The sequence below is a fragment of the Polypterus senegalus genome, chromosome 18 (genome assembly GCF_016835505.1).
Source record: "Polypterus senegalus isolate Bchr_013 chromosome 18, ASM1683550v1, whole genome shotgun sequence".
In the NCBI taxonomy this organism is placed as follows: domain Eukaryota; kingdom Metazoa; phylum Chordata; class Cladistia; order Polypteriformes; family Polypteridae; genus Polypterus; species Polypterus senegalus.
The window spans coordinates 12,814,899-12,941,428 of NC_053171.1; the positions used below are offsets into that span (position 1 = coordinate 12,814,899).

General features: G+C 43.5%; 4 protein-coding genes across 7 annotated transcripts; 1 reads left to right on the forward strand and 3 right to left on the reverse strand.

Moving 5' to 3' along the window:
- Nucleotides 1-1,920: 1,920 nt before the first annotated feature.
- Nucleotides 1,921-29,945, reverse strand: isoc2 (isochorismatase domain containing 2). Of its 4 annotated transcripts, XM_039741430.1 has the most exons (7): nucleotides 29,029-29,069; nucleotides 28,678-28,854; nucleotides 8,925-9,126; nucleotides 8,611-8,823; nucleotides 4,908-4,978; nucleotides 4,478-4,595; nucleotides 1,921-2,085 (listed from the first exon to the last, which is right to left on the reverse strand). In XM_039741430.1, the coding sequence occupies exons 3-7, from the start codon at nucleotides 9,057-9,059 to the stop codon at nucleotides 2,011-2,013; spliced, it is 612 nt and encodes a 203-aa protein (XP_039597364.1). In that variant the 5' UTR covers nucleotides 9,060-9,126; nucleotides 28,678-28,854; nucleotides 29,029-29,069; the 3' UTR covers nucleotides 1,921-2,010. The 4 variants fall into 4 exon arrangements, with proteins under 4 accessions (XP_039597364.1, XP_039597363.1, XP_039597362.1 ...); XM_039741429.1 differs by lacking the exons at nucleotides 28,678-28,854; nucleotides 29,029-29,069 and adding an exon at nucleotides 29,840-29,945; XM_039741428.1 differs by lacking the exon at nucleotides 28,678-28,854 and having other exon boundaries at nucleotides 1,922-2,085; nucleotides 29,029-29,127.
- atg12 (ATG12 autophagy related 12 homolog (S. cerevisiae)) lies at nucleotides 29,810-40,507 on the forward strand. The gene is made up of 4 exons (XM_039741433.1): nucleotides 29,810-29,938; nucleotides 30,332-30,468; nucleotides 37,235-37,297; nucleotides 39,847-40,507. Exons 1-4 carry the CDS (start codon nucleotides 29,845-29,847, stop codon nucleotides 39,904-39,906), a joined length of 354 nt encoding a protein of 117 aa, XP_039597367.1. The 5' UTR covers nucleotides 29,810-29,844; the 3' UTR covers nucleotides 39,907-40,507.
- Nucleotides 40,508-54,570: 14,063 nt separating this feature from the next.
- On the reverse strand, nucleotides 54,571-85,155 carry si:ch211-149k23.9 (germ cell-specific gene 1-like protein). The gene is made up of 7 exons (XM_039741878.1): nucleotides 84,921-85,155; nucleotides 80,788-81,430; nucleotides 80,461-80,649; nucleotides 70,228-70,275; nucleotides 60,606-60,758; nucleotides 60,262-60,373; nucleotides 54,571-55,730 (listed from the first exon to the last, which is right to left on the reverse strand). The coding sequence occupies exons 2-7, from the start codon at nucleotides 80,993-80,995 to the stop codon at nucleotides 55,295-55,297; spliced, it is 1,146 nt and encodes a 381-aa protein (XP_039597812.1). The 5' UTR covers nucleotides 80,996-81,430; nucleotides 84,921-85,155; the 3' UTR covers nucleotides 54,571-55,294.
- An 824-nt stretch (nucleotides 85,156-85,979) lies between these two features.
- Nucleotides 85,980-90,047, reverse strand: LOC120518875 (visinin-like). Its single transcript, XM_039741879.1, has 3 exons — nucleotides 89,667-90,047; nucleotides 86,609-86,720; nucleotides 85,980-86,068 (listed from the first exon to the last, which is right to left on the reverse strand). The coding sequence occupies exons 1-3, from the start codon at nucleotides 90,045-90,047 to the stop codon at nucleotides 85,980-85,982; spliced, it is 582 nt and encodes a 193-aa protein (XP_039597813.1).
- Between the last annotated feature and the right edge of the window lie 36,483 nt (nucleotides 90,048-126,530).

A 126,530-nucleotide genomic window follows, 5' to 3' on the forward strand; every position in this document is an offset into this window, starting at 1 on the left:
TTGCTGCAAAGGGGGGGTCACACCAGAAACTGAAAGCAAAGGTTCACATACTTTGCCACTCACAAGTTGGATGGAAATGACCAGGGGAGAGGGCATCTGCAAGGCACTACCTCCCCCGGGATGTTAGAGGGCTGCCCTCCTGAGCTGCTGTGGTACCACGGATTCCCACAGGGCATGCTGGGAGTTGGAGTTTGACACAGTCCTGTTTGATTCCGTGGGGGCCACCAGGGGGAGCTGCAGAGCTCTACTTTGAACCTGGAATCACTCCCAGGGCCAACATAAAAGGAGCTGCCTCACTCCATTCAGGGAGCCGGAGTCGGGAGGAAGAAGGACGAAGTCTTGCGAAGGTGGAGTGGAGTGGAGGCGGAAGGACTGTGTATTAAGCTGCGGTGCTCTATTCACCGTGCTGTACTTTGGGGAGTGAGGTAGACGCCCTTCCTCAGCCGTATATAAACGCGTGTTGTGCTGAACTCGTGTCTCTGCCTGTCTGTGTTGGGTTAGGGTGGCTGTACACGCCCCAGTGGTCCACACAATATTTAGGGGTAACGCCCACAAAAGAAAAACTAAATTCCCTGTCTGTCCCCTTGGAGGAAAACTAGTGGTCCCCCGCCATTCTGTGAGTAGATTAAGACTGTGTCATTTGACGGAGTGCGGAGATATCGAGGAGATAAGTAAACTGACTGAGCCGTATGTTCTTATTGTTCCAGTCGAGCCGTCAGAACATCACAGCGTCAGATACCAGCTGTCGCTCCCATCACAGAACATACTCGGTGTATTGTGGGAGACTTGGGATCCTGCACCGTTATAAGCGGAGAGAAGAAAGTGACAGTGAGAGAGCTGCTCAAACACGGCACGAGAAGAGCAACACGTATCGTAAACCGCTTGACTTGGCAATCCACGCAATTGGTTACTTTAGACGGCATCATACATTTCAAAATTGGCAAATGCAGAGAGCTCATACATTTGCTAATTGGGTTTTCCACAGTCTGAGTAATGTAAAATAAGTTTGACATTTTTGTTTTATTGAAACACGTGTCTAAAAAAAAAAAAAAAAAGTCTCTCTCAATAGATTTCATTCAATTTAGGGGTATGGAGACCCACAGTCAGTTCTAGCAGCCATCAAGAGCTGACCACTGATGAGGTGTGGATACTCTCACCATCACCCCTGGAATAATATAGGGTGATTAAGCAAATATAAGTGTGTTTGGGGTTGTGGCATATGGCCGGTCATTGGGGCCAGATGGAGCCCTCCCTGTGACGTGGAGAGGCCCCGAATTCCAGCAGGGCATCTTGGACCTTGGAGTTTTCCTTCACAGCCCTGCTGGATACCATGGGGGCCACCAGAGGACGCTGCAGGGAGGATCAAGGACTCGTATGTTCGATACAGCCCGGAAGTACTCCGTAGTCACGAGGACGGAAGAAACAAAGTACTTCTGGGCTGAAGAAAAGAAGAGTTTAAATCTGACCCGGAAGTGATAAGAATCACATGGACTGGGGGGTATCGGAAGCACTTCCGGGTCAGGGAATATAAAAGGACTGTGGGAGATCCCAGCAGTTGAGCTGAGTCGGGTGGCAGGGTGACAACGCGTCTGGGTGTGGAGGATTGCAATTATTGATTTATTATTATTGTTTATGAGTAATGGGGAGTGGAGGGTGCTTTGTGCACGTATTTATTATAATAAAGTCAACTTTTGGACTTTTATCTGGTGTCTGGTCCGAGGGTTCAAGGGGATGACAGCGCCCCCTATCTGTCACAGGGTATAAATGTAAAAGATTACCCAAGAGGAGGAGAAAAAACAACACGTAGATATGAGAAGAACACACAGGCTGCATGGAGACATGGTGACCAGGCCACCATGAACAATTGGGTCCCTTTTAGTTTTTCCACAGCAGTGCGACAGATGCACCAAATAAACACCACAACGCCACAGAGCAATGTCATCCACTTTGCCCACATGACATTTATTTTGGCTAATATTTAAACAGAAGGCAGTTTAACAGACGAGCAGCTCATCCAGACAGGGGGCTCTGAAAAAATGAGAGAAGGCCAGTGTCCGCTGATGGCTTAGTGATCAGCCGCTGAATCTGAAAGGGGAAAGGAGAGAGCCAAATTTACATTCACTTTTTTGGCCGACACCTTTATCCAAGGTGGCTTACAACATTTATGATACAACTGGTTACATTTCTTTTGTAATTTTGGAGCCCTGGCAGGTGACGTGACTTGCTGAGGGTCACATAATGTCAGTAGTGGGATTTGAACCCACAACCTCAGGGGTTGAAGTCTCAAAGCCTCTAAGTCTATCATTTGTTACTAACCCTCACCTATTCTGTTTCACTTCTCTGTACTCAAATGTGGCACTCGGTGCCACGGCCCACCTGCCAAGTTGTTTGTGCCTGCCTAAGGTAAAGTCATCTCTGATGGAGGATCGCAGGAATCGTGGGGTAGAGGGGTCCTGTCATCGGATTGGCTGGCCCAGCTGTGGAATGGCCAAATGGGGGAGGCAGCTTGATGGCTGTGGTCAAATCCAAATCATATTATGGGATATCATCTACTGTTAAATTCTGCTCTGTACTTGTAAAATTTTTTATTTTTATACTGTATTGAGGATTTGTTCTGTTCTGTGTATTGCATTGTATTATATTCAACCCTTGACACCCACTGCACGCCCAACCTACCTGGAAAGCGGTCTCTCTTTAAACTGCCTTTCCCAAGGTTTCTTCCATTTTTTTTCCCCTACTAGGGTTTTTCCTTGTCTTCTCAGAGAGTCAAGGCTGGGGGGCGGTCAAGAGGCAGGGCCTGTTAAAGCCCACTGTGGAACTTCTAGTGTGATTTTGGGGTCTACAAAAATAAATTGTATTGTATTGTATTGTAAAGCCTTACCAAATTACCAAAGAGGTCTCCTAGCCCGCTGCCAGCGCGGACTCCCCACACACATGCAGCCCAGAATTCAGACTCTACTTGTATCAGTCGACGGAGACACCGGACTGGACACACGCTGTGTGATGCTCTGTGAGCCACTTGACCTGAATGTGCATGAATCCTAAAATAACGGGTAACATTTGTACTATGGTCCTGTATTTGTAAAGCCTCTTTGGCTGTGATGTTCACTACCATATTTTTGTTTCCAATGTAATCCAATGCAGCCTTTGGTGGCGGGGGGGGGCAAAGCATATCCCAGCAGTCCATCCATCCATTTTCCAACCCGCTGAATCCAAACACAGGGTCACAGGGGTCTGCTGGAGCCAATCCCAGCCAACACAGGGCACAAGGCAGGAATCCAATCCCGGGCAGGGTGCCAACCCACCGCAGGACACACACAAACACACACTAGGGCCAATTTAGAATCGCCAATCCACCTAACCTGCATGTCTTTGGACTGTGGGAGGAAACCGGAGCGCCCGGAGGAAACCCACGCAGACACGGGAGAACATGCAAACTCCACGCAGGGAGGACCCGGGAAGCGAACCCGGGTCTCCTAACTGCGAGGCAGCAGTGCTACCACTGCGCCACCGTGCCGCCCTATCCCAGGAGTACAGCACTGAATAGGCCACCTGTCAATTGTAGGGCACACTCATACATTTAAAGGGGGAAATTTTAGAGGTTCTAAGCAACCTAATACTGTGTGTGTCTTTAGGATTTAGGAGGAAAGCCAATGCAGTCACATTCAGACCTTGTGATGTACAGTGGTATCTCGGTATACGTCCTTAATCCGTTCCTGATCCTTTGACTTGTACCAAACAGGACGTATACCAAACAAATTTTTCCCATAAGAGATAAAGGGAAAATGATTAATCCGTTCCCATGAAAAAAAACCCTATTGTTATTGGCATATTATACATTGATGGGGTTGTGTAAAATAATTTAAACACTGCTTAATACTAAAATGCATACAAAAACAATTAGGTGAAATAAATGAAAATTTAACCTCACTTTAGTTTTTAATAACGTCTTTGTTTTTCACAATCGTAGATACCATCGTTCTTGGCATACGGTATGCAGCAGCCATGTCCCGGATACGCATGCCAACTTAATACTTTTCAACAATCAATTCAAATTTACGCGAAAAGCACAAAATCACGTGAAAATTCACATAAAGTTATAGTGCGGGTTGTTCATGGAATGCTAGCAACTGGCGTAGTGACGTTCGTGGGCAGTCGTGGCTTTGTCTCGAGAGAGGTAAACAAGGGTAGCGCGCGGTGTTCTAGCACACGAGTCGTATACCATGCAAAATTTTTCGCTTCCAAATGGGACAAATACCAAGTTGGACTTATTCCAAAGTGGACGTATACCAAGGTACCACTGTAATCCCCTGATGTTGAAGCTATGCGGCAACAGGACTAACAACTGTGACACCTACTATAGAAACGTGCGATATAAATCATAACTAACTTGTGTTCTAAGCTTTTCTCTGCCCACTTTTACTAACACTTGGGATCTCCTACCGTACACTTCTGTTCAGTGCTCCTGCACACATACCTCTTTAAAGTTGGGGTGAGCCGCGTCCCGCACCAGCTGCAGCATGGCACCCTCGACTGTGGTGAGAAGGGCTCCGTTCTGTTTCAGCATGGTCATGGCGATCATCCGGTCCACCTGACTATGACATAAATTGGAGGTAAGAAAAGCAAGGACCCCAAACCAAGACAGAAGGAAGTTATTACAAGATGGTGAGGGTTGAGTCGGATCTTCAATTGTAGACATAAAAGGTCAGCAAAGTACCAGAGTGATCAAATAGACAATCATTAAAACATGAGACCATCTACTTGAACTCATTGTGTTCTTAAAGAAAACCAGATATCTATAATAACAAGATGGCGAGATGTCACCCACAATGGTCTTGTATAAACATGTGGGCATAAGTTGAAATGCAGAATCCCAACAAAGCCAACATTAAAAATGGAGGTCTTACGTTCGTGAGGAACAGGCGTCAGCCACCAGATGGACTTGCAAGCCTCTCTCCATCAGGTCAAGCGCTGTACACTAAAGAAACACAAAGTTAACATTTATGGCAGTGTGACAGGACTGCAAGGTGGCAGTCATCTTCTTCTTCTTTTGGCTGCTCCCGTTAGGAGTGACTTGTGACAGACGGGGGACCAGCAAGAGTGAAAGGGAAGGTCTACAGGATGGTAGTGAGACCAGCTATGTTATATGGGCTGGAGACGGTGGCACAGGAGACAGAGCTGGAGGTGGCAGATTTAAAGATGCTAAGATTTGCATTGGGTGTGACGAGGATGGACAGGATTAGAAATGAGGACATTAGAGGGTCAGCTCAGGTTGGACGGTTGGGAGACAAAGTCAGAGAGGCGAGATTGTGTTGGTTTGGACATGTGCAGAGGAGAGATGCTGGGTATATTGGGAGAAGGTGGAGCTCCCAGGTAAGAGGAAAAGAGAAAGGCCCAAGAGGAGGATTATGGATGCAGTGAGAGAGGACATGCAGGTGGTGGGTGTAACAGAGCAAGATGACAAGGACAGGAAGATATGGAAGAAGATGATCCGCTGTGGCATCTATTCTCCTTAATGACAGGCAGAATGTGAGCCAGAAAGGCTGCGATGCAGAGCTGAGCAGCTTTAGATCAAGGAGCCTGGTAATTGATGTTTGGCGAGATGGCAGATGGGTAAACTGTTGGGTGCCTTTAAGGTCAAAGAAGGGGTTGGGAGGAGAGAAAAGCTGAGATGTGTGGCACCAAACTTAAACAGAGTTACAGATACCACTTGTAAAATGTGAAGGTACCAAAACAAGACGTTAGCACCCATCTAATTCTTGTTTTGTACACCTGGCAGATGCTGCTTGCCCACCTTATTGTACCCAACACATTACCCTCTCGTGCAAGGCTGGTTACCCTCTCAGTTCTCTACCTGGCAAAGAGCAGCAGCTCACTTTTCATCCTGGCAGGTTTCTCCCACAGTTCTCTACCTGACTAGATCTTCTTTTCCCACCCACAGTCCCCTCTCTTTTTGCTGTACCTAGCAGGTCCTCTCTCTCTGTATTTCACCTGACACCTCACCCTGTCCTCTACCCAGAAGGGACCTGTTTCTCCAAGTTCTGTACCCTGAGGGTTACACTCTCGCATTTCCAACAGGCATAATCTCTCTCTCTCTCTCGGTTTTACACCTGGCAGGAAGTTCAGACTCCATTCTGGTTGGTGTGCCCAATCATTTACACTTGGCAGGTGGCACTCTGTTGTTTACCTTGCAGTTATCTTTCTTAAACCTGGCAGATGACACTTTTACACTTGGAAAGAATCTCTCTGTTGGTTTTCAACCTGCCAAGCATCTCTCAGTTCTGTATCTGGCATGTTGCTCTCTTATTGTTTTCTCCCTGGGAGTCGTCAGCCCTCTTTCAGTTCGGTATCTAAAAGATGGCTCTCTTCCTCTTTATACCAGACAGCCATTTTTGTATCCCAGTCTTGCATCTATCAGACAGTGCTGGCTAATGTCACCCTCTCAGTTTTCTACCTTTCAGGCCTCAACTTCTCTGTGTTTTATACCTGGCAGCAGGGGCGCATCTACCATCAGGGCATTTTGGGGTGTGCCTAGGAGCTCATGATGGCAAGGGGCCTTTTTAAAAATCACTGACCTTATTAACCAAACCCCATACCCATGACGGGCCATAGAGAAACCCCACCCTTGCCCAATGAAACGATTGTGAGATTGTGTTGGTTTGGACATGTGCAGAGGAGAGATGCGGAGTATATCGGAAAAAGGATGCTAGGGATAGAGCTGCCAGGGAAGAGGAAAAGAGGAAGGCCTAAGAGGAGGTTTATGGATGTGGTGAGAGAGGACATGCAGGTGATGTGTGTGACCGAACAAGATGACGAGGACAGAAAGATATGGAAAAAGATGATCTGCTGTGGCGACCCCTAACAGAAGCAACCAAAAGATGAAAATGATAGATAGATAGATAGATAGTTTGGAAGAGAGCTGAAGAAGAGAGTGCACAAAGGGTGGAGTGGGTGGAGAAGAATGTCAGGAGTGATTTGTGACAGACGGGTATCAGCAAGAGTGAAAGGGAAGGTCCACAGGATGGTAGTGAGACCAGCTATGTTATATGGGCTGGAGACGGTGGCAAGATTAGCAATGCTAAGATTTGCATTGGGTGTGACGAGGATGGACAGGATTAGAAATGAGGACATTAGAGGGTCAGCTCAGGTTGGACGGTTGGGAGACAAAGTCAGAGAGGCGAGATTGTGTTGGTTTGGACATGTGCAGAGGAGAGATGCCGAGTATATTGGGAGAAGGATGTTAAGGATAGAGCTGCCAGGGAAGAGGAGAAGAGGAAGGCCTAAGAGAAGGTTTATGGATGTGGTGGGAGTGGGCATAAAGGTGATGAGTGTGACAGAACAAGATGACGGGGACAGAAAGATATGGAAGAAGATGATCTGCTGTGGCAACCCTTAACAGGAGCAGCCGTCAGAAGAAGATGATTGTATAGCATCTTCCCCTTCCCTAGTCCTTATCTTAACCCCTTTGTATTTTAGGCCCTAATCTTAAGTAGTTTAATAATAATAATAATAATTCTTTGCATTTATATAGCGCTTTTTTCACTACTTAAAGCGCTCAGTAATTGCAGGTTAAGGGCCTTGCTCAAGGGCCCAACAGAGCAGAGTCCCTATTGGCATTTGCAGGATTCGAACTAACAACCTTCCGATTGCCAGTGCAGATCCCTAGCCTCAGAACCACCAAGGCTTAGAGCTTTTCCTTAACCCTGGCCTTTGGGTGACACTGGTGTTTAGTAAATGTTATGTTATTGTTTAGTGTCTTCTCTTCCTCAGTCTTTTTTACTTTTTAGGGCCCTTATGTTAATAATTTGTTGATAGGCTACTTTTTAGTTTTGGCTTTACTTTAACCCCGGTGTCCTCAACCTTATGCACTTTTCATTCCTGAATCCTTATTTTTGTGTTTTTTTATGTATAGTTTGATTTGGAAGTGGCTATAGGGCTAATGTACGTATTGTTTTTCTTTGTTAACCCTAATGGCAAACACTGTATATAGCACCTTGCATTCCTGTTTTATAATTGGCCCTTATGTTAAACACTCATCTTTAGCTATTCTAAATTCTAAATTCTAGCCTTTAGTTAATTTTTTGGTCAAAAAAAAAAAAAAAAAAAAAGGCATGGGTTAGTGAATAAAAATGTAATTTATGGGGTACGTGTACCTGTGCATTTGTCTCTTGTGGACGTTTATGCTCCACTAGCCCCAAGCCTAACCCTTGCGGTCAGATTTCTATTCTTCACTCTTTAACTTCTGTTACACTTGGCACACGGCTCTCGTTTCAATTTTATACCAAGGGCACATATCTCCGTCTCTCTTAGGTTTGCACCTGGCTGGCAGTTCTCTCTCCCCATTTTGTATTTTCTGACTTGTATAATTCATTACTTCACCTAATAATTCCCGGCCATATTAGACAATTTTGCATTCTTCTTTTTATACTTCACCTATTTCATCCCCTTTTGTTTGATTGATGCCCGTTTCTATGAGTCAGGCCAGTCTTACCCCTTATTATCGTCCCTGATCACACGCTCTCCCCCTGATCAGTGTGTTTTTATCATTTAAATAGTGTCTGCAAAGCAGGCAGATCGAGATTCTTCATGTGCACAAGAGAGCGCCCTCACCGCAATGCATGCCTGGGCCTCGATTCCACACAGGATTGCGCTTTTGAGATCTGGAACGCGGCTCAACTCTGCTTCAACCTCAGGAGTCAACATCGAGAAAGTGGTCTTGGAGAAAGTTGGCACGCCTTGTGCCCCAAGCTCAGGCACGGTTGGACCAAGACCTCGAGGGTACTGTTCAGTTGCTAGATGAGGAAGCCCCAGGATCTGAAAAGCCTGGAATAGACCCCCCCCCCAAAAAAAAATTAAGAATTATATCAGTGGTGCATAGGCAGTAAAAAAAAAAAAAAAAAAAAGAGATGGGCAGATTCTCCTACCTGCAGAAGCCTCGCTGCGTTGGACACAATCTCTCCAAAATGGACGATGTTTGGGCGGAACTTCTCCTGCATATCACAGAGAAGGAGGATGGTCCCCCGCATCGACAGTCTCCCAATCTTTGATGGAGCAGACATGTTTGGCTGAAGTAGTCTTCACTTTGGGTGTACCGGCCAATAATGTGACAAGTGAACAATGGGTCACCTGATAAAAAAAAAATGACATGACATGATAAGAGAAGGCGGTTTGCCCATTTCATTTTGTTCTAACTTGCTTAACCCAGAACAGAGTCTGGGGTGGGAGTCTATCATGGGGTTCAAGGCAGGAACAAACCCTGAAGAGGGCGCCAGTCCATCGCAGTGCCTGGTCTTTCACACATTTGGACATACGGCCACCACTCTTTAAAATATGTAAGTAAATGGCAAAAATTAAACGCTCATATAGGCCTCCATCCTTAACTGTTCTTGAAAGCCACTTTATGGTGCCCATCCTTTGTCAAATGACTGACAACGAGGACCAAGAAGCACAACCTAAGCTGCGACCCTTCCTTTCTTCTGTCTGTCTGTCTTATTGATTTCAAAGCCACCAGGCAATTACTGTGTTTTGATTGGCACTGTCACCCCACTTGCTCTGCCATGTGAAAGAAATAATGAAATAAATGCATCCAAGAGCAAACAGTTCCAGACATGAGGCTTGAAAAAGGTTTAACTTAACACAATAAAATATAAAAGGGTTACTTCAATGAAATAAAACCTGGAAACTTGAAAGAAGTTCCTAAGAACTTGTGTTTTTGTGTAGTACAAGATCTTTGATCCAGGCTTTTTTTTAGTTACCGTATATACCAGCTGATAAGTTCTACCGTGGATAAGTCGGGGCCTGATTTTACAGTATAATTTCCGGTTTAAAGTGTCCCATGCGGTGGCCCTGCTTGGCTACGTAGTGTCAAAGATGAGACAAGAAGCCATAAAAAGATTTAGGGAAGCCACCCGTATAATTTTTCCAGGAGGCAAAATGGAAATTTTTTTTTAGCGCAGATGTGTACTGGTTTGAGTCCAAAATAGAACTGACTGGCGAGGTTGAGATGGTGGGTTTTTGAAGTGTGACAGAGGGAGTGAGGTAGTTACCGTATATACTCACGGATAAGTCTTCCCACGGAAAAGTCAAGACTTGATTTTACTGTAAAATTTCTGGTATTTTCTAATGTCGGTCGTATAAGTCGAATGTGGAAAACTCCCGCTATTGGTCCAAGAGATATATATATATATATCCAAGAGATATATTGTTATATGATAACAATAATAATAATAATAATAATAATAATAATACATTTTATTTGAAAGCGCCTTTCAGAACACTCAAGGACACTGTACACAGTAAAAATAATAATAAAAGTAAGAAAATAAAAAGCAGGCAAAAGAGCAAGTAATTTACAAGATCATAAAACATAAAACAGTTCCAAGATAGGAAAATGGAGAAAGTTATGTGGGATAAGCTATTTTGAATAGGTGAGTTTTTAGTCTAGACTTAAAAAGAGAGAAAGAGGTGATGTTTCTTATTTCAGGAGGTAGGGAATTCCAAAGTCGAGGAGCAGAGCAACTGAAAGCCCTGCTGCCCATAGTGGCAAGACGGGGGACAAGGATAGAGAGAGAAAGAGAAGAAGAGGATCTGAGACACCGAGATGGGATGATGATCTGTACCAAATCAGAGAGATATGGAGGAGAGAGATGATGAATAGCCTTAAATGTATACAAAAGTATTTTAAAATTAATGCGATATTTGACCGGAAGTCAATGGAGCTGCTGGAGAACAGGGGTGATGTGGTGAATAGAAGGGGTCCTGGTGATAATACGGGCAGCAGAGTTCTGAATACGTTGAAGCTTATGAATTGATTTTTGAGAAAGACCAAAAAGAAGTGAATTACAATAGTCAAGCCGAGAAGTAACGAGGCTGTGAACAAGAATGGCAGTGGCCTGTGGAGTAAGAAAGGAACGGAGACGATTGATGTTACGCAACTGGAAATAAGCAGACCGAGTGACATTATTGATGTGTGAATTAAAAGACAGAGTACTGTCAAGGATGACACCCAAACTTTTCACACATGGGGAAACAGAGACCGGCAAGTTATTGATAGCAATAGAAAAACTATTAGTTCTGGATAATGTTGATTTAGAGCCTACCAGGAGAAGCTCTGATTTATTACTGTTGAGTTTCAGAAAGTTAAAAGAGAACCATGTATTTAGTTCAACTAAACAGAGAGTGAGGGAGGATGGGGGGAGAGCAGAATCAGGTTTGGTGTCATCAGCATAACAGTGAAACTGAATATTATATTTACGAAAAATATATCCAAGCGGGAGAAGGTAGATAATGAAAAGAAGGGGCCCCAGGACAGATCCCTGGGGGACGCCAGTGACCAGAGGAAAGGACTGAGAAGTGAATGATTTCAATCGAATAAACTGAGTACGATCAGACAAGTATGACTTGAACCAGGCTAGAGGAGTATGAGAGAAACCGATTGAGACTAACCTACTAAGTAGAATGGGGTGAGAAATAGTGTCAAAAGCTGCACTCAGATCCAAAAGAATAAGAATGGAAAGTAAACCGGAGTCAGCTGCCATAAGGAGATCATTGGTTATTTTTAGAAGTGCTGTTTCAGTGCTATGAAAGGGGCGAAAGCCAGACTGGAACCGTTCATACAGATTATTATTAGTTAAATATGAGTGGATCTGTGCAGCAACTATCTTTTCGAGAATTTTTGAAATGAATGGTAAATTGGCAGATAGGACGAAAATTATCAAAATTATTGGGATCTAAACCCGTTTTTTTCAATAACACCCACCTGAGGGAGTAACCACAGAGCATGTATGTATTGTGCCTACGTGACCACACGGTAATACCTGAACCATTCTGAAGCAACGTTTGCACTGATTTGTGTTTTTTGTATCTCACACCCTCCTTTATCTTAAAAGAGGATCCCTTATCTACGATGGAGCATTCAATCAGAAGAAAATATAAAATTGGTTTTATATTAAAAGTTGTTGAAGTGGCAAAAGAAATTGGTAACTGCGCTGCAGTGTCTGAGAAACTGGTGTGAGATTGGAGGAGGCAAGAAGATGTAAAATATGTAAAAAAAAAAAAAAAATTGTCGCATTTTTGAACAGGCGTTTAAGTCGGGTCTGATTTTATGGTCGATTTTTTGGGTTTCAAGACCCGACTTATACACGAGTATATACGGTATTTATTTACTACGGCTTGTGTGTTCTTTCCACTTTTAGGAGTAGAAGATGGCCTGGACTGGATGGTCTGGATGGAGAAACATGGAAGAAATTTAAAAAGGTTAGAGTCTGACAGACTGTGTTTGGATGTTTGGCTATCTTGACATTTCTCAGTTCTTTCTCCTTGCTTTTGTTATGACGTGCTGAGGTATCACTTAATCTGGGTAGCTCGTCATCCTCCTCCTGTTATGACATAACTTTTAATAGTAGTAGGGTGTTGTGCCAGGTTAGCCATTACGGATACAATGAGAAGTCAAGAACAATGACATCTTTTATTGGCTAACTGAACCAATTACAATATGCAAGCTTTTGAGACAAATGACGCCTCTTCCTCAGGGGGCCTTAGTTGCCTCAAAAGCTTGCATATTGTAATTGGTTCATTTAGCGAATAAAAGATGTCATTTTGCTTGGCTTCTCATAACATAACTGTTAAGAAATCCAGTCAAATGTAACTGTCAACCGGAGGCATTACACCAGTGATGGCAAGCCTACGACACGCGTGTCCAAGGTGACACATCAGCGTTCACCAACACCCTGTAGATGCCACGTGGGCTGGGCGGGCATTTCGGCCAGAAGAAAACCTGGAAGGTTAATGGACAGCCCATTAAAAAGAGAAGATATTGCTGGGTTTTTTTTTTTCCCCCAGCACGCTAGATGGCAGCATCTCTGGTTATCGGTGCCCCGTGGGAAGTCAGAGAGCATGCCGGGAAATGTAGTCTGGCAGGGCAGTTCAACTGGGGTCACGGGTTGTCGCAAGCACCCTACTGTGAAGAGGGACTTCCATGTGACCTGGAAGTTCTTCGATCGGGTAATCGTTCTGGCACTGGAAGTACTCCCAAGTCTACAATAAAAGGGACCGCATTCCCTTATCCAGGCGATTCGGAGCTGGGAGGTAGAGTGGCAACACTTGACTGGAGGAGGGCAGTGAGGTGGTGAGAAAGAGAGAGAGTTATTGGGAAGAGAGAAAACCTGTGGTTTGTGCTTTTGTACCGTGTTGGAGGTATTTGTTGTTAATAAACAACCTTTATTTGAACCCGGGACTGGGATTCTGTGTTTGTGTCGGCGTTACGGCTTGCTGACGCCCGGATATCCATCACCATCCAAATTACCAAAGAAACAGAAAGAACAAAAATATAAGAAATATAAGACCCTGCACCACCCAGAGCTCAAAATGGATTCTCACCATCCGTGTCAGCACTTCACTCGTCATCGTGGCAGCCGCACCATTCAGGTGACTTCTAACCGCTGTACTGGAAGCTCATATTCAAGGCACAAGTGCGATATCTGTAACTGCAGTCTCTAAAATGAGCGTACTATCAGCGTTTGTGTGAAACCAGATTTTGCATTTGTTCTTCGTGTGGAGTGTATTGATATTTTTTTGTGCCTGGAGCAGAGGTAAGGACGTTAATTAACCCTGAAGACTATTTCGGTATACTGTCTCGATGGAGTCTGGAAAAAAAGGGCAGTGCTGACTTTATTTTCTCTTCATGGTTACGCTTCTGCATTTCTCTCAACTGTCCCTCTTAATCTCTCTTAAAACTGATTTAGTTCCCGTGATACATGCCAATGTGACGATAAGCGGCACAAAAACTTAATGGTATGTGGACAACAGTGATAGGGAAAGTTTAACAAGGCATATCTTTGTCAGCCTTCCGTCTTCAAAATCGGGAACGTTCCCTTCTATACCTATCAACCTCTTAGCATAAGAAATAGAAATGCTAATTCCTAATGAATTATCCGGAGTTTTCAAAAATCACGCCATGGTACGAAATTTCTTTCCTGGGACAGGTGTCTTCCAGGATGGCATAGAGCTTGGAAACGGTTTGACAAATATGGCAATTATGACTTTCTCAGTCACCTGATCCCAAACTGAGCACTTATGGAGAAACAGTTTCCCATCTAGAACCATCCATTAATGAGATGACGGACTTTCTCATCGAAGAACAGCGCCATATTCTTCAGGCAAGGCGTCCTGGTGGCACATTATTATTATTATTTCACCAGTAATGGTGCACTGCAGAATACACTTGACTTATAGTTTTCATCCTCTTTCTCTGTACGTTTATCATTCGTTTGCTCAGAGGTTGATGTGCTGTTGCTTCCTGAGCAGCTCTTCTTTGCTCCACCCTAGCGGCCCGTTGTTTCTCTTCTTTCGTCTGCATCTTTTCGCGTTAAGTCAGTGCTTGTGTTGCAATTACTTAGTACGTTTTCCTTAATTTTTCACTTAAGTTGGCACTTGAGGCAGACTGAAGACTTAAGAATGATTTAAGATATGAAGAGGTAGAGGAAGTGATGGCAAAGGTGGTAGGGATGAGAATGGCGCCCATACACATGGACCGCACAGCTGCCCGCTGCCAAGAGTTGATTCTACAATAAAGTACAATAGAAATAAAAAGAGGAATAACCTTGGAGGTCAATCATCCCCCCGAAAGCGGTTAGTAGACGTCGCGTAGTATTTGTGTACCAAATTTCAGGTGAATAGTTCAAACGGTTTGCGAGCTACAGGTGATTTAAAATCCTGGACAGACAAACTGACAGCCACGGGTAGCGTATTATATGTATAAGAAGATAGTTAGCTGGTAACTTATCCAAAGTGACTTACAAAGATCAATAGTTGTTAAACTGGTCGAGAGAGAGAGAGAAATGAGTGTAACAGCCGTATCTTGTTTTACCACCATCAGAGTAGAGGTGGTTGAAGTGACCTGTTCTGGGCGATAGGAAAGTGTAACAAGGCATATCTTTGTCAGCCTTCCGTCTTCAGAATCTGGAACGTTTTCTTCTATACCTATCAACCTCTTAGCATCAGAAATCTGGACAAGGCCTAAAATAACGGGGGATAAAGGCCCAAAATGGGGATGTAAATATAAATCTGCTCTTATAAACTTAGAAAGCTGCCAGGACTTTTCCTTTTACTTTTATAATACACGGCAGCACCACACATGACTGGGCTGTATTTTTTTGTAAATAAATGAATATGTAAAGAATTGTTTCTCTTTTGCTTGCATGGCCCGGGGTGAGGTTGACATGCCAACAGAGTCAAGTTAGGCATTTTTCAGAATTTTTGACACACCGAGTCCAAAAGGTTCGCCATCACTGGGTTAAACCATTAGGAGTTAGAATGCTTGGTCAATATTAGGGATATTTGATTATACATTCAGAGTTCACTGTGCGATAAAACAGAAATGTCAAGGCTACCTTGGCGGAGGAGGAGACAGAAGACAAACTGGCAGGGACGGCTGTAACTCACAGTCCATCGCTACAGCCGATTTAACTGATCTGGCTAGACGGGTGTCCCCTTACTACCTCAGTATGCCACAAGCATCCCCCCAAAAGCCCTGTGCTTGGACTAAGAGGATGCACACTGTTGTGGTGTGAAATTTTGCATAAAAGTTGATAAATATTTTGTATGTCTTTATTCGTAACTTAGACAAAGCAAATGTAATATTAGTGTTACATTATTGATAATAACAGCAATGGTTTGATGGGTTAAGAACCCCTTCCCGCCTTTTAGGAATAAGTCTCTTTGTAATTTTTATGAAAGGGTTGGGGTGAAGTGCCTCAAACCAGTTTGGCCAGTGGACTCTCTCAGTCAACCCCCACAAGACAGCCAGACAGCCTAACTGGCAAGCATCACGGGGGCAGGTGTGAAGGTGTTCTCTGCCCCACTGGTTTGAAGTATGTCTTGTATCAAGAGCCTTTAAGTACCACAACGCCCTATTGGCTGTAGGGGTTGGACAGAAAATCTATAAATTTGCTTACTTTACTTCCCCCCCCCCACTCTCTCTCTTACCAAACTGATGAATGACCATCTCACACCATGAACTGAAAAGGACAACACAATGAAGAGCACAGCTCGGCAGCCATATTGAGACAGGCATGCGGCCTGTTCTGAAGAAAGCTGAGCACCAATGATGCCTTAACTAGAGACATTTTAAATAACTAACTAACAAATCGGTGTGCCGCCTGAACCTACACATCAGAATTTATCAGGTTGTATGGTTGCCAATATTCAAATGTACTTTGCATATTGTTATGATTTATGAATATTATCAATAATCCATTATTTAAAGTGTAACGTAACTCCTGCTTGTCTTTTACTACACCTAATTGCCTGAGGTTATAGATGAAGAAGGGAAGGTGGGGTGAAGTTATATACGACAATACCTTATAAACAGTGGTAAGTCTGGGAGATTTGAGGCATTCTGACAAAGGCTACATATTAATAATACAAAAGGGGAAAGCAGAGTAAAATATTAGTCTACCAAGACAAAGCACATATGTTGAGTAGGAGCAAGAGAACATCTAAAGAAGCAAAACCGTAAGGAGTGAAGCTCATTCTTCCACAGTCTATTTGTTGCAAACCTTTCCAGTCTGCCATTTGGGAGGTGGGAATTTCCCCTACAGCATTAAGTTGTATTTATTTATTTATTATCCGTTTTTTAACATATACATATTCCATTCGTGATTTTTTCTGGGGGGGTCCAGTGTTTATCCAATGTCTGGATGGAGAGCCAGTCCACTATAGGACACACTCACTTAAACAAGGCCATTAAAGTTAAAAAGTGAGCAGGAGGTGGGAGCTGAAAAAGCAAGCTTGGGGGATTTAAATTCCAGCAGCTCAGGGCCTGCCGTCACATTGATTACGACTGCCCTAAATGAATTTATAATGAGGTTTATGCTTTTTTTCCCACACTAATCTGTAAATGACATGCAGAACACTCTTTCAGTTTGAATGAGTCAGAGAGTGTGTGCCCTGCAAGGACCCCATTACAATGCTGTTGGAATAGACTCTAGTCCTACAACACTTAAGCGGACCAAGAGGGTTCAATGCTCAATACGTAAAAGCATATGAGGAAAAAAGTACAAACCATGAAAGTCACCAGATAGCATAAGATGGAGTAGTTGTTTAAAACAAACAATTTGAAGGCTTACCCGAGTCAGAAATTCCATGTGCATCTGTTAAACATGACAAATGGTAAGTTCTAGTTTCCCGCCCCCACAGTATCTGCACATTTAATTAATGCAGCAAAATCTGTGAAAAGCTCAAGCAACACATTTTAAGAGATGTCTGGAGACGGCTTCCTAGATGTACTGTAAACTGAACTGCTTATATCTACTGCAATGGACTCCTGAGCACCCAGTCCAACATATATTTTTTAGGGTTATATAATAAACATACTCAGTCTGAAGTAGGTATGCCTGTTATGTCGGTCTGCTTAGGATTCCAAGGATTAATAAAATAACAGTGGGAGGTTGAGCTTTTAGTTACAGGACCCCTAAGCTGCGGACTGGTCTGTCTGCTACTATAAGAGATGCACCTTCAGTCTCAGCTTTCAAATCCCGGCTGAAGACTCACTACTTCAGTTTAGCACACCCTGACTAGAGCTGCTCATTACTGGTGCAGACTGTATCTCTGTTGTTGGTCATTAGCACTAATATCACAGTTCTAATTTGTTGCTAACCCTCACCTATTCCGCTTCTCTTCTCGGTACTCAAAATGTGGCACTTGGTGCCACTGCCCCCCTGCCAAGTTGTTTTGCCTGCCTAAGGTAAAGTCATCCCTGATGGAGGATCGCAGGAATCGTGGCTTATAGGGGTCCTTTCATCGGATTGGCTGGCCCAGCGCTGACTCAGCTGTGGAATGGCCAATTGGGGGAGGCAACTTGATGACTGAGGTCTCCAGGACTCTGAACAAATTCAAATCATATTATGTGATATCATCTACTGTTAAATTCTGCTCCGTAATTGTAAAATCTTTATTTTTATACTGTATTGAGGATTTGTTCTGTTCAGTTAAGTGTATCGTATTGTAGTGACCCCCTTTTTGACACCCACTGCATGTCCAACCTGCCCGGAAAGGGGTCTCCTTTTGAACTGCCTTTCCCAAGGTTTCTTTCCACTTTTTTCCCTACAAGGGTTTTTTTGGAGTTTTTCCTTGTCTTCTTAAAAAGTCAAGGCTTTTGTACAGCGGCCTTGTGTCAAGAAGGGCAGCAAAGAAGCCCCATCATGGACAGACTGAAATTCAAAGTTCTTTTTCCAGATGAATCCTCCTTTTGACTCTTTGGACCATCCAGAGAAGGAAAAGGTGAAAGCTACCGTGAGTCCTGTGTCACTGTGCCAATATTGAAGCATCCTGAGACAATCCACATGTGTAGAGTTGCTTCTTACCCAAGGTAATGGGCCTACTCATAATTCTGCCCAAGAACACTGCCATAAATAAAAAAATGGCATCAAAATGTCCTCCGGGCGCAACTTTTCCCTACAATCCAGGCGTAATTTGGTGATGATGATCTGTGTATTTTCCAGCTTGATGGGGCGCCATGTCATAAGACAAAAGTGACATTGAAGTGGCTCGGAGATCAGAACACTGAAAGCTTGGACCTGTGGTCAGGAATCTCCCCAGATCTTAATCCCATTGAGAACCTGTGGTCAGGAAGTGGGTGGACAAGCAGAAGCCCACCACTTGTGATCAACTCCAAGCGCTAAAAAGGCAGGAATGGATCAGCATCAGTCAGGATTTGGTCCAAAAGCCGATATCCAGCATGGCAGAGCAAAGTGTAGAAGTTATGAAGAAGAAGGGCCAATACTGTCATATTGACTCTTTACATAAATTCAATATATTTGCCAATAAAAGCCTTTGAAATGTATGAATTTTTTTATAATTGTTCTTCAGTACACTATAGTAACATGTAAAAAATAATCTGAAAATGCTGAAGCAGCAAAATTTGAAAAACACATTTGTGTCACTGCCCAAACTTTTGGCCACTACAGTATATAGGCAACCATAATTATTTTAAGACTATGGTAACCAAGAGATGAGAGACTGAAATCATAGGTAGGAATGTGCGTTGATCAAAACCAGAAAAGTCGAAAATGGAACAAGAGCAAACTTGAGAGACAGGAATCAAAGCCAGGATCCAAACCAATGAAGGACCCTCATGTTTGGCCTGTTTGAATTTAAAGCAAACCACCACCAGGAAAGAATGCTGCAAAGTATCTTCACTGAGGAATACCAAACCTGCTGCATGTTGGCGTATTTATAGTAGAAGCGTTGGTAATGTCACTCAGTGTCAATTTCGTGGCAACACAAATGGGAACAGGACGATGGCCAATGTGGTCTCAAGTAAATACACAAATACGAAGATGAATAAAAAGAAAACAAAACTAAAAAAATTCAAGAATGCTCTCCCCTCGACTTTCTCGTATACTCAGATATGGGGATGGATATTTGAGGAGGAAACTGCAAGACAATGATTATATTTTTAAATTATGTGCATTAAAGAACCATCAACAACAAATCAAGTCAAATTAATAATATATGGAACAATTATTATAAAAGTAAAGTTGAATAAATCAGACTCTGCAGCTGCATGAATAGAAAAGTACCACTTCTGGTTAACGGAAATAGCCCAAAAGTTGATAGAAATCTACGTTTTGTACCTCATACTTGTATGCAAAATTTGGTTGACCGAAGTGAATGCGTACTCAAGTTATCGTGTTTACACACACACACACACACACACACACATATATAATTCCAAAAATAGTATTTTCGGACTCAGGGAGGTCTAAAACGTTAAAATTCATCAAAATCTTGACATGGAATTTTTGGACAATTACAATACTTTATGTATAATTTATATATTAAATCCTTATATATGAAAAGCCCCAAATAAGACAAAAAATATGCATATAAAAGTGGTTTAATACCACAGCTTGATCCTTTTCTTTATTTAATGTCTAAACGCTGCCACTGGGATACTGGGTTTACCGACATGACCTAACATTCTATGGTGATGTGCAGTTCTATGTGAAAAAGCACACCTGGCTGTGTGTTAAATTGGGACAAAATCAATACCTGCCTCTTGGCTTCATGAATGTCTGCTAGCGTGTTACAGCTAAACTGTGTTCAATAAAAGCCCAAAGCCCAAAAGCTGTGTTTTTGTAATCGTGTTGGGGTTTGGGCAGGCTGATGCCCGGGTGCCCATCACACTGTATAAAAACACAGCACTTCCTAGACTGTAAAGAATATTTTATTTGAAAATGAGGCATTAGATATAACTTTTTTTAATAGAAATACAGGTATGAACACAGAATGAAAACGAAATATTAGATGAAGATAAAGGCGCCATTCCCGAATGCTTTCGCCACATCATTTTTCTTCAATCCGGAATCAACGTTTTCCAGGACTGTTCATTTTTCTTTCAGTATAAACGGATGCCATTTCTCACTTTTTTTGTTCATCTCAAACAAAACTTTGAAAAGCGTTATGAAACTCAAACAGTACAGTATCCACACATGACACAACTACCCATGCGGATGCTCGGTGGAGCGCTGACTCAAACTTCGGCTATATCTGTATGAGGTCTCACCTACATTCGCCCCAAGCCTCGATCAGACCGCCTGAGACCGGAAATTTCACAAGAGACTGTCTTTCTTTGAGACGGCCTGCTGCAGGGTTCCTGAGACTCTGCATAGAAAGTGTAGGCAGGGCATTAAGTATTTTTTCATAATATTATTATCTTTGGTGGTCATTTTTAAATGTTTGTTATACTGAACTTTGCACTTTGTTAAGACAAAACTTGTTTAGCATGATGTTGTATAAACGTTTGTCCAGACCCACAAAAAGTATCTGTTATTCTTAAAATTTCATGACTTCGGTATTTGCTATTAACGGTATTTGACCCTCTATTTGTAGTTGGAGGTGTACAGAGTGAAAAGAAATGGTCTAGTGCTGCTCACGAAGTCTTTGAGTCTTACAAACTGAGGTCTGCCTGACAGATAGTCCATCATCAAGACACCACAGGCTCATCCACCTGCTTATCCGTGTTTACCCCTTAACAGGGATGACTGGATGGTACTAAAGCCACTGGAGAAATCAAATGGTCTCAAACCACCATCTGCACTCCAACCAATCTTCTGTTTAGTTGTTATTGAGGCCTGTTAGTTAAGTCTCTGGCTTCTTAGTCTTCTCGTTCTGCTACACCAGTCACTTGTAAAACTGAGTGTCTTTTTGTAGAAATCACCATTCAAATGTTCTGTTGGTCACAGCATATCAATATTTCTCAGACCTTCACTTTTTTCTTTTCAGGTATTTCATTGAGACATATTGTATAAAAGAAGTACAGCAGTAAATAGGATATACCATCTGCACTTCAGAAACGGTCATCCACCTGAGGCTAAGCATGTTCAGGACCAATCAAGCTCAATCCTGTAGGGTACAGCGGCCACTGCCCTACCTGGATGGTTCCAGAGCCATGGACTGCAGCACTTATGCCTCACCAGGAAGAGCTGCTGGAACAGGAACCAGGTACACCTGGAGTGCTTCTTGGTGCCCATGCTGGAACAGGCCAGGAAGTGCTGCAGGAAGGCCATCAGGGAGCACCTGGAGCACATCCGAGTGCAGTATAAAAGGAGCCGGAGTCGGGAGGTGGTGGACAGAGCTTGTGTGTGGAGGAGTGAAGGCGGCAGAAGAATAAGAAGAGTTGAGGAGAAAGAAAGACGGGACTGAACCTAATTGGGGGTGATTTGTCACTGTGCTGTGCGTAGGAGAAAAGAAAACTAAAGAGTGTGTGTTCTGGACATTGTGGGTCTGTGTCTCTGTGTGTAGCTGGGCTGATCTTTCCACACCCAATAGGAATACTAGCTTTATTAACTCAATTATTGTAAATAATATAATAAATACCGTATATACTTGTGTATAAGTTGGGTCTTGCAACCCGAAAAATCAATCATAAAATCAGACCCTGACTTATACGCCTGCTCAAAAATATGATACTTACATTTTTTTTTTTCCATCTTCTTGCCTCCTCCAATCAGTTTCTCAGACGCATTGAATTTTGTTGCAGCAGCGCAGTTACCAATTTGTTTTGCTACTTCAAAGATGTTTAATTTAAAACCAGCTTCATATTTTCTTCTGATCGAACGCTCCATCGTAGATAAGGGATGCTCTTACGATAAAGGAGTATGAGGGTGTGAGAAAACACAAACACTGCTGCCCTTTCCCCGTAGGTCCATGCGAGAACCTCAGAGATGTTAATACCAAGAAATTTAAAATAAAGTACCCTTAATATTTAATCCAGTCGCAAAGTACTTGAGATGCATGCTTTTTTAAAGATGGAAGTGTATCGTTGTAGATTTTATAGAGCAAAGTTTCCTTTCATTGACCCTGTTGGCTCAGTGTGTGGCCCTCCGCAAATCTCTGAACCTATGTGTCAAACTGGGGGTCACGATTGCAGCCCTTGCGAGGTTACCCCTTTTTAATAAGATTTCCAATTGACTCACTTAGTCTTTAAAAGAGATATACCGTATATACTCACGTATAAGTCGGGTCTTGAAACCTAAAAAATCAACCATAAAATCAGATCCCGACTTATACACCTGTTCAAATACGCAACACTTCATTTTTTTTTGACATCTTCTTGCCTCCTCCAATCTCAGTTTCTCAGACGCATCGAATTTTGTTGTAGCAGCGCAGTTACCAATTTCTTTCTCCACTTCAAAGACTTAATTTAAAACAGCTTCATATTTCCTTCTGATCGAACGCTCCATCGTAGATAAGGGATGCTATTACGATAAAGGTGTATGCGGGTGTGAGATACAAAAATACAGAAATCAGTGCAAACGTCGCTTCAGAATAGTTTGGGTATTACCGTGTGGTCACGTAGGCACAATACATAGAAGAAAAAGGCTGTGTGCTCCGTGGTTATTCTCTCAGTGGGCATTAGCATATCATAATCTCTTGGACCAATAGCGTGAGTTTTCCGCATTGGACTTATACGACCGACATTATAAAACACGGGAAATTATATGATAAAATCAAGTCTCGACTTATCTGCGGGAGAACTTAAACGCAACTATATACGGTACATACATACATACAAGAATAAACTGTGTTTTGTATACTCACAACTGTAAAGCTACTTTTGCCCACCCCTGTGTATGGTTGACACGGCAACAAAAGGCCTTGACTTGACCCTGGCCTTGCTGACATCCCAAGAACCCTGATATTCATGTCTTGTGGATTATCCATTAACTTTAGTGGCGCCCATTCTGCGGAACTCACTTTCCATCCATCTACAGTATGTGTGAAAATGGTTAAGCTGGACACAGTGGAATGGCTGGAGAAGAGTGTCAGGAGTGATTTGTGACAGACGGGTATCAGCAAGAGTGAAAGGGAAGGTCTACAGGATGGTAGTGAGACCAGCTATGTTATATGGGCTGGAGACGGTGGCACAGGAGACAAAGCTGGAGGTGGCAGAGTTAAAGATGCTAAGATTTCCATTGGGTGTGATGAGGATGACCAGGAGTAGAAATGAGGACATTAGAGGGTCAGCTCAGGTGGGGCGGTTGGGAGATAAAGTCAGAGAGGTGAGATTGTGTTGGACATGGTTTGGACATGTGTAGAGGAGAGATGCTGGGAATATTGGGAGAAGGGTGTTAAGGATAGAGCTGCCAGGGAAGAGGAGAAGAGGAAGGCCTAAGAGAAGGTTTATGGATGTGGTGAGAGAGGACATGCAAGTGATGGGTGTGATAGAACAAGATGACGAGGACAGAATGATTTGGAAGAAGATGATCCGCTGTGGCGACCCCTAACAGGAGCAGCCAAAAGAAGAAGAAGAATAAAAAAATGACAGCCTGCACTTTTTAATAATCTTCAAACCATTTTCTGCAAGTAATCCTTACTACCCAATGCATATTCCATCCATCCATTATCCAACCCGCTATATCCTAACTATAGGGTCACGGGAGTCTGCTGGTGCCAATCACAGCCAAGGCAGGGCGCCAGCCCACCGCAGCCAATGCATATTTGTTTTGGTTATTTGCCCGTTTATGTGATTGATGAATTTATTTTATAACACTGTTTAAGGGCAAGAACCTTACAAGCTGCTACTCGGGGTCCTTGCACCTTGCGTCCTGTTGCTCTCCGTGAAATGTTACAGACACTGCCTCATTGACACGTGGTGGTAACTTTGAATGATTTGTACACTACAGTTTTATACAGGCTTTGTTATTTTACAGGTATAGCAAGCAAGCAGTAGTTGGGTCAAAAGAAGTTAGTTATTCTATATAAGGAGGTAAAGTAGTAAAAACCACAGATCATGGCAGCGCAGTGTGGCGACGTGTTGTGTGGTCATCAGCATATGCAAATTAAGAATTTCATTGTACTCTGCATATGGGAAAATATCCGATTCCATGACCTTCTCTCTCTCCCCCTGGGTCTATCTATAAGACTCCATGAAGTTCTGTCCCCTTTCTATCCCACTCTCCAGGTCCGCTGTGCCCCCATTTCATTCTTTTACAGCCGACTCTTCTGCGCCTACTGTACTAATGCGGACTCTGCTGTGCTCTCCATCAATTCTTACTGCCAGTCAACGCCCACGTATGTTCAGCGCATTATGTTTCTTTCTGATTTCATGTCAGAACATCAGCAGGCTGCACTCCTTATATATGAAATTACTGATGTGGGTTGAATACTTTTTCATGATGTCAGCTTTCTGATGTTCTGAAAGCTCTTGCTATGCAAGTCTCGGCAAATGAATATTCCCCCTGATGGCGAAGTCACCCCAAGTCTGTCTATGAACCCCACACACGTCCCTCTTTTGCATTTTTGGCATCTTATTCCATAATAAAAACGTAATTTCAAACCTGTCTTAAACTTGTAACGGGGGACACAAGGCTGGAAAAATTGTGGGACCGAGTGCCAGTCTAATTGGTGATGGCTTATTCCTACCTTTAATTCTGCCTGTACAATCTCAGCGTCGACGGGCAGCTCTGGCCATTCAGTCCTTTGTTTTATAATCTGCACTGACATCACATTTGCAGGCACCATCTTGTGTCTCTATATTACCCTCTCATACAAGTTATATTTTATCGTACTCCATAGCTTCATAAATTCATGTGGTGAGAGTTCAGTGAAATTCTTACTTGCAAGTGCTGATCAACTTGTAACACGTCGCCACTGCCCGCTGCCAAAATCGCCGAGTATGCCAACCTTACCTTGAAACTTCTGTCATTCTTACTGTAAGACTTTGGTCTTCCTAACCTCAAATACTTTAAAATGTTATTCCTGTTTGCTTTATATAACCCCTTGGCACCATGCTGTGATGAAATGCAGTCAATCTCACACCCACCTAATCCAATTCCTACCTCGTCACTACTAAGAGCAAGGCAGAATGCAATCCAGGAAAGAGCGCCATTTCACTGTAAGGCCCACCTATGGACACGTTCACTTTCACACACACACACACACACACACATAAAGGACAGGACAGGGCAACATGCAAACTCCACACAGATAACAGCTGGGTGTTGGACTCAGACACTAACTGCTATGCCACCATCTCACTCTGGTTGTGAAAGGCATTAAATACATATACAATGAAGACTGACTGAGGAAGGAAGATTCTTACAGTGTCGTCACCTTAGATGTGGCACTCTTGTTTGTTACACATATGGTCCTCCAATTTGGCCATCTGACACGTCTTCTCTCCTTTCTTCCTCTTAAGAAAAAAGTTCAGCCCTTGGCCTGATTTATATAAGTAACTGGCAGAATCAGATGACATCATCTTCTAACCCACTTAGAGTTATGTCCATAAATATTTGGATAGAGACAACTTTTTTCTCATTTTGGTTCTGTACATTACCACAATGAATTTTAAATGAAGCAACTCAGATGCAGTTGAAGTGCAGACTTTCAGCTTTAATTCAGTGAGTTGAACAAAACGATTGCATAAAAATGTGAGGCAACTAAAGCATTTTTTGAACACAATCCCTTCATTTCAGGGGCTCAAATGTAATTGGACAAATTCAATAACTGGAAACAAAATATTCATTTCTAATACTTGGTTGAAAACCCTTTGCTGGCAATGCCAGCCTGAAGTCTTGAACTCATGGACATCACCAGATGCTGGGTTTCCTCCTTTTTAATGCTCTGTCAGGCCTTTACTTTCAGTTGTTGTTTGTTTGTGGGCCTTTCTGTCTGAAGTTTAGTCTTCAACAAGTGAAATGCCTGCTCAGTGGGGTTAAGATCAGGTGACTGACTTGGCCATTCGAGAATTTTCCACTTCTTTGCTTTAATAAACTCCTGGGTTGCTTTGGCTGTATGTTTTGGGTCATTGTCCATCTGTATCATGAAACGCCCACCGCCCAATCAATTTGACTGCATTTAGCTGGATTTGAGCAGACAGTATGTCTCTGAACACCTCAGAATTCATTCGGCTGCTTCTGTCCTGTGTCATATCATCAATAAACACTAGTGTCCCAGTGCCACTGGCAGCCATCACACTGCCTGACTCCACCATGTTTACAGATGATGTGCTATGCTTTGGATGATGAGCTGTTCCACGCCTTCTCCATACTTTTTTCTTGCCGTCATTCTGGTAGAGGTTGATCTTGGTTTCATCTGTCCAAAGAATGTTTTTCCAGAACTGTGCTGGCTTTTTTAGCTTTTCTTCAGCAAAGTCCAATCTAGCCTTTCTATTCTTGAGGCTTATGAGTGGCTTGCACCTTGCAGTGCACCCTCTGTATTTACTTTCATGCACTCTTCTCTTTATGATAGACTTGGATATCGATACGCTGACCCCCTGGAGAGTGTTGTTCACTTGGTTGGCTGTCGTGAAGGGGTTTCTCTTCATCATGGAAATGATTCTGTGATAATCCACCACTGTTGTCTTTCCCGTGGACGTCAAGGTCTTTTTGCGTTGCGGAGTTCACCAGTGCTTGCTTTTGTTAATTTTACTGGATACTAACCAGCTTCACACGTAGACCTGATCCGGAACAATAAACCATTTCTGAGGTACAATCATGTAGCACATTGGTGCAGTTTATAAGACTGCTGGTTCACAAATCCAGGCTCCTGGGGGACAAATCCTGCACCAGGCAGTTGTCCATGTGTAGTCTGCACATTCTCTTTGGTGTTCCTTCCACATCCACAAAGATAAGTCCTGGTTAAGTTAGGACCCAGTGTGACACGTGTGCGAGTGGGCCCTGCACTGGACTGATGTTCTGTCCAGGGACGTTTCCAGCCTTATACCCAGTGCTACCAGGGGTAGGTCCACGTGACCCCTAAATACATTAAATGGGTTCATGACTGGGGATCACATGCCGGGTTCTCTCTGCATGAAGTTTGCATGTTGTCTCTGTGTCTGTGTGGGTCTCCTTCCACAGCCAAAAGCATGTAGACTAGGTGAATTAGCAATGCTAAACTGGTGTGTGTGTTCAACCTGTGATGGACTGCTGGCCAGTCATAGTTTGTCCTGCCTTGTGGCCTATGATTGCTGGGATACACTCCAGCTGCTCTGTAGTTCTGTCCTGGATGAGTGGGTTAGGAAAATGGACGTCTGTTCTAGATTTGAAATTATTTTTTACTTATATGTCACCTGCTCTGCATGCCATATTCGTTGTAATTGGACTAGTAGACGTACACTTAATAAAGGAAATGCACATCAAACACCAACATGATTGCTGGCACCAGATAGGCTGGTTTGAGTATTTCTATAACTGCTAATCTCCTGGAATTTGCACACACAACAGTCTTTAGAGTTTACTCAGAAGGGTGCGAAAAACTAAAAACACTACGTGAGAGGCAAGTTGTGTGGATGGAAACCCCTTGATGATGAGAGAGGTCAGGCAAGGATGGCCAGGGTGGTTGAAGCTGACACAAAGGCCACGGTAACTCAGATAAACACTCTGTACCACTGTGGTGAGCAGAAAAGCATCTCACAATGCACAGCATGTGGGGACTTAAGGTGTTAAGGGTTACAACAGCACAGGGTTACAACATGTCTGGGTCCACTCCTGTCTGCGAAAAACAGAAAGATGAGGGTGAGGTGGGCACAGGCTTACCAACACTGGACAGTTGATGACTAGCAAAAATGTAGTCTGGTCTGAAGTATCTCGATTTCTGCTGAGGTACACAGGTGGTGGGGTCTGAATTTGGCCCCAACAGCATGAACCTTTGCATCCAACCTGCCTTGTGTCAACAGTCCCAGGATGGTGGTGGTGGAGGTGATGGTGTGGGGAATGTGTTTTTGGCATACTTCGGGCCTGTTAATACCAATCAACCATGCAATAGCCTATTTGAGTATTGTTGCTGACCAAGCGCAGCCCTTCATGGCCACAATTGACCTATCTTCTAATGGCTACTTCCAGCATGACAATACACCATGTCACGAAGCAGACTGGCTTCACGAACATGACAATGAGCTCAGGATTCCTGCGCGGCCATCCCAGTCACCGGATCTCGATCCAAAAGAATACCTTTGGGATGTGGTAGAAGAGGAGATGCACAGCATGAACGTGCAGATGACAAAATCTCACGCACAATCCTGTCAATGTGGACCAGAACGTCAAAAGAATATCTAGCGGAACCCACATCAGCTAGAAGAGAGGCCATTTTGAGAGCAAAATGAGGCCCTACCCAGTATAAGTAAAGTGTTTGCACAGTGTGTGTATACATTTAATATATATACATTCACCTTACCAGCCATTTAATTTTATAAATCTGTCATCCAGATCAGGGTCACGGACAATCAGTACTCATCCAAGTTGGAATTTGCCCAGGATAGGACGGCACCTGGCATGGAGCACGCACACCCATAAACCTAAACTCAGCCACACTAAAGCCAGTTTGTAGTCGCCATTATTTGCCAAACATTGCCTGCAATAAGAACGGGATAATATTACACAGACAGTGTCCAGTCTGGGATTCAATCCCAGCACCCAAGATAAAATACATACTTAACAAATAATCCTAAAAGGAATATATATATATTCCTATATATATATAGGTTTCATAATCCATTATAATGATAATAATAAAAACATGAAATACCCGTGCGCAGGTCTGCCTTCTTTTCTCTTTAAAATATCCGCAAAGTTTAAGGTCAGCGCGAAGGTGGGCAATGCCAATAAATTCTTGGAACCCTGGCGGTTATTGGTTGTTGCCATAACGACTGGGTTACGCCCCCTCTCGTCGCAAACGCCCATTTCTGTTTATGTCAGCTTGTTGGGGAATATAAAAAAAAAAAGTCTGTTGACAGGTTCTGGAGAAAACGTCAAACAATAATTAAGCGCGATGATTTGTTTTACTTCTGGAGCGTAAAACTTCTGCATGGAGAAAGCTTAATTCGTATAACCTACGCGATTGTAATTCTTAAAAGGTGAAAACACAAATGCTCATTTCCATGTGACAGTTCGTTTTTTCAGAAATGAAAAAAGGAAAGGGTTTACGTCAACGCTGATTATGAAATAATCTGAGGTAAAACTAGTTCTAATGCTAACACAATTGAAACGACAGCGCTCCTTTCCATTTTTTAGCCTGGGAATTTTCTTATTTTGCTTTTTGCAGGTGCTAAATAAATAAAACGCTTTGTATGTTAAATGAACCAGTTAACGATTTTTACCAAGAAGTCGCATCATCAACAAACACGAGCACCACTTTGAACCCTTGAACGCCAAATCCAATACGAGCAGTACAACTCAACTTGAAGTGAAATGTGTAGTTTTAGAGAATACAGGAAGAAATCAATCCACCCCTTATAGTCTGTAGCCAATAGAAATTATAGCGTTGCTAATAGACAAGTACCGACACCCAATGAAATATCAGAATGTTGTTACGTCCCAGAAGTCGGCTGTACACTTACCCAAGATGTCAGAAAGCGAAGACTGCACTGCAGAGGCCGGTCCAGAGGCAGCGCCAGCAGCTACAGAGGACTTGGCCGTTGCTGAAGAGAAGAAGAAAAGTAAGCCGCCTTGATTGTCTCCCAGAATGCGTATCCTCGGAAAACTTTCCAGTAAAATAAACAGAAGTGGGTTCATCAGAATGCCGCCATAGCTGATAATAGTCAGCATGTAATGAGTGACAGTGAAGTTGTCCAATGGGTGAGAGGCGCGTTGGGAACTAGCCAATTGAATTTATCTTATGGTGTAAGGGCGTGTAAAAATTCCGGAAGTGGGTTTTTCAGATTTTTTTTTCCCCGAAGACAAAAATATTTTGTGTTTCTTTCTGCTGTAGTTCGTTAAAAGATAAAGCATAAAGTAATTTCTGAATGTGTCAAGGCAGATCATGCTGTTTTATATTTATTAAACTTCTTGTTCTTTCTCTTCCCTCCATGTGCTGTTCTGGCGCATCCTAGTTGATATCCTCCTCAAGGCTGTAGGAGACACACCGATTATGAAAACTAAAAAATGGTCCGTGGAGCGCAGCCGGACTATCCAGGCTCTTGTGCAGTTTATCAAGAAGTTCCTTAAACTTGATGCAACAGATCAGTTGGTTAGTTTCTTTATCTGAAATGTATCGGTTTTATTTAGTGATCGTCTTCAGTGTTTTATAGCACAGTACAGTACAGTATGAAAATAAAGGTAGGAGCTGAACAAGATTAAACCATGTGTAATTTTCCCAGGAGATCAAAAATGTATGTTTACTATCACTTTGAAAGTAATTTTAACAAACACTAAGGGGTCTGATGTCAAGACGAGTGAAATAATATTATAATGAAAGGGACCCGCAAACAGACTTAAGGAGAGAGGACCGGTAAAGAAACTGTGTACAAGTCTATGTAATGAGGTATTGGCAGGGCAAGAAAAGAGATACTGGAAGATCTTAGTGTTCCCAGGGGTTTATCATGGGTTTGCAGTGTAGACGATAATTAAGGGAATCCGCGGTGACAACTTACTAAGGTTATAGCAGAGCTTTATTGAGGAGTGAGTGTGTGTGACCCAGCTGATTTGATTTCTGTCACTGGTCTGAGTCAGGACTCTAATAGAGGCATTTTGAACTTCTAGGCAGCTGAAGGCTATGTGATATTCGATGACCTTGCCTGAGATTTTCAGTCCTAAGCTTTGTTCACATAATCTTATCGCATTGGAGGCAATCGGTGGCATGCTGCTCTGCATCTCAGTCGCATAATGTGACACACCCAGAAATCTCACTCACAAGAATTTTCTGACTCACTCCAAATAAATCAAACGGGTTAGATTTTGTATTTAATCATAGAGCCGAGCTCTGTGTGCGTGAGAGCTGACAACCATTGAATGCTCAGCCTGCAGTACAATGCGTAGAATGTGGTGAAGAGGCATAAGGGTCGCAGGTGTTTTAAACTTCACAGACAGAATAGATGTCTCGCATTTTATGTATCGTGACAGAATGGAAAAAAGAAACCTCTGGCCTAAGTGTCGGCTGAACTCGCCGTTATCTGTCAACCGTTTGTACAGCGCCGGCTCTGTCAGGCAGCATGTGCTATTGGCTGTCTCAGCAGTGCTGGAAATCCATCATGCAGTTGCTAAATGTGACGTTGTCAGTGATTTTTTCCGTTGTTTTAAATTGACATGGTCCAGCAACAAGATCAGGAACTGCAGTTGGCAAGTCTGACATCAGCTTAAGACTTTTATAATGCAAGTCATCTGAAGAAAGAATTTCTGGATTGCAAACAACAGGGGCCTCATGTATAACGCCGTGCGTAGAACTCGCACTATAACGTGGCGTATGCACAAAAGCCGAAATGTGCTTACGCACAGAAAAATCCAGATGCAGGAATCTGTGCGTACTCCAACTTCCACGTTCTTCCGCTACATAAATCCCTGTCAGCATGAAAAGTAACGCTCGTGCACGCACTTTATGTAACGCCACAAATCCTCCCAGAATTACGCCTCTTTGAATATGCAAATGAATATAAATCGCCCTTGAGCTCAGCCTTCTGTGAAAAGACAATGGGAAAAGCACGGGGGAAAATATAAGAATTTCAGCGAATACCAAGTGGAGGCAAAGGAAAAACATACTATTTGTTTAATTAAAACGTGGGATAGTCAAAAAAAGGAAGTTGATCGAGTGACATAGCGTGTTGGAGAAACTTGAAAGCTCACGTTCACAAAGTCGCACAGTGCCGGAAATAAAAAAAAGTCACATATCAAAGTCGCCATGAAAAGAAGAGTTGTAAGCCCACTGTCTGAGTGTCATATGAAAGTTTATTAGGGTACAGAGAAAAAAGGCACACGGTGGGGAAAAAGCAGGAAATGTCAACTTCAATCTCGACGTTTCCACTTTAATCACGTAGTTTATTTTGTCATTAAAGTAGAACATCATAAACGTCATCTTAAAATCGCTTAATTAACCAGTTTCTCAAATCCCATCGTAATTAAAGTAGCACATTAAATGCTTTGTTTTGTATTTGATCTTCTATGTGTGTGAATCACTACTCCAACTGGACACAGAATCCATTACATTCGTGATATTACAGCTCTCTGAATAACTAAAATACTGAGATGTATACGTGATGTCATTTTCATGATGATAGGAGTTAAAGCACGTTATGAAACATGAGTTTCACGGTGCAGTGATTGTGTGCGACCTTCGATGAAATAATTTATTGCAGCAGTACTCGGGGGTGGCTCTAGGCTTGTGGTGGCACTGGGCAGAGGAAGAATCGGTGGCTCCTTCCCGCCCGTCAGTAAGGTAGCTTATGCACAGTGGATGGCTTCGTCCGTTGCAGACACTGAATAGCCGCCTCGTGCTCATGACACAAGCATTTAACTTTTGCCGAAATTTGTCGCTGTGTTGTTATTTTCTCTTTCTGTTTTATATTCAGTATATATTGGCGTAGCCGTCACTGCAGTCAGTGCTGTTCTTTCTTCAAGTAACCGATCGCCACACAATCAGCTCTGTAATAGACGTTAATGTAAGCTTAGCACCAATTCTTCAAAACGTTTAAGGAACATTGAAATATCTTCGTAGTACATGTTTAATTATTCTATCCTTCACGACACTCCCAGTGAAAAATATAGATTATTTAAATGAAGTTAAAGTTTTATCTGTATAATATAATAAACATATTTTGCTGCATTTCACCTTAAAAATGATATCGTCATCATATGTAAATACGCGCTTTATAAAGTGGCTCAGGTTGTGCGATATTATAACTGTAGTGCAAGTTTACAGTGAGGCGATTGTACTTATAAGTCCAAACAGTTCTACAAGGAGCAATGATTGAGTGCGTTTAGAGTTCTTGGGATGAAACTGTTTCTGAACCGCGAGGTCCGTACAGGAAAGGCTTTGAAACGTTTTGCCGTGGCTGAGGTAGCGTGGGCTTGATGCTGTATACCGATAATTCTCTTTCCAATCAGCTGCTGCTGTGATTCACACTCAGATACAGTGATATAAATACTCCGAGTGGTGCAGTGAGAGTAATATGGAAAAAGATGATCCGCTGTGGCAACTCCTAACGGGAGGAGCTGAAAGAAGAAGAAGAAGAAGAAGGAGAAGTGAGAGTAACAACGCTAAAGCAGTTATGGTATTTGGAATACTATGGCTATTCCCCACGCCATTATATTGTTACAAGTTAATTACATTCAGATTCATTACACTAATAAACAATATGTGGTTAGTTTCTGTGTATTTATAAAGCTGCGTCAGGAAAATAAGGAGTATCCACACAGGAACAGTAGCACTGCTTTGACGCTGGGTGCCGCCAGTCTGCAAACCCGAGCAGAGAATTAGAATTAGAATTAGAACAATCTAGACGAGAACAGGCCATTCAGCCCAACAAAGCTCGCCAGTCCTATCCACTTGCTTCCTCCAAGAAAACATCAAGTCGAGTTTTGAAAGTCCCTAACGTCTTACTGTCTACCACACTACTTGGTAGCTTATTCCAAGTGTCTATCGTTCTTTGTGTAAAGAAAAACTTCCTAATGTTTGTGCGAAATTTACCCTTAACAAGTTTCCAACTGTGTCCCCGTGTTCTTGATGAGCTCATTTTAAAATACAAGTCTCGATCCACTGTACTAATTCCCTTCATAATTTTAAACACTTCAATCATGTCACCTCTTAATCTTCTTTTGCTTAAACTGTAAAGGCTCAGCTCTTTTAATCTTTCCTCATAATTCAACCCCTGTAGACCTGGAATCAGCCTAGTCGCTCTTCTCTGGACCTTTTCTAGTGCTGCTATGTCCTTTTTGTAGCCTGGAGACCAAAACTGCACACAGTACTCAAGATGAGGCCTCACCAGTGCATTATAAAGGTTGAGCATAACCTCCTTGGACTTGTACTCCACAGATCGTGCTATATAACCTAACATTCTGTTAGCCTTCTTAATGGCTTCTGAACACTGTTTGGAAGTTGATAGCTTGGAGTCCACTATGACTCCTAAATCCTTCTCATAAGGTGTACTCTCGATTTTCGACCGCCCATTGTGTATTCAAACCTAATATTTTTACTTCCTATGTGTAATACTTTACATTTACTGACATTAAATTTCATCTGCCACAAATCTGCCCAAGCCTGTATGCTATCCAAGTCCTTCTGTAATGATATAACGGATTCCAAATTATCTGCTAATCCACCTATCTTGGTATCATCTGCAAACTTAACCAGCTTGTTACTTATATTCCTATCTAAATCATTTATATATATTAAAAATAGCAGCGCCCTAGCACTGACCCCTGTGGAACACCACTCTTAACATCGCCAGTTCTGATGAGGTTCCTCGCACCATCACCCTCTGCTTCCTGTGTCTGAGCCAATTCTGCACCCATCTAAAAACATCACCCTGAACTCCCACTTCTTTTAACTTGATGCCCAACCTCTCATGTGGCACCTTATCAAATGCTTTCTGAAAGTCCAGATAAATAATATCATAAGCTCCACTTTGATCGTATCCTTTTGTTGCCTCCTCATAGAATTCCAACATGTTAGTAAAACACGACCTCCCCCTTCTGAACCCATGCTGACTGTTCAGAATAACTCCTGTCCTTGTCATGTGTTGCTCAATCTTATCCTTAATAATTCCTTCCATTAATTTTCCTGTGATGCTTGTTAAGCTTACTGGCCTATAGTTGCTTGGATCTGCCCTGTCACCCTTTTTATATAATGGGATGATATTTGCCATTTTCCAGTCCTTTGGAATCTCTCCAGTGCACAGTGACTTCCTAAAAATATGTGTCAAGGGTTTATATATGTACTCACTAGCCTCCTTAAGAACACGAGGATAAATATTATCTGGGCCTGGTGATTTGTTTGATTTCATCTTATTTAATCTGAGCAGCACTTCTCCCTCTACAATTTCCAAATCCCTCAGTACCTCCTTAGTAGTTGCGTTTACCTCTGGCAGGTTATCCACTTGCTCACTTGTAAACACCTCAGAAAAATGTAAGTTTAGGGCATCTGCTATTTCATTGTCTGTATCTTTTAATTCCCTTTACTATTCCTGATGAACTTGACCTCCTCCTTAACTGTTCTTTTACTACTAAAATACTGAAAGAATCTCTTGGGGTCTTCTTTCGCCTTATCTGCTATATTCCTCTCCAACTGTCTTTTAGCCTCTCTGATATCCTTCTTAATGGTTGCCCTCATTTTCTCATACGCTACGGTTCTCTTTGCAGTCATTAGTCTTATATGCCTTATACAGCAGTTTTTTCCTTTGCAACTTCTTTTTTAATTCTTTATTAATCCATCGTGGAGTTTTTTAGTTTCCTATTACTTCCAAATTTAGGTATGTATCTGTCCTGCATTACATGTAAAACATTTTAAACCTGTTCCACTGCTCCTCGACTGTCTCCACATTTAAAAGCTTATCCCAGTCTATCCTACTTAGACTTTGTCGCATCTGCTCAAAATTAGCCCTACTAAAGTTCAACTTAACAATTTTAGTCTTTGCATCTGTACTCTTACAAAATACTGAGAATTGTATTACATTATGGTCACTTGACCCTAGTGGTTCAATCACCTCTACACCCTCAATTCTATCCTGATTATTACAGAATACTAAATCCAGACAGGCTTCACCCCTTGTTGGTGCTTTAACATGCTGTGTTAAAAAACAGTCGCTGATTACTTCTAAAAACTCCTGCTCTTGTGCTCCTCCATCTGTAAGGTTATCCCAGTTAATATTTGGATAATTAAAGTCCCCCATGACTATAATATCCCCCTGTAAACTTGCCTTTTTGAACTTGCATACGACAAGGTATGAGGTACTGTGGAAAAGCGCGTGGCTTATACGCCAAGTGTAGGTTTTATACATCGCGATTTGAACGTGGAAAAGTTCTTACGCAACATTTCTGTGCGTACGCACCGCTTATACATGAGGCCCTAGGTGATGTGGCCAAGTATTGGACATGAAGATGTAGGGATGGTCTGTGGCTACTGTGAGGAGTTGCCAGCCAGGGAAGAGAAGTCTGATGCTAGAGGCGGCTTTTAAGCTTGATGTATAACTCAAAAGACAACAAAAACCGTTCCGCTAATAGCAGGAAACGTCTGGAAAATAGAAAAATAGGGCATGGACAGCGCCTGAACCTGCTGTAAATGGCAAATGCTAGTGTAAAAGACTAGTTCTCTTTTGGGGTGGCAAACCTAACATACATTCTGCGTGCCCAGGTGAAGCTTTAGGAAGTGCGGTGGTAGAATAGAGCAAGAGGTGTACCCTGGGTAGAAGCATGTAATGCACTTCCACAAACTCTAGAACACAATTGACCCAGTGCTGGCATGGATGCCATACCCGATTCTGAAGAAAGTGCGGCTAAAGGGGGAATTTCCAGAGGTAGCAGCACCTCTAAGCCCTTTAAAATCCAATCAGTAGTTCAGAATCACAAAAGGTTCCTGATGCAAATGTAGCGCTGCCAGGGACCCCAGAATGAGTTTTTAGAGCCTTCACTCTGCAAGATGTTTGTAACGTGTAGAGCTGGGAAAGTGAGGTGCAAACGCTTTATTTCTTTGTTCCTAACAGCAGAGTAGTCAGTCATGCCATATTTTTAATATCCGTGTCCCAGTGAGTAATACGGAGTTTTTATGAAGGAGATGGTCTCATTCTTGAATTACGAGGATCACCACTTTGAGCAAATGGTCATGAACTGCTTTGTAATTGAGTAGCTGATTATTGGTTCCATTTGACAATCGTAACACAGTCCATTCTTTATGGTCAATCAGTTCAGTGGTGAACCTGTTGACTAAAGACGTTTACAAGTCTCCTATCTTGTCTTGCATGTTGTTATTAATTAAATATACTGAATTGTGCACAAATAATTGGGTGACTCTTTCTTTTTTTTTTTTCCAGTTTATTTATGTAAACCAGTCCTTTGCGCCCTCACCCGACCAGGAAGTTGGAACCTTATTTGAGGTGAGCTGCAGTTCAGACTGATTTTTCTGTAATGTTATTTATTATTGGACTTCGGTCGTATGCGCTGTTGGCACTTCAGTTGTAAAGAGACACAGTTTAAGTAAGTTGATTCGTCTGTAGGGTGACACTGCCTCGCAAATTCAGTAAACAGGAATATTTTCATAAAAACACAAATGATACCTCGACATGTGGACTATGCAGCAGGAGTAAAGTGAGATTTGTTTCATAGACGCACTACTTACTGTTGTCCGGCGTTGGTCACCATAGACACTGATTTTTATCAGAAACCCTTTCTCTCCATTCTGTATGATAACATGAGATTAAATATTTTTCTCCACCATCACTACAAACAATATGGGGTAAAGTAACAAATAAAAAAATAAAATAATTTTGGGTGCAGTTTTCCTTTAACATTCTTAAATCCTGCTTAATTCAATTCAAGTTTATGGGGTGAGCAGCCGATCTCTGCAGCACTGGGAACAAGGCCGGAACCAAGTTGTGACGCAGTGCCAGTCTGTCATGTGGGAGGACATGAGGAGAACTCCATACAGACTGTGATGGGCCCCGAGATTTGAACCCAGGATGTTGGGCTTGGGGTGAAGCACTTACACTCTTTGTATTATTTTTATAACAATGAAGTAGGATGGCCACACAGACAAGGTCCAAGCCAGAAGTGGCTCTTAGAGCAGTGAGACAAAGTCACAAATAACTGCACCTCAGTGCTGTCTAGTCAGTGTTAACAATGATACCAAAGGCCTGTGCCCACATCTTAACTATGGAGGAATATTTCGGACAAAATTAAATAAATGCGTAAATAAATAAAAGTACTGTAAAATGAGAGCCTAAATAAATAAATGTTTCACGAAATATGTTTTTCGTTGCTTATTTATTTATTTCATTTTGTCCGTAACATTCCTGCAAACCGTCATGACATACGACTTGAAATGGAACTGTCACTTTCACTCGTCAAAGTTGAGAGGGTGGGCTCTAACACGCCCTCTAGTTACTGATTGGTGAATCGATAGCACAAGAATTAATTAGAAAAATGCTTACTACTGCCGATGAAATAGATTCTGCGAAGATATTACATTATTTCAGAGAGAATTAAGGATTTATCGGAAGAAATTACAATGTTGGCGGCCCTTTTAGATTCCGATATAGATGAAACTATTTTTGAAATTATCGAAGAACAGGTGGAACGGACTCGACTGCACTGCAGTTCAGGTGACACAGTTCCCTGCTCTGGACGTCCATCCTTTGACATTCCAGCTGAGTCAATAGAACACCTTCTGTTATGCGGTTTAAAAGTACGACAGATTGCAGATCTATATGGTGTATCGGAGAAGACGATCACAAAGCGAATGAGCCAGTTTGATATCTGATGCTGCAACGGCTGTATTAGTTTAGGTACTTTGACATGGAATGCCCAAAGCAGCTCCAACTAATATTTTGAACTGAGTATTTGACCCTTGTTTTACGAGTATAAAGTCGGGTGTATATTCGCAACTACTTTTTCAAACAACTGTACAGCTCTGATCAGTGGTAAAGTTGTTCATTTCAAAATATTAGTTGGAGCTGCTTTGGGCATTCCATGTCAAAGTACCTAAACTAATACAGCCGTTGCAGCTTACCGTGATATCAAACTGGCTCATTCGCCTTGTGATCGTCTTCTCCGATACACCATATAGATCTGCAATCTGTCGTACTTTAAAACCGCATTACAGAAGGTGTTCTATTGACTCAGCTGGAATGTCAAAGGATGGACGTCCAGAGCAGGGAACTGCATCACCTGAACTGGAGTGTAGTCGAGTTCGTTCCACCTGTTCTTCGACAATTTCAAAAATAGTTTCATCTATATCGGAATCTAAAAGGGCCGCCAACATTGTAATTTCTTCCGATAAATCTTCAGTTCTCTCTCTGAAATACCTAATATCTTTGGCAGAATCCATTTCATTGGCAGTAGTAAGCATTTTTCTAATTAATTCTTGTGCTATCGATTCACCAATCAGTAACTAGAGGGCGTGTTAGAGCCCACCCTCTCAACTTTGACGAGTGAAAGTGACAGTTTTATTTCAAGTCGTATGTCATGACGGTTTGCAGGAATGTTACGGACAAAATGAAATAAATAAATAAGCAACAAAAAACATTTCGTGACACTTTTTTATTTATTTATGCTCTCATTTCATGATGCATGTATTTATTAAGGCTTCATTTCATGATACGTTTATTTATTTATGCTCACATTTCACAATACTTTTATTTATTTACGCATTTATTTATTTATTAAATTTTTTCCGAAATATTCCTCCATACTTAACTGCCAGCAATAGTGTAGCTAAGAAATATTTGCCAAGCTTTTTAACCCTACGTGTGATGGGCATTCATGTTGGGCACTGCCAGGTCTAATGGCTTTCATAGGTGTCGATTAACACGGTGACTTCCATTTAAACTGCTTGTCGTAAATAACTTCATTCAAGACAGACAATTATTTTAATGTTATGTTGTCCTCCTCTCCCCCACCACCTCCCTATTGTTCCCATTTCTCCTAGTGTTTTGGCAGCGACGGAAAGCTGGTCCTTCACTACTGCAAATCACAAGCTTGGGGCTGATGTGAGGTGAAGAGATTCGTTTCCTGCTAATCACCACCCTTAAAGCTTCCTGCCTGCATCAAGGAGGGAATTTGTTTATTTTTTTTTTTGTTCATGCCATCCATGGAGGAGATGGATTTTTCTTGTGTCACCGACATCTGGTGCCATTTGCTTCCCACCTTTTGCGTGGGGCCTGTCCGTTCTGTTCATCTCTATTTGTGCACATATCTTTCATTTAGATTTTCTTATCTTTGAATGTATTTTTTTTTTTTTTTACTATTATGGGAATTAATGTGGCAGTAGCTGCTGGTGCCATACATTCTCCTGGACCTGTGGAATAAATGCAATCCAAAGCAGCTAGACTGTACTGTACTGTGCTGCAGGCTGCAGCAGAGGGTGCTCTTGCGCTCCTAGAAAATGCGCTCTGTGACACTTAGATTCGTGGACTGCAATGCCAGCAAACTCGAGTTAAAAGTGTTTAAAGTTTTAAATTTCACATCTTTCTTTCTAATTACCAGCTGTGTTTTAATTTCATTTAGTGTATGTTGGGACATGCTGTCATAATGTGCGATTGTGTGTGGTCTAACAATGCAAATATACACTTCAATGACTAAAAATGGAATTTAATCCTATAAATAATATAATTTTTTATATTTATAATAGAGATATATATAATAGAGAGAAAAGCCTAGCAAAATGACACACACATATATATATATATATATATATATATACATACAGTCAAAGTATAAAGTATGTGAACCCCTAGGACTGATCTCTATTTATGTCTAATTCCCATATAAAACCTGGTCGTATCTTCATGTCAGTCACACTAACAAACAAACACAGTCTCCTAGAAGTAAAGATACAAAGATTTTCAGAGAATATTTGACCATATTGAATAAATTATTCAAACTGGGAAACTGAAGGTTGGTAAAAGTAAGTGAACTCTAAGCTAATGACTTTTTAAAAAGCTCATTGCAGTCTGAATTTAGCACACGTGGAGTCCATTTAATGAAACGAGTTCAGAGGTGTGCCCTAGAATGACTTTGATTGATCAAAAACACGATAAAGTTTGAGTTGGAGCTTCTGACAAGAAGCATATCCAGATGGGAATCACGCCTCGCTGTCTGAAGAGCTACGATGGAGAATTGTTCATCTACATGAGGCTGGAAAGGGTTACAAAGTCATCTCAAAGATCTGAGATATTCACCAGTCTACTGTTAGGCAAGTTGTCTATAAATGGAGACAATGTGGTATTGTGGCTACTCTGTTTAGAAGTGGGCGCCCTGCCAAGATGACCCCAAGAGCACAACGCAGAGTCAGCAATGAGGTAAAGAAGAACCCTAGAGTGACAGCAAAGGACTTGAAGAAGTCATTAGAACTGGCTAACATCTCTGTTCAGGAGTCAACTATATGCAAAACATTGAACAATAAAGGAGTCCATGACAGGACACCAAGAAGGAAGCCACTACTATCAAACAAGAACATTGCTGAATGCCTGAATTTTGTGAAAGAGCACTTGGACACTCCACAACAATACTGGGAAAATGTTTTGTGGAGTGATGAGACCAAAATTGAACTATTTGGGAGGAACAAGCAGAACTTCATTTGGCGTAAAAAGGGCACCGCATATCAACATCAAAACATCATCCCTACAGTAAAGTATGTTGAAGGAAACATCAGGATTTGGGCCTGCTTTGCTGCATCAGGGCCTGGACATCTTGCCATCATTGAATGGAAAATGAATTCACAAGTTTATTAACAAATTCTCCAGGATAATGTGAGGGTGTCTGTCCGTCAGCTAAAGCTCAGAAGAGGCTTGGTGATGCAACAGGACAATGAGCCCAAACATCGCAGCAAGTCCACAGCACAATGGCTTCAGAAGAACAAACTTGGCCTTTTGGAGCAGCCCAGACCTCAATCCTATTGAATGACTTGATGAGAGCCAAATGCAGAAAACAACCAAAGGCTATGGAAGAGTTAAGGCAGGTCTGCAGGGAAGAAGGGGCTCAAATCCCCCCCCTCACGATGTGCAGGTCTGATCTGCAGTTACGGGAAGCGCCCGGTTGAGGTCATCACTGCCAAAGGAGGGTCAACCAGTTATTAAATCCCAAGCTTCACTTATTTTTTCCACTACCACTGTGAACGTTGAATGCGTTTGTAAAATAAAGACATGAAAGAGTAGAATGTTTTGTGTGTCTTTGGCTTAAGCTCATCGTGTAGATCAGGACCTGTGACTTAGATGAAGATCAGATCACTTTTTATGACCATGAATTAAACCAGATCATTCCAAAGGGTTCACATGCTTTTTACTTTGACTGGATATGTTTGTGTGTGTGTGTGTGTGTGTATATATATATATATATATATATATATATATATATATATATATATATATACTAGCTGTACCCTGTGGCTGCGCCCACATAGTAATGAAACGGGACAAACTTTACAAATCAATAGACATTGGCGCTGTATCTGATCGTGTTCAGCTCTGACGGGATAGCATTCTACCCACAACACCCCATAATGTCAATATGAAAAAAGTTTACTTGGGGTTTTTGAAAATTTATTAAAAATAAACAAACTGAGAAATCCCATGTACATAAGTATTCACAGCCTTTGCTCAATACTTTGTCGATGCACCTTTGGCAGCAATTCCAGCCTCAAGTCTTTTTGAATATGATGCCACAAGCTTGGCACACCTATCCTTGGCCAGTTTCGCCCATTCCTCTTTGCAGCACCTCTCAAGCTCCATCAGGTTGGATGGGAAGCGTCGGTGCACAGCCATTTTAAGATCTCTCCAGAGATGTTCAATCAGATTCAAGTCTGGGCTCTGGTTGGCCACTCAAGGACATTCACAGAGTTGTCCTGAAGCCACTCCTTTGATCTCTTGGCTGTGTGCTTAGGGTCGTTGTCCTGCTGAAAGATGAACCGTCGCCCCAGTCTGAGGTCAAGAGCGCTCTGGAGCAGGTTTTCATCCAGGATGTCTCTGTACGTTGCTGCAGTCATCTTTCCCTTTATCCTGACTAGTCTCCCAGTTCCTGCCCCCCACAGCATGATGCTGCCACCACCATGCTTTACTGTAGGGATGGTATTGGTATTGGTGATGAGCGGTGCCTGATTTCCTCCAAACGTGACGCCTGGCATTCACACCAAACAGTTCAATCTTTGTCTCATCAGACCAGAGAATTTTGTTTCTCATGGTCTGAGAGTCCTTCAGGTGCCTTTTGTCAAACTTCAGGTGGGCTGCCATGTGCCTTTTACTAAGGAGTGACTTCCATCTGGCCACTCGACCATACAGGCCTGATTGGTGGATTGCTGCAGAGATGGTTGTCCTTCTGGAAGGTTCTCCTCTCTCCACAGAGGACCTCTGGAGCTCTGACAGAATGACCATCGGGTTCTTGGTCACCTCCCTGGCTAAGGCCCTTCTCCCCAAATCACTCAGTTTAGATGGCCGGCCAGCTCTACAAAGAGTCCTGGTGGTTTCGAACTTCTTCTACTTACGGATGATGGAGGCCACTGTGCTCATTAGGACCTTCAAAGCAGCAGAAATTTATCTGTAACCTTCCCCAGATTTGTGTCTTGAGACAATCCTGTCTCGGAGGTCTACAGACAATTCCTTTGACTTCATGCTTGGTTTGTGCTCTGACATGAACTGTCAACTGTGGGACCTTCTATAGACAGGTGTGTGCCTTTCCAAATCATGTCACATCAACTGAATTGACCACAGGTGGACTCCAATGAAGCTGCAGAAACATCTCAAGGATGATCAGGGGAAACAGGATGCACCTGAGCGCAATTTGGAGCTTCATGGCAAAGGCTGTGAATACTTATATATATGTGCTTTCTCAATTTTTTATTTTGAATAAATTTGCAAAAACCTCAAGTAAACTTTTTTCACGTTGTCATTATGGGGTGTTGTGTGTAGAATTCTGAGGAAAAAAATGAATTGAATCCATTTTGGAATAAGGCTGTAACATAACAAAATGTGGAAAAAGTGATGAGCTGTGAATACTTTCCGGATGCTATATATAGATAGATATATATATATATAGAGAGAGAGAGAGATATAGATAATATATAGATAATACATTCACCAGAATGATTAACAGTAAAGAAAACCAAAAAGAAAGTACATTTCTGACTTGGCAGTGCCAATCCCAGTGAGGTGCTATGCAGGCCTATTGCTGTTGGTCTAAAGGAGCCCCCTCAGTGTTCCCTGACACACGTCTGCCTAACGATTCGTTGTCTGAATGTCCTCTGTGCTGGTTTGTCACAGAGAGGATGTGCAGCTTTGTTCATTAAGGCACTCAGTTTTCTTTTCGTTCTCTCCTTCTCTCTACCTCCAGGGGGTCCAGAGTGCGTCATCTAACTGAGCCTTCCTTTCTAATTAGTTTGTTGATTCGGTGGGCCGCTCTTGAAGTGATGTTACTGGCCCAGCATGCCACACTTTGCATCACAGAGTTGTAGAACATGTAAAGGATGTCATTACCCACAATAACCACAATAAACAAGCGCAGTCTCCTAAGAAAAGAAAGAGCCCACTCTGCCCTTTCTTATACAGTTCTATGTTATAAGACCAGTCCTTCCTGTCGTTGATGTGGACCCCCAGGCACCTGTAGCAATGCACCACCTCCACTTCCAGACCCCGAACAGTGACCAGACCTTGAGGGTCTTTGGGGTGTTGAAAGTCAATCAGCAGTTTGTTGTTTTTGCTGATGTTGAGTTGCAGACAATACTCAAAGTTCTCTACCTGACTCCTCTTTCTCATCCCCCTTATCAATAGGCCCCCGTATGTGCAGAATCAATTTCTGCCAAGGACACGACCTGCAGCTACGTTTAGAGTCTGAGGTGTACAGAACAAAGAGGAGAGGCACAGAGACCTGCTCCTTGTGAGTTACAAGGCACGAGCACAATGTCTGTCATTTGGGGGTTCCTACTCAACAAACGGGGACCCTCTGAGCAGTTAAGTTTCATGCTGGGTTTTATTCCCCCCCCCAAAACCCCGCCCCCCCCATCGTTGTTTACATCATGTCAGCAGTGAGGGACCAAGATGCTAATCCCTGCTTCTGGAAATGCTCTCCGCACCAACTGCTTTCTGCTTCGGACAATATTGAAAGATAATCTTAGATTATCCTAGGTTGGCAGTGGGCAAGTCGTTTGGCAGGGAGGGAGGAGAAGTGCTTGTCTCTGCTGTCATTAACTTTTAGTATTTTGTGTTTTTGAGGTGGGGGGGTAGGCCTTTGTATTTTTGTAATCTTCTTTCAGGGTCTGTTATTGTGTTATTTTTTTTTTTTTTTGTAAAGGAGATTGAGTTTGAGTAATATTGCATGGTGGCATTGCAGCAGGTGGGGCTCTAATCCTTAACAGAGTGTCTCGGGGGGATTAGGAGTGTAATCCGGTGTTTAAGAGGAGTCATCTGGGACAGCGCACTCCCCCCTCTCCCCCCACGGCCTCTCTGCTTCATCCCAAGCCTCCAGCTCCCTTCTCCAGAAGTTTCTGCTGCGCCTCGGTACTCCTTGTTTTAATTAATTCTACATATTTGGGTTAAAAAGTCAAATGAAACTGCTGTGGCTTCTGGGAGTGCTGAAGGAGGCTGACCGGTGACACAGTTTTTACTGTTGCCCACTGCTCACGGCACTGGGACCCCCTTTATACACTTTGTGACTTGTGCCTTCTCTCGAAGTCTAAGGATGGGCTCCAGTCCTCCGAGACCCTCTAAGTGGAAAAGTAGGGGTTAAAAAACATGGATGGGAGAAACAGCACAGCTCGCTACTCTCTGATACTTGTTATATTTGGATGAACGTTAGAACACTCTGGACGAGAACAGGCCTTTCAGCCCAACAAAGCTCGCCAGTCCTGTCCACTTATTTCTTCTAAAGTAACATCAAGTCAAGTTTTGAAAGTCCCTAACGTCTTACTGTCCACCACACTAGTTGGTCTCTTACTCCAAGTGTCGTATCGTTCTTTGTGTAAAGAAAAACTTCCTAATGTTTGTGCGACATTTCCCCTTAACATCCCCGTGTTCTTGATGAACTCATTTTAAAGTCACCGTCTCGATCCACTTTGCTAATTCCCTTCATAATTTTAAACACTTCAGTCAGGTCTCCTCTTCATCTTCTTTTCCTTAAACTGTAAAGGCTCAGCTCTTTTAATTTTTCCTCATAACTCATCCTCTGTAGCCCTGAATCAGCCTAGTCACTCTTCTCTGGACCTTCTCTAGTGCTGTTTTGTCCTTTTTGTAGCCTGGAGACCCAAACTGCACACAGGACTCCAGATGAGGCCTCACCAGTGTGTTATAAAGACTTGAGCAGAACCTCCTGTGACTTGTACTCCACACGTCAAGGCGCTATATAACCTGACATTCTGTCGGAACGTCGATATCCACTACGACTCCTAACTCCTCATAAGGTGGACTCTCGATTGTCCGACCACCCATTGTGTATTCAAACCTCACATTTTTACTTCCTATGTGTAATTCCTTACATTTGCTGTGTGACAGTAGGGGGCATTGTCGCTCCTCCAAACCTGCAGACAACACATCCAGACACCAGGTAAAATATAAGAAATAAATTTAATTTCTTCAATAATGTGCACAAAGCACCTCCACCTCCACAATACTCAGCAATAAATTAATACAATAAATCCTCCTCTCCACCCAGCAGCCCTGTCACACTCCCTCCCAACTCTGGCTCAGGAAGTGCTTCTGTTCTTCAGTCCATGATTCCATAGCACTTCCGGGTCAGATGAAAACGTCTTCTTTTCTTCAGCCCGGAAGTACTTCATTTCTTCCATCCCCATGACTAGGGAGTATAATAGAAACATTTGTGCCTCCCCTGGCAGCCCCCACGGTATCCAGCAGGGCTGTGAAGTCGAACTCCATTGTCCGTGATGCCCTGCGGGAATTCGGGGCACCTCCATGTTGCAGGGAGGACTCCATCTAGTGGCCTGGGGGTACTGGCCGGGATAAACTGCCGGCCATCCCTCACAACTGACATTAAATTTCATCTGCCCCAAATCTGCCCGAGCCTGTCTGCTATCTAAGTCCTTCTGTGATGATATAACGGATTGAAATTTTTAAAGAAAGCACAGATTTTAAAATGTGGTGTGGAGCAAGGGGTTCATGTGAAATAGCTAACTACCAGGTTCATTAATGGCATATAAAAATAATATTATTGTGTGGTAGAAGTTAGACGTTCCCACATGTAGTTGATATGTCATGAGCATTTATCAAAATTGATAATCTACACTTGTGTGAAAAAGTAAGTGCACCCCATGAAATGTGCTTTTCTTTTTTTAACCCATGTGGACGTATCTTGCTTCTTGTCTTGCTATATGGTTGTGAGACATGGACGCTATCCAGTGACCTGAGACAAAGACTGGACTCCTTGTGTCTCTTCGGAGAACCCTTGGGTACCGCTGGTTTGACTTTGTGTTCCTCACGGAGTCCCGAATGAGGCACATTACCTGCACTGTGAGGGAGTGTCAGTTACGGCCCTACGGTCATGTGGCACGATTCCCAGGGTGGTCCTCATTGTTGAGGGCTCGAGTGGCTGGACCAGGCCAAGAGGATGCCCGCATTACACCTGGCTGTGGCAGATAGAGGGTCATAGACACGGGGTGGGACTGGACCGGGTGTCTGTCTGGGGGATTGCCAACTGGGATCCTGAGCTGTTTCGTTGTGTAGTGGGTGCGGGAATGTGCTGTACCAGTGCAGACTCCCCAACCTGACCTGACCTGGACATATCAAGAAGTGATCTTCATCTAAACAGAATCTTTAGATAATAGGAGCTGTAATGTAACAAGCATCATGCCACGTTTACATTTTGTAGTCCATAAATGAATAATTTAAATAAACTTAAATGCAAATTTCACATGTAGAAAAAGTAAGTCCACCCCACCATTCACCACCAGCTCAAATTACATGGTAGCACCTCAGTGCATTTCAGCCTGTAGACATTGTCAAGACGAGCTGCTGAAGTTCAAACTGAACATCAGAATGGGGAAGAAAGTGGACTGAAGTGACTCTGAACGTGGCATGGCTGGTGGTGCCAGACGGGCTGAGCTGAGTATTTCAGAAACTGCTGATCTACTGGGATTTTCACACACAGCCATCTCTAGGATTTACAGAGAATGATCTGGAAAAGGGAAAAGATCAGTGAGTGGCAGCTCAATGCCTTGTTGATGCCAGGCCAGAGGAGAATGGCCAGACTGGTAGAAAGGCAACAGGAACTCAAATAAGCACTCATTACAGCTGAGGTGTGCAGAAGAGCATCTCTGAACACACAACACGTCAAACCTTGAAGCAGGTGGGTTATAGCAGCAGGTGACACTCCTGTCAGCTAAGAACAGACAACGGAGGCTACAATTCACACAGGCCCACCAACATTGGACACCAGAAGATGATGAGAGGACTGATGAGTCTCAATTTCTGCTGTGGCATTCAGATGGTAGGCTGAGAATTTGGCACCAACAACATGAAAGCAGGGATCCATCCTGCCTTGTATCAGCAGTTCAGCCTGCTGCTGGTGTGATGGTGTGGTTAATATTTTCTCGACGCACTTTGGACCCCTTCAGTGCCAACTGAGTGTCGTTTAAATGCCACATCCTGCCTGAGTATTGTTGCTGGCCATGTCCATCCCTTTATGATCGCAGTCTTCTGGCGGCTCCTTCCAGCAGGATAACACGCCATGTCACAAAGCTCAGATCAGCTCAAACTGGTGTCTTGAACGTGACAAGGAGCTCACTGGACTCAAATGGCCTCCACAGTCAGCAGATCTCAGGGATGTGGTGGAACAGGAGATTCACATCACGAACGTACAGATGACAAATCTGCAGCAACTGTGTGATGCTGTCATGTCAATAAGGAGCAAAATCCCTGAGGAATGTTTCCAGCACCTTGTTGAATCTACGCCATGAAGAATTACAGCAAAAGGGGGTCCAACCGGGCACTAGCGAGGTGTACCTAATAAAGTGGCCAGTGAGTGTATGCTAAAAAAGAAGAAATATTTCACAGGGTGCACTTATTGTTTCACACTGCAGAGTATACATTCAGGGCAGTGCCCACCAACACCCCCCACATTCTCCCCCCCAAGTGGCTAAGACGTTGAATTACCGAATATCAAGTTATTGGTTCCATCCCCACCAGCGGCTCCTTGGGTTGGGGTCTGCTATGTAAGACGTGCTTTAGAAAAATCTCAGAACTGTCCATTTACACCCCCACCGCTGACTCCTTTAAAATATCAAACTGGTCGCACTGGCCCTGTGAAGCACCCTGAATGGTGTTAAGTTGAAGTCGCAGGGTTTCTGTGCCGCTGACTTTGGGTGCCACCGGGACTGAGTGGCTCTGTTCACGCTTTACTGATGGCAGTTTTTCCTCTTCTCTATGAAAGACCATTCAAATCCCACCGCTGACCTCTCGTGTGACCAGAACTGGGTCACTTCAGCTGCCAGTTGACTCAGTAGTGGGAGATTCAGCCTGCAAATATGTGATGTGATATACAGAGGTGCCACTTCAGAGAGCGCACCCCACTGCTTTACAGGTACCATACATTTATCCTCATATTTGCATAATGAGAGTCGTAGCAAGGGAACAAAACAGCGAGGCATTTCAGCCCCATATCAAGTGACTCACTTACTGGCCCACATTTAATAATCATTCATAACCGAGAGGAGCCCCAGTGTTCATTCTGACTGGGCGTAGTTTGACATCAGCATACTTGGTAGTTTTGGCTTTGAATCGCTGCAGCGTTTTTACTCTCAGCTTCTTCAATCTCTTGCTGCATGTTCTTGTGGTCAATTCCTCTACCCAGTCATCTTCTTTTACTTCTTCTGTCTCAGTAGGCCAGTTTCACTTCTCTGCTCCATGTGATGCTAGTCCTTCTATAAGCTTCTCCCCCTGTTTCTCAGTCATCTCATGTTCTTTGCTGGGATCACATCTTATAAAAATACTAGCTGTTACCCACCTAAGACGGGTTGAAAGCTATGCAATCAAGGTAGACCTCACTGATAAAGACTGCAGTGCCTATGTCTCTGTTATGTGCCATTTGGAATGGGATTTGTAAAAGCAGTCCTAATGTGCGTGGTCCGTCATCTGTTGGAATGACAAATGCAATGCATATGTCTCTCTTATAGGCCATTAGGAATGGGATTTGTGAAAGTAATCCTAATGTTTGTGGTGTGCCATCTGTTGTAATGACAAATGCAATGCATATCAGTCAGTCAGTCTTTCTCCAACCCGCTATATCCTAACACAGGGTCACAGGGGTCTGCTGGAGCCAATCCCAACCAGCAGAGGGTGCAAGGCAGGAACAAATCCCTGGGCTGGGCACCAGCCCACCGCAGGACACACACACACTAGGGTCAATTTAGGATCCCCAATGCACCTAACCTGCATGTCTTTGGACTGTGGGAGAAAACCAGAGCACCCGGAGGAAACTCACGCAGGGAGGACCCAGGAAGCAAACCCAGGTCTCCTTACTGTAAAGCAGCAGCGCTACCACTGTGCCACCAAAGCCACCCTGCAATGCATATGTCTCTGTTATGTACCATTTAGAATGGGATTTGTGAAAGCAATCCTAATGTTTGTGGTGAGCCATCTGTTTGAATGGCAAATGCAATGCATATGTCGCTGTTATATGCAATTTGGCGTGGGATTTGTAAAAGCAGTGCTTATGTTTTTGGTGTGCCATCTGTTGGAATGTCAAACACAATACAAATGTCTTTGTTACATGCCATTTGGAATCAGATATGTAAAAACATTTTTAATGTTTGTGGTGCACCATCTGTTGGAATGACAAATGCAATGCATTTTATTACTGCGAGGCACCATCTTTTGGAATGACAGAGACATAGCAAACGGATGGACACCTAGACAGACACGCAGATGCTTATCCTTTTATTAAGGTGAGTAAAACATTCCTCGAGTTAACCCTAACCACAACTTTACTCAGTTTAAGTGTGTGGTTAGGCTTTATCTCTCAAACTACACTCGAACAATTTGGACGAGAACAGACCATTTAACCCAACACAGTTCGCCAGTCCTATTTAATTAATTCTTCTAAAGTAACATCAAGTCGAGTTTTGAAAACTCCCTAAAGTCATCCTGTCTACCCCACTACTTGGTGTCTGTTGTTCTCTGTATGAAGAAAAAGTTCCTAATGTTTGTGTGAAATTTACCCTTAACAAGTTTCCAACTGTGTTCTTGATGAACTCATTTTAAAGTCACCGTCTCGATCCACTGGACTAATTCCATTCATCATTTTAAACAGTTCAATCACGTCACCTCTTAATCTCTGCATTGTTAAACTGAATAAAGGTTCAGCTCTTTTAATCTTTCTTCACACGCTATTTGGCCAAATGTTTATGGACACCTGACCATCACACCTCTATGAGCTCGCTGGGTCAGGTACGGATGCTGGCTGAGAAGACTTGACTCACAGTCAACCTTCCAGTTTATCCCAAAGGTGTTCAGTTGGGTTGAGGTCAGGGCTCACTGCAGGCCACTTGGGTTCCTCCACACCAAAATCATCAAACCAGGATCTTTAAGGACCTACACTTATTACTGCAAGGTGAGCACCGGCAAGTGACGTCACTTAAATAGGGGGGAGCAAGTGAGCCATTGGAGGTGCTGCAACCAGCAATTCAGTTTCTAGTGAGCATGATAGATAGATAGATAGATAGATATGAAAGGCACTATATAATAGATAGATAGATAGATGGTATAGTAGGCAAGATTAAAAATTTAGATACAGTACATTGACAAGAAAGATGTTTTATTATAGATAGATAGATATGAAAGGCACTATATAAGAGATAGATAGATAGATGGTATAGTAGGCAAGATTAACAATTTAGATACATTGACAAGAAAGATGTTTTAGATAAATTGACAAGAAAGATGTTTTATTATAGATAGATAGATAGATAGATGCAAAATGCACTATATAATAGATGGTATAGTAGGCAAAATAAAAAATTAAGATACATTAACAAGAAAGGCATTTTATTAAAGGTGGATAGATAGAGTGAATCTTACTAATCCCTGGTGTAAAATTCAAAGGTCCCATAGGTTTGCACCCATCTTTCATTTCAGCTGTTTTCTCAAATGGAGACAAATTTACAGAACTTGCCCTTTTTTAGTGTTGGAGATCCTCCAGACTTACTTACTATGTAGATTTTCTGTCTTTATGAAGTTGGGCCCCTAGATAGTCTCTGCCATTCACTGTGTAGAGGAGGCCATCTTCGGTGACTGGACCCTCTAGTGGTAACCAGGCATGCTGCTTGGACATTGGCCTCCTGAAAATGCTGTTGTACAGCTGGGTTGCATGGAGTTGGGAAGAAGAAGGTCAGAGTCTTACAGATGAAGAGTCCTTATGTGGCCCTCTCTCTGTCTTCATCACCAGGGCTCACAGTACCAGGGGTTGGCATCTCAACAGCTGTTTTTTCTACCTGTTGCTACCCTTTGGTATTTAGCAGTGTATTCTGGTGTGGGGTTTATGCTTTGTGTTGGCCTGGCATCCCAGCCAGGGTTGGTTCCTGTTTCAAGCCCTTCACTTATCTGATAGGCTGTAACTTCTTGGGAACGTTCTGGAAAGAGTGTGTTCAGTAAATGGGTGGATGGGTAGATGGCTATTAAGTTTGAGTTTATTGTCCTGTGTATTCAGTACAAAGAAATGCTTACATGTCTTCCCTTCCCCCCAGAACTGTGACAGTAATACAATAGTAATAAAAGACAAAAACAACAATGAATACAGCAACAGTTTGAGAATGTAAATAAATAGTTTGATGGTTCGAGGAAGCTGTGGTGGTTCCCATTTCCATTATATGTATTGTTTTGTGATTTAAACAAAATGTAAATCATCCATTCATCCATCCACCCATTACCTGACCCACTTCATCAACTTTAGGCTCACATTGGGTGGATCTTGTTGTAAATGACCCAGGGGTTGGACGGGCATCCCGACCAGAAAAGGGGAAGGTTCTTTACTCAGACAGGAGGCTCTGAGCAGGCAGATGGGCATCCCAACCAGAAGAGAGGAAGGAGCCAGACCTGGAAGTGATGGCTGGAGTGGATGGACTGATGCTAGATGTCTGTAAGGTGCTATAGAAAATATCATGAAGAACATTGTGAATAAACTCTTGAAAATGCATCGTTCTACAGTTGTGCTTGAAAGTTTGTGAACCCTTTAGAATTTTCTAGATTTCTGCATAAATATGACCTAAAACATCATCAGATTTTCACTCAAGTCCTAAAAGTAGATAAAGAGAAATAAGTTAAACAAATGAGATAAAAATATTATACTTGGTCATTTATTTATTGAGGAAAATGATCGAATATTATGCATTTGTGAGTGACAAAGTATGTGAACCTCTAGGATGATCAGTTAGTTTGAAGGTGAAATTCGAGTCCGGTGTTTTCAATCAATGGGATGCCAATTAGGTGTGAGTGGGCACCCTGTGTTATTTAAAGAACAGGATCTATCAAAGTCTGCTCTTCACAACACATGTTTGTGGAAGTGTATCATGACACGAACAAAGGAGATGTCTGAGGACCTCACAAAAAGAGTTGTTGATGCTCATCAGGCTGGAGAAGGTTACAAAACCATCTCTAAAGAGTTTGGACTCCACCAATCCACAGTCAGACAGCTTGTGTACAAATGGAGGAAATTCAAGAGCATTGTTACCCTCCCCAGGAGTGGTCGACCAACAAAGATCACTCCAAGGGCAAGACACACGTGTAATAGTCGGCGAGGTCACAAAGGACCCCAGGGTAACTTCTAAGCAACTGAAGGCCTCTCTCACATTAGCTAATGTTCATGTTCATGAGTCCACCATCAGGAGAACACTGAACAACAATGGTGTGCATGGCAGGGTTGCAAGGAGAAAGCCACTGCTCTCCAGAAAAAACATTGCTGCTCGTCTGCAGTTTGCTAAAGATCACGTGGACAAACCAGAAGGCTATTGGAAGAATGTTTTGTGGACGGATGAGACCAAAATAGAACTTTTTGGTTTAAATGAAAACGTTATGTTTGGAGAAAGGAAAACACTGCATTCCAGCATAAGAACCTCATCCCATCTGTGAAACATGGTGGTGGTAGTATCATGGTTTGGGTCTGTTTGGCTGCATCTGGGCCAGGATGGCTTGCCTTCATTGATGGAACAATGAATTCTGAATTATATCAGAGAATTCTAAAGGAAAATGTCAGGATATCTGTCCATGAACTGAATCTTAAGAGAAGGTGGGTCAAGCAGCAAGACAACGACCCTAAGCACACAAGTCGTTCTACCAAAGAATGGTTAAAGAAGAAGAAAGTGAATGTTTTGGAATGGCCAAGTCAAAGTCCTGACATTAATCCAATCGAAATGTTGTGGAAGGACCTGAAGCGAGCAGTTCATGTGAGGAATCCCACCAACATCCCAGAGTTGAAGCTGTTCTCCAAGCCGGTGTGCAGGAATGAGCAAAAGTTACCGGAAACGTTTAGTTGCAGTTATTGGGGGGTCACACCAGATACTGAAAGCAAAGGTTCACATACTTTGTCACTCACAAATACGTAATATTCGGTCATTTTCCTTAATAAATAAATGACCAAGTATAATATTTTTGTCTCATTTGTTTAACTGGTTTCTCTTTATGTACTTTTAGGACTTGAGTGACAATCTGATGATGTTTGAGGTCATATTTATGTAGAAATATAGAAACTTCGAAAGGGTTCCCAAACTTTCAAGCACAACGGTACATTCTGTACAATCGTTTATCTCGTCTTCACTTAACACTCTAAACAGTCACTGCTATCCAAACAGCAGAGTGGTGGCCAACAGCGTTTGGGCTTCTGGTGCTGATGCCAGGAAGAATTGTCTAGCAGGTATGTGAGACCTGGTCCACAGTGTAGACCACCCATCTTATCTCTTCAGGGTTCTTCTGCATGTCCGGTCCAACTTTAAAATGTCTCCCTTTACGTGACGTGATATTACAATAGAGCCGCCAGTCCCCATCCCTTGTGACGTTAGGTGAATGTTCTCCCTAACTGCCAATACACCAGAGTCCTCGTTTTCCTCTCTTGATTTATCCTCAAAGCTCATCACATTCTGGATTTGTGTTTCTGTTTGGTTGGTCCGATGTTGACAGTCTGATGAGAACTGATGGCGAAGGGCACTACTGTATATAAATTAGACAGAAGTCGAGTTAGGCCTCAGAGAAGCCCTTGTTTTAATGCCGGTCTCCTTGCGACTAGTTTCACAAGAACTTTAATAGTAAAGAAGAAGAACTTTAATGCCTCTAATTGTTCCACACCAGTGCTAGCGGTCCATCCCGTCTCGCTCTGGAATCCCATTCCAGGAGTTTTCACGGACTTACGGTCCCACCTCATTTTGATTTTCCTAGCCTCACGTCACCCTCAACGTTTCAACACAGTAGTTCTTTCTCGGCCGCGTTCTCCTTTTCTCTTTCAAGCTCGCAGTCCTCACATTCCACCGCTGGCACTCTGGGTACCTCCGTAAATACAATGGGCCGCTCCCCCTGCGGGGCCCACGTGCGAGGTGCTTGCTTGACATCGAGGGGAGGGTGCCGCACCGCCGCAGCTTTGCCATTGTCACTCCGCGTGTCCTTGTGCTGCAGCAGAGCAGTGACCGAGTATATGGACTGTGACACGGCGCCCAGCGCCACGGTGCCAGCTTCCACGTCCGCCAACACGATGTCATCATAAGAAGGGACGTGGCTGCTCCTGCCTTCCTCAATACGCAGCCTCTGCCTGTGCGTGAGCTCCAGAGCCGTCTTGGTGTAGGAGTTCAGGGTGAGGACTGCGGCGGCCATGCAGCAGCTGAATGACAGCCAGGCCAATCTGCAATGCAGGGAAAGAGAAGGACATTAAGGCGAGGAAGGACGAAGGGGAAGTCAGTTTTACACAAACTGTGCAGTCTGGTATTTCAAACGTCGCAGTAGAATTTAAACGTCAAAGTCAAAAAGGACAAGAGGCCCTGCATAGAATTCACACTAAAACGTGGCATGCGGACAAAACTATGCATAAAAAAATTCAGATGCGTAAAACTGTGTGTAAGCAAAATTCTGCATCCTAATCAATGTGAATTTTAACGCACGTTCACGTGTCTACAGCCCCACCCTGACTCCTCCCAGAATTACACCTATTTGAATATGCAAATCAGTGTACAGCATTTTATTAAAAGACAATGGAAAGAAGCAAAAAAGAAGAAGAAATTGCAGCGAATGAGAAATGGAGGTCCTGTTCAGTGAATTGGAGGCCGTTTGCATGTTCTCCCCGTGTCTGCGTGGGTTTCCTCCCACAGTCCAAAGACATGCAGGTTAGGTGCATTGGAGATCCTAAATGTAGTGTGTGCGTGTGTGTGCCCTGCAGTATATTGGCACCCCTCCCGGGGTTTGTTACCTGCCTTGCGCCCTGTGCTGTCTGGGATTGGCTCCAGCAGACCCCCGTGATCCTGTAGTTGGGATATAGTGGTTTGGATAATGGATGGAAAATAAAGGGTACTGTTTGGTGGCTTAAGCAGTGGTATAAGCGACAAAAGGAAACTGATGGAGTGGCACAGCATGGCGGAGACACTCGAAAGTTCAAGTTCAGAAAGTCGCACAGTGCCCAAAATAAAAAAAGATGTGGTCAGATATCAAAGGCAATATGAAAATATGAGTCGCAGCCCACCGTCTGAGTGTCAGCACCACTGGAGGAGATAGCAGACTTCTGGAGCTCACCCCGTTTGGGCAGCGAGCTGCTGCAGTTATTGGTGAGACACTTATAGCCAGCGGGGTGGAGTGGCGGCTCTGAGGCTAGCGATCTGCACTGGCAATCAGAAGGTTGCCGGTTCAAATCCTATAAACGCCCAGACGAGACTCTAAGGCCCTTAACCTGCGATTGCCCCATCCTGGGTATGACGTTACCCTGCATCCAGTCCTGCAAGCAGGTCCTCCAATCTAATGGGAAAACTTGGGGATTGGTGGCAGGATTGGTTCTCCATCCACCGTAAAAAAACCTCACAGTGTTCCAGTGTGGTGCTGAGGTGACACCCGCTGTGCTTGGCTGCCAACCCAGGTTGTCCGTCGTGTGGTGTGTGCTATTGGCGCATGCTCCCAATTTATAGCCAGCATTTTACCAGCGCCCGAACCGGAGAGTGGAGGTCATTATAACGTCACTCTGGTTCAGTCAGTGGGTTGGGGAGCAGGGTGTGAAGTAATTGTAATTGTAATTGAGCAATTGTGTTCTATGGTTACATCATACAGATAATTGACGGATTTGACCCAAGGTGTAATATTAAATGCCTTACCTTACCCGTGAAGCCAGCCATAACACACAACAGCATTTCTCAGAATGAATGAATCACGTGTGGAGCCAGGCCATCGCGCCACAACGTTAATGAGACGCATTTCCACACCCCAGATAATTTGCACATTAATAGAGTGGAAATGCTTTCTGTTTAGATGAGCAAATTCATTCTCTGAAGGCGCCTTTATAGCAATGTGCGTGCAGTTGACCGCTCCGATTACATTTGGAAAACCAGACGTTGCTGCGAATTGCGCTTTGATGTTTGCCCATTCAACCACAGTGTGAGGAAATCTTATCTGTCTGCATGACAAGCGGATAATACCATCCTATACAGCTGGCATGGCGCGACTCGCTGATGTTTGTGAAATACCCGATCGTCAGCAAGTTCACTTTGAAAAGCTCCTGTGGCTAAAAACCTGAGAGTGGACAGAACTTGTAAAAGGGGCAAACAGAGCACAATTAATCAGAGTCTGCCTTTGCAAAGCCAGCGCCAAGAGGAGAGCTCTTAGAAATCGAAATCGACTTAGAAGCCAGTCATCATCATGGGACAGGAAATTCGTATGATCGCTCAATACGTGTTGTGGCCTACAGGGGGTGCACCTCCTGCCCAAACCCATCACAGATAGACACCAGGCCCAAGTTTTGCATGACAAACACAATGCAGTTTCTTCTTACACGCATTACAAAATACATTCCAATGGATGGTACTCTGCAAATGTTAACACTGAGGTCAACGTCGATTACTTAGCCATCTTAGATGGGTAGCACAGCTAGAAAATACATAAAAACGCAATGATGTGTGAGCATAAACAATGAAATGTTTCATTAAATAGAAAGACAGAAAATAAAAACTCTGTTTCTTTCTTTTATATTATGCTTTTAATTTTGATCAATATTACAAAGAGATGCAGTATTATTAGTTTATTCCTTTCTTCCCATTATATAGCACCTTTCCTTATAAGCATTGTGACGTGTATAAAACTGTTTTTCTATTGGAACATTAATAGCACCATTTTTATTTTTTACATTGAATTATAGGGTGCCTTTCACTATAAACAACACTTTAAAGATAACACTTTTATGTTTAATTTTTTTGTATTTTTGCACTATATGGTGTTTTACGCACTCAAAGGTTATCTAACACTATTTTTTCTATTCATCCTTTCATTTTGATCAGTGCTTTATTATCTAGCATTATTCACAATTCTTACTTTCACTTTCCAATAAATGATTTTATTCATATTCACACAGTTCTTTCTTTCTTTTTTTCTTTCTTTCTATGCCTTAAAGAAAAAAACTGTCGTTTTCATCCGCCAATTGAGATGGTGGGCTCTAGCGAGTTCTCTGTTTTGATTGGTGAATTATCAGCAGCGGGCACTGCACAGAGGCCTGTGGGCCACTGCCAGGCGTTATGCTAGGCACGCCAACAATATTTTATGACGGTGACCGGGAAAAAAAAAAGACATATTCAAAAGCTGAAACAGAAGTCAAAACTGGGAGGTCAATCAACACCACAGCCAAAGCCAAAACAAGAGACAGAAATTATAGTCCAAAAATCAAGAAAATACAAATAAAGAAAGTTATGAAATGTTTGAAAAGGATTGTCCACAAATTTGAATGAGGAATTGCTCTGACAGACGACCTTTTAACCTGTCATGTCATTACCGGGAGGTCACGACCTCTGAAGACACACCCTTAACAACATGGCTTACTGCTCTGACGGTGAGAGAGCCAAAATGGCGGCGCCCATAAATAACCAAACTGACAGAGGGAGTGGCCCAAAAACGTATAACGACAACTACAGCGAGCTTAATTTCAACACACTGACTGTAGAATCAGATTCCTGGGCTAGAAACTCCTTGAGGGAACAAGACCTTGACAGTCTCGTGTTGTATATCAGCTGACTTCATGTTTAGCTTCGCTTGCCAACTCCCGTGTTTGGTTTTCCGGTTACACACTTGTACGATTTTTTTTTTGCTTTGAATTGTTGCTATTTCATTAGTTTCACTTTTATTTCAGAATTTCTGCAAATACAATATTTGGAATCTTTCGTGTCCCAATGTGCTGAATCTTTTAAATGAGGTCTGTGAGACGTGTTTGATGACTTTGTACCGTAATTCAGGATGGGTTTCTCTGTTTTATTATTTTTTCTCCAGCCGTCTGGAGTTTTTTTGTTTTTTCTGTCCCCCCTGGCCATTGAACCTTACTCTTATTCGATGTTAATGTTATAATTGTGTCTTTCATTTTTCTATTCTTTAATATGTAAAGCACTTTGAGCTACTGTTTGTATGAAAATGTGCTATATAAATAAATGTTGTTGTTGTTGTTTGGAATTTCAGCACAGAGAACACGATCTTCATCATCAGCAGTTAATCATTTTTTTTGCAAAGTAACCAATAAATGCATGTGAGGTAAACCCCATTTTTGAAATCCTCTGACTTTCAAATATTCTTTTGTTTGCGTCAATGCGATCTGTGCTATCTTTTTTTTGATACTGTAGTGACTGACGTAATAAAGTTCTACAATCGCCGACTGCGTAACCCCAAACACAGCCTCTCTAACCCTTCCTCTCATGGGTCTCGCCTCCCCACCACTTTACCTCTTCTATCAGTCTGCCATGCTGCACTCTGCCCTCCCTCGATCGGACCTAACAGTCACTTAAAACAAAAAAGGCTTCAGCTTGGCTGGGACGCTACAATACTTTCGACTGTAACTGCTTTCATACTCTGTACCTTTCTCTGCATTTGTATCGCGCTCTTTTCTCCGCACTGCTCTTTCTTCTTTGCTGAGAGCGTGCCACGTGACTTTACATGACTGAATGTTTTGCTGGCCGGCCGTGCTCTTATTTGATAAGAAGGGCATGTCTTGCACGACTCTTATGTTCCACGGCCGTGGGACAATCTCTTGGCACCAAGTCTCATGTTTACGGTCCCCGTGAGATGCTCTGTGGCCAGTCTTTTTTGTCTCACGGTTCTTTACAATGTCTTCCGAGAACTTCCGAGAAGATCACGTATCGTTGCTTTGCTTTTCCATTCCAGGATTTTTTTTTTATATATAGAGAGATCTAAAGAGAAGAACTTACGCAAATGACCACCCATAGTCCCAGCTCTGTGGCCTCCAGTCTTTAGGTCCGAGGCTGACGGTCACTTGGAATACGGTTGTGTACATCATGTGAGCCACCATTCCCAGCAAGCCTGCAAAGAAAGATCACTTAACTGCTGTGAAGTTAATCATTGGGCTTCAGTCCCACCACTGTACACTTCATGATGTTGGAGGGGCTGTCCTTTCTCTTTTATTTCACACCAACACTCAACAGGTTGATCAAAGTCTCTAAGAAGGTTGGTGTTTCTGCTCAAGACCACCCCCCCGTGTCACAGCTAACCGCTAACCAGAGCCATTTCCCCCTCCAACGGCACACAGACTCACCGGAGAGGACGGTGAAGACGGCAGCAAAGGCGTTGATCTTCAGTCGGTTCATCTTATTCTGGGAGCAGAGCACCTCCAGCCACATCAAAAGGAAGCCGACGGAGAGCAGCGAGATGTAGAGGAATTCCGAAATGACCGAGAGCCAGAGGACCCCTGTGGAAGCAAGGAGATGAATGACCTGAAATGTGAGCTGAGGACCCTAAAGGCGAGCGCTAGTGGGGCATGAGGATCAAAAGGTGGGTCTGACAAGAAACTTGGGGAGACATGAAAAAATCTGCAAAGGCACATAAGATGGAAGATAAACATCTAATCCACTTACCCACCACTCCCTCCATCTGTTATTGAACCCACTTAGTCCCATTCGGGTTCAACAGGGCCAGGGTCTACACCACACCCCCCAAATCCTGTACCCCAGTGAAAAGCTGCACAACCTGAACCAAAACCACAGGAGTCCTGTCCTCCATAAACGAAGTGGCATCCAAGCCAAAGACACTTGTGCAGGGCTGTGCCACCGATGCCATCAATGTTAGAGAAACTTCATTACATTCAAGGCAGTAGAAAGCAGCAGGGGGCATAACAGCCATGGGAGGATCAGCAGTCCGTCACATCCACACTCACAATGGGGTCATTTAGATTGGCCTGTCGTTGGTGGACTGTAGGAGGAACCTTCAGAGGAAACCCACATGAGCACAAGGATGGCGAGCAAACACCACACTAAAAGCCCCCCACAGCTTGGGAAAACCACCACAATCCAAATACTATGAGATTTCAGTGTTAAAAATCAAATTGAGAGCTCCTTGCCACATTACTCATCGTCCCATTTTCCAAATCAGTTCTTCGTAGTCAGGGATGGAGGAAGCCAAAGGTCATTAGGCATCAGTGGACACAATGTGAGCCTCCACCATTTCAGCATAAACATGTTTTGGAAAAGTTCATTTGTTGAGGAGTCCTTGATGCTCAGCTGAGCTCAAGCACATCACAATGATGAGGTGCGAGGGGCTGACGTGTATGGAGGCAGGAGCAGGTAGCACTTAACACAAGGATCATCAGGAAGAGGAGACCTTCACTTTTCCGCTGTTTTCATCGTGAAGCGACTTTCAAGAAAAGACAGTTGAGGGTGCAGGATCTTCCTGCACTTATTATTCACCCAAATTCTAAACCTGCTTCTGGAGCCTATCCCAGAAAGCACTGGGCATAAGACAGGAACAGTCCCTGGACAGGACTCCACTCCATCCCCAGATAAGCACACACAACACACACGCCGCCAATCTAACACACGTCTTTGGATTGTGGGAGGAAACGCATGCAGACACAGGGGGGCAACATGCAAACTCCACACAGGGAGGACCTGGAAAGCAAACCCTAGTCTGCGATTGGATGCTAAAGTGACCCACGCAACTAAATAGCATCAAGGGGACAAAGACGTCCCCTCTCCACCTGCAAGCCCCGACTGACATGTACCATTTGCAGAGTGAAGTGACCAACGCGCTTTTAATGGAGAAGGAGCTGGCCTAACATGGAGCATCGTCCAGTGTATAAGCAATTTGCCAGACTGAATGCACTTTATAGGAGTAAGAACACAATACTGCCATCTACTGCTAAAGCCATGAATTCCATACTATAGTGTTTAGTATTTGAATATATTTAGTTTATTTTAGTATTGGGGTCTGTTCTCTGCTCTACATTTTTACTGTTGATGGTCATGTGTGCCGACAGACTCCGCCATCTGATGGAGTGAACAGTTAAATGCAGGGATGTATAAGGATGGCTATAACAATCCAACATTTCATGAAGAACTTTTTTTTTTTACTTCTGCTACCGGGCGGCATGGTTGCGCAGTGGTAGCACTGCTGCCTCACAGTAAGGAGACCTGGGTTCGCTTTCCGGGTCCTCCCTGTGTGGAGTTTGCATGTTCTCCCTGTGTCTGTGTGGGTTTCCTCCCACAGTCCAAAGACATGCAATGTTAGGTGCATTGGCAATCCTAAATTGTCCCGTGTGTGTGTGTGTGTGCCCTGCGGTGCGCTGGCGCCCTGCCTGGGATTTGTTCCTGCCTTGCGCTCTGTGCTGGCTGGGATTGGCTCCAGCAGACCCCCATGACCCTGTGTTAGGATATAGCAGGTTCTGTTACCATTTGACAACTAATTCATCCCAGACACCAAATTTTGAAAGGCTAAGTGCCCACAAACTATTGTGCTTTACTGGAAATCTCTGCAAAAGGACAAAAGTCCAGGTCTTTAGAGTCCTGGTGCTACCTGTCTTGCTATATGGCTGCGAGACATTGATGCTATCCAGTGACCTGAGATGAAGACTGGATTCCTTGCGTCTCTTCGGAGAATCCTTGGGTATCTCTGGTTTGACTTTGTGTCGAATGAGCGGTTGCTCGTGGAGTCCTGAATGAGGCACATTACCTGCATTGTGAGGGAGCGTCAGTTACGGCACTACGGCCATGTGGCGCGAATCCCCGAGGGTGATCCAGCTTGTAAGATCCTTGTTGTTGAGGACCCTAGTGGGGTTCAAGGAGTTCATATGAATAGCTAACTACCATGTTCATTAATGGCATATAAAAATAATATTTACTGGATTTACTCCTCGCATCCCTCTCATACCGTCTGACCTCTCATTCCAATTTCCAGTAAGGGTCTGCTTGGCTATGACCATAAATAAGTCACAGGGCCAGACTCTAAAACAGGTCGCCATTGACTTGACACAAGATTGCTCCTCACACGGCCGACTGTACGTTGCATTGCTCAAGAGTAAGCTCAACAGACGGCTCGGTCATTTTACAGCCCGAGGGGAGAACTGCAAAGAGATCCTAACATCCGAAAAATGTGCATTTTATGAGTGAGGCACACCGACTGAGACCGAGCATGGGAGATGATCACCCACAATCCTGCAGTGAGAGAGAAGGACCATCGGCTCATTTCTCATACACAACATTTACAATCATAAATGAACACTTTGAGGGCTGAATATTTTTTCCAAAAAACTCTGAAAAGCACACAAAGCAATGGTTTCACACATAAGTCAACATAAAACGTCTGTTGCTATGGGCTGTGGCTTCTGTTGGCGCATGTTCAGCATACTCTTTAGCGGCAGTGGCTGTGTGGGGGCACCTCGGATTCAATGAGGTTATCAGAAATAAACTTGATGCACTAGGACTGAGAAAGTTAAGACGGAAGTAAAAAATTTAGGGGTAACCGTTGACTGTAATCTGAATTTTAAATCACATATTCATCAGACCACTAGGACAGCATTTTTTCACTTAAGAAACACAGCAAATGTTAGACCTCTTATATCATTGAAAGATGCTGAGAAATTAATTCACGCTTTTGTTTTCAGTCGACTAGATTACTGTAACGCACTCTTCTCAGGACCACCCAAAAAAGACATAAATCACTTGCAACGAGTGCAGAATGCAGCTGCTAGAATCCTAACTGGGAAAAGAAAATCTGAGCACATTTCTCCAGTTTTGATGGTTACCTGTGTCTTTCAGAATTGACTTTAAAATACTGCTTATGGTTTATAAAGCCTTAAATAATCTGCTCCATCTTATATATCGGAATGTCTGACACCTTATATTCCAAATCGTAACCTCAGATCATCAAATGAGGGTCTCCTTAGAATTCCAAGAACGAAACTTAGAAGTGGTGAGGCGGGCAGGCGGCCTTCTGCTGCTATGCACCTAAAATCTGGAATAGCCTGCCAATAGGAATTCACCAGGCTGATACAGTAGAGCACTGCTGAAAACACATCACTGTAACATGGCCTTCTCATAACTTCACTTTAACTTAATCCTGATACTTTGTATGTTCAATTCATCATAATAACTATTCATAGTGGCTCTAAAATCCGTACAGACCCCAACTCTCTCTTCCGTTTCTTTTTCCAGTTTCTTTCAAAGCATCCTGATGCACCAACATTGATGGACTGAAAGCCAGAAGTCTACGTGACCATCATCATCAGGTCCTTCCATGAAAACCCTAAATCCAAAGAGGACTGTTCCACTTATGTTAGGTAGAATGCCCAGAGGGGACTGGGCGGTCTCGTGGTCTGGAACCCCTACAGATTTTATTTTTTTTTTATTTGTTTTTTCTGTCCACCCTGGCCATCGGACCTTACTTATTCTATGTTAATTAATGTTGACTTATGTTTATTTTTATTGTGTCTTCTATTTTTCTATTCATTTTGTAAAGCACTTTGAGCTACATTTTTTTTTGTATGAATATGTGCTATATAAATAAATGTTGATTGACTGACTGACCTCGATGGTCAGCAGGAATGCATGGAGGGCAGCTGCCTGGCTGTCTTCGCACAGCAGGCGGGTGGCGGTGGCGGTTGCAATGTGACCCAATATGGTTTGTACCTCTTGACATCATAAGCGGTGGTCCTACCAAGCAAACGTTTGTGTAGGGGCGTCAGCTTCGCAAAAGTGTTTAACACCACGATCAGCTGGGGACCGATCAAACTTTTGTTTTTGATATCCATCTCCAGATCACTTGCATCAAACTCGGATTTCGAGAAGTCAGAGTCCTATTCAACAAAATTACAGAAAACTGAGTACGGAGTATTTTGCTTTGCACATTCGCTTTTAGATAGAATGCCAAGAGGGGACTGGACGGTCTCTTGGTCTGGAATCCCTACAGATTTTATTTTTTTCTCTGGCCGTCTGGAGTTTTTTTTTTGTTTTTTCTGTCCCCCCTGGCCATTGGACCTTACTTTTATTTGATGTTAATTAATGTTGATTTATTTTGTTTTTCTTATTGTGTCTTTTATTTTTCTATTCTTTATTATGTAAAGCACTTCGAGCTACTGTTTGTATGAAAATGTGCTATAGAAATAAATGTTTGTTGTTGTTGCTTTGGTGTCTTGCCAGATGTCGGTGCCATTTTAGAGCTTGTTTGCTGTTCGCTGCTCATGCACACGTAGGGAATCAAAGTTAAATCAACAAAGCTATGCCACTTTCCTTCTAGCAAAGAGAGTCTAAACTAAAATGTTAGGGTGAGTTTTGTTGCAGTTTACAGCCGATAACCGTCCTCTACTCCTAAATTTTGACCAAAGTCGACATCAGCCCTGAAACTCTTTACAATCATCAAATTCACTCTCAATACTAAAATAAGCCTACGACAATTATATTGACAATCATGTTACGTTATTGTGAAAATGTTTCCTTTTCTTTTTCATATCTTCTTTAACATACTACTTCTCTGCTGCGAAGCGCCGGTATTTTGCTAGTTAATTATAAATAAGCACGTTTGGATGTTGGTGCTGTTATTTACTAGGAGTCCCAAAAGCACATAAATCCCAGTAAGTTCCAAAAAACACTTACAAAAATGCTCACTAGAGGGCGGTATTACCGTCACACCCCAGCTAATAATTGGGGTAAGCAATAAGCATCTTTAGAAAACGAGTCTCCGTGGACTACACAGGACACACGGTCCCATTAGAAGGTGTATGTCCGAGGATGTTGGCTCATTAGCGGGAATGCCGAGACCCCCAAAACCTACTATAAGGAGCTCATCCTGCTCTCCTTGAACAGGCAAGTAATTTGGGGTCTAGTGACACTCGGGGTGAAGGGCCAGTCAGGCACCAGACACAGTTTGAGAAAAGAGTTGATAGGAAGCAGGGTGGCCAATTGACTGTGATAAAGAAAGCAGGGCAAAAACTGGGTACCACCGAGATCCCCACGTAAGAGATGCTTATGATTGGTCTTTATTTGTATTCTGTTTGTCATTTGGGTTCATCCCCGCCTGTGTGTATTATTGTCTGTAACAAAGACACCCTTTACGATTATTCGGCTCTCTTAGGTGTCATTCTTGGTTTAATGGCTGCTTAAAAAACATCTCCTGCTGCTTTTTATTTTTTTGCTGTGCTTATAAACTGAACTAAAACAATTTACAGACAAACGGATTGCAATTCAATGGCGTCCATAAATACACACCTTCAGATTACAGGTTCTGGCTGGTCACATGAGTGTCTGCTCCTCTTCTAACACATTTCCACAGAAAAGAAGTTCTACTGCCAGAATGGCGGCTGTGATCACTGGGGTCTTGCATTGTGATCTGTGGTGGGAGTTGAGACGAACGTGGAGAGGTGGAGGTGCATACTGGAGAGAAGGGGAATGAGAGTCAGGAGGAGTACGATGGAGAACATGTGGGTGTGAATGAGAGGGAAGGGTGCAAATACAAGGAGCAGAGGTGGTGAAGGTAGAGGAAGGTAAATATTTGGAGAGTGCGGTAGAGGGGTGAAGAAGAGAGTGCAGGCAGGGTGGACTGGGTAGAGAAGAGTGTCAGAGAAGAGTGACTTGTGATAGAAGAGTACCTGCAAAAGTGAAGGGGAAGGTCTATAAAACGGTATTGGGACCAGCTATGCTGTTCGGTTTGGAGACGTCAGCACTGACCAAAAGGCAGGAGACAGAGCTGGAAGTGGTGGAGCTGAAGATGCTACGGTTTTTGCTTGGAGTAATGAGGGTAGACAGGATCAGGAATGAGTCTAATACAGGGACAACACAGTTTGGAGACCAAGTGAGAGAGGCCAGATTGAGATGTTCTGGGCATGTGCAGAGGAGAGACGAGGGGGTACATCGGGAAAAGAACATCGAGGAAGGAACCGCCAGGCAGGAGGAAAAGAGGAAGGCCAAAGAGGATGGACGCAGTGAAGGAGGACGTGAAGGCAGTCGGTGTGGCAGAAAATGATGTAACAGACAGGGACAGATGGAGACGGATGTGGAGACCCCTAAATGGGAGCAGTCAAAAGAAGAAGACTAAATCTTTATAATAATAAATGTTTATTCTCAAAACGCTCTTCAATGACAACAAAGCTCCCTGGAGCACAAAAGACAAAATGGAGTTGCCAGAAACAGAAGGCAATCGGGGCAAACAAGGTCCCAATACAGAAATCCGGAGCAAACAGGAGTAACTCACCGCTCCTAGGAATGTTTTGAAATGAACCACCAGGAATTGTGGGAGACCCTCTGGATTTAAAGGGTGGAGAGCAGTTCCTGGCAGCGATTGGCTAATCTACTCGTTCCCACACAGCTGTCTCCAGAAGTGTACGTTATACATCAGCGAGACTGTTCTGCGACTCACCCCGACTAAATCAAATAGGGGCGGGCTCTGTGTGCACATGTGAGAGCTGACAACCAATGAGCACTCATAAAATGCAGGGACGAGGAATGAGGAACCCCACAAGCGGCACGGAGGTGTCTCTGTTCGAGGTCTCGTGTTTTATGTACCACAACAAAATGAAAAATAACAAAAGAAAAAAAAAAATCACAGTACAGAGATTACGGCTGAACTCGCTGCACCTGGAGAGCATTTATACAGCACCGGCGCGGGCAGAAAGCATGTTAGTAGCTGTCAGAAAAAAAGCAGTGAGCTTGTAACACTTTAGCAATGTGAAGCTGTGTCAGAAAGTCACCGTGAAGTTGTGTAATAATAATAACTAGCCAACCCGCAGTGTACCATACGCCGCATAATCAGGCCGCTTTTTTAATGATTTTTAAGCACAGGGAGAAAATTAACATTTGAAAAATCGCTAAAGTAATAAATCAGCAAGAAAAGCAACATTGTAACAATTCACGGAACGAACCAACACACAATCGTCCGTGACTGAAAACTGGCGGACCGCCCTCGCGCCTTCTCCTGCCAGACGGAGGGATGGAGGTGCACGGCGCGGAGTGTGGAACGGGAGGAGAGGAGAAGGACGTCCATTTAGCTCCGTCTGTCATGCTAGTCTGCTGATTTCTCGTTCAGTATGCACTGCCCGCTCATGTGCCCACCTTCAACTCGTCACTTGAGTCGTCGTCTTTACACAGTCCAGATGTACCTGCGACTGACGTAGACGTTTCATTGCTCTGTGCGGTTTTGGCTGCTTTTCTATATATAATCCGCCAAGACACCCGACCACGGTAGTAGCGAGGTAGGAGGGGGGTGTGCACAAAGGGTTCGGACATAATGAGTGGGAACGTATGAGTTGCACTTAGTGGGAATTCCACGGTTTGCAGTCCGAATGGGGTTCAACGGCTTACCCACGCCTCTCTGCACCGGGTAGACACACGCTCAATCTCATGCATAATTATTGATTGAATGCTAAACACTTCTGGAAAGACACGGTTGTCTAAAACGGGTTGACGTGAGAATACAACAGTAAGTGAATGAAAAGATGGAACTCTGGAGAGAGCAAAATACAACACAATAGTGAACCCGCGGCATAACAAACGCTGCATAATTATTTATTGATGGCTGAACACTTCTGGAAAGACATAGTTGTCTAAAAAGGGAGGGTTTGAGGATACAACAGAAAGAGAATGAAAAGATGGAACTCTGGGGAGAGCAAAATACAACACAATAGTGAACCCGCGGCATGGCTCAGACGTGCATGTGGACACTTACCACAGACGAAAGGGGCTAACTGGGTGGTCGGTTAGTTTTTGCGTTCGGGCAAATGGGCAGGCAGTGTGAATGCCTAGAGAGCGAGGGTAGACGCCGGCCGGTGAAAAAGGACTGTTGTTGGGCAGGGAAACGTCTTCCGTGTTCCTGCAGGAGCATCTAAGAAGACGCATGTTTGTCACGGATGCGAATAGCTGTATGTAACGTGTAAAACAGTTTGCTATGGTGCACATGGTCCTGCGTCGTAACCGAAAACTCGGCTTTTAAAGTCTGCTTACTTTATTGTGCTTTAACTTCAGTTGTAAAGGATTGTTTTAAGGATCCCATGGGATACCCCTCGCTCGCAAACCGTTTCACACACTGCATATGGCGATTCACCTCCACGAGAAACACGCCTCTATGAACACTCAACGTAGCTCAGAGGTGCATGACATGCACATGACATTAACCTAACCTGCACTGCACGTGGCCTCTACGACAGACAAATATAAATGACGCCATTTTTCCTGTGTCGCCGCGTCCGAGTTGGTGGGCGTGGCCCTGCGAGTTGTCGTCGTATCCAATGGTCTTGGAGTTGGTGGGCGTGGCTCCTTCCTGCGTGCGCCATAGGTGTCTCACTTGTCAGTGGCTTAGTGAATCCACGCCCCTTCTGGCGTGCTTTCCATGGTTGTCTTGCCTTAGTGAATTATATATATGGATAATAATAATTCTTTGCATTTATATAGTGCTTTTCTCACTACTCAAAGTGCTCAGCAATTACAGTCAAGGCCCAACAGAGTCCCTTTTGGCATTTATGGGATTCGAACCGGCAGCCTTCCGATTGCCAGTGCAGATCCCTAGCCTCATAGCAACCACTCCGCCAAACTCTCATCCCCTGCGATAGCCCGTCCTGTAAAGTGACATGCTCCGGTGACAAGATCAGCAACTGGAGTCATCAAGTTCGACATCGCCATGTAATGTCAGATCTTCCAACTTCATGCATCCAGCCATCCATTTCAACACCTCCTTCATCCAATTATAGGGTGTTGAAAATCCCCTGTGGGCACTCAACCGTTCATCTAGGTGCTACCCACCATTTAAATATGGTGAACTGATACTAATGCAATTTAATCTCTATCATTTTTTTTCTAATATTAACAAGCTTTTAATGAGACTGATGTAACGTGCTTAAGGAAGGTGGTCACTGGCCCACAAAAAGGCCGGGGGGGTTCAGCCAGAATGAAATTTCCTCTTACCTTGTTCCGAGGCTGGCGTCAGCTCAATGAAGCTGCGGCATTTTTCTCCTAAACAAGAAAGAAAAGACAAACAAAGTTAGGAATTGTAATAATCCTCTGTGTGGAGTAGCAGCCAATCCTAACAAGACAAAGAAGTCCAGCCGGGTGGTCACCAAGTCTGGTCTTGACTGTCCAGTCCTTTGTTTCTCAACCATTAGGCTGCTGCAGTGAGTGGCAAGTTGCTATTGTTTATAAAGGTAGTGGGTTTTACTGGCACCCTCCATTCCCACCAGGGAGACCCCCCTGCCCCACACGCCAACTACCTACCTCGCTCACTCCCTCCCATACTCTGATGACTGGTCATTTCACCAGATGGCACAGCCCCCACTGTAATGACAGCACTCAATTCACCAAGAGGCCCCCCAATAAAATAGTAAGTCGTGAAGACACTTGAAAGGGAAAAAGTGGGTCGTGACACCAGAAAGGGCAGAGAAACGCTGGTCCCGTCCAGTTTTTTTTGGCCATTTTATCACTTCAGTGGTGACACCGAAACAAAAGTGTAAGATAAGTGGACAGCACCCCCCATATTCAGTTGGATTAAAACAAAGGGATGCTGTTGAACAATAAGGAACCCACCACAAAGTGCATCATAACACTACTGAGTGTAGCCTCCTGGCCCACCTAAATGGTGCTCATGGTCCCTTTCCAGAATTATCACCCAGTGGCCTACCATCATAAGTGCCCACCACCTCCAAGCCTGACATTGCAACATATCCAAAGACTTTGAATCTCATTCCACTGAACACAATTTGGTGTGGTGGTCTCAAGTTAAGGATCCATGTATACAAAATAACAAACTCTGCACCACTGGGCCAAAGTGATACCAACTGACTAGATCATCTTAAGTGAGGGGCCTCAGCAAGGCCAGACTGACCCCCAAGAAGGCCTTCTAGGTCACAGTCTTTGAACAGATGTCACCAAACACCCAGAAGATTTCAAATGGACCTTTTACCTCATTGAAGGAAGACACCACAAAACTTCCAAAGGCACCAAACTTCACTCAGCTGATACAATCATGGAGATACAGAGTCCGCAAGACAAAGTTACATCACAGACTTATTAGTCTGCGGAAAGGCGGCGTGTGTCTAGTCGGCTTTTAGTGATAATCTACCACTTCACAGCGCCGGATTAGTGCCAGGCTCTCATGTGGCACAAGAGACTTCAAAATGACGGGGCAAGATTGGGGTCAGACTAGTGAGGTCAGTTCACTATTTGATAGGAACGAGAACAGAAGTGGAATTGCAGTCCATGAAACGTAACGTACCAAAGTAACGGAACCAATTGGGTGGTCGGATCAAAGTAACGAAACTTTAACTAACTAACTGTCGGGTCAAACCAAGGCCAATAAACTGAATGGTCGGGTCAAAGCACCATAACTAACTGAACGGTCAAAGAAATGAAACTAATTAAAAGGTCAAAGAAACTTAAGTAACCAAATGGACAAAGAAACAGAACTAAGTAAAGCAAGGCCAATAAACTAAATGGTCGGGTCAAAGTACCATAACTGAGCGGTCAAAGTAACATAATTAACTAAACAGTCGCAATAACGTAACTAATTAAAAGGTTAAAGAAACTTAAGTAACTAAATGGACAAAGAAGAGTGTTATGGTGTATAAAATCTGTACATTTTGGTTTCCTTTATATTTTGTTTGAGACAAGGCAACAGATGAACTAAGACAAATTAAAGCAGGTTTTCTTCCCTTACACCTTACTTTTATAACACTTGCTCATAGCTTTTAAAGTATTACTTTATGGATGGACATCTGAAATGACAATTTGGTTTACAGCCTGGGAAAGGAAGAACTACTGACACCTCAGAGTACATCAAAGGTTTTGTTGTTTGGGAAAACATCAATCATTTTGACAGCCAGCCAATCAGGTGCATGTGTTGTGAAACCAAGGCATGACATTTCATAATAAATATGACTTGGTTTGAAAAGAGAAAGAGACAGAAAAGAAGAAGAAAGAGAAGAAGAAGAGGAACGGATGAAGACGGCCCTGGTCGTCGGAAAGGCATCATGAACATTGATTGCTAAATCAAACGCCTCCCTGGGACATTCATCCTTGTCATCTGTAACTTTTTTGTAAGCTTTTTCTAAAGACTATATATATTCAGACTTTCCTATCACTACCTATTTTCTATTAGTCTTTGTTCTAGTAGTATTATTATTATCCTTGTAATAAATACCAGGCTGCTTTTAACTTTCTATGCTTTGTCTTAATGTCTAGAGCAGGGGTCCTCAATCCCGGTCCTGGAGAGCCGCAGTGGCTGCAGGTTTTTGCTCCAACCCAGTTGCTTAATAAAAAGCACTTATTGCTAAAGTAACACTTCTGCTTCACTTTAGAGATTTTGAGCCTATATTTTTTAATGTTGTCTTAAATAGCTATTTTAATTGCTCCTTATTATCAATAACATGCAAATGACAAGAGAGAGCAGCATTTCTCCATTTAGCTTATTTACATTTACACCTGTGTGTATTTATCTGCACTATTGGGTTTAATTAAATACTTGGAAGGAAAATGAAGAGAAAAAAGTGAAGGACTGAGAATTACTCGTCCATTTTAGCCTTCAAATCATTTGCATGATAGAAAGGGAAAGAAAATCTAGGATATGAGAATGACCTGACATAGCAGAGTTCATTTAATTTCATAGCTTGTTAGTGCTTTATTGGCAAGAATTGCTTTCTAATTAAGCAACCAGGTCAGAACAAAAACCTGCAGCCACTGCGGCTCTCCAGGACTGGGATTGAGGACCCCTGGTCTAGAGTGATTGAAGTAATAAGTTAGATTTCTTTGAGCACCTGGTGACAGACGGATTTTTGCCATTATTTCTGTGCTGCGAGGTTTATAAGGCTGAGAGTGAGAGCGCTACTCAATAGTTAGGGACAGTACGATAAAGAAGGTGTTCTTGGTTGATAAATGGCCTATAGTCAAGAGTGCTGAGTCTTTGTATGTTTAAATTCTTGTATTCTTGTAGACCAGTGTTTCCCAAACTCGGTCCTGGTCACCCCCTGTAGCTGCAGGTTTTTGTTCCAACCAGCTGTTTTTAATTGAACTCCTGGGCTAATCAAGTGAACTGTTATTTTCCAAGTTCTGTGTTTTGGGAACAATATAGAAATTAGAAAACTAATTTTGCTAAAAAATATATATTAAAATGTACCAAGGAGTTATATAGGAATAATGTATTTTTTTTTTCTTTTTAACAGTATTTTCATCTTGATTTTCATTCTACTTTTCTAGGTGTTCTAATTGTTTAGTTGTTCCATTATTTACTAATTAGTGAGTCTGATGCTAAAGTAGTTGTAGCCTTTGACTATTCAGTGTTGTTTGCCTGGGTGTTGCTCTGCTCATTTTAAATTTTCATTAATAAGATAAAACAAAGTGGTAAAACGGCACAGAGAAAAGGCAAAATATAATGAAATCAACAAAAGAGAGTCTATAGATTGATCTAAATCAATAGAAAAAGCAGAAATATTTCTAAATGTCTTATAAATGTAAATATCATACTGCAGTGCTTTACTGAATGTGAAATAAATGAAAAATATAACCAGCTAATTAAATGAGCTCAGTGTTATCAAGTGTTGTCACTGATTAGGAATCTGGCTGGAACAAAAACCTGCAGCCACAGCGGGTCCCCTGGACCGAGTTTGTTAAACGCTGTTGTAGACCAAAAGTAATATTTAGGTCTGAGATATCACTAAAACATCGTATGTTGTTCGTGCCGAGACTCTTGAAGTGCTGAATGACAGGCTGTTATTCCTATAGCGCTTGTGTGGTTTAAGCCTTGTTCACACGGGCGTTAAAATCGAGTGTTTTTTTTTTGCGTTCGTAGCGTCCGGTGAGCGCGGATCAAGCGCCGAGTGTTTTCTACACGTAGGAGTCAATGAGAGTGTTCACACGGGCTTTGGTGACGTGCGTTTGTCCGGCAGCGCGTTTATACCGCATCAAAAAAATGTTGCATGCAGCTTTTTCTTGGCGTTCAAAACCCAACGAATGCAAGGAAAGCGCTTCTAGTTCGGTTTCTGCGCGTTTATTTTACGCTTCGGAGGACCGGATATATCCCAATATATCCCATGGTCCATATTGAAAGGAGGCACCTCAAATAAAACGACAAGGGCTTTCATATCCAGTTCCCGACACTGCCTCCACAGGTTAACACACAAACTACAATTTGGGCTGCAGGCTGGCGTTAGACAGAGACAAACGAACGCCGGTGTAGAAGTCAATCGATCGCCACCACAAAATGCAACATAAACGTCTAGGACGTTCAGAGCAAGTTCGTTTATCCAAAAACTTAACGCCCGTGTGAACAAGGCCTTAAAGTGCTAAGGGTTAATCAGCGTGTGTGTGTCATTCATGGGGCACTGTTGTGGTTAGGGTCTGTGTGTGTGTGTGTGTGTGTGTGTTCATCTTAAAGTGCAACAGTAGACCAACCCGATAACGTTGCTCTGACGTCACACGTGATGAAGACCATGGAGCGGCTGCTGCTTCACCACCTGAGGCCACAGGTCCACCACACCCTCGACTCTCTGCAGTTCGCATACCAGGAGAAGGTAGGAGCGGAGGATGCCATCATCTATATGCTACACCGATCCCTCACCCACTTGGACAGAGGCAGTGGTGCTGTAAGAATTATGTTTCTGGACTTCTCTAGAGCCATCAACACCATCCAACCTCTGCTCCTTAGTGACAAGCTGACAGAATTGGGAGTAGATTCACACCTTGTGGCATGGATCGTCTATCTCTATCTATCTATCTAACGAACTTGACGAGAACACTTACCCTTGAGGAAACAGGTAAAGGGCAAGTAGAGGGAAATACCACGATAATACAAAGAGTAACTAACTAAATGGTTAAAGTAACAACTTATTACAAATTCGGGTCAAATTAACACAATTAAATAAATGCTCGTGTTAAAGAAATGTAACTAAACAGTCAAAGAAACTTAAGTAACCAAATGGACAAAGAAACATAACTAGCTAAAGAATTGAGTCAAGAAAGTCAATGGTCGGGTCAAAGTACCTTAACTGACTAAACAGTCAAATTAACGTAACTAACCAAAGAGTTGGGTTAAAGTAACATAACTAATTAAATGGACAAAGAAACAAACCCATTGTAAGTCGACTGTTCAGTTTCTTTGACTGTTTAATTCAGGGGTGTCGAACTCCGGTCCTGGAGGGCCGCAGTGGCTGCAGGTTTTCATTCTAACCCTCTTCTTCATTAGTGACCTGTTTTTGCCACTAATTACCTTCTTTTGCCTTTGTTTTAATTAACTTGGCTCAGGACCCTTAGTATTTTCTTTATCTTTAATTAGCAGCCAAACAATAACGAGACACGAAACAAGAATCCACATGACCAGCTCACTTGTGCCCATCACACAATATCTGAAAATAAAGAAAGGTGAGGGTCTCAGTAACGTTGATCTCTCAGGTCACCAAAACATCTTGACGGTGTTCTTAGAAAGAACAGAAAAATCAACAGTTCTGGAAATGTCCGCTATGTCAGAATGAGAGCAGCAACAGGCCATGGAATTAAATAACGGGTTTAATTAACAGCAAGAATCGGCTTCTCATTAAGAGACTGGTTGGAGTTTGAAGCCCCAGTTTAGCTGGTCGTCTGTCAACTCGTCTCGCGTCTCATTTCTGTTTGGCTGTCATGTCATGAAGAAACGAATCAAATCAGAGGACTGAATCCTTAAAAGCAGGGCTATTAAAATGAGGGGACAAGAAGTTAATTAGCAGTGAAAACTGATTAGGAAAAGAGTGAGAATGAAAACCGGCAGCCACTGCGGCCCTCCAGGATTGGAGTTGGACACCCCTGGTTTAGTTAGTTACGTTACTTTAACCCAACTGTTTAGTTAGTTACAAGTAATGTAACTAACTAAACAGTCAAAGAAACTTAAATAACTAAACAGTCAAAGAAAAACAACTAACAAAATGGTCAAAGTAACTTAACTAATGACACAGTTGGGTTGAAGTAACGTAACTAATCCATAAAACTGCCATTTTGCCACACGTCCCTGACTGACTGTGTGACCTTAAAAGAGTCACATCACCTCCTGGGTATACAAGAACAAATGTAACGTGACTCAGTACTCGTTAAACAGCTTGGGATGGCGTTTATTACAGAAAAGCGCAATATTACACGATGAGACTGCCAGCTCAGCCTCCATCTCTGAGTAAGTCACCTGACCTGCCTGTGCTCCTTTTGTAGTTTCCAGGTATGTCGAAACAATTAGAAATTTCTCAGGTGCTCGCTACAGAAAGGTGCTCTATAAAGTGAACAGTGTTCTGTCCTGACTCACAGTGTGACCACGAGCAAGTCATTTTAATCCGATGGCACACTGCGTGACTTCCACTCGCAGGGTATGTCAAACTGTAGATCTCGTTGTGTGACCGTGTCAGTGTACCTGACTGGGTATGTATGTCAGTTGTGCTCGTCCCCTTCGTGGCAGCCAATAGCGTGCTGCCTGACGGAGCCGGCACTGTACAAAGGGTTTACAGCCATGGCGAGTTCCGCCACAATCTCTTTCTCCTTTTTTCCTTTCTATGGTGATGTTTAGAATTAGAAACCTTTGGACCAGGACAGGCCATTCAGCCCAATAAATCTCGCCAGTCCTATCCTAAAATACGAGACATCAGACAGGCGAGCGTCTCTTATGCTTGAGAGGTCCCAAACACCCGCCATATTCTTTATTCCTCGTCAAAGAATTATACGTGTATACTCTTTGATGAGCATTCATTGGTTGTCACCTCTCATTCACACAACAACTACATTTATTTCTAGAGCACATTTTCATACAAATAATGGAGCTCAAAGTGCTTTGCAGGATGAAGAAAGAGGAAAAAGACAAAATATATAAGAAAATAAAACTAGGCAACACTAATTAACATAGAATAATAGTGAGGTCCGATGGCCAGGGAGGACAGAAAAACCAAAAAACAAAACTACAGACGGCTGGAGAAAAAAAAAAAATCTGCAGGGGTTCCAAGGCCACAAGACCACCCAGCCCCGTCAAGGCATTCTACCTGACATCAATGGCCTCAATCAGTCCTCATGGTGTTCAGGGTTCACATGGAAGAACTTGATGATGACGGTCATGTGGGCTTCTGGCCTTTAATCCATCAATGAGGGGACATCACGGTGCTTTGATTGGGTGGTGGCGGCGCACAAGGCCCACCCCTACGACTAAAGACAGAGTGGTGGACCAATTAGAGTGAGCCGCTGGGTATGTCGCACAAGACGACAGCTTTCCACGGGAGCACGCCATCAATAAACGTCCCAAGACTAAATTATTTAATTGAAACTGAAAATCGCCGGAAATGTCATCTAATGTGACACGACCTTTACTTGTCCTAATGCTGGTTCTAGAGAAAGGCGCTATAATACACTCAGTGACCACTAAATTAAATCCACCTATCATGTGCCTCTTTAGGAACCTCTTTGACCTACAGAAGAGCCTGAATTCTTTGAGGTACGGATTCAGCATGGTGCTAGAAACACTCTTTAGGGATCTCAGTCCAATGCATCAACACATATTCGTATTTTTTTTGCCCCACCGCAAAGATGTCTGCTGAATTAAGATGAGAAGACCACGCAGACCACTGGAGTAAACTGAAGTCAACTTTGACGTTCATTGAACTGGTGTAGCTTGATACGATGCCCTCTCTGTTCCATGGCACTTTACTTCTTTAAAACAGGGTTGACTTTAGCCATAAAGGGTCAGCAGCAGTGCTGTGGTGCACTTTGGCATTCAAATGACGATCAAGTGGTTCTAAGAAGCCCAATGGGTGCCAAGAACAAAATTCCCATTGACACCAGCCTGTGCTGCTGACACAAGGTGAGATGGATCCATGGATTTTGATGTCAAATTCTGACCATCCCGTGAGATTTGTGTTCTGTTCTGTGTTGTATTGACCCCCTTTTTTTGACACGCACTGCATGCCCAACATACCTGGAAGGGGTCTCTCTTTTTGAACTGCCTTTCCTAAGGTTTCTTCCACTTTTTACCCTACTAGTGTTTTTTAGAGAGTTTTTCCTTGTCTTCTTAGAGAGTCAAGGTTGGGGAGCTGTCAAGAGGCAGGGCCTGTTAAAGCCCATTGCGGCACTTCTTGTGTGATTTTGGGCTACACAAAAAATAAATTGTATTGTATTGTAAACTAACCGAAGTCCACTGTAGCATACGGCGGTGTAAGAATAGGAACGGAAAACGGTGAGAAAGGAATTCAGAAATCAAGAAGAAATAAATACTTCTTGAAAGACGCAGTTGTGAGTAGGTGTCTTTGGTGGAGACGACAGATAATGAGTCGAAAGAGCTAACCCTAGAAAAAGCCGCGCACAACTGACCATGGCTGAAGACTGGTTGTTAGAATTATTGTGAAGAGTAAACAGCATGTGTGGGTATGAGGAAGGCCGCGCTTCTGAAATTCGATTACGTAAATATAATCAATAACAACCTCAAAAAGATGTAGTTGTAGAATGTCTCTAAGTAATTCCTTCAGCTTAATCCAAAAGACTCGTACTACAATATCAGGTCTGTGCTCCGGTCTTTGGGTGTCCGACAGTGCATGTAGAAGTTCCGGCCAAGCAGGATTACATGTGAAAGTGATAAATAAATCAGGCTGTCCGAATTTATGTATTGTGGCCATGGCATCCTGCTAGTTTTGTTGCATGTATCTTGGACTTCCTGGAAGTGTGGACGGTAATATGATCATTTTGCCTACACGTACGTTGTTATTTTCAGCGTTTGCTTGCAGTGCCTCTGATAGTCCTTTGTATTGTTTCACGCGCAGATCTTGTTGATCTAATCTGAGATAGTTGAGTCGCGCGCCCTCTGTTTTAACATACGCGTCTACGACGTACTGTTGGAATAGTTCGCCGCTGGAGTGCAAAATACTAAATGTATTCCTCATTGCTAATCTGTACGCGTAAAATTGGCATTGAGTAAGCCTGATTCGGTTGGCGGTTCTTTAATCGGGAACATGTTGTAAATCTTTGTGCCAGCCAATATCTCCGCAAGGGAATAAAAGTGGGTAAACCATAGGATTGCAATTCATATTGAGCGTGGAGCAGATGCAAATGTCCCTTTCGGCAGGCAGTTAGCCATCTTCTCCGACGTAAATCGCTGCAACATTGGTGTGACATGTCGGGCCATTGTATCGTCGTAAATCCTGCCTTGGGTTTTCCTCGAAAACCATTCGTACAGATGCTGTTGGATTGGACTGAGCGATTTCATGCATGTGTTTGTATGATTTAGTGAAGGGTTTGATGGTTCTGAGCATGGAATCTAGCTGGAGAAGTACATTCTCACTGCATGCAGAGTTTGCTTTATTTTGTAAGCATACTTTAGTAGCTTGTCGAGAAATGCCATGTCGGCTGCGTGTGGGCGGGATCGGTTTTGAAGAGTAGCCGCTGGCAGCATGGGGAGGGGTTTGGAAGAGGACAAATAGGAATCGAGAAATACCGTGTTGGCTGCACATGGGCAGGACCGGTTTTGAGGTGGAAGCAGGACGATCCAGAAAAGAAATATATATAAGAGATTGTATCCCCAAAAGCACCAAAGTCTGACATTACAGAACTCCTACCCAGTATACCCCAGGAGATCTACCAAAGACTTCATGGGCTTAGATATACCGTAGCAGCAGCATCCCACCACAAATATATATAAAGTTAATAAGCCAAAGGGTTTCTATAATAAACCTGATATTGCAGGATGATCAAAGGGTCCTCGACCTTGCATTAGTAAAGTAAATACACTCAAGGCATTCCCTGACAGAATCTTCCCAAAATCCGTCTAGCAAGTCCAGCACTGACATTACTGAGCCATCAATAAGGACCGATCTCTCAAAATGGCCGAGAAGATAACCAGACCTCACGGTTCATATCCAAACACCCCCAGGAGCACCTCATGCCATTGACTGACAGCGTGTGAAGCATTGCATCATACATTGATACCACAGAATACCCAAAGGGTCTACCAGTGCTGCTGCAGGACACTCAAAGGGTCCTCAACTTAGCTAACGTTAATGACCCTTCACTCCTGTCTGAGTGGCTTATCTCATCTTCAGGTCTGGCTTGTCTCACTCTCAGTGTCCTGTGGTGTCTCCCTCCCCACCTTAATGTCCCCTCTCACTCTGCTAACAGGTCAGGCCTTTTGGGTACACAGGTACAAGACTTAATTTCTGGTTCCCTCACCATCATGGTGTCTTTCACAGGACAGCCAAAAGCCGGTGTGGAAGTAGCGAAAGGTGAACTTATCCTCGCCCGTCTCCCAGATGTAGTGCACCGCGTTGGCCAGCTGCCCCTGCCGCTTGATGTCCTCCAGTCGCTGTATCATCGTTTTATTGGAATTTTCTGCAGATTCCAGTGTCATTTGCCCAAATCCTCCATGCAAAAGACAGATAGATAGATAAAGATGTGTTGAGTCAGGGGGATGACAAAGGAGAGACAGACAAGAACTGAAGTGAAGTGTAGATGTCATACACACCCCTACCCGTACCAATTAGAGAAGCAAGTGCTCACCAGTGGCTGCCAATGAGGTCAACATATCGCTGTAGTTGGTTGCACAGTTCTTCATCTTGATTGGAGACAGACACAAGGGTTTGACCACCTTGTGGGTACCCTCGCACCAGTAGCTGGTGGTGAAGGCCAAAATGGAGAAGGTGAGGGCGAGCGTGGTGAGTGAGAGGGAGAGGAGAGAGCGGGCCCGGTGGCTCATGGAGCTTAACATGCTGGCGGCACAGCAGATCTGGAGACGTGCCCAACTGATGCCACCACTACCACCCTCGATGAGGTGTGATCACCATCTGTCTTCCCCACCCGTTCCTTCAAGCCATCCCTTCTTTCTTTCCCTTGACCATCCCACTCCAGTGACCTTAGAAGGAGTGATGTCGTTCAGCAGCCCCTGTTCAGTAGGTCACTGCATGATGATGAGGGGGCTTCTCATCTTCTCTGCACATTCTCTGGCCTTGTTTCCTTTCTCCCTCTCTCTTTCTCTCTCCTTCCCTCCAACCCCAATTAGCCTCTTCTGTCCTCAGATTTCTCAATTTCAGGCTCCTTGGTGTATCGTCTGTTCATGCAAACATCAGCGACTTTTCAGGTTTAGGTGTCCACTAATCCCACCGCTGACACCTTGCTATGGAAACATCATACAGGGGCATCGCATCTGCCATCAAACAAGAAAACATGAAGCCATGACTTGAAAAGAAACCAAGGCAAGCCAAGAGAAAGAGAGGAGGAGAGTCAAAGTGAAAGTCCAAGAGGGGGAGGGAGACTCGGCTCTGAGGGGCTACCAGACCGACAGCTAGGAGATGCAACAGATTGCTTCCCATTTATAATCGCTGCTTCCTAATCCTCGACCGTACAAGGTCATGGCCAGAATCAGATGAAGATCTCTCTCTCTCTCTCTCTCTCTCACACACACATCCAAAATCCCAGAATTATGTGGACTTGACATCCATTCAGTCTGCAAGCTTCTTCCTAACTAGATACAGTGCCCTTAGTGGTGTGCATTGTCAAATTTGAAATGTTTCCCACATAAAACCTTCAGAGCACTCTCTTCCCAACAGCCCACATTCAGCCTCTCCTCTCCACAAGTGTTCACACTTCCAGTTGATCCATCCAGTCAGTCCACCAGCTAGGTCTTTCAACCCTACTTACATCTGGTCACGTTTATATCCCCCAACCAATGCCTTAAGCGAGTCTCATTGGTATTCTGTACCGGGCATATCTCACAACCTTTTGGTGCTATAATGGCACACATGTCAGCTGGCAGCTATCTCCTTGGGCATGGGGTGGGCAGTGTTGGTCCTGGAGGGCTGTGGTGGCTGCAGGTTTTTGTTCCAACCCTAGTTTCTTAATGAGAAGCCAATTATTGCTGATGAAGCTCTTATTGCTCAAGTAACATTTTGATGCTTCATTTTAGTGGTCTCGCTTGTTAAGGTTCTCCACCCTTAATTGCTTATTTCAGTCTTAAACAGCTTCATTCACTATTCTAATGGCTCCTTATTAAGGACAAATCAGCCTGCAGTTCTCCATGTAGCTTGTGTCCATTTACATCTGTGTGTGTTCCTCATGCACTGTTTGATTTAATAAAACACTTAATTGAAAAATGTGACAGACTGAAATTAATCCGTTTTCGGCTGCAAATCATTTGGTTGATATCCTTGGAAAGGAAAAATTCTACAATATGAGAACCTAAGTAACACTGCAGGCTAACAAGCCATAAAATTAAATAAGGTCTGAGATTGGCAAGGATTGGTTCCTAATTAAGCAATTGGGTTGGAATGAAAACCTGCAGCCACTGCGGCCCTCCAGGACTGAGTTGCTCACCCCTGCCCTTGGGAACAGTAGCGAGGTGGGTCTCCTACCTAAGATCTCTCTTCTTCTCATTTATATATATACCTGTATATATATCTGAGGAGAACCTTAGCCTGAAAACACTGAAACTCCGGGAGTACTGCCTCTTCTCTTTTTCCCACTTCACCCATTACCCCCTCATATCCATTCAGTTGCCCCTCACAACCAGTTTGTCACACCCAAACAACCCTAGAACTAACTTTCATGTCTATTCCATCCGTCCATCCGTCCATCCACCCAGTGTCTCATGTCCAGTTCGTCACACCCCACTCAATCAACACTCATCTCCACATGTCCAGTCAGTTAGCCCACAATAAAAACAATCGCCCCCTCACCCGATCCATTTCCTCATTATCCACCAGATAATCTCAACCTAAACCTTCCAGCTGTAGCACTCCTACAATATGTCCATTAGGACGACGCTCGTGTCTGTTCAGTCGCCCCTCTCGGGTGTCACACACACAAAGTAGCACATCCAAGTCAGATCAGTCACTAGTACTACTTAGTCACACCCAGCACACACTAGTAAAGGATGGACTCTCAGGTCCAATCAGTCAAACATCCACCATCAAGATCCTCACACAAAGCCCAAAACCAGACTTCTATGAATATTCATTCAGGCCTACCATCCACCATCAGGTTGATCACACCCACACCAGCACTAACACGGTTGTTCTCTTGAAGATAAGGATGGTCCTCTCAGCTGCAGTACTCTCATGCTTATTCGGTTACCTCTACCACCCAGGTAGAAACACCCTGCCCAGCATACAGTAGCACTCTAATGTCTACTTAGTCACCAGTACTAGTAAGCATCGCACACCCAATTAATAAAGCCTACCACACAACTCTCAGGTCCATTCATTCACCTACTGACCACCATTGGCCCAAAACTAGACTCTCATGTGCATGTGCCACCTATCATTCAGTTGATCACACCCACACCGGCACTAACATGGTTGTTCTCCTGATGGTTAGCATGGTTCTCTCAACTGTAGCACTCTCATGTTCATTTGGTTACAGCTTCCAATCAGGTAGTCACACCCAGCCCAGTAGGACTCCCAAGTTCATTCAGTTGTCTACACACCACCGAGATTTTCACCCCATCCCAAAACTAGAATTTCATTGGCATCCATTTGGCCCCCCAACCCATCATCCAGTTGATCACACCCATACTAATTCTAAAGCTGTTGTCCTCTAAGCTGTAGCACTCTCATGTTCATTCAGGTACCTGTCCACAGCAGATAGTCACACCCAGCTCACACCAGGACCCTTAAATCTATTCAGTCCACCACCCACCCACAAGATGTTCACACCACCCAAAAATTAGACTTGCATGTGCATTCATTTGATCCTCCCATGATTCACCCCGCTGGTCACATCCTCACAAGCCCTTAAGCTGTTGTTTTCATGAGGATAGCGATGGTCCAATCAGCTGTAGAGCTCATCATGTTTATTCAGTCACCACTACTAGTGAGCTCATCACACCCAGTTACTCACACCCAACACACAGTAGGACTCTCAAGTATATTCAGTCAGACATCCACCACCAGCCCAAAACGAGCCTCTCAGTCTGACATCCCACCCATCCAGTGGGTCACACCCACACTACTGCTAAAGCTGTTGTCCTCATGAGGATGAGGATGGTTCCCTCAACTGTCCAATTCTTATGTCCCTTTAGTGACCCCATTCGACCCAGTTAGCTACACCCAACCCAGAGTAACACATTCAGTTACCCCTCATACCCACTTGCTGACCCCCAGCACACTTTCATGTCTGTTCAGTCACCCCACTCAGTGACTTCTCAGCACACTGAGCACACAGAAGCAGGTACTGTACACCCCTGACTTCTCAAGCCCACCGAGCTCACATTGCATAGGCCATTCCAGTAGTTCTGCATACCGCTCCCTTCTCATGATGACACTGTCCATGCACATACAGCCATTTTGTGCCAATACTTTGATGTTGCCAGTCACAGTCATGCATCTGCACCCGGGTCGATTCCTGTGATCACACTGATCACGCATGTTAATTCAAAGACTTGTCCAAGTCTCACTCACTCACTCTTTGGACCCACAGACATCACCTGCAAGCAGTGACAATCATAGATCTGCACACCAGTGACTTCTCAAGCCCACTTTGACCACACCACACAGGCCAGTTCCTAGGTCTGCACTTTGCTCCCTTTTCATGATCACACTGACCAAGCATACTAATTCACTCACTCACTCTCACTTTCTGGGACCCACAATTACCACCCGACATTCTGCACACTTGTGACCTCTCCTGGGCACACTGACCTGAGCACGCGCTCTTCTCGAGTCCACGCGGACAGTCCTCATGTGTCAGTGATCACACCAACCAGGCACCACAGACCGTACCAGCTCCTGTCACATCAGTCTCGTGCGCACCTGTCGGCAGAAAGAATGGCCCGAGACTCCAGCGCAGCTCCGTGGAGACGTCCTGCGGCTGGACACTGCGCGCCGAGTCGTGCTCTCGACCTTCTCCTCCTCCTTTTCCTCCTCCTCCTGCCACCGCCAACGTCGCCGCTCTCGCTCTCTCATTTTGTCACTCCTCCCCTAACACTGGGCCCTCCCCACTCCTGGATTCCCTCCTACCATACTTGGTCTTTTCTCGAACTCTCATTTACATCCGTCCGGTGTTTTTTCCTCCGTCTGCTTTTTCTGAGCGCACACCTGTGCGCGCCAAGCCAGGCAAAGCGAGCATGCGCAGTTCTGCCGGCGCTCTCACCCACCCACACAGCCCAACAGTTGCGATGTATATAGCGCCGTTCATAAGGCAGCCCGAAACAACAAAGTAGAGTAAGTTCACACGCACACTAAAGAAGGAATGCTCGAGTCCGGGGGTCCCGCCTTGTAAGTCTTTATTCATGGCTTTTTTTTAATTTTGGAACAGTTGACAATTCCAAATGCAACGTCGTGCTGCCCACTAAACCTCTTGTATAAGGTGGTCGGTGTGAGAGGCGCCGGATTGGGTTTTGGGTCATGCTCAGATGGTCGTTCACTCTCAGGCCAGCGCCCCCTCTGCCGGATCTTTGAAGCATCACACAGTTGGTATTACCTGCTCGATATGGGGGGCGAGGTCTCATTTGTAGAAATGCTAAACATGTTTACAATAGTAGGTGGGCAGATTGGGTTTACACAAGACACAAGCGAACGTGAATCTACCCCCCTCTACCGCCATCACTATGACCACCACCAGTAACCTTGTGCCTGCTTCAGAGGATCCACAAGTGCTCGGTATAAATTTAAAGATAAAGGAATTATTGGATTTGGGGGGATTTGAGGGAGTGGTATAAGGATGTGAAGGGCAGTGGATGGGGGTCAGCATGACGCTGGTCACTTCTTCATTGGCTCGTACTGGATCAGTCTGAGGGCATTGTCGTTTTCCATCACCCCAGAAATAAACTCCCCTTCAGCCAGCTTGTCTGCAAGACAGAAGGGTGAGAAATAAAATGACTAATAGAACGAGAAATTCATAAAATAAAGAAAGAAATTGTAAAAATGTGAGCTTCAGCTGCCAGATGGGAACAGTCAATCCCAGAGCAAACCCAAACTCATTCATTCATCCATTATCCAACCTGCTATATCCTAAGTACAGGGCCACAGGGGTCTGCTGGAGCCAATCCCAGCCAACACAGGGCGCAAGGCAGGAAACAAACCCCAGGCAGGGCGCCAGCCCACCGCAGCATACTCATTCATCCCAGGTCAAATAACCTATGGGACACATCTTTGGGATAAACACTTGGAGAAACATCCAAACACACACACAGGGAGAACATTCAAGTGCCACAACGACCATGACTGGCCTGGGATTTACACCCGTGATCTGGAGGTGGGAGACTGTGGCACCAGCAATTTAGATACCCAGCTATCAATGACCATCTGGGCACAACACTTCTGGGGCAGGCACGCTGTTCATTGCAGACCCCCCAAGGGATCCAACTGACCCACTACACATTAATTACCATTTTCTCCTTTGCCAAAATATCCCCAGAGTTTGTCTGCACGCTTTTCTGGCGTATTCTCATCGTCGGGCAGAAGATCATGGTCATCTTCAGGGATCAGCTTGAATATGGCCTGTGGGGTAAGACAAAAAAAAAATCCATAAGCCCACCCAATGGTCATCAACACATATCTATCTATCTATCTATCTATCTATCTATCTATCTATCTATCTATCTATCTATCTATCTATCTATCTATCTATCTATCTATCTATCTATCTAATATAGTATATAGTGCCTTTCTATTTTCTGTGTGATGCCTTTTCTATCTATTTATCAATCATGTAATGCCTTTCTCTCTATCTGTCACAGTATATAGTGCCTTTCAAACTTTTATGTAATACCTTTCCTGTTTATCATTGGTATATTTACCAATTATTATTTATTTTATTTATTGCTGTATTGTGCCCTCCACAGAAGATTGGTTGTGAATCTTGCTCATTATTTTCATTGTCATGAATAATATTTAAGTTAAATTGTTTTTATTACAGTTCCTTTTCACTTGCCTTGCGATCTTCTAATAATAATGATGCTAATGATCACGACAGCACATTCCTCAACAGTAGCTCATCTGATAATCCTGGTCATTAGTCAGACATTCTCAGATGCGCTTAATCCAGCAGCTGGAGTCCACCCCAGCCCCCCATGTACAAAGCAGGAAGCAGCCTTGCCCAGGTTGCCTGTCCATGGCAGGGGTATTTTTAGTGAGTTGATTGTCATATTTTGACTGGCAGTGTGGTGTAGTTTTTAGGACTTTGGATTTTAAACAGTGAAGGTGTGGGTTCAAATCCCCCTACTGACTGTGTGTGACCCTAAATAAGTCACTTGGCCTGCCTGTGCTCCAATTGGGAAACCAAAAGAAATGGAACCAATTGTATCAAAAATGTTGTAAGGTACCTTGTATTATTAAGGCGTCAGTCAAATAAGTAAATGTAATGTAATATTGTAAGTGAATTTATATTTTTTACTTCCTTCACCATTTGAGATCTGTTTGTAATGTTCATGTAAGTTTTTTTTTTTTTATCTGCAGGAAGTTGCTTGTCGGATTTGTACGTTGTTTTCCTGAATCTTCTTCCCATTAATAGTGGTCATTTATTTTCGAACAGCACGGTGGTGACACGGCTAATGGTCGTTCTTCACAGGTGCCTTTATGAGCACAGACACGAGCGGCGAATCACAAAGATACCGGCTGGTGCACTTCTCAGTGTGTGCACAACGAGTGAGGGTCGCGCCGGTGTGCGCGTGTGTGCGCGCGTGTGCGAGAATGAACGGCAAATGAAGGAATATCAGCAGATGGGGATGTGCAACTCGTCGGCAAGTACTGTAAATAGTGCGCCTGCCAGGGTTGGTTCTAGCTTTAAATATACTCAGTCACAGTATGATATATATATATATATATATATATATATATATATATATATATATATATATATATATATATATATATACACACGAAAGGCTGCGATGGACTGGCGTCCTGTCCAGAGTTTGTTCCTGCCTTGCGCCCAATGCTAGGATGTACGCTTAAATGCAATTTATTTGTCTAAAATATGCCTCTAGTCATCTGTCTTATTATCCATGTATTTTCAAATCTTTTGGAACCGGTTACTCATTACTCACGCTGGAGGCCATTCGACGTAGGGCAGGAACCGATTCACTACACTCACACGACCGCATGCAGGGCAAATTTAGCGGCATCGAGTAGCCTCACATGCACATCGCTAAATTGAGGAGTGCGCCAATCACCGGGAGAAGGTGCCCACTGTGCAGACGGGATCTGGGCAAGGGGGCCACTTGTGTACCCCCAGACCGCTAGAGAAGAGCAGGAGGCTAAAGAGCTGAACGGCAGGAAAAAGCAAACTCGAAAAGATTCGAGCGCAAAAAAACAAGAAGAGCTGTGAGTGTGAATGACATTAGAACGGCAACCCGAAGTGGATTAACCTGAAAACGGGATGGGACATTATTATTAGCATTATACGTCAGAGAGTTAGATTATTATTATTATTATTATTATTATTATTATTATTATTATTATTATTATTATTATTATTATTATTATCAATAAACATTCAGGCAACATTAACTGAATCAAGCAAATCTGACAATACTATAATTACACATTCGATATTATTATTACTTCTGCAGCCCAAATTTAATTAATGAAAATACTATATTATTATTATTTGTGCAAATTGAATTAATAAAATCTGGGAATATTTCTAAATTTTTATTATATGTCTGAGATTACATGATGATGATGATGATTATTATTAACCATTCCTGTAACCCTAATTGTATTAATCAAATCCGAGATTATTATTATTATTATTATTCCTCTGAGATTAGGTTATTGTTATATTATTATTATTATTATATGTCTGGGATTAGACTATTATTATTATTATTATTATTATTATTATTCATCCATCCATTATCCAACCCGCTATATCCTAACTACAGGGTCACGGGGTCTGCCGGAGCCAATCCCAGCCAACACAGGGCACAAGGCAGGAAACAAACCCTGGGCAGGGCGCCAGCCCACTGCAGTATTATTATTATTATTATTCCCTAATTGAATTAATGAAATCCAAGAATACCATGCTGTATAATAATAATAATAATAATAATAATAATAATAATAATAATAATAATAATGTGTATTACGTGTGAGGTAACAACCAATCCTGAATGGGTTGCGAGTGTACTGACAATTTAAAGTAAGAATGACATTAAACAGAATGAGAATACCTTATAATATTTACCATGGTAATAATAATAATAATATCATCATCATCATCATCCTAGCGACTCTGTAGTGAAGTTATGAAAATAGATCAAATGTTGTACAATAAAAATTAAAATAATCAAATTTATTTTGAAGATATTTAAAATTAGCTAACACTGCTTATTATTATTTCTGAGGTTCTTCACCTCCCTAAGGTGGTCCTAGGTGTGGACCATGACAGACCTCTCACTGCTAACACCTCCTCCACATTGACATTTATGGCTGAAGGCTCACCTTGGTAATCTCAAGCACTTCATTCTTGCTGATGTACCCGTTGCGATCGACGTCAAACAGAGAGAAGGCCCATTCGAGCTTGAGGGCTGTCTTCCCAGAAGAGGTGAGGTGCAGGGCGATTATGTACTCCCTAAAGTCCAGTGTCCCGTCTCCATTGGCATCAAAAGAGCGGAACACATGCTGTGCGTATGTCTTGGCATCGCTGTTGGGAAAGAACTTCTCATAGATTTTTTCAAACTCTGCCCTGGAAATGCGGCCATCTGGGCACTGCTTCCGAAACATGTCGTACCACTGTGTTAATTCCTGCTCGCTGTACTTGGTGGACATCTTCAGGTCCTCCAGGATCTCCTTGGAGATGGCACCACTCTTGGAGTTGCCCATTGCAACGTTTTACTTCTAAACGTTTGTAGATGCAGCAAAGCAGATGATCTTCTACGAAAGTCACCCACGTCTGTGGAAGATGCAAAGAACATCAGATATTTAACAACAGGAGGAAGCAGAGAATGCAACACTTCCTAAAGCAAGACAACCTGATCTCCAAAGTGTGTATTCATCCTTTAATTCAGGGTCATGCAGGCTGAAGTCTACCCTGGCAGTCTCAGATCCCACTTGGCATGGTGCTGGTCCATCTCAGCACCAATGATCTTTTCTCTGCCTGCACACTCACCCTGATGGCTCCATGTCAAGCCACACATTTGAGGTCTGAGGTAGCGTCATTGGCATTCACTTTCTTCCCAACTTCATGAGCCAATCCAACCCAGGGATCCTTCATGAGATCGCTGGCAGCCATATAACTAGGCCAATGGATTTAAGCAGAGGGGTGGGCCTCTCACACACACACACACACACACACACACACACACACACCCCTCTGTACAGCTTCTCAGGATGACTCTGCCCTTTCTGCCAGTGTCTCTCTGTCTCCCAGGTCTGTGTAACGCCACCAGAGTTTTTATCTCAAAAACACCACTGGTAGCCCAACAAAGTCCTCTACATGTAAATGTGAAGTTATGCATCCTGCTGGCTCCACCCAAACCTTTAAATCTTCCATCTTTATTTGACATCATGATAGTTGCTATTGCATTCTGTTCTCTGTAGTGACTTTTCAGAGGACATCACCCATGTTCTGTTAGTCACCATAAACCCTTAACCTGCTCCCTGAGTCTTGTTTCTTTGGAGAACGGTATTCTGTAGAATGGCTATTCAGATTTTCTTTCTTTGCTGATACTCAATGACTTTGCTTCATACTTGAAGACCTTGGTGAAGCTGGAGTTTCATGCACTTCACCTGGATTAGAAGCTAGTGGTGGTGGGGGTGGTGGTGGTGGGTAAGGGTTACTCCTTTTCAAACCACTAATCTTTTAACCTATTTTCTCCTTCTTCTGTCAGCAGAAAGTCTGGTCTTCTTCACCAATGAAATCTCCCACCCTCATTTACCAAACATAATAATGACACACCAATTGATCGTCTTGTCCTCTATGTTCATGATACGTCCTTCTTGGAGACCTTGAAGGAATGCAGAACCATGGATTAAGTTTTCAGGCTCAAGGGGCTTCTCTCTTTCTCATTGTTTTTGGTGTTCACCATGTCACAAACTTCAACAGTCTCCATTTTGACATCGACAAAGCCTCTAAACCTACCAGAGGACCTGCTATTCAATATTTGTATCCCAAACATTCATTCAGCCAGACATTCATTTCTACAGCTCTTGACTACAGGAGATACCCCATTGACCTTCTCAGTCCACTTTTCCTTTTTTCATTTTTTTGGATGCCCACCATATTTCCTTCCCTCATTCTGAGCAAATTTCACCTTAGATAGATTTGGAATCCAAACTCTTTTTTTATTTGTGTGTGTTTCTTTACTTACCATGTTGCAGAGTTTCCACTAATCCAACCTTTACCATCAGCAAAGCCTGCCAACCTTCTTCCCCAACTCTTCTAAATCTCAATATGTATAAAATCCAACGTCTGTATGTCTGTCCGCTTTTCATGAGATAACTACTTAACGGATTTAGATCGGTTCTTTTCTATAATTTGCTTGAACATTCTGGTTGATTTTGCGACTTCTGTCATCGCGCTACGTATCATAGTTCACTTACAGGAGCGATATATAGGCGCTAATCCGAAAGAGCGGCTGAGGGGAGGGGAAAGCGTGACGTTAGGAGTGGGGAGGCAGGCAGGGACCCCCACTGTCACGTGCCAGCCTCCATTTGAGTCGCTCTACCTCTGGCCACACCTTAGCTTGCAATACCTGTTTGTTTATTAATTTTTAATGTTTGTCCTGTTTCACTACTACGCGGATGGAGCCGCGGGGGTGGCTAGTGTGGCAATAACAATGGAGCCACCACTCTTATTTGCATTCCAAATATTCAAGGAATCAATTTCTATTTCCTAAAAACTGCAGGAGCAGAAGTGGACTCTGTTCAAGTGCTGGTGGTTATGATGAAGCACTTCCTCAGTCCACTTCTCTTTTTTATCATTTTTTTTTTTTGGCTACCCACCATATCCCTTTCCATCATTCCTATAGAAGTTTCACCTTAGACCAAGATCCTACCATATAGACAACAAATCATAGTTCTCTGTTTATTTTCCCTAATCATTTTATTTGTCTCAACTATCTGCAGAAGATCCACTAATCTACCCTCAACCGTTGACAGACCCTCCCAACCTTCTTCCGCAACTCTTCCACTACCCACCATATCCCTTTCCATCATTCCTATACACGTTTCACCTTAGACCAGTGTTTTTCAACCTTTTCGCTGGAGTGGAACCCTGCGCGAATGGTTATCTTGCTCACAGAACCCTGTGCAATTATCCACCAGTATGTCCTATATCATTAGGACTTTTTCGACGGAACCTTTGGGTTCCGTGGAACCCGGTTGAAAAACACTGCCTTAGACCAAGGTCCTACCATATAGACAACAAATCCAGGTTCTCTGTTCCTGTTTATTTTCCCCAGTCGGCTTATTAGTCTCAACTATCTGCAGAAGATCCACTAATCTACCCTCAACCGTTGACAAAGCCTCCCAACCTTCTTCCGCAGCTCTCCTAGGTTTTGTAATAACTATCGAGCCATCATTCTTGTTTGCCTTTCAAATGTTCAAGGAGTTGACCTCTATTACTTAAAAATGTCAGGTGTAGGTGAGTTCCCCCTTGATTAGGAATTCAGACTCAAATTCTGTGGGTCATGGAGATGCTCCCTATCAGTCCACCTCTCTCCTTGTATTTCTTTTTTTTTGCATACTTGCCATATTTTCTTCCATCATTCCACACAAATTTCACTTTAGACAAAGGTCATACCCCAAATTCTAGGACTATCATTTCTCATATTCTTTCCCTACTCACCTTATTATCCCGGATTTTGGGGCAGGAGCTCCACTAACCTCCCTCTGTCATCAACCAAGTATCTCAACCTTCTCATCCAGTAGTCTTTAATTAGATAATAACAATGCAGTATCCCAAGTGCTATACGAAAGATGATAGAGATATGAATTGTGACTCCACAAAGAAGTCCATCACCCTTTCTTAATGACTTTGGCATATTTTGTATATTATGTTTGGAAATCCAGGCTGATGCACTGGTGGTCATGGTGTTGCAAATATAATAGTCATATTCCGTGGACTTAAAATAAAAGCTTTCTCCATTTCCTTGTTTGTGTTCCCTACCCACCCTACAGGTCTCTATATATCTGCAGAAGTTCCACTAATCTGCCCCTTGCCATCAGCAAAGCCTCCCGACCTTCATCCCTGAATCTCCTAAATTTGGTAGTAACAATGGAGCCACCAGTCCAATCGCTCTTTCACATCAGGAGCAGGTAGCAGCCTGTGGTTTAGGAATTCAGACTCATGGGTGGTCATGGTGATGCACCCCCTCAGCCCATTTCTCTATTTTACATATATAAATATATTTTTTGATACCCACCATACCTTCTTCCACCATTCTGCTCCAATTTGGCCTTGTTGAAAACTCCACCCACAGACTAGGAATTGAAGCTCTATATTGTCTTGTTTTCTTTCCCTACTCATCTCATCGCTCTGGATCTACAAATCTTCCTTTACCGTCAACAAATTCTCTTACCCTTCTCATCCAGTATTTCTCAATTTGGCAATAACAATAAAGCCATCGTTCATCTTTGCTCTCCAAATGAATGGAGATACAATAATGCATGGTGGCTCCACAACCTCATTGATCACCATTTCTCAAGGACATTACTTAGTATATTTTTCGGTACATTTAGTATGTTATGATTAGGAATCTAGACTCAGGTTATGGTGGTCAAGGTGTTGAACCCTCTCATTCCACTGGATACCGATCATAACTTCTTTCTTCCATTGGTTTGCAAATGTTTCACCTTGGATAAAGGTCATACTTCACAAATTTAGAATCCAGACCTTCTCTTTCCTTGTTTTTGTTTCCTACCCATCACATTTCATTCCATCTATCTGCAGAAGCTGCGCTAATATCTCCCCTTTACCATCGACAAAGCCACCAAACCTTCATCTCCAACTATCCCAAATTTGCTAATAACAATGAAGTCGCCATTCATATTTCTATCCCAGAACTTTCGCATTTTCCTCAAAGCAGTACCTTGTCGATTAGGAGTCCAGACTCAAGGGAGGGTGGCCATGGTGTTGCACCTTCTTAATCCATTTTTATCTTTTGGTTTTCTTTTTTGGATATCAAGCATATCTCCTTCCATTGACCTGCACAAAGTTCACCATCGACAAAGCCACTACTCCATGGACTTCTCTTTTCTCCTTTTCTCTCAATCTATCTGCACAACTCTTTGCAATCTCCCCTTTGCTGTCGGCAACCTTCTTCCCCAACTCCTCTCCTTGAGGAGTCGCCACTGATATTTGTGTGCCCATTGCTCACCCAAACCAAAGATCTCAGGTGCACGTTGTACCCCATGAACTAACATTTCCCTTTTCTTGTTTTTTTTTGCCAGCCCCACCATATAACCCATTTTAATGTGCCACCAATCTCCCCTTTTGCTCCTCTGCCTCTCCCTAAATTTCCTTGATTCGCGTTTAACAATAGACTGCCTATTCATTTTCCTCCCCTTGCGTATACCCAAACTCCTCTTCCTCCTCCTCAGAGCCCTTGAACCCAGGAGGTACCTCTTGGACTTGGATTCCGAGCTCAGGAGATGGCGGTGGTGTTGGCGGTAGTGCTGTACCTTCCCAGACCAGTGCCCTCTCTTCAGCTCTTGTCTCACTTGCAATCCCTTTTGGCGTGTGTGCCTCCTTGCTCCGTGTCCGCTGACTGCGGACCACTCCCGTCAAAGGTGACAGCTATAAAAGCTACTTTTGTAAGATCCTCTGCAAAGCCTTTTTAACGATTAGCTGCAGGATTACAACGACGAGATTAGCTGCAGGACTGCATCCAGGCAGACCTCTGATCACCCGCTCCCTGGTTTGCTGCCTCCTCCCTCCCAGCTTTGTACGTCTCTGCTATTTTAGTGACCTTTCAGCTCACCTGATTTTGTCAGACCACCATCTTGTCCGATCTGGCTTCACCACCCCTTCCTTCTTCATGTCTGCCAGATGCTACAGAGAGAACTGGGAGCATGAAAGCGTGCATCCCTCCATCTTGTAGGCCTGCTTTATTCATTAGAACATCATTAGGTGCAAGGCAGGAAGCAGGCCTGGATGTGACGTCATGCAACCTGCTCATCCAGGGCCAACTTAGAGATACCAATTAAGAGAATTGGCACCCTACCCAGATAAAACTCTATTAATACCTTAAAAGAACCTGCGTGAACAAACAAAAAGATATTTTATTAACAAAACCGTATGACTTGCAAGAACTTAAAAAATAAAGTTCATTTTCAAGGCATATCAGGGCCAACTTTGTCAATCCTAAAATTGTAAATCTCCAGAGCACTGTCTGTCATTGTCATTGTAAAGTCGCAGCAAACAGAGAGACATCATGTGCCAGTCCTCTTCAGGTGACTGTGCAGCGGGGCCACATTGGTATTGTTGTTTATTGGGTTGCACCCAGTCCACGTTTCGTCTCAGCACCCCATTTAAACTAATGTGTGTCTGTATAAAGAAGGGTGTTTGTTGCAGGGAGGCAGCGACCCCCTGGACACGTCAGGACCAGGATTTTAACAGTTACATCCGGCTCGTCATTATTTAAACCTGCAGGAGGGAAAGAAGTAAAAAGGAGGGAGAGAGACGGAGATTCCAAGTACCGACAATCGATCAAACATCATTCTGCTATTTTTTTCATCGCGCCTGGTTCCAGTTTGATTCTCACTCCGCCGAAATCACATCAACACAATCATCGCCAAGAAACCCTGGGGTTGGACGTTATACTCCACCATCCGCTGAGAAAGCACGGCGAGGTCGTTCTGTTTTCATTTCGATCAGTCGTCTGCATTCTGGACAGTGATTTTACCCGGACTCAATTTCACGTTCATTGTCATACATCGCTATTATTTGTGTGTTGTATTTCTTATACGTTTGCAGGGCCAGGGGAGGTTTTGTTATTGTACAGTGTGGAATAAGGCCGGCCAGTCATCCCGGCCAATACCCCCAGGCCGCCAGGTGAAGCCCTCCCTGCAGCATGGAAATGCCCCAAATTCCAGTAGGGCATCATGGACTATGGAGTTTTAATACACAGCCATGCATGGATAACGTCAGGGCCGCCAGGGGACGCCGCAGGGAAACAAAGAGACGTTTATTTTTCATACAGCCCGGAAGTACTTTACAGGTCATGAGGACAGAAGAGATAAAGTGCTTCCGGGCTGACGAAGAAAAGAAGAGTTTTGATTTGACCCGGAAGTGCTAGCAAGTCACATGGACTGCGGGTTCAGAAGCACTTCCGGGTCAAGGACTATAAAAGAGACTGTGAAACACCAGAGCGGCGAGCTGAGCTGGGTGGAAGGGTAGCAACGTGTCTGGGACTGGAGGATTGTATTGTTATTGATTGGTTTAATGAGTATTGTGGAGAGGAGGGTGCTTTGTGCACAACTATTTGGACTTTTACCCGGTGTCTGGCGTATAGTCTGAGGGTTCAAGAGGACAATAGTGCCCTCTATCTGTCACAACAGGTGTTGTTTCCCTTAGCTGTTTTGGTGGAGGGATGTATATGTATATATATATTTATATAAGTAGATATATTTTACATTGCGGATTTATATTCTTGTATTTTTGTCATTATATAGTATTTAATATATTCCACACTTATTTTACTTATTTGCTTTTATTTGCTAGTCTTTAACAATCGATTGGGGAGGAGGGAAAAAGTATTATTTGTTAGAGGTACGTCTTGGTATTAATAGATCATTCTCAGTAATTCATCCAGGCCACAGGTCCTGGTAGTGTGGCTACCGGCTGGGTAGGAAGTCGGCCGTTACAACTGGACCCAAGTGTTATGAACTAAGAACAAAAGTGTCGTGACTTGGGAGTCCCAAAAGCTCATAAGTTCCAAAGATACTTTCAAAGAATTGAAATACCATCAAACCCTGACTAGACACAAGAAAGGGCCCAGGAAACACTTTCTGAAATAAAATGTTCTGCAACGGATGAAACTCTGAAGAGCTCCAAGGAATTGGCAGAAAAGAGAAGGCAGTCACAGCAAAGTTCCAAATCAGAATCTAAAGACGTAGTCAGAAACAGAGCGCAGGTTCACAAAATCATGAAAATCACAAAAGCAACAGCACAAGACGCAGTTTAACACAAGAAACTCTCCACTCCCTAGCGCATTCACAATGGACACCCAGGAACTATGAAAGGAAGGGCCTCCCATAAATAGGGTGCAGAGCCGATCCTGTTTTTTTTTTGTTTTTGTTTTTTTCTGCAGATCAAATACGAGAAAGCCTGCCTGAATTCTCGTCAAAGACGTCACTTCCGGTTCGCCCCCCCCTGAAAGGTGTCACTTCCGATTCTAGAACCACTCCCCCTAAGAAAGGCATCACTTCTGGATCTGGTGCCATTTTGAGACATCACTTCCGGTCCCGATATCCAAGATGACATCACTTCCGGGACCTGCTCTATAAAGACTCCATTTTGACTTTAGCAGTCAGTTCATTCTGAGAACTCAAACTGTGCACATCAGTGCGGCTTACTGAAAAACCTTTTGCAGTCAGGTATAATATATGGGTGGCTGCCCCAAACCTTTTTGTGTCTCTGAGGCTGCTTTATTTGACACTGGTCATTTCTATGTATTAGAAAAGTATTATAAACACATGAGAAAAGTAGACACTAGATTTAATTAAGTAATAAGAGTTTTGCGGCATGGTAGCGCAGTGGGTAGCGCTGCTGGCTTGCAGTAAGGAGACCCGGGTTCACTTCCCAGGTCCTCCCTGCGTGGAGTTTGCATGTTCTCCCCGTGTCTGCATGGATTTCCTCCCACAGTCCAAAAACATGCAGGTTAGGAGCATTGACGATCCTGATTGATTGGCCCTAGTGTGTGCTTGGTGTGTGTGTGTGTGTGTGTGTGTGCCCTGCGGTGGGCTAGCGCCCTGCCCGGTGTTTGTTTCCTGCCTTGCGCCCTGTGCTGGCTGGGATTGGCTCCAGCAGACCCCCGTGACCCTGTAGCTGGGATATAGCGGGATGGATGGATGTAAGAGTTAGGAGTTAAAAAGCTCCAGCCTATATATTTTTTATTACCCTGTATAAGCCACAGACCACCATTACCTCTCAAGTTAAAGTCTGGACGTGCAGGAGAGTTGATATGAAGGAAAATGTTCACACTCTTGGGTTGTAAATAATGGGTGAATGCTGGCAAAGAAGGGAGTGCAGTTTGGGGTTGTCAGACAGATATGATGGGCAGCGAAGAGTTTGACACCCACCCAGCCGAGAGATAACGGTAGATTAATTAGGGGCAAGACTTGAGCAATGGAGTGCTAAAAGTCAGATGAGGAAGAATAATGGCTGAAATGACCCTAACCTAACCCTATAGATTAAATTGATGATGTTTTTGAGTAGACCTTTCTTTTTCAGAATAATTGTTTTATAACAAAAATAATAGGATAGTGAGCCAGGCCTTGCAGTAATGCTCTCATCCCCTACCCTAAGCCTAACCTAACCCTAACCCTAATTGTAATAAAAGTAAAAGATGGCAATTTCTGGGGGCTCATTGTTCCATTTTAAGTGAGTCTGTATGCGCGTCACACAATAAAGCTGAATTCTGCTGTCTATTCTGAGTCTCCGAGTGTCTTCATTGGGGCTAAGGGTGCCCGTGTCAGTCTGCTTCAACAGATTCATCCACAAAACACAAAGGACATTACCACTGACAATAGAACACAAAGAAAAACATCTCTCTATTATAAAAAGAAATCCTGGGACGAGACTTTCTCGGAGATCATTTCAACTCCCGTGAGAGATAATTTCAGGTCCTGCGAGACGAGACTTTGTGCCAAGAGACTTTGACAAGTCCTGCCCTCCTCTCAAACATTTACAACCTCACCCATGGTCCACTCACTTCTCATTCGTGTGAATGCTGTTGTCAGACACTGTTCCTGCGCTCTCAGCTCCAAGCGGGGTCGGACATAAAAGACAAAGAGTAGAAGACAAAGTAGAACGTCGTAAAGAAGTTTAAAAACGTTGGCGATATACACGCAGAGCAGGTTAGAGATAATGAAAGTACTAAATTTCGAAAGCCTCAGAAAACTGATAGTAAAGATCGCATTAGCGCAAACAAATGGAAATTATTATTCTGTGAAATAGCGGAGCAGCAAAAACAGATCGAATATGTGGACATACTGTAGGTGATATGACAGAAGTAAGATACTGTTCAGCTTTAAACTTTAAGTCGGAGACTTGTGGATCATCTACTTCGTGTTGCCATCAGGGAAAAGTAGTGAAGAGGCGTATCCATGAGAATTCAAAGATTTGTTATTTGGTGAAAGTGAAATCCACATACGCGAGCGGCAGAAACACGAAGTGACTGGCACGTAGCGCAGGCAGGGTGGTTGGCGAGCGAAGCCCCCTAGCTTCAATTAAAAAGTACCTGACTGTAAGTTTTGCACCGTTTTCTAACAATGTTGTGCGTGGAAGCTGAAGGCTGACTGATGGTATTTTCTTTTGCTGGAGGACGTGACCGTTTTGGGCGCCGCGTTGTTAAGATGCACTCGCCGGTTGATGGAGGGGGTCACTGCGTCTGATGTCATTGATGTGACAGGTGAAAAGGTCGCCTGTGACAAACTTTCCCCATCCAAATTTGTGTGAATATCATAAAGGTTTGTGCTAACGAAATTCTTGTTAAAAGTTTATGGTTTTTTTTTGGGGGGGGGGTCAGGGTTTGCTTCCAGATTTCATTTTTTGTGTTGCTTTTTTTCAGTTCTTTTTGATTTTCCTTTTTATCTTGTGAAATTTATTTCTGTTCCCAATTTTCTGGAATTTTCTTCTTGTAAGGGCCTGTGGCCTCTAGAGGGTGTATCAGCACCCCCAAACCCCAGACACAATGGTACCACAACAGTCCAAGTTCTGCTACTGTGTTTTAATGGCAACGACACTGCGTCTTCTCTGTTCCACTTCCTCCTCCACGTCCGACCCCAACTCTGACTGCTGAGTCGAGTGGAGGGCTCGCTTTTTAACTCCTGACCGATCTGTTACCCCCGGGAAGCACTTCCGGGTCTGGCAGGACCCCAGTGGTCCTTGTGTGCGTCAGTATCCAACAGCTCCCCCTGGTGGCCCTCATACAACCTGGCAGGATAGGCCTCTGGGACCATACCTCCCATGCTGCCCTGTGGGTGTCCATACTGGAGCCAGTCTGATGGGGTGCTGCCACTCAGTGTACGGGGGAGAGCAGGCAGTCACACATTTTCCTGGCGTTCCCAGTACACAAGCCCTTTCTGATGTTGCTGGGACACCAACCCCGATGTAGCTGCTGCTGCAGCATCTTCCTGTGCCCCTGTTCTGGTGCTGCATGGCAATGTCCTTCTTTTTCCATGACCTCCTGGCCAGATAAAGGATCAGAGACACCCAATGGTCTCTCACAGGTCCTATAAATATTTTTCATCTTCCCATGATACCATTTTGTACCTCATGAATTTGGTGTTGTGTAGTAGTGGTTGCCATGATGTCCGAGGTGACAAGCTGCACGTGTCATCAGTGTTCAAGGGTATAAAGGGCAGCTCCATGCACTTCCGAGACTGGATAACAAACCATTTTTTGGTCTTAACAGAAGCCTTGCTTTGTCCTCTGACTCTCAGTTTTGGTCAAAGATACGACAGACTTTTGGTACAAGGATTTCGGCTCATCTCTCGTAACGTTTCATCTTCTGCTCACAGGCTTTTCTTGCCTTTTCCTGCATTCATGTTGTTCTGTTATTCTGATAACGATTCTCACTTAATGCTTTTTCTTAAACGACGATTAGGACCGCGATCGCCAAGGTTGTCATCAAAACTGGCAAACTGTGACATCGAGCTACCGGAACACGTCTGACGGCTCAACAAAATGTGACAGGAAACACGTGTGGGGATCTCTTTGTCCTCTTGAGAGTTTTATTTGAATACTAAATGGCACAAGTGGAGCCAAACACCTTTCTTCGTGTGTCAATGGCACAAATTTCACCCGAAAGAGAAGCTCATTAAATTTTTTGCGGAAAATTTTGTGTCAGTTGTTTTGCTTGTCGCTACTGATATACGGTGGGTATTGCGTCTCACCAATGAATTAATGAATAAGTGGCCTTGCCATTTGAGATGCACACAGACTGGTAAAAGAAAACCGCACAGACGATACGGTCCTGGATAGATCAGACCCACAACATCCTGTGCCTGCTGCCCTAACTGCACTAGCAGAATTTCAAAAGATAGATGAATTTGAACACAAGTGTGCTTATTCCAGGGAATCCTCTAGCAAACAGCATTAGATTGGACGCCTTCCCTTTTATCACTGCAGATCCATTTAAATATCTAGGGGTCGACATCACAAGTAAATATAAAGCTCTTTACCAACAAAATTTGGCTGTTTGCTTGGACAACATGAAACAAGACGTTGATGCATTGATGGTCTACCCTCCATCTTACTTTAGCAGGGAGAATTAACTCTGTCAAGATGACTATCCTCCATAAGCTTCTGTTTCTATTTTAGAACATCCCCATATACATTAACAAATCATTTTGTAAGAAATTAGATTCAATCATAACCTTGTATATTTGGAATTTGAAAAATCCACGTATCCAAAGGGTGACCGTACAATGGCCTAAATCAGAAGGTGGTACGGCTCTACCTCATTTTCAATTTTATTACTGGGCGGCAAACGTACAACATATAAAAAGCCGGACATGGACACCAAGAGATGAACACACACAGGCTTGGCCCGCAATAGAAAAGAAATCCTGCAGAACTCCTTTATATTCCTTGCTATGTACCCCAGTAAAAATGAGTTATCATCAGTATACTAACAACCCAAATGTCCTTCATTCGCTCAGATTATGGAACCAATGCAGGAAGCATTTCAAGTTAGAGAATATTTGATCTGTGGCATCTCTACATGATAACCACCTTTATCCACCCTCTCAAACCTACACAGCTTTTAATGTTTAGAGAATGTGTGGGATTAAATCATTTAGGTCAGCCAGGCCCGCCGCCAGAAATATTTGGGCGCCAGACAACTGGGTACGTGTGGGCCCCTCTGCCTTCCTCCGGGCCCCCACATGCCAAAACCTTCAAATACGTACACAAAATGATCGAAATGTAGTTTATCCGACAGCGACAATGCTGCATTTATGAATACCATACTTGATGAGTTAAGCCTTCCCACACATCAAAGTTTGACTGCGAGAAGGAAAGCCGGTGCTAACGGAAGCTCGTAGCGGAATTGAAACAATACATTAATGAGATAGGCCTATGTATTATCTAACGTGTAACGGTACAATTATACCAATGCAATGAATAGGAGTAACATCTGAACATTTTAATATATACTAACGGTCAGGGTTATCTACATGGTGTACAATCAGTATGGTAACTTGCTGTATCAAACTTCAAAGTTTTCAAAAAATCCGGGTGATCCAGAATCTTTAGTGATACACACAAAACCAGCGCACACTCGTCACTGCTTTAAAAGCAACAATCAACACCCAGGCGAATGAATGATCAAACTACGGAGACGGACTTCTGCTACACCATACACGTCAACATCCACGATAGTGCACAACAATATCGCTATTGTCTGAGACAGAACAGCGCCTGTGTGTGTGAAACGCAAGTATTCAATTACAGCGGAGAAGTCAATCCATTATCCACGTACACCCCGTACAACAAACATACTACTCAACGTCAAGCTCAAGGACGTCGGCATCGGCTCTCCTTTGTCTTTGACAAGCGTGCTTCACACGACACGAGCGCGATATCTACTTGCGTGGAGCGTGCGGCTATTAAAACGCTCACTTGTATTGTTGGAAGCTAAATGATTGAACTTTTCTATTACATGTAACTTGAATAATTGTCCGAATATACACTCACCTAAAGGATTATTAGGACCACCATACTAATACGGTGTTTGACCCCCTTTCGCCTTCAGAACTGCCTTAATTCTACGTGGCATTGATTCAACAAGGTGCTGAAAGCATTCTTTAGAAATGTTGGCCCATATTGATAGGATAGCATCTTGCAGTTGATGGAGATTTGTGGGATGCACATCCAGGGCACGAAGCTCCCGTTCCACCACATCCCAAAGATGCTCTATTGGGTTGAGATCTGGTGACTGTGGGGGCCATTTTAGTTCAGTGAACTCATTGTCATGTTCAAGAAACCAATTTGAAATGATTCGAGCTTTGTGACATGGTGCATTATCCTGCTGGAAGTAGCCATCAGAGGATGGGTACATGGTGGTCATGAAGGGATGGACATGGTCAGAAACAATGCTCAGGTAGCCCGTGGCATTTAAACGATGCCCAATTGGCACTAAGGGGCCTAAAGTGTGCCAAGAAAACATCCCCCACACCATTACACCCGACCTGAGTTTTCATGACAGTTTTAATCGCGCCCCCCTAACGTTTTTTTTGAAAGGAGCCCACTAATACCAACTTGTTCTTTTTTAATTAATGACATATCATAGATGCATATTTTATTATACCTACTTAACTTTTAGCGACTTTTATCTAACTCTATATTTATTTTTCTAGTATCAGAATGTGGTTTAAGTTCATTTGTTTCGGTTTCAATAGATGTATTTTTCATATTTTCAATTCTTGTTTTCTTTTTTCCACATCTTCACGCCCCCCTTTTTGTTACTTGGTGCGCCCCTTGGTGGGCCCACCCCACAGGTTGAAAACCTCTGATTTAGTGATTTGTACACAGATAACATCTTTGCAATCTATGAACAATTACACTCCAACAATTACTTCTTTTTTTCTACATTCAGAAAAGCCCAGTAGCATACTTTTTACATTTTTAAGACATTTAGAAATATTTCTATTTTTGCTATACATTTAAATTCTTAACTCTTTTGTTGATTTCATTATTTTTTTGCCATTTCTCTGGGCAGTTTGCTCCGTTCATTGTATCCTAATAATGCCAAATAAAAACGAGGAGAGCAGACAACACTGAATCGTGAAAGGCTGCACTTTAGCATCAGACCCACTAATAAGTAAATAACGGATTAATTAAACAATTAGAATAGCCAGAAAAGTAAAATGAAAATCAAGATGAAAATATTTTTAAAAAGAAAAATAATACTGATATATATATATATATATATATATATATATATATATATATATATATATATATATATATATATATATATATATATATAACTGCTTAGTACAATTTAATATATTTTTTTCCAAACGTAGTTTTCAGACAGCACGGTGGCGCAGTGGGTAGCGCTGCTGCTTGGCAGTAAGGACTCCTGGGTTGGCTTCCCGGGTCCTTCCTGTGTAGAGTCTGCATGTTCTCTCCGTGTCTGCGTGGGTTTCCTCCCACAGTCCAAAGACATGCAGGTTTGGTGGATTGGCGATTCTAAATTGTACTTGGTGTGTGGGTGTGTTTGTGTGTGTCCTGCGGTGGGTTGGCACCCTGTCCGGGGTTTGTTTTCTGCCTTGCGCCGTGTGTTGACTGGGATTGGCTCCAGTGGACCCCTGTGACCCTGTGATAGGATATAGTGGGTTGGATAATGACTGACTGACTGACTGACTGACTTAGTTTTCTAATTTCTATATTGTTCCCAAAACACAAAATCTGGGAAATTAAGATTTCACTTAATTAGCCCAGGAGTCCAATTAAAAACAGAAGCTGCTTGGAACAACAACCTGCAGCCCCAGGGGGTCCCCTGTAATAACAAATATTTGGTAGCAAAAATAGTAGAAAATTATTCAGAACAACAAAAGTACATTTCAAATCCAAAAAACAAACACAAATCCAGAGCTGAAGATACCCTCAAGACAAGTGCTCAGCCTCGTAAACTGATGCAGAAAAACACATCAAAATTAACAATGAACCCATTTACAACCATTTTGGGGGGTTTGTTCCGTTGATGGAGTCATATTGTAATACTACAGATCAAAATGTCTGTTTTCCTATACGTTTAACCTAATTTGTGTCTTCATAGATGTAAATGATGAACGATTTCACTGTTTCTGTTAGTGGGCGCCCAGCCCTTTTTTGCGGACTGCTCCTGCCTTGTACCCATGCCTACTGGGTTTGGCCCTAGCTGCCCCAGACCCTGATCTGGATAAGCAAGTCCAGAGGTTGGATGGATGGATAGATGGATGGATGAGTGGATAGAAGGATGGATGAATGGATGTTCCTGTTACGACTTTCTAGCCGTAAACATGGTAGACAGTGATGGGCGCTATATATATAACTCAGCTAGCACGTTCCCTCTGGTTCATGATCCATCCACTCCTCATCTAAATCCAACCATCCATCCGTATTTTAATTTATTTATTTTAGGGTCATAGGGACCCAGAGCTTAACCAAGCAGCCATGACCCACCCCTGGGCAGGACTCCAGTGCCACATTGGCACAGAAACACAGCGGCCAACACTCAGTCACTCACCCTGGACCCGTTTAGATTCTCCATGTGGGAGATGAGAAGAAGACCCATGCAGACCTGGTGGAGGACTTTGGAACTCTAAACTTGCACTGCCTCGTTGTCACCCAAAAAGTACTAAAGTGGATCCTGTTCTGACAGCATGGGGCACAAGGCAGGAATTCATCCTGGATGGACCTCTGGTCCAGCACTGGAAGTTCACATCTCGTCTAGTGTTGGGACTCTCCGCCAATGGCTGGCATGCATGGACTTGTGTTCCCGAAGATCTTAGACTTTACTGACTTCAGGTTTTTGTGCAGCCTGCAGTATGTGACTCGAAGTCTTACTTTAACGATCAGTGAGTGGACTCTGATCACGTAAGCCAGTGTTGACAGGCCACAGCGGCCACTGCCACCCCCAAGTTACACAAGCGCGTCCCGCTCTGACAGTGATACGCTATAATTACAGCTGCTCAAGTCTGTCAAGGTAATTATACTAATTGAATCCTGACTCCAACAAAGCAGGGGTCGCAGATTCACGGTGCCATCTGCCCTCAACATTTGTAAGCAGATTGAGAGTCCCTCTTAACTCCCACCCAACTGAAGAAGGAGGGAGGGATGGTGATGGTGATGGTGGTGCTGCTGGTGGGGAGGGGAGGCTGGAATTAATCTCTAAACAAGACTGACGAAAATGAAGATCTTAATCTAGAAGAAAACACAACCGTCACCTCAACCCCTGCAGCTGTCACCACAGAAGCCTGCCGTGTTCTACTGAAGCCTAAGACCGCTGAGGCCTGCATCCCGGACCACCTGGCAGGCAATGTGCAGCTCCATAGCCCACTTTCTCCTTATTCCTAGGCTTCCTGTCAGCAACTCTGCACACAAATACACAACGAAACCTTAGAAATGAAGCCACACTTTCATCTTCAGGAAAAAAAAACAACAAGAAAGACCCCATGAAACACTTGATGAGTGCGCCCATCAGGACCCAAAGTGTAAAACTGAGGATGGTGGCCACTGGTGTATAACGTCTTCAATCCAGTGTTTCTCAAGAAACCAGAACGCTGATTTGCCAATAAGGGAGGCTCCTTCAAAACAGAAATCCAACAAAATCCCAAAGCCCGAACTTCAGCAGGCTTGTCATGGCAGTGTGGTTCAGATCGGTGAATAAACTTGACAAAGACGGGCTACACCGAATAATGGAAAACACCATTGGTGCCAGTGTGCCCACCTCACTGGGCCTGTACACTTCCAGAGTCATGACAGGGGCTGGGAGAATCAATACTGAGCCCTCACAGCCAGGCCACAACCTTTTTGAATATCTTCCATCAGCCAGGCGTTATCTCTCTGTATAGAAAATCCGCTACTGTGTGGACGGCGCTGCGGAGGACAGCAAGTAGATGAATAAACGGCAAAACAACCAGAAAGAAGAACACCGGCCATCAAGCACACAAATGGTTCATTTCACCTCCCAGGCCTCCCAGGGTCTTGCAATACTATTCACTGTGAACGCTGGCCCGGACACAGACAGAGGAACAACATAGTTTCACCCAACACACCGTTTATTTACAATATTTACAAAGTCTACCGTGCTCACAAACCCCAGTGCCTCTTGCACCGATCCCCCAATGTCCAGGCCACACAGTCCTGTGCCTCTCTTTCTCCTGGCCACCTCCAGTCCTTCCGCTAGCTCCGTCCTCTTCCACCCGACTTCCGGCAATGACTGGAGGGAGGCGGCCTCTTTTATGGTAACCCGGATGGGCTCCAGCTGCTTCCCGGCAATTAGTCCTGGCCACACCCCAGTGTGGCGGAAGTGGCGGCTGCGCACCCGGAAGCCGTCCGTGTGTCCCTTGTCGTCTTCCCCCCGGCACTTCCTGGTGTGGTGGAAGTGCTGGGCTCCCAGGATATTCAGGCACTGGGGCGCCGCCTGGCGGTGGCCATGGGTCCCTACAGGGCTGGGCTTCCAAGCCCTGTACCCGAGGTCTCCAACATAACCAGGACGGACGTCCCCTCGCGGTCTGGAGGAGGCACAAGCACATCACATATTATTAATACTTGTTTATTTTATTTTTTTACAGTGTTTATTTCAGCGTTGCTTGCACTTTGTATAATGAGGAACATGACCTGCATTGTGAGGGAGCGTCAGTTACGGCACTACGGCCATGTGGCACGATTACCCGAGGGTGATCTGGCTCGTTATTGGAGACCCGAGTGGCTGGACCAGGCCAAGGGCTCGCTCACGTAACACCTGGCTGCGGCAGATAGAGGGTCTTTTCCAAAGGGTGGGACTGGACCGCGTGTCTGCCTGGGAGGTTGCCAACTGGGATCCTGAGTTGTTTCATCATGTAGTGGGTGTGGCAACGCGCGGTACCAGTGCATGTGCCCCAACTTGACTTGACTTGATACATATATATATATATATATATATATATATATATATATATATATATATATATATATATATATATATATATATATATATATATATATATATATATATATATATATATATATATATATATACTAGTGACTGAGAACCCGATCGAATCGGGCTACAAATTCTACGTTTGTGAAATCCAGACTTTCTCTGCAAACAATTATTTGTTTTTTTAAGTCCTTGAAATGATTTTGTTATCATGGCACTGATTTGTGACCTTTTCGGCCGATGTAATGAAGAGCTGCCTGTTTAAACAGGGCTGCGAGACGTGAACTCCGCTCTTTGGCGCACCTCATTTGATTTTTTGAGTCAGAGTAATAATTATGTCGGCGTAGTCATTTTAGATCTGAGATCGGCTAAAATTTAAACAATGACCGTTGTTAATACCCAGCCGTCATTACTCAGTTTGCCAATCGATGTCAGAAGGACGGATGCAAAAACCAAACTGCCCAAAGATAGATTTCGCTGTACCAAGCAAATGACGATACGTTCTAAATTACTTATGGTTCCGGAGCTGTCGAAGGGTTTAAGTCAGTCGACGATGTCAGTCCTGGAAAGTACGCCCCACCAAACCAACGTTCCAAAAACCAACCGAACTCGAACCAACACTGACTTACTATACTCGGCCATCCAGCGGCGCCACTGAAGCATTCGAACATTCTTAGCCATTCAGCAATACTGCGTCTGCGTTTGCCACGTTATCTTCTAACTACATAGGCAGAGTCCCATTGCATGGTTCTAACTTGTATTGAGTCAAGGTATTGACGCGGACACCATAAAAACCGATAGTATCAAATTATATATAAGGATACTGCTGGGCTGTGCCCCCTACTCTCTTCGCTCTCCCACCCCACAACCCCCACCCCCGGGGACGCGCTTCACGCTCACCACTTCATGTCTCTGCCGCTTGCATTGTGAAGGGGGGGGCTGAACGCATGCTAAGAAGATGCGGATGGATCAGCTGCTGGCTTGAAGCTGCTGCTGCTGAGCTGCATGTTCTGCTTGTCATGCTGTGCGACGGTCATTTACAGCAGTTGTCTTTTTGTCTCACTTCCTTGTCTCGTGGGATGTTAAAGTGTCTCCGAGAAATTGTTTGTAGGTAGGGTGTAATGTGCAAGACGTCTCGTGGGACTTCAAAGTGTCTCTCTGAGATGATCACGTCTCGACCCAAGATTTTTTTTTATATAATATAATATCATTTTTATATAATATATATATATATATATATATCTACATTGTCACATGTGCACACTTGGGAGGCAGCTCAAGGGTTCAAAAGAGGATAATTCCATGCCAGACCAGGGGGTGGCAGAGTGCACTGATCCTTTCTTTTTTTCCTCTGCAGACCAACCATGGGAAATTCCGCCTGGTCCCGATGAGGTCAATTCCGGTTCCTGTCCCAGTGACGTCACTCCCTGTCCATCTTTAAAACCGCCATGTTTTGTCTGCTGAGTCAGTTCTGCCTTGAACTAAAACTGTTTTTTTCTCTTTTGCCTTTTTCAGCCATTTTTCAAGTAGACGGGGTGGCTGCCTGAAACCATTTTGTGGTGACAGTTCGTATCATTTCACTTTATATATATATATATATATATATACTAGCTGTATAAGCCCGTGCTGTAAAAATCCTGGGTTCCTAAAAACTATTGAAATCTTCAGAAAAAAATTGAAATGCAGAGTTGGCGGTTTTATTTTTGCGGACGTGTTCGCACCCCTATGTCTATCAGCATCTAAGTGAGTTTCTCTCTTGTTTGTCTGTCCTCGGGGTTTCACTTTGGTGATGGAGTTGCTTTCTTTCAGCTTCATGTTGTAGCCTCGTACTTCTTTCTTCTTCCGACTCGTTAACTTGAGGCCGCCTTGCCGGCTCTTTGAACATCATGCTGTAGCCTCGTATTTCTGGTCTGGACTGACAGTCACACACACACTTCCCCACGTAGACGTTTATATATAAGATTTATTTACATTCTCTGTCTTGTGGGTTTTTTTTGTGATTAACTGTTGTGTATATGTTAATTGTACAATTTATAATTGGAGAGCCACTAAAACCGGAGTCAAATTCCCTGCACGTGTGCATACTTGGCCAATAAATGTGATTCTGATTCTGATCCAGGGTTCCTCTTCTGTTTCATGTCTGTTTTCTGATTCTTTCATTTGTGTTAACCCTGCTTGTATTGATTATGTGTATTATTCCTCTTTTTCTTTTGATTTCGTTTATGTATGTAGGCTGCCTCTGTTATGTTTTGTGGGTGGTACCCCAAGAGGCGGGGCCCCCTGCCAATCACTGACAGGAACCTCCCTCTGCCCTGTAAATCTGGAGGGTCTCCCACAGTTCCTGGCGGTTCATTGTGAATGCGCTGGCGAGTCTGTGGGTCTCCTTGTGTCCGTTGCTATTTTTTCTGGATTTTTGACCTTCTTTGGATTCTGTGTTGCCGTGGACTGCCTTGCTGGCCTCTCCTTTATGTACTTTTTGGAGCTTCATAGCGTGGTAGGGCCATCTTTTGTGATAATTAACTCTTTACCGTGTTTGTTTGCCCTCATTATTAGTCAGGTTTGATAGTAAATCCAACGTGGGGCATTCTTGGAAGTTTTTGGGACTCTCAGTTTATAACATTATGGGAATTTGGGGAGTCAAGTCTGTTCTGATAGAAGGCTGCAAAATTTGTCCCCCAAAGTCTTGAAGTTTACTTTGACTAAAAATCAATCAAACTGAGTATTCCTGAGTTGTGAGGTGACGTGACATCAGCGGTGGATCCTTCACGTTAAACTTTACGTTGAGTTAAAATGACTTTAGTGAGTTTTGAGGTGTGACGCTAAACATTACAGAGGGACTTGAATAGGTTGGGGCAAATTTGCGGTAGATGAAGTTTTATGCAAAAAAAAAAATGTAACGTATTACACATAGGTACTAAAAACGTTACATTTAACTATACGAGGATAAGACAAAACAAAAATAATGAAGTGTTGGGGCACTTAATATATAACAATATATATAATAATACAAACAAAACACATTGAAAAATGAAAAGAAAACGTCATGCTGACGCGAGTCTCCAAAACAGCCTGTCTCAAGAGGGCGGAGCTTACGGAAATAAGGACTCCTGACAGGAAGAGGCGGGTCCAGGCAGGCAGACACCAGAAGTGATGTCGAGGGAGTTAAAGCTGTCAGTCATCCAGTCTGTAGAGAGAGGAAAAGAAAAGGCATCAGTTAACAGCGCCCTCTTGTGTTCTAGTGGGAAATAACCATTATATGAGCCTTTAAGATTTGAAAATGAAACGGTAACAGCAATGGTTAGAAGGGGACACAATGCAACAGGGGCTTATGGGTAATTTAAACACACACAGCACAGCATTCTGTCATTAATCTAGTTGAAGGTCAAATAAAGATGGACGCTCTGCTGCGGGATTGCGCCATGTGACAGTCTGGGTCGGCTCCATGATCTTCGTTGCTTCCAGGAGTCTCTTGAACATAACAGAAGATGAGCAAATGAGGACACGCGCAGTCAGCAAGGAGTTGGTGCAGAGGGTTTGAGTGTTTTTTATTTAAACCAACAAACAAACAGCGTCCAAAAGTGCACTGCCTCAAAAATGAGTCAATAAATATTAATATATAGTGGAGGATAAGAAGTCCAAATAAAGAACGAGGTTAGGAAACAGTTCAGGAGAAGTTTCATGTTAGGTTACTCATTAATTTAAAATGTAAGTGGACTACATAGTGCACGTTACTTTTAACATGTTCCTCGAGTGCTCTCAGGATCGTGTTGCTGAGTTTAGCACCGCGTGTTCAGCTCGTCGATGCAAATTTCGCGATTTCTGAAATCTTCAGTCAGATTTTTTTCAACGTTTGCCTCTGGAAATGAATTTTGGTGGATTCTTCTACCTGCAGCTGCCGAAAGTGAGTGTGAAGAAAATACACGTGCAGGCTGATCAAGAGCAAAATAGACATGCGCAGAAATCAAAATCCTTCACAGTAACCCGGTTAAGGGTTTACATGGCCACACAACCAGATTATTTGCTCAGAAATCTACTTCTGTTAATTGGGTTTCTTAGAAGCCAGTAACCCGATTTCTTTAATCCGATCAAGGGGGGTCACATGATGTTTTAGAACTCGGGCTTCTGTGAATAATCGGGATATTGAAGTGCATGTAAACACACTAACCTAGAAACGGAAACTTGCTCCATTTTAAACATCCCTGAATGGTATGTTAGCACACCTCAGTGTTGTGGCTTTTCTATTTTAATTTTTTAGTCTTTCCTTGACCTCTGAAAACATGTGACACATTGCTTTGGGAATTTTAAAAGTCAAATAAAGTAGTTATTACATTTATTTTAGGAAGGTGTGTTTTCTTCATCATGTCAAACAACAAATATTATTTTTCCATTTTGTTTTTGTTATGGGCGCCGGCATTTTGTCTTTTCTGCCCTGCAGTTTGTGGGTAAGGTCAATCAATCGTGTGTGGGATGTGATATCACGGGGAGAAAGCTAAGCATCGGACACTTCACAGTTTGTCCAAGATTGTGGATACGCAAAGAGCTGCTTAGCGCTCAGTTTGTATGTTTTATTTAAGAACACTTTGGTTTCTTGTCTCCCTGATTACGACTGACGTCTTTCACTTTGACCCTAGTTATGTGCACTAGTCTGGCTTTGACCCTCTTGCTCCGTTTGTGGTATAGCGAGTCCACAGCTCACGTCAAGAGGCCAGTTTTAAATAAATAATCGCTGCGCTTGCAGCTTAGCGAGGGTGCGTGGTGGTTGAATGGCTGAAGCAGTTCCGGAGGAATTCATGGTGTGGATTTTAACCTCCACAATAACACCTGTTTTTATGGATTATTTAGTTGAAGATTTAATGCACTCCACTTTTATTTGAACACTTGTTTTGTTGTTGTTTTAACTTTTACACCATCCCCTTGCTCCATTGTAGTGCCTCACTGCCAAGCTCATCGGTGACATTACCGGCAGTGTTGGGTTCAAGGGCTCCCGGACAGACGATGGGAGCATGCAGTAAGCCCACATCGTCACACCGTTCTTTTCCTATCATTCTTGTTACACATCCTGGGATTTGTTATCTGGATATCTGACTTCTGCGGTTTTGACCCTAGCTTGTTTTTCAAACCTCAACCTACTCACTAATTTGCTGCCAGGGTGTGCACTCGGAGCACACTGTTGTGATTTTTGACCTAAGGAACATTGTTTGGTGCACCATTTTCTAAGCTGAGTTTACTTTTTCATGTTATTATTACTGGGATGGCTCCACACTACCGGCTCCTTCCACCGGTGATAATGTTACCAAGATGAGCTTGGCAGAGGAGGACACATGCATCCAGACAAGGGGCAGGTGCAAAAGTGTAAAAGTGCTTTTATTAAAAATCATCAAACAAATCAAAGTCTCTAAATAAATAGTGCAGTCCAGTCAAATCTTCAATAAGTAAATAATCTGTGAAAGTTAGTGATTAACACCTTAACAGCAGGGGTCCCCAACTCCGGTCCTGGAGGGCCGCAGTGGCTGCAGGTTTTCATTCTAACCTTTTTCTTAATTAGTGACCAGTTTTTGCTGCTAATTAACTCCTTTTCCATTCTTTTAAATGGACTTGTTTTTTTTTTTTTGAGATTTGGTCCTCTGAATTTCTTCATTTCTTTCCTCAAATGGCACCCAAACAGAAATGAAATGTGAGGTGAGTGAGCCAACAGAAGACCGTCTAAGTCAGGGCCTCAAACGCCAACCAGTTTCACTCCAACCAGTTGCTTAATGAGGCGCAGAGTCTTGTCGTTAATTAAACCCGTTCTTTAATTCCGTGGCTTGGTGCTGCTCTCTAAAAAATGGTGGATTTTCTCTTTTCTAAGAGCAGATCAGCATTCCTGAGACCTTCACCTTTCTTTATTTTTAGATATTGTATGATGGACACCAGTTGTTTTTGGCTCAGTTTGTATCTCATTATTGTTTGGCAGCTAATTAAGGAAAAAGAAACAATTAAGGAGTCTGAGTCGATTAAAATGAATTCAAAAGACGTTAATTAGCAGTAAAAACAGGGCAGCGTTTCTCAACCTTTACGTAATTACGAGTTTTCATAACAGTTGTAATCGCGCCCCCCTAACGTTTTTTTGAAAGGAGCCCACTAATACCAATTTGTTCTTTTTTAATTAATGATATATCATAGATGCATATTTTATTATACCTACTTAATTAACTTTCATCGACTTTTATCTAACTCTACATTTATTTTTCTAGTATCAGAATGTAGTTTAAGTTCATTTGTTTTGGTTTCCATAGATGGATTTTTCATATTTTCGATTCTTGTTTTCTTTTTTTTCACATCTTCGCGTCCGTCCCACAGATTGAGAACCACTGAATTAGGAAAATGTTTAGAATGGAAACTTGCAGCCACTACAACCCTCCAGGACCACATTTGGGGACCCCTGCCTTACAGTGTATTAAAGCAGCCATAATTAGTTGGCAGTCTTCATTACCTCTTGTAAGGGCCAGAAAAGAAATTTAACTGACACTGAAAAGTCAAAAATTGTAAATTCAGCAGTGCTTTGGAAATTGCTCAACTGTTGAGGCGTAACCACCAGACAATCAAACGCTGTACTGTAACTAGTCAGCGGGGAAAAAAAAAAGTTGTGTGGAGAAGCAAATTAACTGCAAAAAGACTTGACAAGAATTAAACATGAAGCTACCAGGTGCCACCATAATGCAGAACCGCAACCCGCCTGGCGCATCCAGAAGTACAAGGTGTCAAGAGCTCAGAGACACGGTGAAAGAAAAGAAGGCTGAAGATTCATAAGATCTGCAAGGTGAAGCATCAACATTGGACCAAGAAATACCTGAAGAGGTACAGGTGACAGGTGACATGAAAGCGACTCTTGATGGACCAGATGAGTGGCTCACTAATGGGCTCAGGGCACCAGCAAGGTCTGGGAGGGTTGCTGCTGTGGGCTGCTATCTTTAAGGATGAGCTATTTGGACCCTTACAGCCATACCAGCTACACTTTCTACCTGACACTGCGCATGTTCAGGCCCAGCCAGTACTTGGATGGGAGACCATCTAGCAAAAGCTTGGGTTGCTGCTGGAAGAGGTGTTGGTGGGGCCAGCAGGGGGCGCTTACCCTGTGCTCTGAATGTGGACCCCCAATGCCTCCAGTGCAGTGACGGAGACACTGCTCTGTAAAAATAGTGCCATCCTTCAGATGAGACGTGAAACTGAGGTCCTGATTCTCTGTGGTCATAAAGGATCCCTGGGTAGTGTGTACCCTAATTGCCCACCACGGCCTAGTCATTCAGGCCCCCTATCTCTAATTAGCTGACCAACTCTCTCACCCCTTCAGCACCTAACAGCTCATGTGTGGTGATCAGACGGGTGCAAAATGGCTGCTGTCGCATCATCCAGGTGGGTGCTGCACAGTAGTGGTGGCTGAAGTGGCTCCACACTCTCTGAAGCACTTTGAGTAATGAGATAACTGCTATATAAATGTAAAGAATTATTATTATTATTATTATTTAGAGATGTGCTGAAAGTCCCAAACTACTGCCGGCTTCAGGAAGTCAGCATCTGTGGAGGAATTGGATTTGATTCTGGTAGTAGATGATATGTTTCTTGTTCAAGAGTTAAGGAGTAGTGATGAGCGAGCACCAAAGTGTTCGAGTGTTCAGTCCGAACACATCGCGATGTTCGTGTGAGTATAATGTAAGTCAATGGGAGACAACCAGGCACCCCCTGCTCTGAAGAGGGTTAGGGTTAGGGTTAGGGTTAGTGCCTTGTCCACTGGAAAAGGTCAGAAAGTGACAGAAACACCACCCAAATGAACCGGGAACAGCACGGAGACGATGTCTGAATGCATCTTGGACTCCCAAGTCGCTGCTGGGAACCAGTTTGTCCGAGTTGTACGCCACTTTTACAGACTGACAAAAACACACCCAAAACCCCCCCAAAAAATCAATTTTACAGGCAAAATGACGCTCTAAAACATTATATGCCAGTGCCTGCAGGTGAGCTGGCGCTCTAAAACATTGTCGGGCAACCGGTGCACCGTGGAATTTTCTAGGGGCGCCACAAAAACTTTTGTAAAATATTTAAAATTGCTAGTGTTTTTGAACTTTTGGTTGATTAAAAAGATAATGTTTTAAAAAAAAATGTATGTTGGAAAAACAGATAATGGGACACTTACGGAAATGAAGTCTAAGAAATGCGAGAGACTTCAAATGATCGACAAGGAAATGCGCGTCTGTCTTTCGAAAATTGATCCTCGCGTCAATCTCATATGTGCTGAAAAACAATCTCAATGTTCACATCAATTAAATTTAAGATTTATCCTTTGATTCCTTTATTAATAAAATGTCTTTCAAACTTGTAAAATTAACTGTTTTTATTGCCGATTGTCCATAGATTGTGTCGTCACGACTTTATTTATGGGCAGTCCCACAGGTGTGCCGCGACTTGAAAAAGGATGCCTGTCACTGCTCTAAAACATTATATGCGAGTGCATGCTGTTTAGCACCCGATGACGTGTTCCGGCCAGCCAATCACTGTAATGCCAGCACCTGACATGGCTACTGGCATTACAGTGAGGGCAGTACTTACCTGCCCCTTTATTGGCTGTCTCCAACCCACGAAACGTGCGGGGCGGAGACTCGAGCATGGCACACGAGTACATGTGGTGCTCGTTCGAGTAGCGCCATGCTCCGAGCATACCGATGCTCGAGCCGAACACATGTTCGGCCGAGAATGCTCGCTCATCACTATTAAGGAGGACTATAAGACAAAAACTTCATGGTGCTACAATTTTACGGCATGTCCAAGCTGTATGCGCACTTTACCTTTAGTTCACCTTTTGATTTCTGCTAACCACACAAAAGAGGGAGTGTTAGTAGAGACAGCTAAAATGAAACTGGCCGTTTTAAAATGCAGGATGAAAGGTCAGAACTTTACATGGTAAACTGGTCCATATTGTCAAAGTCAAGCTCTCAAACCACGAGATATCTTTGTGCAGGCACACCTCGTGAACATGTGCTGATATGGTCTGTCAAGATGACATGGAACAGAGAGGGGCCGCGGTGTTCATCAGCTTCAACAACGTCCGCAGCTTAAAGTGGAAGTGCTAAACTGAAGAGCAGGAGAACCGGGAGGAACACGGACACCAAGAAGATACAGCGACATAACCGTTAGAGATGATGGCCTCGTCCACTGGGCATGTGTCGTCCATGACAGCTCCTGAAATGACCTGATTGTATGGTGGTTTGCTTTCACGTCTGGCACATTTAAGAATATTTAAGAATGATGAAGACGATCAAAACCGAATTAAAGTTTGTTACCTGCTGTCCTAGCTTGCATTTCATATAAGGGTGAGCCAAATGAAAATCTTAACTATTTCTTTCTTCATAATTGATTGCAGGACAGGCATCATACAGCTGTGTACATTTTCTTCGTAATCTCCAGGGAATTTGATACAAGTCCTCAAGTGCTTAAAAAGTGAATGGATTCTTCTAGAACAAAAAAAAAACAGAAACCCATACGGCCCCCCACTGCACCCCCTCGTCCGACTTGAAAGTCAGAAGAGCGAGGAAGCAAAGTCTAAAACTGTTCAGTTTAACTTTGGTAGAGCAAATTTTGAACAGCTGCAGAGAAGTTTAAACGGGATAAACTGGGATAAGCTCTGGAACGGGTTTAGAAACTTTTTTTACAAATACTGCTGGAGGAGTACATATTGCAAAACTTGGAATTTGATGGGAATTTAAAAAAAAAAACTCTGCAGAGGAGTAATAAGAAGTTGAATAAGAAGCTGCAAAGGATAAAACAGGCAAATACGGTGACTGATAACTCAAATGTGAACCGTAGAGCGTAAGAGAGCGTGAAGGAGACCATTAGAGAAGGTAAAAGGCAGTTAGAGAGAAATAGAACAGATAAGGCGAGGGACGACCCAAAGAGATTCTTTCAGTATTTTAGTAGTAAAAGATCATTCAAGGAGGAGGTGAAGTCCATCAGGAATAGTAAAGAGGAATTCAAAGATACAGACATTGATATAGCTGCGGTGGGCGCCGCCAAAGACATGCAGGTTAGGTGCATTGGCGATCCTAAATTGTCCCAAGTGTGTGCTGGGTGTGTGTGTGTGTGTCCTGCGGTGGGCTGGCGCCCTGCCCGGGGTTTGTTTCCTGCCTTGCACCCTGTGTTGGCTGGGATTGGCTCCAGCAGACCCCCGTGACCCTGTAGTTAGGATATAGTGTGGATGGATAAATGATTTAGATAGGAATATAAATAACAAGCTTGTTAAATTTGCAGATGATACCAAGATAGGAGGATTGGCAGATAATTTGGAAGCCGTTATATCATCACAGAAGGACTTGGACAGCAGACAGGCTTGGGCAGATTTGTGGCGGATGAAGTTTAATGTCAGTAAATGTAAAGAATTACACATAGGAAGTCAAAATGTGAGGTTTGAATACACAATGGGCGGTCGGAAAATCGAGAGTCCACCTAGTGAGAAGGATTTAGGAGTTGTAGTGGACTCTAAGATATCAACTTCCCGACTGAAGCCATTGAGAAGGCTAACAGAATGTCAGATTATATAGCGCCTTGACGTGTGGAGTACAAGTCACAGGAGGTTCTGCTCAAGATTTATAACACACTGGTGAGGCCTAAGTGTGTAGTTTGGGTCCCCAGGCTACAAAAAGGACATAGCAGCACATGAGAAGGTCCAGAGAAGAGCGACTCGGCTGATTCAGGGCTACAGGGGATGAGTTATGAGGAAAAAAAGAGCTGAGGCTTTACTGTTTAAGGAAAAGAAGATGAAGAGGAGACCTGACTGAAGTGTTTAAAATTATGAAGGGAATTGACCAAGTGGATCGAGACGGTGACTTTACAATGAGTTCACCAAGAACACAGGGACACAGTTGGAAACTTGTTAAGGGGAAATTTCACACAAACATTAGGAAGTTTCTCTTTACACAAAGAACGATCGACACTTGGAATAAGAGACCAAGTAGTGTGGTAGACAGTAAGACGTTAGGGACTTTCAAAACTCGACTTAGTGTTATTTTAGAAGAAATAAGTGGACAGGACTGGTGAGCTTTGTTGGGCTGAGTGGCCTGCTCTTGTCCAGATTCGGGCAAGTTTCCAACTGTGTCTTCGTGTCCTTATTGAATTCAAAGAAGTGATGGATAAAAAGACTTCTTCATTAGAGCATTATATGCATTATTTAGACGAGCCAGTACTTGGATGGAAGACCATCTAGGAAAATCTTGGGTTACTGCTGGAAGAGTTCATATTCTAATGAAGGCTACAGGCTGCGGTGGGCTGGCACCCTGCCTGGTGCCCTGTGTTGGCTGGGATTGGCTCCAGCAGACCCCCCATGACCCTGTAGTTAGGATCCCTGTAGTTAGGATATAGCGGGTTGGATAATGGATGGATGGATGGATGAAGGCTATAGGTAACATCCCATAATGTCAAGATAACAATATACCATATGGAGTTTAGCTATAGGCACCATCCCATAATGTCAAGATAACAATATACCATATGGAGTTTAGCTGTAGGCACCATCCCATAATGTCAAGAAACAATATACTATATGGAGTTTAGCTATAGGCACCATCCCATAATGTCAAGATAACAATATACCATATGGAGTTTAGCTATAGGCACCATCCCATAATGTCAAGCGCACCATTTAACACATAGAATTTGGCTCTAAGGACCATCCCATAATGTGAAGAGTGCTCTAAATAAGCGGACAGCTTCTGATGAAGAATGGGCTCCACGGTGTCACGCCGGCCCCACGATTAGCTTCTAATTCAGATTGATTGAAGATGACCTGACTTGATTCTGTAATCTTGAAAGAGGATTTGCGATTCAAACTGGGCGTACAAATTGACAGCCTGGCTTGTCCTCTCCCGCTCCCTCCAATCCAGAACTGCAGGCCTGCCATTTTATAAAAGGCTCTTTATTTTTGTTTTTTTTTTGTTTTTTTTTATCTCTTATGCCTCATTCTGTCACATTGGTCGCTTTTTCTTTGTAAATGTCAGGTTTTCTTGCGGTTTCTTTCCTGCCACACTTCAAACCCACTCAGGTCAGGTGAACTGGTATCTGTAAACTGGTACTGTGTGAGTGTTTTCATGCTGGACTGGTGTGTCCAGCCTCAGTTTCTGCCCGGCTGAAGGTGCTGTAAAGATCGGCTAATTTATTGTCTAATGGACAATAAATGAATGAGTGAGTGGCGAGCATGTGTGTGTGTGTGTGTGAGAGACTGTGCCACTCTGGACTGGTGCCCAGTTCATAGTCAGTTTTACTTGATATCCAATTCTGCTAGAAAAGGATCTCATGACCCTGAGCTGGAACCAGCAGTTGTAAAAAATGAATAAATGAATGAATGTGGGCAGGTGTGTATGTGTGTAAGTGACCTGTCACCCCCCCCCCATGGCCGTCTCCTGTCTCGAGTAACCTATGGAAACACACAAAGCATTCATTTAACACTGGAGATTTTACTCTGCCATATGACAGGGTTAGGCTGGAGTGGGGAACTGAGCTGGCATCCCACCCATGACTGATTCCTGTGGGCCTATAAAGACACTTAAAGTGTTCATTTAACATGTGCAGAGGGCAAAAGGGTTAAGTGCCTTTATATCAATAAAGTGTATGATTATTATTATTAATTAGCCATCACAACTCCAATCAGTGAACGAATGAATATGCATGTGTGTTACGGTGGACTTGCACTCTTTCCAGCACTGTTTTTGTGTTGCTTCTAGCACTGCTGGCACAGTCTACAGAACTGTCATCACCCAAATATTATAATATTTCAATTTCGAAAATGAATGGATGAGTGAATGAAGGAATGAATGAAGCGGTGTGCCTGAGGGGATCATGGTAGACTTGTCTTCGATGTTTTTTATTTAGTGTTGTGGAGATGAGCTTATGGGGTGGCACGGTGGTGCAGTGGGTTCACTTCCCGGGTCCTCCCTGCATGGTATGTCCGTGTCTGCTTTGGTTTCCTCCCACAGTCCAAAGACATGCAGGTTAGGTGCATTGGCGATCCTAAATTGTCCCTGGTGTGTATGAGTGTGTGTGCCCTGCGGTGGCCTGGCACCCTGCCCGGGGTTTGTTTCCTGCATTGCGCCCTCCAGCAGAACCCCATGACCCTGTAGTTAGGATATAGCGGGATGGATAATGGATGGATGGAGATGAGCTTATGAACCCCAATGACTATGCACCGGAATAGGCAAATCTGGAAAGAAGAAGATGAATGAATGAATATGCATATGCAGTTATGACCAGTGATGTTTTTGCCTTGTAGCAAGCGCTGCTGGGACAGACAAGCTGAATTATCATGTAAGGGAATAGGCAAATTCAGAAAATGAATGAGTGAATGAATAAAACCCAGCAATGGACTGGCACTCTGCCCAGGGATTGTTGCTGCCTTGTGCCCGTTTATTGCTGGCAGAGTCTCTAGCTCCCTTGCAATTCTGCCGAGGGCAAGCCGGTTTGGATGGATGGATAGTTGAATGAATGAATGAATGAATGTGCATATAGAGTCATGTCCAGGGTTGTTTTTGCCTTGTGCCAAGTGCAGCAGGGATCGGATGCTTAATTCCCTCCATGGTCCTGTGTGGTTATAGCCAAATTCAGAAAATGATCAAGAGTGAATGAGTAAAACCCTGCAATGGCCTGGCACTTGGTCCAGGGATTGTTCCTGCCTTGTGCACGATTATTGCTGGGATGGACTCCAGACTCCCTGCAACCTGAGGATAAACAGGATGAATGAATGAATGAATGAATGAACATGCATATGCAGTCATGTCTGGGGCTGGTTTTGCCTTACGCCAAGTGCTACTTGGACAGGCTGTTCAAATTTTTCAACACTTTCACATCCAGAAAGGACGACATTTGTTCGGACTCTGTAATGATTTTAACTACGAAAATGATTTTTGTAGTGACTGCAGCCTTTTGAAAACGAAATGTTAATTCATTCAGGATTCCTAATCCTGTATAGAAACGGGCAATTTCAGAGGATGAATAAATGAATGAACGTGTTGTTGTAATTTCGGACTTCTTTTTAGTTTTTAGTCCTGCTGGCAGACGCACCAGAACCCCTATGACGTTGTATTTGAATGGATAGATCTGGAAAATGAATGAATGAAGGTGCATGTTTGATGGTGTCATAGCAGACTCGGGTCCCATCCAGGATTGGCTTTACTTTGTATGTACAGTAGTGGGGACTTCCTGTGTTGGAAGAGGTAAATGAATGAATGAATGAATGCAGAGACGTATGTGAGCGTATCACTTGGCACTCACACCTCAGACAGAGCTGTTGTAACGAGTGCTGGACTCCGGAGATTATGTTTTGGAATGTAAAGATTCAGTAAATGAATGGAAGATTCAGTGAATGAATGGATGAATGTGTGTGTGTGTGAGGTCGTGCAAGCCTGCAACTCCTTCAAACTGGATATTTGCTTTGTACTCCTGTGGTACAAAATATTCATGTGGCGATTTTTTCCAAACTGTATTAGGATCAGTGAGTTTGGAAAACTGCCACGTGAACATTTTGCGCCACCCTTGCCACATAGATTAAAGGCAGCTTTGTCACGGCTTGACTCTTAGAAATTCTGGTTCTGTGATGGCGTTTCGCTGGGCTCTTTGGTTTCTCATTGCTTGACCATCGCTTCCCTGTGACCCGCTGCATTATGGGAAGGGCTCTTTAGGCCTTGAAAAGCTTCTTAATATGTGGAGGAAGCAGGAATCTTTACTGTGCAGCAGGTTACCTAACAGATGTAGCCTGCGTTATTGTATCCTTGTAAAATTATGATTGGTATTTCACATCTATTCTTATTTTGGAATCTGATTCGGATCGAAACAAATAAAACATCTTTCTGGAACCTTCGATTGGATGATTCATTTGGGATAGTTTTCCAGTGACAGATTCTAAAGAACTACTTGGACAGCAGAGGGCCCGTCCAATGCCCGGCCATGAGGCTCCGCTTAGCCTGCCAGACCGGACCGCTTTACTTTCTCAGTGAAAGCCACGCGATGTTCTCTCATTAACCGGCCAGGACTTTTTTAATATTTCAAAATTCATTGTAGATATCGGCAGTTTACTGTAATTACACCCCAGATAATCGCACACGCACTTTCAATCTATCTGTAACGAAGTTCTCTTTGGCTCCTCCATTATGTCCTGCGGATATGCCGATAAGGTGACCGGCCCGGGACTTCACGGGTATCAACGGCTTGTCAAAGCACCCAGCCGCAGACAGCACGCCAGCGCTCATCCCAGGGCCAGCTTCGGAATTCCCGGTCTGCTTTCCCAAGACTTCTACCCGCTAATCCCGTTACGATGGAAGTCGGTGATCTCGGGACAGGACACCTGAATCGGTGTGCCGACACCTCCGCGCAGCTCAAATGAATTCGGTGTGAAAACAACGCTTGTGTCTGTTTAAGATAAACGTGTGCCGGTTTCGCAACGTGATTTTGAATTTTGAGCCAAGTAAATAAGCAAGCGTGGGGTATAAAGAGCCTTCAAGATGAGAAGGGAGCGGCTGGCACGCGCCCGAGGAGTGTGCGTGGACTGGACGTGCCAATACTGAGCCGTGGTGACACGTTGGACGTTTAACAGACTGGCATTTTTTAAGAAACAAAAGGTTTAGGGCTGGAGATCGGAGGAGCCAAGATCTTAATCCTATCACCGAGAATCGCCTCTGTTTTATTTTTAAACTTTAAACTCCTGCGGAATTAAGAGAGAGGGGCGGAAGATCAGCATCTTAAAGGAGGGAGCCATGTGACAAGTGCCTCTGGTGACAAAGGTGCGGAGGTTCAGACACCAAGCCGTTTGCTGTGTTAAAGCTGCCGCCTGCTCACCTGGGGCCTCCTAAGTGCTGAAACGCTGAAAAAACATGTCGCCTTACTGTAGTCACCACCCTGCACATGGAGATGAAAGCATTTGAAATGCTGTGTCACAGGGCCTGATGTGACACGAGTGACTCCTATGAAAGATTATTCGCGCCGAAGTTAAATGTAATCCAACCCTTTTAACGAAACACATATAACAACTGCAACATTTACTACTGGCACGGTTTTAATTAGCCTACAAACATGTCAACTAAGCGGTCGATTGCTTTTCACTATGGCACGCAATTTTCGTGTCAGTTTAAAATTCAATACAACGGATTATTGTCTTTTTAATTTATGTCCGCAGATTGCACGGCATAACTAAAAGCAAAGCAGACGAATCGCACTTCGCTTAGAGGCTGCGCCGTTTGAATTATATTTCGACTCGCGGCCACGCTTTAATTGCGCTTAAATGCAATATAGTCAACTGACCAATCAGCGTCAACATATGGGGTAAGGGGCGGTGCTTAAGGGGCGTTCCACTACTAAGCAGTTCTGCAGTCTGGCGGCGCACTTAACCCTTAACTACTCGCTCTGGAGTTGTGCGCCAGTCTCAGTTATTTCAACGTCTTTTTACGTGAACATACCGGCAGCATCTGCCATCTATCCTCAGCTTGATTCACTACAACTACAGTTTCGCAAAGGTTTTCTTCCAGACGGTTTTATGAGTGGATGCACAGTCGCAAGTTCCATATGTATGACAAACGATTTGCTGTTCCTCTTGCAATGACTTTTGTCTGCAAAGAACATTCACTAACTGAAGTGAAATGTGATACTTGTGCAAATCCTGCAGTGGATGAAAGTGGATCAGGTTTATTTTCTGATATTGAAAACATGTACAATTTAAAATTATTGCAATATTTTATACTACAACCTCACAGCAAGCATATAAATAGCCATTTTAACACTGATGCATAAAGTATGCCGCGCGAGTGCTTATGGGATGAGAAATCGGAGTAATAAATATGCACACACACACTATGGTCTGAACACATCAGAATGAACTAAAAAGCAAGAAAATTAAAAAGAAAGAAAACTGCTGATTTGACCGTGCCAGTACCAGGGATGCATCATGCAGGTATATTGCTGTTGGCATAAAGGACCCCCTTTAGTGTTTCTTGACACACTTCTGCTGAAGGATTCGTTGTGTGAAAGTCCTCAGTGTTGTTGTGTCACAGAGAGGATGTTTAGCGTTGTTCATAATGGCACTCGGATTTAAGTTTCATTCTCTCCTTTGCTACAAACCTCCAGAGTGTGTCCTATATGTTAGCCTGCCTTTTTAATTAGCTTGTAAATTCGGTAGGCCTCTCTGGAAGTGATGTCACCAGCCCAGCACACCACAGCATAAAAAAAATCCCACTGGCCACCATAGAGTTATAGAAGATGTGAAGGACGCCATTAACCACATTCAAAGAATGCAGTCTGTTGAGGTAAAAGAGTCCGCTCTGCCCTTTCCTCTTTCTCTGTGTTCTGAGACCTGTCATTGATGTGGACCCCCTAGTACTTGTAGGAGTGGACCACCTCTACATCCACTCCTTAAATACAGATTGGACAGAGAGGCTCTTTGGAGCGCTCAAAGTCATTAACCACTCGTTGGTTTTGCTAATGTTTAACTAATGACAGTTCTCAGATTTTTCCACCTGACTCCTCTCCTCCGTATCAACCCCCTTTATTAATACCCCCCATACTGTAAGTGCAGAATCGTCTGAGAATGTCTGCAGTTGGGCGGAGTGGTGGCTCTGAGGCTAAGGGTCTGTGCTGGTATCCAGAAGGTTTGAATCCCCGTCACTGCCAAAAGAGATCCTACTCTGCTGGGCCCTTCAGCAAGACCCTTAACCTTCAATTGCTCCAGGGGTGGCTGACCCTGCGCTCCGACCCCAAGGGGTATCCAAAAACTAACAAATTCCTAATACGAGAAATTGTATAAGGCGAAATAAAGAACAAAAACAAAATGGCCTGAACTGCTCTTATATTTCTAGTCTGAGGTGAGCAGAGTGAAGAGAGGAGACAGGCCTGTGCCTTCTGGTGCTCTGGTGTTGCTCACACAGTCCTTGAGCCTCACAGATGGTGGTCTGCTGACAGATCGTCCATCACCAGGACACCACAGGCTCATCCACCTGCAAATCCAGTCAAAGTAAAAAGCATGTGAACCCTTTGGAATGATCTGTTAACTGCATGAATTGGTCATAAAAAGTGATCTGATCTTCATCTAAGTCACAGGTCCTGATCTACACGATGAGCTTAAGCCAATGACACACAAAACATTCTACTCTTTCATGTCTTTATTTTACAAACGCATTCAACGTTCACAGTGGTAGTGGAAAAAGTAAGTGAACCTTATAATAACTGGTTGAGCCTCCTTTGGCAGCGATGACCTCAAACAGGCGCTTCCCATAACTGCAGATGAGACCTGCACATCGTGAGGGGGGGATTTGAGCCCCTTCTTCCCTGCAGACCTGCCTTAACTCTTCCATAGCCTTGGGTTGTTTTCTGCGTTTGGCTCTCATCAAGTCATTCAATAGGATTGAGGTCTGGGCTCTGACTGGGCTGCTCCAAAAGGCCAAGTTTGTTCTTCTGAAGCCATTGTGCTGTGGACTTGCTGCGATGTTTGGGCTCATTGTCCTGTTGC

Bases quoted from the DNA above. Each gene is read 5' to 3' on its own strand.
- isoc2 (XM_039741429.1), bottom strand. From the start codon at position 9,059: ATGTCTGCTCCATCAAAGATTGGGAGACTGTCGATGCGGGGGACCATC. The intron at 4,596-4,907 runs GTAAGACCTCCA...TTTATGTCATAG, and splicing joins GACGCCTGTTCCTCACGAAC to TCAGGTGGACCGGATGATCG. The intron at 2,086-4,477 runs GTATGTGTGCAG...TTCCCCTTTCAG, and splicing joins CTCACCCCAACTTTAAAGAG to ATTCAGCGGCTGATCACTAA.
- atg12 (XM_039741433.1), top strand. From the start codon at position 29,845: ATGTCAGAAAGCGAAGACTGCACTGCAGAGGCCGGTCCAGAGGCAGCG. The intron at 29,939-30,331 runs GTAAGCCGCCTT...GGCGCATCCTAG, and splicing joins TGCTGAAGAGAAGAAGAAAA to TTGATATCCTCCTCAAGGCT. The intron at 30,469-37,234 runs GTTAGTTTCTTT...TTTTTTTTCCAG, and splicing joins TTGATGCAACAGATCAGTTG to TTTATTTATGTAAACCAGTC.
- si:ch211-149k23.9 (XM_039741878.1), bottom strand. From the start codon at position 80,995: ATGTTAAGCTCCATGAGCCACCGGGCCCGCTCTCTCCTCTCCCTCTCA. The intron at 80,650-80,787 runs GTGAGCACTTGC...TTTTGCATGGAG, and splicing joins GACCTCATTGGCAGCCACTG to GATTTGGGCAAATGACACTG. The intron at 70,276-80,460 runs GTGAGGGAACCA...TTTCTTGTTTAG, and splicing joins CTGTGAAAGACACCATGATG to GAGAAAAATGCCGCAGCTTC.
- LOC120518875 (XM_039741879.1), bottom strand. From the start codon at position 90,047: ATGGGCAACTCCAAGAGTGGTGCCATCTCCAAGGAGATCCTGGAGGAC. The intron at 86,721-89,666 runs GTGAGCCTTCAG...CTTACCCCACAG, and splicing joins AAGTGCTTGAGATTACCAAG to GCCATATTCAAGCTGATCCC. The intron at 86,069-86,608 runs GTAATTAATGTG...TCTGTCTTGCAG, and splicing joins TTTTGGCAAAGGAGAAAATG to ACAAGCTGGCTGAAGGGGAG.